General features: G+C 41.6%; 2 protein-coding genes across 4 annotated transcripts; both read left to right on the top strand.

Moving 5' to 3' along the window:
• The first annotated feature begins 47,181 nt into the window (after positions 1-47,181).
• Positions 47,182-96,129, top strand: LOC144940691 (uncharacterized). The gene is made up of 54 exons (XM_078867011.1): positions 47,182-47,556; positions 50,765-50,977; positions 53,299-53,315; positions 54,512-54,544; positions 54,916-54,948; positions 55,068-55,121; positions 59,046-59,147; positions 59,628-59,708; positions 59,898-59,942; positions 60,051-60,104; positions 60,385-60,438; positions 60,558-60,611; positions 60,860-60,913; positions 61,039-61,092; positions 61,208-61,252; positions 61,400-61,453; positions 61,570-61,614; positions 63,320-63,373; positions 69,487-69,585; positions 69,914-69,958; positions 70,464-70,562; positions 70,723-70,776; positions 71,053-71,160; positions 72,434-72,487; positions 74,434-74,532; positions 75,301-75,354; positions 75,806-75,904; positions 77,133-77,186; positions 77,310-77,363; positions 77,839-77,892; positions 78,248-78,301; positions 79,082-79,126; positions 79,267-79,365; positions 79,815-79,922; positions 80,802-80,855; positions 81,198-81,251; positions 81,970-82,023; positions 82,384-82,437; positions 83,889-83,996; positions 84,373-84,426; positions 85,012-85,065; positions 85,941-86,102; positions 87,087-87,194; positions 87,538-87,645; positions 87,771-87,824; positions 89,179-89,286; positions 90,092-90,145; positions 90,292-90,399; positions 90,949-91,002; positions 91,293-91,400; positions 91,941-92,229; positions 93,119-93,306; positions 93,863-94,105; positions 94,592-96,129. The coding sequence occupies exons 1-54, from the start codon at positions 47,469-47,471 to the stop codon at positions 94,736-94,738; spliced, it is 4,476 nt and encodes a 1,491-aa protein (XP_078723137.1). The 5' UTR covers positions 47,182-47,468; the 3' UTR covers positions 94,739-96,129.
• Positions 96,130-100,368: 4,239 nt separating this feature from the next.
• CASD1 (CAS1 domain sialic acid O acetyltransferase 1) lies at positions 100,369-117,279 on the top strand. Of its 3 annotated transcripts, none has more exons than XM_078866990.1 (18): positions 100,369-100,570; positions 103,016-103,100; positions 104,120-104,240; positions 104,874-104,918; positions 106,476-106,538; positions 106,823-106,867; positions 107,177-107,300; positions 109,248-109,468; positions 109,782-110,213; positions 110,452-110,541; positions 110,746-110,865; positions 111,808-111,964; positions 112,469-112,548; positions 112,958-113,059; positions 113,160-113,300; positions 113,957-114,034; positions 114,188-114,280; positions 114,423-117,279. In XM_078866990.1, the coding sequence occupies exons 1-18, from the start codon at positions 100,426-100,428 to the stop codon at positions 114,687-114,689; spliced, it is 2,409 nt and encodes an 802-aa protein (XP_078723116.1). In that variant the 5' UTR covers positions 100,369-100,425; the 3' UTR covers positions 114,690-117,279. The 3 variants fall into 3 exon arrangements, with proteins under 3 accessions (XP_078723116.1, XP_078723107.1, XP_078723124.1); XM_078866981.1 differs by having other exon boundaries at positions 103,016-103,112; XM_078866998.1 differs by lacking the exons at positions 100,369-100,570; positions 103,016-103,100 and having other exon boundaries at positions 104,162-104,232.
• The last annotated feature ends 1,358 nt before the right edge of the window (positions 117,280-118,637 follow it).

Below are 118,637 nucleotides of genomic sequence, written 5' to 3'. Positions count from 1 at the left end.
GAAAGTGGAATTTCTGAAGGTGGCCAGTTGGCTCTAGGGCCGAGCACTCTTGTCAGATCGACACTGCTGAGATCCTGGGTAAGAATGTGAGCCCATCAACCTTTGGTTGAAACCGGGTTCTCAAGTGAAGCGAGTTGTTACTCGTCTTATTCTGGTTAAGCACTCCTAAACCAAGTTATGTTCGGCTTATGATTGAGCTCATTCAGGCTTGGAGAATCTCAACATGTATGGCTTCAGTGGCGTGATTAAAATGCTTTGCAGGATAAATTGAACGTGTGCCCCCTGTGTGGATAAAGATGCCCCTTGATGTAACTTCAGAAATAGTTCTGAAACTACCTCTTCTGGGGGTCATTTTTTTGACACGGGGTCCACACTGCTAGCCGTTAGCTTTCCAAAATGGAAATGTATGTTCTGGTAACGTGATGCTGATGTATGAGTCGGAATATAATTGGAGAAGCATGTTATAGCTTTTGAGAAATAGATTCAAAATGTATTCAGCGTGTTTTGTTCAGAAGACAAACTAGTGAAACACGTGATGCGCCCAAATTCACACGCAACATGTGCATACTGTAACATATTACACGAAGAGTAAATATCCTTGTAAAACTAAGAAATATTGTTCCTTATCGCGTGAGCCACGGGCTGCCGTGAGCAGCCTGAGCCAACCTGAGACATCTCGTGTTCAAGATTTGAGTGGAAATGCCAAAGATGTGATGAGCCACACTTAAGGCAGTCCGTTAAAAAATATGGGTATCAAGAAACATCCAAAACTGGCCTATGAGCCACATCATTTCGGTGACTGTGGTAACTTAAGATATCCGAATAAAAAAAAAAATTTGCTCATCATTTGCTTGCGAGAATGTGCGGTTGAACGTGTATTTTCAATGCAACGGAATTTTTCTTTTATATTTTACTATACACACATGAGGAGAGAAAGTGGGGGGTTTTATTGCTTTCATCATTTGCAAAACATTTGGTTGTTGCCATTGGCAGAGGGTGGTGATGTAGGTATTTCTGGCATGACAAAACCACCAGCCTCCGTTCGAGACACCTCTAACGTGTTCCAGATGTGTATTGTGTTTCTGTCGCACCCGTTACTTCAAGGACCCTACACATTGCCCACTGTTTTACAGCGTACCGAGTTCTTACCGATGACTCGCTTTAAACCCAATAGATTTTTGTACGCAAGATAACTTTGTAGGTTGGAAACATCTTTTTCTTACGGCATTTTATAGTTAGCATTAATCTTGTAAAGGATTTGTATAAGTTATACCATCATCAGCATACACTTAAAGTAGTAAATAAACGATCTCAATGTTTAAGTACAAAATAAAGTAAGTAATGGCAAAAATGAAGACATTTCTGTGTTGAGCAACGTTCGAGTAGGATTTTTTTTTATGTTTAAGCTCATCTTAAAATGTAGCACTCAAAGTAACTTCTTGGCTGTAACGCGGTCTAAGTTCATTTTCCTGTGTGGGTGCCTGTCTATGCAAAACGAGACTGCACACATTTTGTTTTTATCTAAACATTTCTTTACTCAATGTAACACAGCTTGATGCACAAATAATATCTACAATAACCAAGGCGTCGTCGCATTTTTATTAATTTAGTTTAACTTAATAATATTATTACAATAATAACCAATGTCAATTGACTTTTGGATCAATTTAGTTTCAGAGTACTCGGTGCATCTTCACTTAATGGACTGGCCAAATTGTCTTTTTTATATATTGCTGCCCTTCCAAATACTTATTTACCACACAAAAAACGCCAATAGCCACACACACATCGTCATACGCCACTACCTTGATGTTACGCAGAGTTTCTTTTGACAAAACAACGGCCACCAATCCCATATTTCTGAGCTCAGAGTTGTGGACATGGCGTGGTCGGTTTGAAAATGCACGGGCAGGTCGAGACAGTTGTTATGTCAGTCGAAGAAATTTGGGCCCGTTTTTTTTTAATATTGCATGACGTAGCACTGCGAAGGTGGAAGTACAATATACTGCGGACTGTAATGCCGTGCTTTGGAAGCAGGGTTGGCGGATCTTGGAGAGATTATTGTGCGTAAGGCAAAGACAAATTCTGGGATAAGAGGTGCTAAGAATAGGCAGAGCGGCAATTCGACTGCTGGACTTGTCCCTGTGGGTTTTCCGTGTTATTCTCTTATCGGTGTGGATTTTCTCCAGATTCCGACAATAAAAAAAATACCTAAACAGTTACGGACTAAACATCCCAAGTGGGATTTACATTTGGCTTAATCAATGATCTGTTGTTAATATGTGAGTTGATGAACCCATTCGTGTGTACTATTGAGTGTTGTCCACTCACTCGTGTAGTTGTTCTCCAACTCAAACGGAACAACATAAAATTGCATAAAAACAATATGAAATATAGAAATAAATAGCATTAAAGGTGCAAAAAAACGTAAGTAATACAAAGCATTAAACAAAACTATCCAGTAGTATAACATGTAAAGCATAAATTAGATTTAAGAAATACAACTTTTAGATGAGATATGAGTTTTGGATTAACACATTCAAATTAATAGGAACAATTTTAATTGAATATTGATTTGGAGGACATGCTTTTTAAATGCAAGAGAGATAAAATATTGTTCCATTTATAAGGAGTATCATAGTAGAAAGAACAATTTACAACATTCTTTGGGTCTTTCGGTAAAGCCACGTAGATAGAAAAAATAATAACATTGTTATCACACAATAAAAATTATACAAATAATAACACAATAATAACATTGTTATTATTTTTGTATTATTTTTTATATCTACGTGGCTTTACCGAAAGACCCCAAAATATTAATTCCTGCAGTCACGAAAGCTTTAAGTCAACAATTTACAAATGTAGTATATACTTTTGAAACATCACGTATAAATATTGAGGCTTGTCTTTATTTTCGGGCATTTAAATGTGCAATGAATAAACCAGATAAACTGATTTCACCCATAAGATATGTCACCATTTTAAATAATGCATCTACTAGTACACTAAAATATGTTTATGGACAAATTTGGAGAAATAATTACATTTAATGGAGAAAACATTACCCATCAAAGATTAGCCGTTACCATAGTTATAACAGCCAGTAGGGATTAACGAGAGGCAATTAATGAATAACTGTATAAGGAAGGCTGCAAAGTGATGTATGAGCAAGACAACAGTCAAGTATAACAAGCTTGCTCAACAATTGTGGATATTTGTTGGAGAGACAGCTGGAAGACACAATAGAATGTGTGCCGAACACAGTTATTCAAAGTGGGCCAGGATCAAGATGATGGAATAAATCGGCAGACGAGTGCAGGTTAGAGTGATTTTGGAAAACTGAACCTAATGAAAAGCAAAATGCCGATGTGCTTTAAAAAATGTTACGTTTTTAATCATGGTTCAGAAACATGGACAATGACAAAGAAGACTGAAAAAAAGCTGAAGAGTGTGCAAAGAAGCATTGAGAAGTACATGCTCGTAATTATACTGAGATACAGAAAGAAAAGCATCTATTACAGAATACTTTACGTGTACATGCAAATTCGAGGCATTTGAATTTTAAGAGTATGTATTGGGCTTGGACAAGACGTGTCACGAGGAGGGATGATGGCCGATGGTCGAGACTAATGACGGTGTGGAAGCCAAAGGAGGGAACACACCCTTTTAAAAGCTTGTCGACTGAAGCAAAGGAGCGATGAGGTCAATTTGTGTGCAGCTACGAGATGGATTGATACATTGTAGGATTGTGAGAGATTGCGACGGCTTTGGCGAGCCCTTGAAAGAGCAGTTGATTCTTTGCGGATGGTGATAATGGTGATGATGAGTCTTATGAAAACTTTAACTTTCTTTTGTAAATTCTTTAAAAAACATCAGCAGACTGGTGCATACATCTCCATATTGCCAGCAGGAGTGATTCTCATTTTAAAATAAAGTCCAATACTGAATGGAAATTCAAGTGATCGTTATTGTGAGCCTATTCAGTATCTCAAATCCAGTTTCAAAGATTCACCACTTGCAATACACGACTATAGCAAATATTAGTGGTACCTTAAATTTCATACTACACCGATTTTTATGGAAAGAGATAGACTGTATTGAGTGGGTGTTGTTAAAAAATAAAATAAAAAGTTGCTTTAAATTGCCAAAAAATAGACCAATGTCAAGACAAATATAATTTTGTGAACGTGGTACATAAACTTGAAGGAAATATTTACATTCTAAAATCTACCTCTACAGTATGTAGAACATCCCAAATATAGCATATTGCCAAACGGTGTGTCTTGTTCGTTACATGAAATGTGCCGCGTTTGACTAAAAACTGCAGAAACTGCTTGTCTAGCCGGTGTATATGATATGTGATCTTGGAAACTCTGGGTAAGCGTTGGGGAATTTTTCAGTGTCTGGAAATTGCATTCGTACCGGGTGCATTTGGCTCGTGCAGGCGATGTTTTTTCCAAAAACAATGGACCGAATTCTATATGAAACATCTGGTGGTCTTCCATGTTCTTCTAGAATCTTGCGCAATTAAAAAGTGAGTGGACCAAAATTACAGTATTAAATGCGATAAAGTACTTTGATACATTGTATTTGTGTGGACTCCTTGTTTCCCATTTTTACAAATGGAAATTATCAGTGATTTAACAATATTCACTATTGAATAGCTTTAATCATTTCACATGTACTGTACAGTGTATGTATTATAAAAGTTAAATTAAAATTGCCACGACTCAATAGGATGAAACATTTGACAGACAACCATAAAACCAAGGCATATCATCATCATAGTTCGCCGTAGTTTCGTCGATGTGAACGGATGTGGGTAGTCGCTATGAATGCGTTGGCAGAAACATTTCAGAGTAACCCAGCCAGGTAATTGAATATTCATATTCTTAGGTTTTTTCGGTAATTGAATATCATCTCCCTTGTACTTTCAAGTACACAGACATATAGTGTAAAGTTATTTAGTTAACGTGCGCAATAAATGTAGGACCCATGACGCACTCCAAACGTACTTAAGGCAAAGACGTTAGTGTTTTACTTGTGCTGTCCTGTAACTGTTACGGGCATGTCAGGTTCACTCCTATTATACTCAACAATCAAAACCTATTCGACGTGTAGACACAATGTTAACCGTGCTAACTCCTCCCACCTACATGGAAGTCGTTAGTGATTTATTTATTTTGGATTTAAATTCACCCTTCTGCCAAGATTCAAACTGTACTGAAACAACAACAAAAATGCGCTGATGTGGTGGAGTTGTGCATCCCCCAGGACCGGCTGGCTTTCTGGGAGGGTTGGGATGCTCCGGTGCACGTGGTAGTGCAGAGAAAGAGCAGCATATGAGCGCAATGGCTCAGCTGGGATTCACTGGGCGGGTAGAGTGGCTGCTGCTGCTGCGGCTGTGGTGGTGGGGGTGGTGGTGGGGGTGGTGGTGGGGGTGGTGGTGGGGGTGACGCTTCGGCTTCTCATCCGTGCCGTGTTCGGGGCCCCAGGCGAAGAGCCTGAAAGAGGGGCTGGATTTGCTGCCATCTTCCAACAACTGGGCTCAAACGTGGACAAGAGTTTAATTTCACTGCATTGTACGCAAATGCGCATAAACTGAAAGGCACACACGCACACGTTTGCAAATTTATTCATTTCCAAAAAGGCGCATTGCAAGTTAGCCTATGTTCACGTAAATCAATCATTATTTTGCACACATTTGGACAAAACAGTCGTGTCTCATTTTTTGAAGGGGAAAGAACGCAGTCAGCGTGGAAAGTAGTCCGACCAGAATGTTTTTACATGCTTGTAGAAAAACATACTGGAACATATTTGGGAAAACTGAAAGAATTGCGTTCGCAACGTGAATAAGTATGAATCTTTTGTGTTACAGATAGCGTCGTGTTTAAAATGTGCAGAAGAACATAGTTCTACCTCTCTCTCTCAAGACTTCCCAACCGCCCTTGTTGGTGAGTGCCATGGTCATGATAACATGTGCTAGTGATTATGAGCTGCCCCCACCACCCCACCTGGCAGTTAAGTCTCTGGACGTGCGGGGAGCTTGGCCAGAATGGATGTGGCAAGACTCCAGCGAGCACGCTATGCTGCTGCTGCTGGTTGTTCTCTGAGCACGGGCATACATGGCCATGCCTCCTGTTTTTTCCATTTAGCTTGTAATCACCAAACGTGATTTTTTGTTAAAACTAAAGTTGTACTCAATATCTGCAACTCACGCGCGCATGATAATTGTTTTTTTTACCCTTCTATCTGACAACAAAACTGACACCTTTGTTTACGTGGAGTCATGTTTGCATAGACCACAATACCTGCAGTCATAATGCAAACAAAAAACATAACTCTGATAATGTATGCACTGTTCTTGAAGTTGATTGGTCCACACCCGAGACAGCTTTCCTTAGAGCCTAGTCTCACATGGGTTGGACCAGATGACGCCAAAAGGCGCACAACTCAAAGACAATGCACCATCAGAGTATGAGAGCTCGGGGTAAGCATTTACACCATTGGAACCTCATTTGCCAGTAAAAAATATGATAATTGTTTTTTTACCCTTCTATCTGGCAACAAAACTGACACCTTTTTTTTTACAAGGAGTCATGTTTGCATAGACCACAATACCTGCAGTCATAATGCAAACAAAAACATAACTCTGATAATGTTATGCACTGTCCTTGAAGTTGATTGGTCCACACCCGAGACAGCTTTTCTTAGAGCCTAGTCTCACATGGTGTTGGACCAGATGACGCCAAAAGGCGCACAACTCAAAGACAATGCACCATCAGAGTATGAGAGTTCGGGGTAAGCCTTTACACCATTGGAACCTCATTTGCCAGTAAAAAAATAGGATACATTTTTTTTACCCTTCTATCTGGCAACAAAACTGACACCTTTTTTTGACAAGGAGTCATGTTTGCATAGACCACAATACCTGCAGTCATAATGCAAACATATTGGAGATGATCACAGGTGTGCTTCCCGGTTGGCTCTCCCCATGAAGTGACTAACACGTGTACACTGGCTGCCATCTGATGTTGGCGGATACGCTGCCGTAGGTGTTTTGTTCCCCTTCATCGCGATTGCTGAGCGCAGGCCCAAAACACCAAGCGACCAGCAACAAACAGCATTAGACTTTGTTAGTGGGGCCACAATACGTTATAAACCACTCCCATGAACTTCATGGAAATGTCGGCATTGAGTATAGTTTATACATGCAAGCCAGAAAGACAAACTTTACATTTCTTCAGTGCATTCATCACATATAAAGATGATCAATGTATCGTAAAACTTCGAGTGAAATGTTTACCGTCAAGATAATCAGATTGCAGAATGCTAGTTTTTTAGGTGTGTATATTGTAGGTTGGTTCTGAACATTGTTCAGAGAAGTAGTGTTTAAAATAATGTCAATAAACCAATTGTTTAATGAATGTAAGTAAATCATTTTTAAAATATATATTTGCTGAAGTATTACATGGATGCATACCATAGAGCAGCACGCGGATAGAATTGTGGTCAAATGCATTCAATTTGAATCGCTGCACAAGTATTTCAGCTGCGCGTGGCTTCGAACTGGAAGGGAAGGCTCTTGTAAAAACAGCCCACACTGGTGCAATACATTATACAAGTCCACTGTAAGGACTTCATTCGGCATCGAAAAGCCCTGAGTGAATCTGGAAATTCTGGTGGCTTACGTTCCCCCAATATTATCTAAGCTGAGAGTTATGAAAGTTTCCACCTACTTTTTTTAATGATTAAATATCTCTTTGTTTTCTGGCCATTAACATTGCTCCCATTAAAATTCGGTAACGTGACCACAAGTTCACTGTTCTCTTGTGGGAGTGAACCTTGCCTACATGTATTTGTATATTTACTCAGAGGAATCTGGAAAGGAGTGGAATGTGAATAAAATCACGTTGAAGCTCAGTGACTGTGTACGGCAAGAAAGTCAGCGTTAAAGTTAAGTATGCATTTTAAGTATGTACTAAGTTGCATGAGTTTTGCAAATGAAACCCCCCTCATGCAACATATGTTGAACCTCTGTCACTATTCCATGATGGTTGTTAAACTTAGAGCACACTATAATGGTAGATTGGGTGTTGCCAATATGGTTTCTGTTATATTTCATGGCCGATACAAATTGTATTGATTTGTTGCTGCTGAATAAACTTGTTGTGGTCACATCTGACATGACTTTACAGTGGCTAACCTCACAAGTTCAGTGTCTCTATGCCAAAGCTATTAGTTTTAGGACGACACGCAAATCTGCTGAGCAGAAGGGGCCATTAGCCTTACACTGTAACATGTTCTGTGGTCACAGTGAAGGCATTGGCATTAGATTATACCATCCAGGCAGATACCCAGAACAGAGGCCAACTCAGACTCTTAGGACTGGCCACAAACACATGCACACAATGTGTCAAAGCAAACCCCAACTCCCCCGGGCACAGCATCACACATGTGTCGTTGGCTTCCATTTGCTCTCATGCTACAATCCTTCGCATTTCTCAAATGTTAATTGATATGTCATTGCCCGAAACGTCGCCGATTTTATACTTTAGAGTTTTTATTTTCGCCATATTTAAACAAAGATCATTTCAATTATTCCCTATTGGCAACTTGGAGTTCATTTGCTCATTGGTTACTCTTATAGACAACTGATATGCGCTCTCCTACCTTAGGGTAGGTTTTCAGTGAGGCTTAAGCTTCAATCATACTTTTGAAATGTCTACTGTAATATAACCACAAAAGGAGGATATTACATAGTTTAGTAACTCTAGAGGGAAAATTTCGATTTAAAGCTTTCGTGACTGCAGGGATTCATATTCTTGGTTCTTTCGGTAAAGTCACGTAGAAGGGAAATAAAAAAGAAAAAAATATATTTATATTTCCCTTCTACGTGACTTTACCGAATGAACCAAGAATATAAAAATCTGGAGGGAAACTTCACTCAACCTTCCAGGGAAGGTATTTACCAGGTTTGCAGAGCAGTCTAAAGAATAATATGGACGTGCGCTGGAGGAAAAGTCTGGGTCTTGAGCAGGATGCATTGTAATGAAAATATTTTGTCAGTCATCTAAAAGAGAAAAGCTTGGAATATGGAAAAGATTTTGGATTCGTTTTTAGGCTTTCAGCATGCGTATATTTCTATGATGTGGGAGGGCCCAGAATTTTCCTCCACCACAAGCGCATATACAACTCATGGGGTCTGTAATTCTTACAGTCAGTTTGTGTCCCTTTTTTGATAGAGTAAAAATTGAGTATTTCACAATGGAGGTATTTCATCGTGTAACTATTTAGTAAATAGGTGTGATCATTTTCATTGAACGCTGTTCAGGCTTCTTTGATGATTGTCCACAGTTGACTGGCCTGGGATCTTTCCCTTTTTAATACTGACAAGGCCAGTGGTCACCTCTTCATGTGTGACATACCTCTTCATGTGTGACATACCTCTTCATGTGTGACATACCTCTTCATGTTTGACATACCTCTTCATGTGTGACATACCTCTTCATGTGTGACATACCGGATAATTATCTTTCACACGTCAAAAATTGGTGACATTAATTTCAGAATTGTGACTCTGTAGATTTTAATTTGTTGCATTCGATCAATCGAAACTCAAATACCAACTCCACTAGATTATTCATTTTTTGATTTAAAGCTTTCATGACTGCAGGGATTCATATTTTTGGTTCTTTCGGTAAAGTCACGTCCAAATTTTCTTGCTGTGGATTTCACACTTGATGATGATTGCTTGTGTTGCAGTCGAAACGTCGTGAGAATGTTTTTTTTATATATTTTTATTATTTTATTATTTCCCTTCTACGTGACTTTACCGAAAGAACCAAGAATATAGATTATTCATGTTTATTGCATTGTCCTTGCTCGTAATTAGCTTTGTCTTCTCTTTGGCTATGTTGCAGTGCAAATTGCATCGCACCAGACTGTGTTCATTTTCGGGTTGAATTCACTCAGGACGGAGACAAAAGTGTAGGTCTGTCAAGCAGTCAGGCACAGAGATATTTACCACCAAAGTTATTCGAAGAGATATTAGAAAATGTTTTCTGAAATAAAATTGGAGCAGTAGTGAATTGAATAACGTTTTAACCATTTTAATTTGCTGATGATATAGTCATATTAACCAAACGAAATGAACTCCATGAATGACTTGAATAACTTATCAAATAAGGCTACAATATAGAGTTAAATATAAAACAACCATTAAAATAAAAGTCGCATGCAACAAGTTTGATCAACAAAATAATGTCATTATTGGAGTAACAACTGGAAAAGACAACAGAGTTCGTGGATGTAGGGAAATTATTGAAGGTGGATCTAGATCAAAATGGTGAACTGAAGAGGTGAGCGAGGGTAGGATGGAGCTCTTTAGTAAAATCTAATGAAAAGCAACATACCAGTTTCCTAAAGGAGAACTTTTTAATCAATGCATAATTACCTGCCATGACATGCGCATCAGACACCTGGACTCTCGCATACAACATGGAACAGAATCTGAAAAAAATACATGGAGAGATGCATGCTGGGAATTACACGGCTAGATGTTTATTTTAATATATATAAAGTAAGTGGGTTTGAACAGGGAATATCACTTGCAGGGATAATAGAAGATGGATAAAGCTGGTGACAATGTTAGCTAAAGTAGGAACTCACCTGAAAGGAGGACCTCTATGGAGGTGGATTAATGAGATCAGCTCATGTGCTGGAGTGAGACAGATTGTAGCATCAGAGGTCCACGGGGCGGTGATGACGAAGGGAGGACTTCATCCAGTCGTGGATAGAACATGGTTATTTCTAGATTTGAAGCTTTCGTGACTGCAAGGAATCATATTATTAGGTTTTTTCGGTAAAGTCACGTAGGTAAAACATCAAAATTAATAAAAATAAAATAAAATAAAAAATCACGACGTTTCGGAGGCAACACAAGTATTTTATTTTTATTAATTTTGATGTTTTACCTACGTGACTTTACCGAAAAAACCTAAGAACATGGTTATTGATGAAGAATCTGTCGATAGAGAAAGGCAATGGGAACATTGAGATATCCATCAACCTGGACTACTGGCAGTTATGTCCTCTACAGTCTCCCAAATCTTTCACCTTCAAACTCCAGATTATCCAGAATTCCACTTGAAAACGTCTCACCAACACCTATAAAGGATACCACATTGCTATCATACTCATACCCCACCATTAGCTCCTAATCCAATTCTGGATCAATTACAAAATTGGCCTTACCGTCTTCAAGATTCACTGTGAACTTGGTTCCACATACCTCTTTTCTCTCATCGCACTCTACTCCCCTCCATGTGCTCTCCACCCCAGTAAACACGGCCTCCTGTGAAAACCTCCAGTTAATCTCCACTCAATGGGAGGTTGCTCCTTCTCTGCAAATGCGCCTTTGGTTTCCCCCCACGGCACTTCCCATGACTGGCCAAGTATACTACCCTTTGTCTCTTCAGGTTTAGACTCAATATTTTCCTCTTCTGCCTACCTTCTATAAAGTGTTTTCATGCCACATCTTCAGTGATCAGCAGACCAAGTTTCATTTGAAACTCGGCAGTTAGAAATTATTTTGTAAAATGCCCGTTGGTTGAAAACAGCTGTTGTGCACAAGCACTTGAATTATCACAATCCATTTTTTTTATACGCATGCAAAATGCTTAACTTATCATGTCTGCTTGTTTCAGCAAGAAAAGTTCACCATTTTGAGATCGGTTGAACATTTTGGCTTGTACATTTTGCTGACTCCTGCAAGTCTAGTGGCAGAGTCTGCTTTTCCCATTGACTTTGGCAAACAACAGCAACCATTTGCCCGATTCTCCTCCTCGGCTGTAATTTGTCAGCACCTTCAGAGCATTAGCTGACAGTTTTGACTTTCAACAATAAAACTATCTTGTCTAAAAACGTACAGTATTTACTGCACAAAGTTTTTTTTTACATTTTTCAAACCAGCATATTGGAAAATGGCCGTTCTGCACTGAAGTTTCAGCACATGTAGAACACTACACGTAGCATTCTATTACTTGTAATCTCTTATGTTCCAAAAACAACAGTATTGGCTGGAAGAATGCCATTGCTGTTGAAATTACCGAAAAGACAGCAGGAGGTTTAGTCTTGGAACATATTTATCGGCGGCTATAATGGATTCCAAATGTGAATAAGAAGCACCAATAGGTGACTTATGTTTTCCTCTTGGCATATACGGATCCAAGTTAAAAGTAAATTCAGAGAAAATGTTTCCGAGTTAAATTAATGTTTATGCATTTGATGTTTTTTGCAAACATTTCTTTGCATCGCTTGCATTGTGGATATGTCACAGTGGCAGTAATGACTACTTTACCGCCGCTATGGATTCCAATTCCATCTGGGACCACGTGCCCTCAATGCCCAAACATCTGCGGATCCAGAATTGGACTCCTCAGCCACCTCAAAAACCACCACTAAACCTGATGCCCGTCATCCTCGAACCCCGAGGGACTGCCGACGAATGACTACAGATATGTGCGTGGTGTCTCGGTGAAAGAGCAAGGTCAATTTGTATTTATTTCCCTTAAAGGTATTCCCATGTGTTGGAAATTTAGTTTATACTTTACACCACCACAGTGGATTGCTCAAAATATCTACCAACACTGGAATACAGAAAAAAAATGGTTTACTACCACAGCTCAAAAGTACAGAGGAATGACACTGCTGTTAATAGTGGGGCAATCTTAACGCCAGCGGACAGCCGCACTCCCACACAGGCGTTGCCCCCATTGTAAATCCACCTTTGTTTTTCCCGGAATGCACTCATATTCAAATTAAGGTACACTACAACTGTACTTGAATTTTATTATTTAGTTTTTAAACTTAATTAAGGTAAGGATACTGAAATACAGTGCAGTGAATCTTTTGAAACCATTTTCTTCGTTCAGTTTATTGTCTTCTCGTTGTTCCCTTTGCTTTGATGAACATAATTTGCCTGAAGAGTGATCTAATTTACTAGGAAAACTCCATTTCATAAAGCAGTGTTTTAAATGTGCTTTTGCATGCACGTTGCTCAAAGAAGCATGGAGAGATGCATGTTTGGAATTGCACTGAGAAACAGAAAGAGGAACGCATGCATTAGAGAAAATACGCAGGTTATAATGACATCATCCAAACTATTTGAGAAAAGTAAGTGGGCTTGATGGGCAGGACGCGTCTCCCAGAAGGGATGATGGAAGACGGTCAAGAATTAATAACGGAGTGGCAGCCAAGGAATGGAATGCGTCCGAGAGGACATCCACCGAGGAGACTGAGCGACGAGATGCGTTCATGTGCAGATGCACAAAGCAGTGTTACGTCGCTGGATTGTGAGAAATTGTGGTAGCTTAGAGAGGCCTTCATCTAACTGTGGATTGACCATAGCTGATGACGATGAAAGCGTTTTATCTTGTGTTTGCATGTTTTACCGATGTCAGATATGTCTAAGCAAAGAACATCTTCTTTGTGTCGTCTTGGAATCTAAAGGAGATGATAGTATCAAGTGCTTTCACTTCTGCTGCATAAAGGTCTCCTGTTCCCAACATTATAGAAATTTCCATTATTCTTTTTACCAAAATAATTGCAAAGCAATATTTCATTAAACATACAAATGCATAACACACTCCAAGGGCACAGCTGGAGAAAGATGCAAACGAACACAAAAACATACCTTCAAATAAACTGTGCCGTCAGTATAAATGTAAGAAGGGAGATGGTGAGTAGATAAGGGGAGCCGTTCCCGTTGTAAATCGTATGAATAAAATTGAGCATAATTTAGAACATTTTAATGTACATATTGCACTTTGCTTTTTACCTTTAATTTCGAAGCTGTATACCTGAAATACAACAATAGCTCTGGGTGGACAACTGTTTGAAGAGCATTTTGCAAAGGGCTGATGAGCATGGCCGGCTACTTACGGTGCGAAAGAAGTTCAACATACATACACATACATTATTTGGGTTGGAAGGAGAGGGGGCCCAAGTGTTTTACAGCATGGGGTCACACGTTTTAGAGTTCACCAACTCTTGGGCAACACCCACTCCTTTCCTGCACACTGATTGCTTCTCCAAGTGTTGCGTCTGTATTTTAATGGGTACGGCACCCCAATAATGCATTATGCTACCATACTGTTCATATAGTATCCTCAATTCATTTCACATTTGCAATTGGACTACGCTGTGGAAAACTGACTAAAATTTAAGCAACGTACAGTATGCGCACTGTAGGGCATTTGTTTTAAGAAATGTGCATGGAAATGCCTTACATTTCTAGTTTTGTGCGTTGTTTATGCAAGTGTGAGAGCGGATGGTAATGCTTAACGTACTGTACAGTGGGTGCTTTTCCATATTTTTCCAGAAAGCTCACATACAGCATTTCCATGGAAATTGAAAAATAGGCTCACGGAGCACGGTTAGAATAATGTTTATTTATTTAACTTTGTCTTTCAGACATCATGGATGCGGACAGTATGCAGTTTACACGACATGAATGCAGGCATTTGTCGCAGGATCTACAAGGCATGGACACATTTAATCATTTGTAAAGCCTAAAATTGGATGAAGCGGGGAAAAAACCATCAGCATTACCGTGTAACATCACAGTACGTTACAGGTATTCTCGCCCAGCAATTTATTGAAAAAAAGTCAATCATCTGGAAAGATACATGCTGCTTGCAATGTTCATGCCAATATTGAGCAGTAATCGCTGGATGGCAACTCCGTACAGCAATCAACCGGAGGCGACCTACCATCCATGCTGAACCAAACCCACGTGTTTAAGTGGTCAGCTTCTGCCGAAGACATTCGTGCATTTGTTTTGCAGTGGTACTGTACTGAACTGTTAGGGGGCCTGTAATGGGGGCGAATCAGTGCTTCATAAAAAAAATATTTTGGGGCTCGAAGGGGGGAAACAAAGAGGCAGATTGAATTCCAACTTATGGTAACCAATCTTTCCAATCAGCTTGCAAATCATGTTGCTGTGGAAGCCAACTGGTAGGGTGATGGTGGTGGTGGTGGGGAGGGGGGCACATGCCGGGCTCTCTGGCGGACACCCGGCATGGAAACTCTGACGGTCGCTGTCTTGTGGATCCTGGACTCTGTAAATGATGTTGTAGCCGTGCCCGGAGCCAGACGCAACGCAGGGGAATACAGCTGGAAATTGAATGCATGTGGGGGGGGAAGGGGCTGACCACAAACGTGCCTCGCCTTTCGTTGCTGCTCTCGTCCAACATGGAGCTTGTGGCATGGATTAACAAGGCCATTTCACGGAGACGAGAGGAAAACCCCAACTAATACACAGCTTTCTGGTTTCACAATATACAGCGTAAGCACTGCGCATTTACTAAGTAATTGTGATCAGTGTGTCGACTGATAATGTTAACTTTTTCAGATTGTATATGTTTTTTTTTAAATTAGGATTTTGACTCTGGAAAAACAAGATGTAGGTAGATGTAAGAAAAAGAGAAATAATATTTCATACATTCCAGATAACAACTTTCATTTTAATTCCATGTGCATGGAGTAAACATTACGGATCACCCCTGTGAACGGCACAATGTAGGAACGCCTCTAGTCGTGTATCGACAAAGAGCCGTGGATATCTACTATTATCCAACGAAACATTGAAAGTAAGCGGGCTTGGTGACATGGCCGCTTGTTGCAGAGGTTTGGAGGTTCGTATCCGGCAGGTCGCCCTGGTTAACACTGCGGGTGTATTAACCAGGGCTATATGCCGTCTGCTTCACAGTGGATGTTAAAGATCCCGGAATGTCATTCAGAATGAGTAGGCCGATGTGTGCCAGACGTCACGGTCCAAATTTGACGAATTTGAACAATAGCTGCAAATTGCTCAATTTGGATTACACAGAGTAATTTCGCCCCCTACTCGCAGACTAATGCCTCACTTGCAAACCAGTGCTGAGACACCTTGTGCCACACAGGGACAGCTGCCACTGGGTTTTGCTGTGAACATGTTTGAGATGGAATGTGACGCAAGGCGCTTTTAGTTGCTGAGGCATTTAAGTAATGCCATATAATTGCAGTATTACTGCAGTATTATTCTTAAAGCAACGTCAAGATAAACCAACAGAGTGTGTGTGTATGATGATAGTGGAAGAGACATTAATTCTGGAGAACATTCTACATCACTTTTTTGTTATTAACTCATTTTTATTCATCGGTAAAGAGTATGTGCATGTGATGGTTGTCAAAATTCATGGCAGGAAGCAAGCGGAAGTGATTTGTTATGGTTAAGTCGCCGGATAGTTGTGTCCGTGCGTTTGTCTTTACAAGTACAATACTGTTCAGTAATCGTACCGTTGTACAGTTGTCTTTCCAAATCTCTCCATAGATATCGCCTGTGTGTGTTTCTGTTCTTGACTATGCAAACATCGGATTCTCGATTATTAGTGAAGCACAATACTGTATCTAAAGTGTTTGATAGTCGTTCTACGCTGTGCACACTTCAATACACTTCCTTCCCCACAATATGTTATATCAAAGGCACGTTGTCCCCTAGCTTTGCTGTACACTCTGTATAATATGCAATTGCATTAATCTAGAAGAAATCGGGTCACAAGCAGTGTAGATTTTTTAAAGCGCATGCTCCTTTGTGCTTCTAAGTGTGCTCCTTGGCAATTGTGTTGACTTATTTGCGTTAGCCACGTGGCACTTGTGTGACAGACTCTGGCTTGTGGATGAGTACTAAGAACACGATGCTAGGCCAATTCTTAAGTGTTGTAAAGTGTCCAAAAATACCATGTTTAAGGGCTGGCGTGTTAAAGATTGGTGTGGCGTGTAGTCAGCAGTGGTTAATAGACTGAGCTGATAACCCCAAAATCTGAGTGAAATTCCTGGCAATGGATTAAATGAGTGGCGAGCAATATCTGAATCAGTCCTGGCCTCCCCCTTCACCAAGCCACAATATTCTTGCATATGGCCACAGATTCAGGAGCTCAATTCCAATGTCGAGGGATGCTCGCTTATGAAAGGGTATCAGGAGAGAGTTTGTGTAGCAGACTACAGTGGTTTGCTATGTGGCCCATCATTTCGGTTTCATGGCCACAGTCACACTGTGGCTTGTCTTTAAATTGTCATGAATGGAGGAGATGTGTGCATTGGCCTGTTGAAGTTCTGATGTGGTCGATGGTACACCAGTGCATCTTCGAGGGATGTCGAAACCAGGAGGTGCGATGTTTGGGTGCCGTATGAGGTCTTTATTTGGGATGTCCACTGTTCTATTCTGTTCGCCAGCCACATTGACCAAAGTGGTGAAATATGTTTGAAAAAAACCCTATGACCCACAAGGTATGGAGAGGCCTTCATCAAGCAGAGGATTGACAAAGGGTTTCTCATTATTACGTTCGGGATTGTTTTCAGCAAATGCATTATGCTACTTTGCATAGTATCAAGGGACATTTTATCATGTAGTGATGATAAAGGTAACATTTATATAATGAATATATTGTTCGTTTGGTAGCAATAAAATACAAAATAGAAAACAATGCATGAATTATAACATGCAGTGGGATTGAACGGCAGGGAATGTTAGAATGATTTAATAAATAAATAACAAAGGCTGCAATGTTACACTCAGGAATAATACGAGCAAAACAAGGTCATGTATAACAAGTTCGCTCAACCATTGGAGATGTATGTCATATGGACGCAACTGGAAAACACAGCAGAATAGGTATACCTAGGGCAGATTTTGAACGTGAACTGGAATCAGTGGTTAAATGAAAAGGTGGATGAGATCAGGTTGGAGTGCTTTTGGAAATTGTAACTTGGTATTTAAAAGTAACACATGTATGTTCCCAAAGAAGAATATTTTAATCGGCGTGTACAACCTGCTTTTATATACGGTTCAAGATCATCGTCATTAACCAAGTCTTTTTTTAAGCAAAAACTAAAAAGTGACCAAAGAAGCATGAGGAGTTACATGCTTGCATTTACCTTAACAAACAGACAGAGGCAAACATGGATTAGAGAACATACGTATGTTAAAGACATCATTCAAACTGTTCAGAAAAGTAAGTCGGCTTGGGCAGGACACATCTTCAGAGGGGATGATGGCCAACGATAAAGAATCATAATAAAGCGGCAGTGAGGGGATGGAATGTGTCTGAAAGATCGTATACTAAGGAGATGGAGTGATGACATCAACCCGTGTGGATGTGTTGGGTGGATTATTACATTGCAGTTGCTTTCGGAGGCCTTCATCCAGCAGTGGATTGACCATGGCTGATGATAATTGCATCAATGTATAGCTACTGTAAGCATCTAAAATAACCGTTACATCAACAACTTAGAGGTGTCTATTTAAACGTTAGTTATCCTCTGTTGTATTGTCTAATATAAAATGACAATGTATTGCTTCTCCAGCATTTTGGACCAGTAAAATAGATTCCACACGATTCTTTGTCCTTTGTTACAACACATGTGAAGCACATGCACCAGAAATGTTGTTGAAAGCGCCAAACTCTTTTTATATACAGGACAATTAGCACGGCTATGCAAAGCATTTTTTATATAAACTGTTTAACAGCCACAGAACCCAAACTGTGGTCTGGTGCTGGTCATTTTCCCTCAAATCTTCAATATCCTTCCCATCTTGACTCACCCTTAGGAAAACATTCTGAGGTAATGTTGGCAAAGCATTTCGTCCAGACTTTGTCTTTGACTGCAAAAAAAAAATTTGTCATGGCGGTTTTACGGCTTTGGCTCCTTCATGCATTTGGCTGCCTGCGGCAGAGCGAAAACAGCAGACATTGCTGCTTCTCAAGACAATGAAGTTCTCGAGTGAAACTTTTACAAAAGTAGACAATTTCAAATATATGTTAGTTTAAACATTAATGGTACTGCTAATTACAATCTGTTTTTATTCATTTTCAAATGTGTTTGTTATGTATGGTCAATTGGAGCCATGCCCACAGTTGCCATCAGCCAAGGTGGTGTATTGAAGCAACGGGAGCTCCATAATCATATTGTGTCATATAAAACCTATACTCTTTGGTTCTTTCGGTAAAGTCACGTAGGTATAAAGATAAAATAAAATTAATCACGACGTTTTGTGCGCAACACAAGCGTCCGTCATCAGGTGGGAAAGCATGGCCTGCTGCTGATGCAGACTGTGACTTTACCGAACGAACCAAAGAGTATGGATTCCTGCAGTCACGAAAGCTTCAAATCAACATATAAAACCTCACAAAAGTTAAGCTAACCTTTGGAATAGTTCGGTATTTAGTGGGTTTAATAGCAACTGTCATTTCCTAAAACACAAGGCTGAAACTGGTCAGGCACATTGTGTCTCATATTGATGTTAATTATCTTTCAAAAATAATTGATAAGTGAAAAACTATTATGGATGAGAAGCTGTTGTCGTTTTAATTAACGGCCCACGAGTCAAAAGCTGCTTCTGGATCCAAACCAGATGCGTGTCTCAGTTGCTAAGATGTTGGAATTCCAGTCATTCACGCGCGCTGGGTAATGAGTAACCCTTTGTGTGAAAGTGGTTTGTGTGCTTACCTCCTTTTCATGCGCTTATACTCTGGAGCAGACAGTAAAGCGTGCTCATGTTCATCCCCAGAAAAAAATTGACACGCATTGATCGTAATACTGTGGCGGCTCGTATATATTCAAACAACGTTCATATGCTTGTTTAAAACAAAGGTATGTTTCTTAACGATCGCTTGTCGTAGTTTTTTTGTTTATTTTTATTAATTTGAACCTATCTACGTGACTTTACCGAAAGACCCAAAGAATAGGTATGTTCCTTATCATCTGGTAGTATCATGTCATACCTGTTAACCCTTTATCAGTTCCTACCTTACTGCAGACCAATTCAGATCTTATTGGTCACCCCGTGGCCCTTATAAATCCCAACGTTCATCCTACAAAGTCCCATCACAAAGGAGAAACACAAACAAATAGACAAAAATATGTTGATAATAGGTTTTCCCCTTTTTTCTGGCAACAAAACAGGTGTTGAGATGTTAAAAAACCAAACTGAAACCTTTTACAAGGAATCATGTCTGCATTAACCACCATGCTTGTGGTCAGAATGCAAACAAAAAACATGCTCTGACAGTATGTGCATTGTCCTTGAAGCTGATTGGTCCACACCAGAGACAGCTTTCTTTCGAGCCTAGTCTCAAACGGTGTTAGACCAGAGGACGCCAAAAGGCGTACACAGCACAAAGACAATCACTGTCAGAGTAATGAGAGCTCGGGGTGAGCAGATGCATCATGGGTCCTCCTTTGCCGGTACCCAAAATATGAGAATAGTTTTTCCCCTTTTTTCTGGCAACAAAACAGGTGTTAAGATGTTAAAACACCAAACTAAAACATTTTACGAGGAATCATGTCTGCATTAACCACAATACTCTCGCACGCGTTTGCATGTGTGCACTGGCAACGAATTATGTCTGCATTCTTATACGGAAGTGATGTTTTGCGTTTCAAAAACACCTTACCCAGTTACACCTTAACTTTACTGCCAATTATCAGTAACTGTGATGTGTCAAATGTTGGCACAAATCAGAGGCCTATATAGTCTGGCCTCTGATTGTTCCATACGGAATGAAGATTTAATCCTGCATGAAAATTACTTTGGCCATCAATGCGATCTCTCGATAATAAGACTGGTTGCCTTCCCTTGTCAATAATGGGAAGTCTGAATTAATCTAAGTTTATCTTTAAAGCATTTACATATAAATTGCTGTGAAGAGTATCTATTAACCGTATAAGCAAAACCCTGCAACCTAAGACGTGACATTGTTTAAAAAAATACGAAGTATGACAATGTTTATACTGGTAGGAACCTCCTGGTTACACCAGCCCACGGGATTATTGTGTCCGTCCGTCCGTCGTGCAGGGAGGGGCTGGGCGGGGAGGGGCTGGGCGGGGAGGGAGGGGCTGGGTGGGGAGGGTGGGGAGGGGCTGGGTGGGGAGGGTGGGGAGGGGCTGGGTGGGGAAGGTGGGGAGGGGCTGGGTGGGGAGGGTGGGGCTGAGTGGGGGGTGGGAGGAGTGGGGCTGGGTGGGGAGGGGCTGGTCACCCCGTGGTGCCCTTATAAAACTCAACGTTTAACCTACTCACGCCGGCTTGTGCCCGCCCTCACAGTCGGGCATATTTGCGGAATACAACACGCTGCCGTTGACCCTGGCCATTGACCGAGCAACCCAACGTTCCTACCAGCTCACTCCGCAGGAATGTGTTTTCAACTATGATGCTCCCCACATATAGAATAATGTTGCAACTTGTCTTAACATTCATTCCCAATTTCTTGTTGACTACTGCATTCACTGCTTTCTCAATATGAATACAAGTGTTTTTGAGCTATACAGGACATCATTTTCAAATATACTTAAATCTTAGTTTGTTACCTCGATTAAGATCTCGCAATATTTGATTGACAATGCAGCATTGTGATCTAATATTTTATTTCATTAGTTAGGCCTTTCATTTCGTTCAGCCAAAAACACAACACATTTGTCAATAAACACTGCATCGAAATGAAAGATATATCATCGGCAACATTTGGCCATTCTTTATGCCACATTGTCTAAAACGTCGCTGATTATACATTTAACAATTTGTCATTGGCAAATGTGTTCAGTTTCCTGTTCTTTGTACTTGTGTACCACTGCCAACGCAGTTTCATCAAAAAATATATTTCATTCGTATGCTATAATGTTTTATTACCCTGGTCTCTCTTAAGATACGTTCAGTGTCGGTGTGAAATATAGGGTACTTGGTGTGTGCATGCATGTGTGTAGGTAATACGACATCAATACGAAGTGAATCTTTCCTCTGAAGGCCATGAAATAATTGCCAAATGGGTACCATTTTGGTCAAGTCAACGATGTTCATCTAACCTATACATACTTGTTACTGCCATGGTAATGTGGAATCTCCACCTCCAGCTCAGTCACTAACAGTGAGCATTGCCCAATTGATTGAAAAGTAGGATGTTTTCATTTTTAGATCACTTCCGTGTGAATATAACATTTGTATTCCTACACATTTTGACAACACATAAAATATAGATGGTTCAGAAGCATACTGTATATATTTGTATATAGCTTTGAGTCACAGTAGTTTTCAGGTATTGAAAACATAAAAACACCCCCTGTATAATGTATGTGGTGAAATAGCTCGTAAGAAACTTCACAGGAAAGGCCCTGCATGCCCCCACTACCACAACCATGCCACAGAGCACTCAATCCCCGCTCGCGAAGCTCCCACTTTCACTTTGCGAAAACATAGATCTTGAATTTCTTGAAAGCGTTGGCCTACTCTAGCCCGACCATTTACTCTGGGTTAACTTAAAACGTGGCGGAAGAGGATCGTTCATGTTCATACCCACACCATGGCTGGTTTATATGGGCAAACTAGATCAAGCATAGTCTTCCGTCACACAAAAACAATGTAAGAGATAAGGATAAGCAACCTCGCATTCTGTTTCGTCATCTGGTTTGACTTTTAAGGTAGATCATTTGGCCCATCTTTGATGAGACACTGAGGGCTTGCAGACCATTTCAACCTTAAGCTATCCAAATGATTTCAACGTGTAACAAAGACATTAATCAAGCCAGGCCAAACAGCGAGCCAGGTTTATTGCAGCCTGCATGCCACGTGTGCCCCACAGGGCAGGGTCCCTCTGCCGAGCCCCTCAGATGGATTCTCTGTATCGAATTTTCACTCAATGGGAAGGTAAGAGATCAAAGTGATCTGTACCAAATCGCTTCACGAAGCATTATTTGACCTATGACCTTCTTTATAGTAAAATTCTTAATAAAGGATTTTAAAAAAAAACTGGGCCACGGTTAAACTATAGAACTAGAGATGGTTAGAAGCAAACTGCCGCGTCGACAACCAAAGTTGGAAAAAATTCAAAAGTAAATACTGTTCAGCTGTATTGGCAGGCACTTGTACATTACTGGGCAGTCTCCGGCTAAACAAATTTTAGGTTTGAAATTATGTACTGGGATATAGTTTCATGATGTATTGTAAAGATATTTATTTATTTTGGATGACATTTTAAAAAATTAATTATATTCAACACTTTGATTCGCTGTAGTCATCATATTTGTCATAAGATGACAGGTCACATGAGCACAGGTACATCCATCGTCCCTGAGCCTGTACCCAAGAAACTCCCACTGACTCTATAAAAAGTTTGTTTTCAAGAGGTGCACCGCTTAAACTTTTCCATTCGCTTTTAGTAACTTTGCACACGTGAAAAAAAAACCTCCACAGCTTGGAGAAGATGCATACGAATAGGGAGAGCATACTCACACGCCGCACTGATATGTCATAACCGACTTACTGTACTGTCATCTGTGGGTACATCATTGCAAAGTCGGTGGGTATCACAAGTGGACCATGGCTCCATATCTGTATTTTCTACATTCTCAGAGTCACTGGAATACATCGCCACACACAGCAAGAGACTACAAGCAAAATACAGGGAGTTTGTGTTTTTGCATTGAGGACTTCGATGCATAAGTTTGGTGTATCACACTCTCATGAGAGAAACAAATATATACACTATTTTAATGTTTAATATACTGCTATACTTTAGCCAAGCATCAGTAAAAAGTGTGCCACGTTGGTTGATAGGCTCACAGCCAAGAGGTTACACGTATGCATGTGAATGGTGGATCTTAAAGCCTACTGGTGAGTATATTTCGAGATAAAAAAAAACTATATATGCAAATATTTCTTGAAAAAGATCACCACATAAATTGCGAAAATGTTGGCTATACGATAACTTTTCTAATGTAAATCAAAGAATGTGCTAAGGGGGTTATTTGACCGCCACTTCATGATGGTCAGTGCAGGTCTATGAAGAGGAACTCAGCAACATCTTCTTGGTTTTTTCGGTAAAGTCACGTAGAAGGGAAATAATAAAATAATAAAAAAAAACACCATAAAATACAAATTCTCACGACGTTTCGGCCACAACACAAGCAGCCGTCATCAGGTGAAGAAACAGAACTGTTTGGGATGCTGTCTTGCCGACAGCTCTGTTTCTTCACCTGAGGACGGCTGCTTGTATTGTGGCCGAAACGTCGTGAGAATGTTTTTATTTAATTGTTTTATTTGTATTATTTTATTATTTTCCTTCTACGTGACTTTACCGAAAGAACCAAGAAGATGAATTCCTGCAGTCACGAAAGCTTTAAATCGAAAGCTCAGCAACAGTTCCTACATCACTTGCTACTGCTGTTGGACATGGTTAGGATTTGAACTCTGGTTGCTCAGATCAAAGTGCTCTTAACTAACCAGTGGTTAGCACGCAAGACTGAAAACTATAGGACTGAATTGTCCTTGGAAAATTGATAGCTCGATTCAGGGTCATATATAATTTCTAGCTCTTTAAATTCGGCATAACATAATGTACAACTGGAACAAATCTAGGTTTTATTTAAAATATGGATTTTTATTGATAACAATTGATGGCTACGTTTTTGAAAAGATGTGTATAAAAGGACAAAATATGCTAAGTCAACCAGATACTGTATGCCTATTACCAAAATGACACAGAATAACCCTGATCCTACCAAAAGTTAAGCAAAATTGACCCTGGATAGGTGTTTGCATTGACCTCTAGGCATGAATAGGTTGCCATAGGGTTGCAGAGATCTATGCTAGGTGGCAGAGGGTTGTACAGCAACATCACATATCCGCACTGACCAGTGTGGTGAAATATGGCCAAGAGGAAAATGGAGCTCTGCTTCATACTCTCTATGGCTTTTACCCATAATGCTCCACAGCAACGCGCAACGAGTTTAGTGTATGGTCTTTAATTTTGCGTAAAACAGGGCCCCATAATTTGAATGAAGTACTCTTGCTGATGACATCTGGTAATCTAGCGGCATTTTTTTTCGATTTAAAGCTTTCGTGACTGCAGGGATTCATCTTCTTGGTTCTTTCGGTAAAGTCGCGTAGAAGGGAAGTAATACAATAATAAAAATAAAACATAACAAAATAATTCTCACGACGTTTCGGCCACAACGCAAGCAGCCGTCCTCAGGTGAAAACCAGGTCTGTCGAAGCGCTGTCAAGACGCTGTCGCCTCGACAGACCTGGTTTTCACCTGATGACGGCTGCTTGCGTTGTGGCCGAAACGTCGTGAGAATTATTTTGTTATGTTTTATTTTTATTATTTTATTACTTCCCTTCTACGTGACTTTACCTAAAGAACCAAGAAGAACTAGCGGCATTTGTTTAACAATATTGACTCTGTTGGTGAGACCCTGAAGGCTGAAACCAATCCAGGGGTTGCTTCCTTAAACGAACGGTGCTTGACAATCTTGGGTCTGGAAAGCCATTATGCTGATGGGGGAAAACATTTTTTGCGTTATTCATGTCTGGAAACATAATGTAGCACAGTATAGAAAGCAAGAGGGTTTACAAAGACCAGAGGTGTGGACTCGAGTCATGTGACTTGGACTCGAGTCAGACTCGAGTCATGAATTTGATGACTTGCGACTCGACTTGGACTTGCATAACAATGACTTTGTCCCACCTATGAGATGTGGACTCGAGTCATGTGACTTGGACTCGAGTCAGACTCGAGTCATGAATTTGATGACTTGCGACTCGACTTGGACTTGCATAACAATGACTTTGTCCCACCTCTGACAAAGACCCACAAAACCCTGTAAAACTGCCGTTGAAATTCTGCTACCATGCTGAACCACCACTAACTAATTGTCCTATTCCCACAAGAAAGTGTTCATATGTACGAAGAAAGTTTGTACGAAATGTAATTGCATTCCACCTGCACGGAAAAGAGGATTCAATGATAAGATGGAGGAAAAACAGACTGAACATTGTCCCTCCTTTGTGCTCGCTTTGACATCCCTGTTGCCTGCGGTGTGCTGCTGCCGCTGCTGCATTTAGGAAGCGCAGCTCATGCACAGAGACGGCTTTTGTGCTGCCAGTAGCACTGTACTTCCAACACTATGTGGTGGGGGTGGGTGCTCGTGTACAGGAAAGAACATGATTGCATTGCCAGCTGCTCTGAACAAAGTTCCTGCGACATGCACCCACCCCACAGCTCATCGCGCTCACTCATATAACGTTTTTTTTTGCCAGTGGATTGCTCTCGCCGGAACATTGCCAAAATCAAGCTTAGCCAGCGCTCAATTCTTTATTTAATCGTGTTACCTGCAAATGAGGGGGGGGGGGTGAGGTACGTAGTTTAGACATGCCAAGAACACAGACCAATGGCTTAAAGGGAAATATGTCATCCTTCACCTTCTGAGGCGGAAAAAAAAGAATTGCTAGTTTTACTCGGTTGAAGCTCGTGCGGCAATCCTGTAATCCGTCACGCACCGCAGAGGTTAGATATATAATCCATGAAAAATATTTGCGACAATGCAATGTGCTGCGGATTATGGGAGGAATTATTCGTGCGGTTCCATTCAACTGCAAAAAAAATCTGCAGATTAAAGAGGAAACGTGGCACGTGACTTACGGCTAAAACATTTCCCCCCAAAAATCTGTCAAAAGCGTCCATGTAAAAAATTTTTTGCGGTTTTTGGGACTTTATATGCAAGCGAAAGTTGCAAAAGTATATTTATAGACTAAACAAATCACTTTAGTACTCCTAGTTTGGGTTACTTAAACCCCCCAAAAAGTATGTACGGTGTAAATTTCGATTTAAAGCTTTCGTGACTGCAGGAATTCATATTCTTGGTTCTTTCGGTTAAGTCACATAGAAGGGAAATAATAAAATCAAATAAAAACATAATAAAATAAAATTCTCACGACGTTTCGGCCACAACGCAAGCAGCCGTCCTCAGGTGAAGAAACAGAGCTGTCGGAAAGACAACTTCGTGAGAATTAAATTTAATTGTTTATTATTTCCCTTCTACGTGACTTTACCGAAAGAACCAAGAATATGTACGGTGTCTTTTAATTTACAAAATGCTCTCTCAGTAGTCGCACCCATTTCTGTGGATCGCCGTTTGGGGTACGCGCAGCACTTCCCGTCCGTGACGGTGTACCGCGGATTATGGGTGCAGTGACAAACCACCAATAATCCGTGAGTTTATAAGGGTTAGCGGATTATTGGATCGTGGATTATTGAATTTTATTCTCTATTCGCCATCTTCTAAAAGCCAATGAGGCACACGACATGGACACATTAGAAGATTTCGATTTAAAGCTTTCGTGACTGCAGGGATTCATCTTCTTGGTTCTTTCGGTAAAGTCACGTAGAAGGGAAGTATTATTTTATTACTTCCCTTCTACGTGACTTTACCGAAAGAACCAAGAAGATATTAGAAGATCTTTTCCACCCAGCCAAGTTGTCTACATATAAGCATTTCATGATTGTGAACACATGTTTCTTGAAGGCTGTGGGTGAGGTTTTCATAGGGTCAGACGTTTATTTTAAATATCTTAGAACATCTCCAAGTCACTGCAATGTAGATGTACACGACCACACCCATGAACCACGATATAGAGGATTAGATATTTCAACGATTTGGTATATACGGTGTATATTTGACCTTAAAGCTAGGCAGACCGGATTATTTGCATGAATTTAACATGGAATTGAGCTTGGTCTCTACCAGCACCCCATATTAAGGGGATGTGAATTTACTTTGTACAGTGGAGCTTGTGAATGTCTGTGTAAGAGGCTGCTTTGGACTAAGTATTAACACAAATCTGGAAGTTATTTCCCCAAAAAATATTTAGCACTATAGGAAAATACACATTTGGTTCAAGTCTGAGTTCCATGAACAAAACATTTCAAACATTTAATGGGTACCCATATTTCCATTACACAGAGTCTGCGCTAATCTAAAGTTGCTTGCCTACTCCATTAACATTACGTCCATTGCACATTTTCTAATACAATGGATGGAGAATGTCACGTCTCTCATTATGCCTCCAGACATCACGTCATGCCAGCCAGCAAAACTTGTTTCATATAGTATGACATTTTCTTGCTTATTTAGTATTATTCTCATTAACCTTAATAGGTGGGTGGGCGTGATGCGTGACGTCTGCACGTAGAGGTGCGCGTTTGTCGTGGACTTGCCCGCATGCCAGCCAGCCAGCCAGGCGGCGAAACTTGTTTTTCTTCTAAGATAGTACGATACGATTTGAGCAGTAAATAACAGACGAAAAAAACCATCCTCATTTGATCCTTTCCGGTATGAGATGCGCATGGCCGCCGAGGAGCCCCAGCAGTTTGGCAGAACTTGCTTCAAAGACGTGGTACGCTCAAGAGAGCAGTTTAGATTTCCCCCGGAGTCTTCGTTCATTTCCCCAGTTTTACTCGCATTCCTCCCAGCATGCATGTGCACGATGTGGCAGCGACGCTTCGTTTTCGAAACCTCACTTATGTGTTTGCAAAAGTAAACTAAAACTATTTTATTTTATTTTACCAGGTAAAGCCCACTGAGCAGAGGTCGCAAACGAGTTTTGATTCCTTACCCGTACCCGGTCGTACCAGGGTCGCAAATGGGCCGGGTACGGGTACCCGTTCTCTACCCGTACCCGTACCCTACCCGAAATGAGTGACAAACGGTGACTCACCAGTGACTCACGGCCTACCTGTACCCGTACCCGGCCGCACCAGGGTCGCAAACGGCTACCCGTACCCGTACCTGGCCGGGTACGGGTAGCCGGGTATCGGGTAGGGTATCGGGTACCCGGTTGCGACCTCTGCCACTGAGCTATACAGCGCTTTTTTTTCGAAGCGACCTGGCCACAAATGATAGCTCAACGAAGCGGCTTATCGCGTGGAACTCTGTAGCAGCCGAATACTCTAAATCCATGTTTCTAAATGTGGACGGGAAAATCTGGAGTACCCGGAGAAAAATTCACGCGAACACGGGGAGAATGTGTAAATTACAAATATTTTGGCGTCAAGGATCGGGGTTGAATCCACAACCTCCTGTATACCAGGCGATGTAGTTAACGTCTCACCACCGCTATGAGTAGCATACCAGTTGCAATAGGACCTAATGCTTTGAAACAGTGACACTGTCGTTTGACTGTCGCATGATTTAGATATGAAGCTTTTGCGCTTTGGAATATACATGCCAAGTAAACGTCTCAAGTGTTGAGTGGTCATGCTGAATGTATCCTGCAAAAACGTACATGCTGGAAACAGATTGCGTGTGGAGGACGTATCACGGAGTGCAATGTTTATCTTTAACACATGGCCACATTATGCAAATTGTTTCGGAGTTAAATTGCTCTCACACATTGGAATGTCACAGGCAACGTCTACAATTTACCGGCACTTCTACTAATGACTAGAGCACAGGATTGTACGTGAGTAATGTATGCATGCATCCATCTGTAACAGGCATGCAATTGTGTCATAGTTGTTAGAGGTAATGTGCTATTACAGAAATAATATTTTGTTCAGCACATCTATCCCTTAAGGCGGTCGACAGCATTAAGTCCTGAAACGAAACAAAGCTCATGACGTCACCTTAAAAAACAAACCAATTAAACAATAGGTGACGTTTCGGGCAATGGCCCTTCAACACGGCACGTAGGCCAGAGAGACAGTCACCCTCCAGGCTGGTCCAGATGTCCTGTGACCCGCCCCCCCCCATTTAATTATCTAAAACTTCATATGTTTAAAGTAAGGTTTATTTGAAACGGAAATGAATATGCAAAGGGAATATTTTTTTAGGGGTCAATTAATTGAGGGGTCACAAGACATCTGTACTTTGTCCAACACTGGCAATGCAGTATCATCACCAAACAACTTATTTATGATCTGGTTTTTTATTTTTTATCCACTCCAGCCTTCATTGCTATGATTTGCTTTAATCATAAGTGATTTATCTATGACATTCTAGATTTGAAGCTTTCGTGACTGCAATGATTCATATTCTCAGGTTTTTTCGGTAAAGTCACGTAGGTAAAACATTAAAAGTAATGAAAGTAAAATAAAACAAAACAAAAATAAAAATAAAATTCACGACGTTTCGGAGGCAACACAAGTCTCCGTCATCAGGTGGGACCGTCACAGCCAGATCAGCTGCATCAAGTGAAGCAATGATTCAAGATGTAATCCCTTATAAGCAAGTTGAAGGGGGGAGGAGAGGGGGGGGGGGAGTTCATCAGAATGTGGTAGCCAATGAATGGAACGTATCGGGAGGGAGGGGGGTGGGAGGGGGAGGGAGCCAACAAAACATTTGGCGACGGCTTGGACGCGGCTGCTGCGCACGCCAACACAATGGGCAGAAAGGGGGGAGGGGAGGTCTGATACACATGATAGAACAAAGGAACGAAAATGCCCATGTTTATACCAATGCAGGCTGAAAAATGAAGAGAGTACTGTTAAAAATAACTGGGGATGTTAACACTCGGTGAAGTAAATTAAGGACATGGTACTATCTCCTGATGACATTCTCGTCAGCTTTGATGTAGTATCTTTGTTTACCAAAGTCCCAGTACCGGACACCCTAACAATAATTGAGGACTTAGTCCAACAGGGATTGAATTCTGATGTACCTGCGCTGGTTAGGCATTGCCTCACCAACACCTATTTTACCTGGAATGGCACCTTCTACAAACAGAATGAGGGTACCCCTATGGGCTCCCCCTTGTCACCAGTTATAGCCAACATTTTCATGGAAAAGTTTGAATCAGACGCCATCCAGACATCCACCCTGCGTCCTTCCCTGTGGAAGAGATATGTGGATGACACTTTTGTCATCTGGCCACATGGCCTCCCAGCATTGAACCACTTCTTGGACCACATCAATTCTAGACACCCATCTATCAGATTCACCATGGAAGTGGAGAAAGACGGTAAACTACCATTCTTGGATATTCTGTTTAAGAGGAGGCTTGACGGATCCTTGGGACATTCTGTCTACAGGAAAGCCACCCACACAGATTCCTACCTGAAACCGGATTCCCACCACCACCCATCTCAAAAGAATTCTCTCATCAAAACGCTATACCACAGAGCCCATGGCATTTCTGACCAACACCACCTGACTGATGAATTAAGACATGTACATCGGGCCCTCAGGATGAACGGATACTCTGACCGTACTATCCGCCAAGCTGTCTCTCCCACCACACAGAAACAACCACATGAAACTCCGACCAAAACTATCACGTTACCATACATAGCAGGCGTGACCAAAAAGATCTCCAAAATTCTAAACAAACATAAGATCCAAGTCCGATTCAGCACAGTGCATAAAATCCGTGATCTGATTCCATCTGTGAAGGATGTCGTTCCTGACTTACAGTATCCTGGAGTCTACAAATTGAGTTGCATTTGTGGTGATTGCTACATTGGAGAAACAAAACGTCATGTTGCTGATCGTGTCCGCGAGCACAAGTCAGATCTGAAACACGGCAGAACTGATTCTTCGGCCGTTGCCGATCATTGCTACAACTCGGCGGGCTCTCATGAAATTGTCTTTTCCGAGACCAAGGTTCTCTGCAAGCCTCCTGGCTACCATCAAAGGTTTGTACACGAAGCCATACAAATATACAAACACAGACATAATTTCAACCGTGATGATGGGTACAAACTCAGTAATCACTGGAAAGATGTTATTAACCACGCAAAAAAGACTTAATTACACTTTTTGGACCATCTTATCTGACAGGCACTATTTTAATTTACTTCACCGAGTGTTAACATCCCCAGTTATTTTTAACAGTACTCTCTTCATTTTTCAGCCTGCATTGGTATAAACATGGGCATTTTCGTTCCTTTGTTCTATCATGTGTATCAGACCTCCCCTCCCCCCTTTCTGCCCATTGTGTTGGCGTGCGCAGCAGCCGCGTCCAAGCCGTCGCCAAATGTTTTGTTGGCTCCCTCCCCCTCCCACCCCCCTCCCTCCCGATACGTTCCATTCATTGGCTACCACATTCTGATGAACTCCCCCCCCCCTCTCCTCCCCCCTTCAACTTGCTTATAAGGGATTACATCTTGAATCATTGCTTCACTTGATGCAGCTGATCTGGCTGTGACGGTCCCACCTGATGACGGAGACTTGTGTTGCCTCCGAAACGTCGTGAATTTTATTTTTATTTTTGTTTTGTTTTATTTTACTTTCATTACTTTTAATGTTTTACCTACGTGACTTTACCGAAAAAACCTGAGAATATTATCTATGACACTTGTATTGTTGTGTACACTTATTCTTGTATCCGCTTTTTTGACACTCAGGTAACCAATGAAAAAAATAGACTTGAAGTTTTCAGTGCAATGAGCTACACCTTCTGGACGAGATACCTGTACGTACTACAAATGTCATGCAATATACTGTATGGGGAAACGTGTTTTTGTGCTTATAAACTATGTATTAAGTAATATGAAAGGTTAAAGAAGCAACTCGTAAAAATGTAATCTAAAACATGTAATTGTTACTGGTTTTTACTGGTCTGTTTAGATACTGTTGAGTTACCACAACAAAAGTTATTGCATCGTCTTCCTCTCCACTTGCCTTCTGCCTTTACATCCCATTCCGTGCTATCACTCAGGTATATTATAGCTCATTATCAACATTTATCCAGTCGAGCATATGTAACGATATTATTGATCCTGAAAACCCACACTGTTGTTATGCATCAATGTGTCCATATCACGTAGAGTCGGTCAAGTTTTTGTATGAATTATAAGCACGTTGAGAATTCTGGCATCTCGATATGAGCACTGTATAGTAAACGTGCCTTTTGGATATACATGTTGTAAAGTGTGGCCTCGGACTCCAGGCTAACCATTACTCATTGCAAAGAGTAATTGATGCTTGTTCCACTCGAGACAGCCGGCCGTATTTTACAGATTTTTTTAAATCGACCTGGCATTTTCAGTTTGTTTTTAAAACCGTGTCTCATCCAGTGTCGGATGAAGCTAGTGCGGGGCCTGTAGCATATGTTAGAAAGGGGCCATAAATAAATAAAAAAACACTAATATTAAAACACAATTTTTTGTAACTTGCATAGTAAAGTAATTGTATTTAAAAATTTAGCTATACAGCCAGATAATACGAAAAATCGCTAACCTTAAACACCCAGTCGTTCATAAAAGTTGAAGGCAGTATATTACTATAGTAATAAAGCAAGTGCAGAATTACTGAACTAGAATTGATAGCTTGAAAGCATTTAGCACGGGGTCCTTGAAGTGCGGATCCATAGCATATGTAGCTACTTTTGCTACGAGGATAATCCGGCACTGGTCTCATCGCACAATATTTAAAACTAGGTTGTGCGGGAGCGCCTATGGCGCCTATGGTGCCCCCGAACAACCACAGCCTGCAGCGGCCCCGAACAACCACAACCTGCGGCACCCCCCAACAACCACAACCTGCGGCACCCCCCAACAACCACAACCTGCGGCACCCCCCAACAACCACAACCTGCGGCGGCCCACAACAGACTGGTCAAGTAAATCATTACGATCCAATCGCACAGCGTGTGGTGGGCCTTCATCCAGCAGTGGATTTAAGCACCAAACAAACTCGAGTACTAATGTAATGGACAGAGCACGGCTCTCCCTCAAGCCAGCAGTGGAGAGAGCGCGGCTCTGCCCAGGGCAGCAGTGGAGACAGCGCGGCTCTCCCTAAAGCCAGCAGTGGAGAGCACGGGGGTCCCTCAGGGCTGCAGTGGACGGAGCACGGCTCTGCCTCACTGACTCACCCGTCTGCATGCGATTGTGTGTGAGTGAGTGTGAGTGAGCTGTGTGTATGAGTGAGCCGTGTGTGACTGGATCGACCGTCCGCTTTCTATGGCTGCGTCTCCGGCGCTGTGGCCGTCATGTTGCTGCTTCTTGGGCCTCCGAGGTGCAGGGCACACCACAACACGAAGTGGGCAGCTCGCGGTCACGTGATGCACTTCAACCAATCCGGGGGCGTTAATCACAGTCACAGAAGGACAGATCTGGGCTATTATATATGTGTATATGTAGTTCAAATACGATCTTTGTTTAAACAGCAGTCAAGGTTGTCACTCTTTTGGTTGTCACTCCTTCATTAGTCTTCATCACCGGACATGATCCCTTCTATCAACATCTTGCCAATGTCTATGTTTCTGACCTATACGTCGTTGCAATTTAACACGTCGGCTTTCGCGAACAATATTATTCATAATAAAGTATTTTGGGTTAGATCGTGTAAGTATGAATGTGTCGTAACCCTCCACCATCCGACAATGCCAATAATGTTTGTCACCTAAACAAAACGTGCCAATTAGTTACTACTTTCAGCCCACCGGTATGTTGGAGAGTAAATCCAAACATCTACAATGCACTGCATACAACTTTCTTGCTTATACACACCGGTATGTTGCTTTTGATTATTAAGTTCAGTCTTCCAAAGCACTCCAACTTAAATAATTGCCCTTGGTATATGAAACTCTGATATGTTTTGCTCATATTTATCTTGAGTCCACGTTGCAACCTTTCGTTTCATTAAGCTTTGTAATTCATGATAATTGTTTTTTTACCCTTTTTTCTGGCAACAAAACTGACACCTTTTTTACAAGGAGTCATGTTTACATTGACCACAATAGCTGCGGTCGGAATGCAAACAAAAAACACAACTCTGATAATGTATGCACTGTCCTCACATGGTGTTGGATCAGATGGCGTCATCTGGTCCAACACCATGTGAGACTAGGCTATAAGAAAAGCTGTCTCGGGTGTGGACCAATCAATTTCAAGGACAGTGCATACATGATCAGAGTTGTGTTTTTTTTGCATTCCGACCGCAGGTATTGTGGTCAATGCAAACATGACTCCTTGTAAAAGTGTCAGTTTTGTTGCTAGATAAAAGGGTAAAAAAACAATTATCATATTTTGCTACTGGCAAAGGAGGTTCCAATGGTCTGTAATTCATTTCACATTGATTTTATGTCAGCAAAATCTCAGATGATAAATCCTTTCTCCATCTATGCTTGTGCATTTATTTCTCCAATCACATTTTTTGAATAATATATTCTGAAATAGTTGTCATTAACCTTGGTAAAAGTGTATCTCTTTGATCGACTCTTCTCATTTGATATACATTTTGGTACTTCATGCAATCTCAGTGTCGCTGTCCATCCTTGTAAATGCAATTCTTTTTTCTACGTTTATGTTATTTATGCCCTGGCTAACCACGTTAATTACCACTGATGCACATGCATGTTCATAGCCTATAAAGACTAGGCATAATGGTAAGAATGAATGTTCTCCAGAATTTTATGATATGTGGATGGTAGAGAAACATTTCTAAACCCATCTTGCTCATGTGTCTGGTGGTTGCCAATTATCTTTAAAAACAATGTATGTGCATGTGATATGAGGCTAATGCATCTATAATCTCACAAGTGGGTCTTATCATTGACTTTGAAATTGGTTTATGTTCGTGATCTTAATATTTTCGACAATGTTATCGTCTGAAAATTGTATAAATTCTATGTGAATACAATGCATACTTTCTATGTTGATGCCTTTCATAATCGTGCAATATTTTAATACGGAGAGTTGTAATGTGCATTGTGACTCAAATGTGAATGTATTCTCGAGTAGTTGTTCCAGAAATGCCACTGCAGTCTCTTCCTGTTCCCTGATATTTACCTCCAGGGAGTTGGTTTGTTTATCCAAAAGCTTGTTTAGTGCCCCACTAATTGTATGCACTTGGGGACCAGGCAAGAGGTTTATTCAAAGACGTAACAACAAACACAGCTGGAAATACATTAATAAGCAAAAGGTTGGTAATTAAGAGAGCTTTAATGATACGCAAAAATATATATAATGTTTGTTCTAAAAAGTGGTAATAATTGATGCACCAATATTATTTTCAAACGACCTCTGTTTTGTTTTAATTCAAGAGGCCACTTTTTCTGATAAACTGGAGGCAAGGAAAGGCGATTTCCTCTTGAAGATACATTCCCACTTCCTTTGCCATCACAGTCCAAAGTTCTTGTTGTTGCTACTGTTTTTTTCCCCCCCGAAATGTGTTTTGTTCGAGCAAAGTCCATTTTCAGTGAAACCCAAATTGCAGACATACATTTTTACGTTGAACGGTGACTTTTGAACGTTGCGATTTTTTAAAATCAGAAATTAGAAACGGTTTTTCGAAAGGACTGCTAAAATGGAGGCCATGCTAATAGTAACAAATACTGTAGATGTTCCTGTTTAACTGATTACTGATCATGTGATATACACAGGGCATGTCCGGAAATGTCGGCACTCTAGGGAAGCTATAGCCACTAAAGCTGCTTTACTTAATGGCCCAGTTCCTAGGTTGCTGGTGGTTATCTAAACAGGCATGATCCTTTGGCATTTCTGTATGGCATACACGTAACAATTTACAATAGCCACGATACTGATGATCACAAAAAATATGGATATAATCAACATTTTATACACAGTGTTTCACAATAATTATTTATGACTTAAAGCTTTCGTGACTGCATGGAATTAATTCTCAGCAGCTCTCCCGCTATATTGTTCACCTGATGACGATTGCTTGTGTTGCGATCGAAACGTCGTGATATTGTTATTAATTTTCTTATTTGTTCTATCTACGTGGCTTTACCGAAAGACCCAAAGAATAACAATTATTTACATCAGTTATCCCCCAACATAGCCACAAAATACAAATGCGAAGAACTATTAATTACGCGCAGTTATGGCATTAATATATATTTAATGTTTATGGACACTAGAATATAACTTGTGCTGACATATATGCAATGAATTCAAGGCAAATGTATCACTTTGTTCTGATTATATATGGCACCATAGAAATAGCTGTCTGTTTTCAGTGTTGTAGTATACCCATGACTCATATTCAGTGTAAAAGTAAATACGCCATTGCATATCATCCATAAAAATCTATCAACTGACCAAGTAGTATTGGTCAAGGGGAAATGTGTTAATGATTATTATTTCTAGAAGAATTTTGATTGTCTGATGGATGGTTCCAAACAGTGCTAATGTGAGTGGTAAGTACAATTTGTGTCCACAGAGTCTGCAGTGAGCCAAACACCTACAAATGCGTTATGTAAGAGAATATTTGCCAAAGTTAGTGATCATACTGTCTGACAAACCACCACATTCATTGAGTCACCACCTTCGGTTGAATGCAGCACTGCTTTAATTAGCCGTCATTTCACATACCTGAAAAATAGTAAGTGTTGTAAATGTAAGTTAAACTTATCAACACCAAGAGAATTATGTATCATAAATGCACGTTTTATGGTTTTGCAATCTATATGTGTGTGATCATCGTCATCATCAGGTCTCCCCACAGGGCCACTCTTGAAAACAGTCCCACGATGCCACACAATCCATCTCACTCCAGCATGTGAGCTGATCTGATCACTCCACCTTCACAATAGGTTGTCCCTTTGGGTGTGTTTACCAGTCTCGTCCATTCGCTATGCGTCCTGCCCCAGCCCATTTACTTTCCTTAACAGTCAATATGATCTTCTTGGTTCTTTCGGTAAAGTCACGTAGAAGGGAAGTAATAAAATAATGAAAATAAAATAATTCTCACGACGTTTCGGCTACAACGCAAGCAGCCGTCTTCACCTGAAGACGGCTGCTTGCGTTGAAGACGGCTGCTTGCGTTGTAGCCGAAACGTCGTGAGAATTATTTTATTTTATTATGTTTTATTTGTATTATTTTATTACTTCCCTTCTACGTGACTTTACCGAAAGAACCAAGAAGATGAATCCCTGCAGTCACGAAAGCTTTAATTCGAAAAGTCAATATGATGTCTCTAATTTGTGTTTGGGGTGCCACGGTGGCGAGATGTTAACTACCTCGCCTGGTATACAGGAGGTTGTGGATTCAATCCGATCCCTGACGTCACTATATTTGAAATTTGCATGTTCTCCACGTGGTCGTGTGGATTTTTATCCGGGCCCTCCACATGATAGAAACATGCGTTTAGATTATTTGGCTGCTATACATTTCCACGTGATCACTGAGATATTATTTGTGGCCAGATCGCTTCTGAAAAAGAACTACATAGTTCAGTGGGTCTTACCTGGTAAAATAAAAAAAGTTGAGTTTGTTCCCTGACTAATGTTTCCTCGTTTTGTTCTCCAAACAAGTACCTCTCCATGTTTCTTTGAGTCCTTTACACGCGAATTTAGGAAAAACGTGGCATATGCCGTATGTATAGATATAAAACTTTAGAATTCTGTATGGAGTTCGTTTAAATAAACATTACATATGTACATCTTTTGACATTTATTTCACAGCTGGTCAGGTGGCTCAGGGAGTCAGCCATACTAAGTTGTCATTGCTTTCTTCCTGTGATGAAGTCCAGGCTACGGCCAATGATTAAAGCAGCTTCTCCAGTGGAGTGAGTTCATGGTCTCAGCCTGGTCACTGATGACTGGACCAAAAAAAAAAATCCATCACTATAAATGAGTTTTTTTCCTTCACTTAATTGGGCTTATTATTACACACTGAGATTAAAAATGTTTGGTTTGATGTAATAAACAGTTTTACAGGAAGTTACATATGTGTGCCTTGTGTGGATTGAAATGTCTACTGATAAGGACTTCTTCAGAAGTAGTTCCTGCGATGTCATCTTCTGCGGCCATTCTCTGCCACAAGTTGATGAACCACTCGCTGCAAAGTTGTGACTATAAATGACAAATTTCCTTGACATGGTGTCCATAGCACAAATGGAATATTATTGTGATAAAGGCCAAAAACACCATCAAACATTTATTTTATATGACTAAAGATACTCATTGTAACAGCTCCGATATTTCCGTATGTATGCCAAAGTGACTATGATAAGCTGGTCTATGTGCTCAAAACCTAGAGTTCTGTTACCTCAATATGCTGAGGGTAGGAGTTTATAGCAAGGCTTTGTATGATGTAGAACAACCAATGGCATTGATTCCATTACTTTTTTACTGTCACTGCCACAATTCCATTTTCCAGGGCCTCCCAATATTTTTCAGCGCCAAACTGCAGACGCTCCAGAATGCTGCTCTCATGATTCTCACCCCTTCCGTGAGCATATTAAAAAAAATCAGATCCGTCATCTTATCTTAAATTTCAAGATTATTCTCACTGTCTTAATTGTACTCAATAGGTTTGCCCCCATTGTGCCTTTTCAATTTTGTCTTAATCTTCTTTCTTACCCCTGCTATCCACTCCAGCAAGCACACATCTGTCATCCACTAAATTATTCCTATCAACCTCCACCTGATGCGAGGTTACTCCTCTTCTGCTTCCCAATATTTGGAATTCCTTCCCTCCAATTGTTAATACAGCTCACTCTTGTTCACGTCCTGAATAGAGCCTTTCTTGTTTTACTCTACCAATTGGTATTGTATGTTTTTATTACGATGCTTATTTACCCAGGAAAGCCTCGCTAAATATCAAGACTTTTTTCAGGACGCTCATACCAGATTTTTACAGTCGGGGACTATGTAGCTATGCCTAAGCCCAATTGAGTAATTTGCAGGTATTTTTTTTGCATTGTGATGTTTGGCCAATACCAGTTACTTTTTTTTTATATGAGGGAACACTGGAGGACCCAGAAGAAAACCATGTCGAACAGAAGGAGAACATGCAAACCTCACACAGATGAACACGGTTGGCTACGTATGGTGCGAAAGAAGTTCAACATACATACAGAAAGACGCCCGAGCCAGGGATCTACTCCAGGACCTTCCTGATGTGAGGCACAAGCATGACTTCTCCACCACCCTGTTGCCATGAGATTTCATATTATGTGTTGTGCATTTGCTTCTCTCCCCTCCCGTGCTGTGGAAAATACCAAGATGGCCATGTTGTACCAAACACCCCAGTACCTCCTTCAGCACGATTGCTACTTATTTCCCGATGTATTGTGTGGCATCTTAAGATAGGTTTGTTTGTAGATGCTCTAAAAATCCGAAATGCAATCTGAAATGCCACCGTCGCCTGATGTAAAGATCGTGATAAATTACATTTACAATGTGCTGAACAGCAATTGGAATTCACTGACAATTCCTGATTAAATATATATTTTAGAGTAGATAAAAAGCTCCTCTTGCTTATGGTTTTGAAGTTTCAGTAGCACTGGATTAAAGCAATGTTAGACTTTACATGTGAAACTGGAGCAAAATAAAGTCAGGGCTGAGATTAAAGCCCCATCCAAAGGCCTGCAACTGTAAATGGAAAGATACTTCACTGTTGCAGTCCAGATTTCTGGACAAATTACACCTAATGCCCATAATTACTTCCTTCACCTAAATTACTCTCTCAAGGATGTCCCGTAATCATATCATAATTGGAAAATGTCATGGTTTTATTGGTTTTTCATGCACTTGCAACTATATAACTACCGTACTTGTGAGATTTTAGATATATTCTTGTGGTATAATCACAAAAAGAGTGGTGCTGTATGTACAGTTCCAGTTGATGTTTTGGAAGCATGTTGTTTAACATTTAGTATGGTCACTCCTTCATTGGTAAATACATTGTTAAAGTGAACAGCCAGTGAGCCATAATTCATGACTGCCTAATTGCTTGCAAAATGTGCTAGTTTAGTTACTGTAGCTACATACTATTAACATTCCTTCCCTTTATTAATGCTACACCTATCCCCTCCCTTTGATGCTGCTAATCCTGCATAATGCACGGGCATAATATGACTTTGAAACCCCCCGCCTACCTCCTACGCATTTCACAAGTAGTACTAATCCCATATCTGCATTTCCCATAAATATGCTAAATTCCTATTGATATGCAAATTATTTTGTCAAGGCGCTCTTCCCCCTCCAACCGAGCTTAAATATACGCTCCCAGCCTGGGGTGTTTCATTCAGACGCTGTCTTCCCGACAAACCTGTTCTTCACCTGAGGACGGCTGCTTGCGTTGTGGCCGAAACGTCGTGAGAATTTTTTTATTATGTTTATTTTTATTATTTTATTATTTCCCTTCTACGTGACTTTACCAAAAGAACCAAGAAAATGTGCTATTGCTGCTAGAGGATTGTTGCTCTTCATAGCCATCCGTAAACATCTCATGACCAAGCCAAATGCTTTCTCAAGGTAATCGAGGATTGTGGGGCACAACTAAATTTTCTTGAGTTTGTATTTGTATGCAGTATTTTAGCTTAGCTGCCAGTGTTGCTCATATCATATGTGTTACTGTGGATGGTTGTGGTGACTGGTGGGATGGAATGTCTCCCAGATATCGTCTGTAGGTTGGTATGACTGAGGTCTTCCGATTGCTTGCCTCATCTGCATCCAGCCTCATCGTCTCTTATTTGTGAGACCCAACGGTAAAACAAACGCGTCTGAAACACATTTGACGCTTTCTCTTACTGTTTTGCCATTTTTTGCGGTAGTCATACATTTTTGTTACCAGTGTAGTTTTGCTTTTAAATCCAGTTCAGCTGTGTTGAGAAATGTATATTTATGAAACCCATCTATTTTATAAGAATTATTTTCAAATAATATTAATAACTCGTAATTATATCTTACTGTTGGGACTTAGCGCACGGAAAATATCTCTATAAAATGACTCAAAAATGAAGTGTGGGCACTGATATAATCATAAATCTGCTTGGAGTTTTGATATAAAAAAACAAATGTCAAATGCACATTCTGGTGTGTATGCCTCGAAAAGATGTAAATGCAAGCCATTGAGATCTGTATTACTGTGTGTGCAGTGAGATGCCTTCTCAGTGCCATGCATTGTGCCACGCTCCTTTGTGTCACACACACACAAGACAGGCCAGGGGGTGGTGCCGAAGATGGTGTTTCAGGAGAAATATGCTGAGGCCACCCCTAAACGGAGTGGTGCCCCCTTGCGTGCCCCCTGTTATTCAACCCTCTCCCCACTCGGCCCTTCCCCCATCGGTACAGTGCCTGGAGTCCTTGTCTTAAACTGTACCATATGTGAGCAACAACCATCGCTGCACAGGGCATCTTCTAGCCGAGGCAGTACCCCCCAGGACAACCGGATGAACCTAACGCACACCCAAGCCTCCGCGGGCATCGTTCATTCCAAATTGCTATGGAGGGGAATAGTAAAACTTCACGAACCCCCTGTCTGAAGCCCTCTCGTGGCGTGCAGGCCTCGACATTGGAATGTGACTCCTGGACATATTGCCCTAAGCAAGAAGAGTGAACAAAAATCGACATTTCTATTTTGCTGTGGAGAAACACAAAATGTAACGCGTTAAAAACCGCGGTGCCAAATAAATGTTGGGGTGATCCAGTGATTGTATTATTCGCAGCTCTGTGCGTGCGGTTGCGTTGTTGGTTGGATGCAAGTGGTGCTGTTTGTGCGGACGATGGCTAGTTGAAAAAGAACTTTGCAGTTCTGGGGATGTTTTATGCCGACCGTGGGCAACCGTACCACGGGCGTCGAGGGATTTTGTGTTTCTGGCCCCCAGATTGGGGCGCGATTTATTTGTTCGCGCCGTGAGGACGAATCGCCGCCGCACATCCAGTGGCTACGTGCATGCTCCTTTCGCCGCGGTACGATGGCGAATTTTGGTGACCTTTCTGAGTTGGTGCCTTTAGTCAAGCCGGCCGCTTGGGTTCAAGCTGTGGCGTCTAGAATGCGTGCGTGCATGTGCATCTGACGGGTGTGAAAGTGTGTGTGTGTGCGCGCACTCCCTGTATGCTCGAGGTGATGTTCATATTGTGGTTGCAAGATGGTCAGTTCGAGGTCTCACCACCGGCAGCAGCTCGTTTTATTTTCTTTGGAAACTTGCTCCGAGTCAGCATTCCTTTGTGAGTCATTTTAAAAATCCCATGAGAAGCAGAGTATATTTTCCATCTGTTACAGACTGTGAAACACAGCCAGACTTTCCGTCCCAAAAATACTTCCATTAAACTCCACTAAAGCTACCTTTAAACATTGCGGGGAGGGTCAGATATGTGAAGGAGGCATATTCTTTGCTAATTTATTTTGTCACATTCTATATACAATGACGCAAATGATAATTTGGGTTATAATATAGTTTTTCATTGAACTAGTGCCGACATCTAAAAGAGACGGCATTGTTTCAAGTAAGCCTGACTACTGATGAGACTCAAAATGTCGAAACCAGTCGAGAGTTTGCTTGTATTGAACCAAAGTTACTGAAATCATGCACCCCAAAAAATGCCGTGTTGCTGATGGGATGTGTACATTTTTTTCTATATTTTACGTTGAGAGACATATGTGAAGGAGACATATTGTCCACTTATGTGTTGTTTATAATCGGTAATCATCATTTTCTACATTGTTAGAACATGGCGTTGTTCGTCCGTGACGTTTATAAATTTCACTCATTGTCAGTGCAGGGTGGGTAGGTATCTCTCCATAATCCACCAAGCGCACCTCCCAAGTCCCTAAATTGCAGGCATGTGCTACCACGCCCGGCTGACATTTGGACGAGGGCCCTGGGCAGAACTGCAGATATTTCTGCTTTGACTGTCAGCAGGGCTTTTACCAAGGTGGGGCATGTGTGTGCATGCTCTAGGATACCACGGGCTCGTGTTATCTGTGGAAAAATGAAAACGAGATTGAGGTTAGAATTTTGGACTGCAAACATCAAGTCCGTGTCATACACATGACTGCACCTGCTTCTATATGTATCTAGTCGGCGTAACAGTTGACATATATGCATTCCCCACAACTACTTAAAATTGTAATTGATTAATAATTGCATGTGCTTATTTTTGCGTGTGTTTTTTACTTAAACGAGAATGCATATGTGAGCATACTTATTACATTTATGGCATCATATTTATCTTACATTGCTCATAATACGATTGCTATGCGTTAGGCGTGCCATTTAAATTGTATTATAGTCATTGCTCTAAACCCAGAGGCAGTGGCGGCCCGTGGAATTGCTACATTCCTTCAAAAACGCACATATTTTTTAGTGAAAGTAACCTTGTAACACTGAAGGATATGTAGTTACCATTCCATGTCAATCATATCAACTGATCAAGCGTTTGTTCTTTTTTTATCCAAACATAGGTGTGGATTTTTTAGCGTTCTGGTGATCATACAGTTATCTTTTCCACAACCACAGCAAAGGAAAACGTAGGGAAGTTTGATGAAACCCAACATTTTAACATCCTTCATAAGATACAATAATGTGTGTTATAAAGCACAACATAAGGCACTGAGAGTGTGCTTATAATGCATGGACTAGGAAAGTGTAATGTTTAGAGTATTTGGCTGCTATACATTTCCACATGATAAGCCACTTTATTGAGATATTATTTGTGGCCAGGTCACTTCTGAAAAAGAGCTAAATAGCCTAATGGGCCTTACCTGGTAACATGAAAATAGTCTAATAGTGTTTAGTTTAATATAATATCCTGGAGATGGTGGGTAATTACACTCATTCCTTTAAAAAAAATTCCATTAAATAAATAATTTATTCACATATAACACCTCAAATAAATCTCTCTGAATGGAGTTGCAGTTAAAGCAATAGACTCACAATCAAAAGGTTGCAAGATTAAATCCCGATCTTGGGTTGATATGGGGGATCATCCTTACAGAGTCCATGGTATAAGTACTGTATCACGTCAATGGAAGTCGGCAGCGCTTGTCCTATGGAGAGACTGTCCCCACCAATGGGTTGTGGAATTTGTACTGCTGGGTCAGATCCACCAGTGAAGGATAGCAATGGGGGCTTCATTGTTGGGCCACCAAAACCAGTACTGCCCCATTAACCCAATCGAGCACAAAGACAACTTGATTTTACACCTAAAATGCTCAAGGACATATATTTCGAATACGTCTGCGTTGCAGAGGCCTCTACAAGGGATGATACTAATGCATTCAACATGGAGAGTCTTGCACATGAGAACTACTCTCCCTTATGGTGGTTCACTCGTGATGAATGGCTTGGCAGAGCCAACAGGAAAGATTTCATGCCAAGCATTTGTTCAGCCCATTAGATTTTAGCCACAAAATGTGGGCTAATTTAAACATAATAAATTATGGCTTGCTTTTTTAATACTGGTGATGCGCACATTACTTTTCCACGTTATGGTATATATGCCAGTAAACATAAAAAAAATAATTGTAATTGCAATTGGAAGTAAATTGCAAATTTGTTTGCGATTAAATCGTGTAAAAATGTCCATTGTAGTAATTTAACCGCATAGCATCTGGATTTCAATGTGACATGCCTCTGTTCTGTGGGTTGAACTTTGATGCAACTTCTGAGGGAAAGTATTGCTAGGGTTTTGTCTGGTATTGTTCGAGATGACTTAAAATATGACAACAACCAGACTAATCTTAATAACCCCTTACTCTGCTTCCAAATCAAAGCACGCATGTGCACATTTGGGCATCTCAGAATTAATTTGTCTATTTATATACAATTTACATTCTTTACCATTACAATGAAAATGTTCCAAGTGTCAACATTGTAGTCATCCATAACAGTGGTAGTCCTATGGACAGACTCACCCCCATCATATGAATGTCCACCATTGGCTCGGGACTGTAAGCGGGAGATCAACACCACCACAATGCTCGTATCAGCAAATCAATCACTGACTTTTGGGTGGCAACATGGGCCTACGGCTAACATGCATTGCACATTATTTGCAGTGCATACACATGTTGAGTACGTATCAAACACGTGTATTACACTATAGATGTTCATACGCGTATGCACAGTCAGGTAAAAGGGTGTCTCCATGCTCAAGCGAGGACCAGGGGTATTGCTTGTCTCCATAAATGGCCATGAGTGGTGGAAATTCCACATTTCCATCGTGGGAGCCTTATGACAACCAATGTCGACTTCTGACAATGTAATACTCTTTTGTTTAACCTCAGAAGGATGATTTCTGAATGCTATATATTTTTTTATTTACAACATTCCTTTAAAAAAAACAGTTTTTGCTCCCATCGACTAGTAGACAAATCCCTGATTTGTGGACGTTTTAATGATCTACGTGGCAAGTCAAATATCCCACATTCTACACGTTAACCGTGATGGAGTTTCAGAGGTCCGCCACACTTTGATGGAGGTCCACAGCATGTGGCTCCCACATGAACAGCAGCACAGGGTTAACTCCATTTCCCACAGCCACACGAGTGCCCTCTCTTGCTTGACTGTCTTACAATGGCCAGGGAAACATGTGGTTTTGGGTGGAATCTGCCATTTGTCCCAGACGCTGAATAACCAGTGTTTCGTGGGTGTTGCGCTGTGTTTGGGGAAATGTAGTCTTACCACAAGAACTGGGCACATGCGAAAGCAGGCATGTCGTGAAAATATATCAGACATCTGTTAAAGGTTTAGCTGAGACTTGTGGTATTTCCTCTTGTGTCTCTCTTAAAGGCACATATTGAGCAGAAGCCTTATAGCGGTGGAAATACTATCATGAACATTTAGAAATATAAACTTTATCTTTTGTGTTATGAATGTTGCTTGCCCTCGACAGTATGCATACGAGTATCATACACGCTGGATACGTATTTTATTTCGAGCTGCTTATAAAATTACTTATATATCTCATTGTTTGGATATAGTATGTGAGAACTGAAGGGACGCATAAACCAGCTGTACAAACAAGGAGAGGCGAGCCATCTGCAAACATTTCGATGAACACTGTGCATGTATACGTGCTAGGCCAACCCCATCTTCCTCAAGGGAAAATCATATTCTCCGTTGTGGACTGCAGAAAAGCCACAATTGAAACTTTAAATATGTCGATGTTGTTTAAAAGCTAAAACGCATAATTACTCCACCTCCACCAGCGCTATACAAACTTCATGCTTTTAATATGGCTTAAGTAAATCAGAATTTACTTGGAAGATCAGATTCTTGTTGCTGCTATCTTCAGGAACATTACTACCTATATCTACGTTGTTACAAGTTAGCGGTGCATTCGAAGGGTGTACCGCGGTTGGTGTTGCATAGGTCAGAATATGTCGCGGGCATTGCGTCGAAACTCATCCCGTACCTGTGCTCGGCAGGGAGCATTGGGGCCCCGTGGTTGATCATCAAAAAAGAGCTCTCTGCGTTCTCGACGCTAGAGGTACACCCCCCCGCCCCCTACTGCGCACGCTTCGTGCACTCTCTCAGACGAGGCAGCATGAATCAATTTTCTTTAAAAAGAATTCTCCGGGCCGGGTGGTGGGTGGGTGGGTGGGGAGGGGAACTCTGCTCTTGGTGGAGGGGAGGGGAAATAACGGGTGGGGAAGGCGGGACGGAAGGGAGCAGAGGGCCCAGGAGCGAGTGGCCGGTGGATGGCTCGAGTTTCAGCCTCGCAGGGGGGGTGGGATGGTCAAATGCCATTTACTCACCGCCCATATAGACGGACGGCCCCATCGTTTAGCCACATAAAGGCTGTACCTGGCCCTTAGGAGGCGGTAGTTGAGTTTCTGCTGGGGCCTGGTACTTGGGGGAGACGAAAAGAAACGGTTTTGCTCGCTGCATGTCCGGAGTGTAAAACAAGGATTTCACCAGTTAGACACAAAGTCTACATGTCTAATATTTAGACATGTTCAGCTTTGTGCACTCAAGGACTCTCTTGCTGCTTGTGGCAACGCAGGCGATAATAACGGTGGTCAGAAGTCAAGATGATTATGGTAAGGATCATGTTTTTGTGTGCGTGTGTGTGTCTGTGTTGCATGTTGTCACACCCGACGTTGGGGATTGTTGTAAAATGCTTTGAACGCTTCTGGGCGTTGGGGCACTATGCCTGCGGTTCGTGCGAACGAATGTAGCACTCTTGTTTGTATTGTAAGGATGTTCTGGTGTCACGTATGGGTAACGTGCTTCTGCAGGAAAGCAGCTGAAAAACAGACCCGACAGCTTCATTGCAAACAGTACGAGTGATGCATTTGCATCAAACTTTTAAAGAGGTGGGGGTGGAATGCGTAAGCATATCTTGCTCGAGAATCGACAAGTGCAAAAAAAACCCCCAGTTATTTTCTGCGCCACTGGCCTGGGAATGCATTCTACTTACGCGTCGACCGTTTGCGGAAAGAAAAATGCACTGGAATGTGAGATGGGCAGCTCCCTCCGACCGCTGAGTTCAGTCGGAGGGAGTTGTGGATGCGTGCCCCTTTCCTCGCTCGCTCCCTCCCTCTCCACAGCGGGTCTGCGTGGGCACGCCTCCACTTCCCCCCCCCCGCCGTCCCCTAGCAGGAATGCCCCCAGTGATTAAGAATCTGTCACAAGGCTCTGGCAGGCAACGCTGTGCATCCGCTATACAAAGGGCGATAGAGATACACAACTAGCAGCCAGCCAGCTTCTTCACGTCCGTAATTAAGAGTGCCATGCCTGATGAAGGCATGGCTGTGCGTGTGTTTGTTCTTTTGGTTGGGTTTCTGCAAATTGTAGTTCCTGTGCGTACATGGGGTGCAGACTGTAGCCCAAAGTGGCTTGCTTTCAAGATTTAGATAATATGTTTCAGAAAACATGTGTTGGCCTCATGGACAAAAAGCAATTTCCATGTGGGATAATATCTGCGAACTGTTCACATAATTCTTTGTAGACGTATATTTTGGTCTTCAAGAAAAGTGGTGTGGTCACATTCTTTAATGTCCCAACAAGTTTAGTTTCCATGCCTCCTCTGCCAGTATACTTTTGTTTGCAGGAACTCTCCGCAGTTTTAGCAGCTTTTGATCTTGTTCATTGAAGGCCTGTTTTAGAGTTGTGGCACGTTGTAGTCTGGAGTTCCGAACAACTTTTGAATACAGCTTTCAGTGGAATTATTTTTGGCACAATATAAAACAGTATGTTTTGCATATGTTTAGTATGAATAATTATTTTTCATCATTAAATAAGTGTATGTGTTAGAGTTTTCACTGTTTTATACTGCAAACAGTTATGCATCTTTTAAACCCATGCACAAAGGGAACCTGGAACAACTCACGGACAGAAAGGCAAATATTAATTTAAAATAAAACGTTTGTGTTTTCCCTTCGTGAGCCGTCTGCCCAACGCATTTAATGGTAACACTTTATTGGTAATACTGGTGCTTAAAATACTGACATCTTGCCAAGCACACATTGCTGGAGGGATGTTGGTCATCTTGGCACCTTGCTGTGACCTGTGGCAGCGTCAGATCTCTTGGGATTTGCAAGTGCTTGGCACGCTACCTCTTGGAATGTCTTGTCATGTTTTGTTGGCTTGGTGACTACGAGCAAGTTAGAGACTCGAGCAAAAAGCAAGCGTACCGCTCTCTAAACTGGAAAAGCTTAGCTGCCCCGGTTTTCAGAGGATGTCTGCAAGGAGGAATTTATCCTGCAACAAAACATCTTTCGTTAACTATCTTTGTAGAGGCTCAATACAGCATGGGTTGGCAGGGATCATCTGACATTTTTACCGAGGCCAGACGGGGTTCCAGTGGGCCCTTTTATAGAGGGCCGTGCCCTCTTTAATGCAACAACATCTGTGTTTTTTATGCAAGGGGAGAACACTCAATGTTAACAGCCGTCTGTAAAACAGAAACACAGCGTGTTTTCTGAGGCGATTCAGAAGGAATGTCTGAAATGGTTTCAACACCTGCGAGGAAATGAATGACTTGCCTCGTTTCTCAAATAATGCGTTTGCAATGTGTCTCATGCCAGAACCTGGCATCATTATACCATGCGCACTTACAGTGTATCATAAGTAAACTCTTCTGCAGATTTCACCTTCATACTACAACATTTTGTAGATGTATGGAAATTGTGTCTTGCAGGGCTGGTTGAGTGTTTAGAGCCAAAATAACATGTTCATATCCTCCGCTATATTTAATCGAATAGCCAATATATGGTAAAAATCATATAAGTGAAATACTAATTTAGTATCAGTGATTTTATGACGCAATACTAAAACCCAGTGGAAATTTATTTACCTTTATGATTACAAGTTGAGTTTGCATGTACCTCATGATTAAAATATCTTAAATTAAAATAATTACGTATTTAAATTAAAAACTTGACACTTCTTTAACTAAATGTTCTTTTTTGCATATGGATATGCGATCAAACACATTCCGCTGTTAATAGAAAGCAAAATCTTAATGGTTTGCATATTAAATTATAGTAAGACGTTATAATGCTGCACAGTACATATTGTGCAATGTACTATATGCACACCGTTTAAATTACTCTTCCACGGGAAATTCATTGTGTGCATTTCATGTATTGTTTTGTGATAATAAGGTGTTAGCTTTCTGTATGTCGCATAATTGTAAAAAGCACTTCAATCCACTGCTTGATGAAGACATCCCCATGCCCTGTCCGTCACGAGAGTCGTTTCACCATATTTCACCACGTTGGTCAGTGCAGGCTGCTGAAAGGCGCGATCCAGGACCGGTTCTGACATTTATTGCCGCCACTGATGTTGGCCGTGACCAGGAATCGAACTCGGGTTGCTGAGTACATAGCGCAGCATGCTAACCACTGTGCCACCGCTGCATTATAGCATATTTGACATCATTTAGCAAGTGGATTTCAAGTTTTGCAGTTGTTTCCCTTGCATTTTTAACAATTTATTTTGGACCCAGGTCTCCCTTGGAAAAGTGACTCTGCGTATCATCTGGCCCCCAACATAAAGAATAATGTTTTTAACAAGTTTAATCCCATTTTACAGTGGAACTATTTATATTATATTGTGTAGTATTTCTAATTTAGACATGCCCTCTCATATGCTTCTTTATATGGAAAGGTGACAGGTCAAAATAAAACTGTAATAGCTCTCTGAGGCAGGATATTGAATGATAGAGTGCTTTTTATCACAATTGCTGTCGAACCGTTATGTTTTTATTGTTTCATCATTCCCCCTCGCATTCTGCCATTTCAGATGAAGACGTAGGAAGCTGTACACAGGATGGACAAAAGTATAGTGACAAGGACGTCTGGAAGCCTGAGCCGTGTCGTATCTGCGTCTGCGACAATGGGAACATCCTCTGCGATGACATCATCTGCGAGCCGCTGAAGAACTGCCCCAACCCAGAGATCCCCTTCGGGGAGTGCTGCCCCGCCTGCCCGACGTCCGAGTCCAACGGCAACGGCAGTAAGAGGCCCTCCTGCATCACGCTTTCGAAACAAACCCACGCTGATCCAGCAACTGCCACAGTTTTTCGGGCAGCCACTGCCCATACTAAATTCCATCATCAAAAAGTTACGGTGCAAAACTAAGATGCCATCTTCTCAGAGTAACCACAACATAGTGCCTTGATCAGGGCTGTGAGATTGGGAGATTTTGTGCACAATTGGCTGGGTTTTTTTTAAGGCGTTGTGAGATATGATTAAGAATACCAATTCTTCGAAATATGTGCTCTTTTTTAACTCCACTCTGGTAAATGGGGCACTACTGAGCTCTGCTGTCCAGAGGTTTTAATACTGTTTACCGAAAAACATGGAGACTGATCATTCCATCATTATTGCTATCAACCACATCCAATCACATTTGCAAAATCGAGTGAGGTATTCTAATCACTGTACACTAATATTTTCACACGAGTGAAACATTACGTATCGTCATTTCTTTCAGCAAATATGTTCAGTCATTGCTGTATTGTGTTGTGTTACTTTCTATGCGTGTTAGTATGTCACATGCTTAGGGGTTTTTGTTGTTTTTTGTACCTGTAACTATTAAATTGACACACGTGTGCAAACTTAATGTTGTGCATGAGTTACAAGCTGTTAGGATGCATGCCTACAACTCAAACTGTTAGAGCTTTGCATGGCCGCTTGCAATGGCTTCATGCCAATCATGACATGATTTTATCTTCGGTCGCCCAAGAACGTTGCGAGATTAGGAATGGCTTCAATACTTATTATTTTTCAAAAGCATTGTTATTTTCACCACAGGTTAGTCTTTTTAATTGTATGTGCAATGAGCGGGTATAAACTCGAGTTCAATAGGAGAGCGGAAGCAATGTTTAAATGCACCACTGGGTGCTGCTGGGCTGCAGCCAGACCTCTTCTCCCAGAAGGCCGCATGGATTTCTTGGCTGGAAAACCCTGAGGCGGAACCCACTGCATACCTGACGTGGAGCCACGCCACATCCCTGTTACCATTTACAGAACACATTCAAGCAGACAGCGTGAATGACGTTGCTGCTGAGCCAAACACGCATTTGCATTTTATGATAATTCGTGTTCAATATCTTTTAACACGAATACAGATTCCATCTGTGTTGCACAAATACACGCCCAACTCTGCTGAAGTCATATTAATTAACTTGAAAATGTTTATGCTGTTCGTGAAATGTTTGGTCAGAAGCGATTGTGTCACGTGGCTGAGAGTAGTGCAGTCCTGTGATGGAAAGTAAAGGCCACAATCTGATTAAACCTGACTCAGGCTAGATGATGGGCCCATTCTCCAGCTCCGAGTCAACCCAATAGCATTCTCTCCACCGGTCTCAAGTTTGAAGACCTCTGACCCTCCGCTCTATATGGCCATGTTAGATTACTTCCAGTTACAATTTTTGGAATCTCACTTACCTAATACATTCTTCTGTTTATGTCATGTTTATACTATACGTGCATACTTTATATATATTGTACTGCAGTACCGTTGTGTTTTATGCAATGCAGTACATATAACACTATAGCTTAACATTGTATACTGTATAATGTTTGCATATTACCTTCTCCAATGCAAGAGCTTGTGACACACACGTTGGTTAACACAAAGAGCATGCAACAGCACTCGCTTCGTGCTATAGGCCATGCTGGGCAAAGCTATAGGCGCACTCATCCCTGTGCCTCTTAGCATGCGGACCAGTGCTGGAATGTAAAGGGCCCAGCTTTCGTCGTGAAACTGCTGAAAGAAAGCTGCGTATTTTGTAAACCGTGTTAAATACTTAATGTCCTCTCGAGAACCCTTGGCAGCAAATTATGGTTCAGCACATGCGCTCATCACCTCTTCGATGGTCTGTTGTGTTCATGTCAATATAAAAATGCTTTAGAATTTTTTTCTTCCAAAGTGCTGAGGTGTGTTTTATCATCCGTGGTTGTCACTGGGCCCTTCACTCTTTATGCCAGCATCAGAGCAGAACAAACAAGGGGTTGACCCAGTGCCATGTCATCTCAGCGCCCTTTAAATTTCCCACTCTCACAGAGGCTCTGCTTCTTTCTTACAAAAATATTTCCCCAAGGGTGGAATCATGCACCCTAAATCCGTTATCGCTTGAGGTGAAACATCTGCTGTAGCAACGCTGCTGCACACTCGGGTCCTAGTCGTGTTCATTAGGCTCTGATGGCAGCAAGGACAGGAGTGACAGCCTTGTGGCCTCATGCAAGGATAGGAGAAATGTCATCGATTGTCCTTGGCCCAGTTGTCACTCTTGGGGGTAACTGACAGCATGTGATGTTTTTGTTTTGCAGGACGTGTTGGAACCAGGGTAAATATGAATGAATTTTTCACTTACATTGTTATTATATTACTGTATTAGCACATTGTACAACTCGATGGACATCATTGTCTTCATGTGTTACGTATATTTACATTGCATTGTGAAACTCTATTTATAATGTATGCCTATCATGTATTTTCAATGTATTGTATTGTAATAGTGGACATAGAGTGATATGTATAATTTACTACGTGACTAAAATTAAGATTATCATTCACTGCACTGCACAGACCACCACGAATGAAATACCGTGCTCGAAAGAATATATTCTATTACAACCGTTTATTGTACATGTATTACAGTAATGTGTATCATCTGTAGCATAAAACAGCACTGCAATACTGCATAGAGATTGTGTGTAGCCCGAACTCAATATGCACACCCCTGCGATGGCCCAGCAGTTTGCAACTAGGGTACTACAACTGTGTTAAAACATTATTACCTAGATTTACATGCCAATACATTGTTTTCAAACCCACAGTTTCATGCAACTAATTTTTTTGTATTAAATGTGATTACTACACTCTAGACATGCCTGGTATTGGCTATGACCTTTTGAAGCTATTGTTAAGATGTTTTTTGCTAAGATCCTCAGTGAGATTGACATCCAATATTCACTCTTGTATCCATGTAGGCCTATACGTAGAGTCGTGTGCGTTTCCACACCAACATTTGAGGGAAATACATTTGGGAATTAACTATGATATTTGTTTTAATTCCTTCTAATAAACAATGTTTCCTGGACTTAAAAAAAATAAGTTTTGTAATACGATAAACAATTAGGATTATTAAAATGTGCGGTCTAACTTGGACATGTTTATTATATTTTCGAGTTGTTGCTGCGTACTTTGTGTTTTGTGGTATATAAAAAGATAGTGATGTGGCTTGGAAGCTAATAAAGCAAATACTTGCTCCACGCATTAACTTATCAACCTTTGGACAACACACACATAATAACCGGCCAATGCACACACACACTTTGCGGGTTAATAAAATATAATTGTCAGAATGCATGATTCCTTTGAAACACCTTGAGACATTCCTATTCGCTGAATTGTTTGTGTGGGTTATTTTTCCTCTTGAAGAATTATTTCTAAAATAAACGTATAAACTGAACATTTATGTTTAAATACAAAATATACAATTCCGGTGATAACAATGCACTTTGACCTCATAACCCACAGGGACAGAAGGGGGAGCCTGGAGACGTACCACAGGTGGGCAGCTTTCTGTTGTCACATTTAACTCGCTGAACGTTGTCCTGTACCATGCTTTTGCTGTAAACACTACACAACAGTCTCACAATAATATCTGCTTTCAGAATAATAATAAAAAAGATAGTTAAATGAGTCATGTGCCCACATTATTTTATTTGATCTGCTTCAATTTATATGGGTTCTGACTTTAACTGGGCAGTAATATCAATGCTACATAAACATTGAATTACGAATAATTTCTTAAAATATTTGTGCATTTGCAATCTGGCACAGCAAGGCACTGAAACAATTATATATGATTGCTGTTACGTGTGAGAAAGCCCAGTTGTCACGTAAACATTAACGAACAACTCTTTTCTCTCGGTTTCTAGACCAATGGCATCAGGGGTCCACCCGGAGCCCAGGTGAGGCAACGCACTTCTGCATTGGTGCGCCGCACACATTTGATATTGTCACAATAGGTGTTCACGCAGAGCGTGGCCGATTTAAACCTTTGCTGTGCCCCCCCCCACCCCATGTCTAGGGTCCACCTGGCGAGCAGGGATCCAGGGGTGATCGTGGAGACAAGGGAGAGAAGGTATGCTCTACACTGGCACTTATTCTTATCCCGCGTCATTCTGCATATCCTGCATTTTAACCATTACGCTACACCCCGCACCTCCGATTAGCACGCTTGGCTACATAGGGTACTAAAGAAGTAAAAAATACATACACGAAATCTGTCCACTGGCACTCATTACATTCATGGGTCATGGTAGTTTTTTGCCACTATGTGTTACTGATAAAAATGTACCACAATTGTTGTTGTACAGTGCATGGGATTTTGGTCATGGTGTAACATATGACAGCATGTCACCTTGTACAAATATCGATGATTGCACCGGGTAAAATCAACATTAACGTCAGTCACTCCTTTTATAAAATGTGAGCAAATGGCTGGCCATTACAGTACTGCACACGTGGTGCAGACCTGTATTTGAGGTGCTAAGGCCTGGTAGTGCTATGCCATTGCTACTCCTCGTGAAGATGTGTGTCTGCTCGTCTCTTTATAATCACGCTTGTTCACAAACATTCTATTCATTCTTTTCTGACCACTTTAGGTTTCATCTTACATTGTTCATGTAGAAAAGGCACACTTTTGAAAGTCTTCTCTGTTCACAATATGACATCTAAAATTGATGTCATTCCCTTACTTTATTTTCAAGAGCAGAGGTGCCATTGAATTCACGTAACTTAGTTGGAGAAACCTAGCGTATCAGTTGTAACAATTTGAACATCAAAGTACTTAATCGAGCTTGACTGACTCACAGTTACAGGCGGCACTTTACACTGCGGTGGCCTGAGAAGACTGGAATATTTTGACGAATGAACAGCTCCCAGTTTGAAGCCGCTGAACAAGCCGTTATTTATTAAATGTCAGCTTTGGTTATAGTGTGTACCATTTTCATGGCATCCCACAGCAAATACACTTTCCAACCATAGTTTTGTCAGTCAATCTCTCTGCCCTCAACTCCAAAGAAAGGCCATTGCCTAACATATCCGCCTGCTGCCACAGTGGTAATGGTCAGCACGCTGGACTTGCAATCCAGAGGTCCGTCAGTTCCATCTCCCGGCGGGGCAGCTCAAACAATGGACACGTTTAAAAAACAAAGTCCTCCTGCCTCTGTCCACCCAGCAGCATCAGTGGCTATTGCACAGTTTCTAAAGCTGCAGGCTGTGTGTGTGGCGGGGTCAAGTATGGGGTACGCCTACCTCTTTCAAGACATCCAGCCAGGGTGGAAGAGTAGGGCATATACCCGATACGGTGGTTTTATACAAGCTCTTGCTGGTACACAACTGACAATGTAGTTTTGTTTGTTTAAAATGTATTACAAGGAGAGTTTGTATCGCAAAGTAGCTACTGTAGTTGATTATATTCATCTAGCTTTGGGCCATTGCGATTTGAACGCTTCACTCAAAACCTGAGAGTTCAGAGTTTAAATTCCACTGGAGGATGATCTCAGCCTCTCAATATTCTGGGGTTGGTAATATTAGGCAACGCTCTGCAGTAAACAGTTCTCCTATGGGGAAACTGGCCCCTGTCATGAGAAAATGGAATTTCCATCGCGAGCTAAAGGTCACCGTTGGTGATGAACACCTTTGTCTTTTAGTTGATGATACCCACAGTTAAATCATAAATGTATTACAACCACAATTTACCAAAACAATTTACACATTGCATTCGTGTTGCATAACAGTACTGCTATGCTCAAATCACTGCAGTATTTCATTCTGGGCCACTTTATTTACATGAACACTTTGTCGCGACACCAATATGGTGATTACACTTGGTCTATACAGGGGGCTTAATTTCTTCCTGAATATTTTGCTGGTCGCTGATAGACACGTGGACTAGTAGCTACATCATCGCAAGAGGCATACAAGATGGGGTGTTTTGGGTGCAGATATATTCTCCGGGTCGTTAACCAAGGGAGACCCAGCTAAAATTAATTCCCTGGGTCTATATTAACGCACACTCACTCACTCACTGTACAGCAGCTATATTCAACAACAGCAGAGGCCTAAATAGACTTGTCCACCCCTCCCAACCAAGAATGGAGGCCCTGTTTCCTTCTCCACTCAGTTAAATGCCCTACCTCAGCAGCCAGCGTTAAATACAGTACCTCATGGACTTATAACCCACCTCCCTAATGATTACCTACCTACCACCCACCCAATCAGACATTCATGACCCATGACAAGTCAATCCATTACAATAACACATTTCATATCCAGTACTGCAATAACACTGCAATAAAGTGCTGTTTCTCTGCAGTACTATAGAGTATATTATTTTGGGAGTGCAATATACTATATGATTAGGCCATATAAAACATTTCATGCTTGAAGTCTGCAAAGCCACTCTAATAATTATTTACATATTTTAAAAGTTAATGTTGAGATAGCTGCCATTGTTTTTACATCCAAATATATCTTCCCTCCCATACATTAATCCCACACAGCAATGAGTTGTTGTTGTTGTTTTCGCAAAGGAGATATGACATCCTCTGCTATTGCCTTTTACTTATGAACATTTCAGTAACATAGTATTCCTCGTCTTTTTGCATCCAACTGACCCCATCCCTTGACCTTAGGGCATCTTGCATTCCATGTTGTAGTGAGCGCTCAAACAGCTGTGCATATTGCCTATTCTAATACAATCTGAAGTGAAAAAAAACACATTCGGGTATTTTTTTCTAAATACAGCAAGGAACCTGGGCTATACACTTAGTCCTGTACTATATTTAATTGTTACTCTTAGATATTCAAGTTTCTATGTTTCCACATAATCTAGTCGTAAGCTTGGGCTCTCAATACAGATTCCTGTGTTATTGTTTTCTGTATATAGCTGTGACCATTTAGCCATGAGGTGACTCTTCCTGAAATTTTAAATGGTCAAATATACTTTAATCCTGCTGCTAATTTACATTTTCTTCATGAAATGTTTACTCACATCTAAACCCATTCTCATCAAGGTTTAAGTCAATAAATGGAGTGAATGTTACGTCAGTCTGCTGACTTTCTTGGACAAAGCCATGTTCTATTTAGCTGTGTAATATAAAGGCCTAGATACATGATACTATGCTCTTTTGGTACAATCAACGGGGAAATTGGATTACGCAGTATTGCACCCCACGAATTCCAAGCAATAAAATTGAGGGCACTATGCCACAGCGTGCAATGCATTCGAGTGCAATTCTGCCACAAAGGATGGTGTGAGTCACGAACATTAGAAACATACACACATATACAAACAATAATACTCACACACTAACACAAAGACACACATTCACCCACAAACACACCTTCCATACATATACACACACATATGCACTCAACAAACATGAACACATTCCGATACGTTCAATCTCACACGTGCATATGCATATAAAGATGCGTACACATGTGCACACACACAAATACTCATAATCTATGTGGCCACATGATTAAAACGCATTGACTGATTGGATGAATGCAGTCTTGTCTGATTGCAAATATTATAACACGGATGAAACATCATGTAACAACATCACAACTGATTGCGTGGTGCAATAATCACGAGCTGGTGTGTCAACGGCGATGCAATCATGAGCCCTCATTAGCGTCGCATCCCGTGAGCTGCACTGATATCGCACGGTGTATCTAGGCTTTTAAGTGTGTCAGTGGGATTTAAATGTATAGTTCTTATCGCTATATTGGAAGGTTCAGTCAATGTATCGCCTCATATAAATTATTTGTTGTTTTTTTTCAAAACCGAGAAACATGTACAGGAATTTGAAAACACCCTTGGCATAAAATGGCACTTTAATGAAATATTCTCATGTAGTATCCACTTCAGCAATACCAAATGTAATAATGGGCCTTTTAACGAAGCAGGTGCATTGGCTTGCTGCGTTTGTCTCTCGTTGCTTGCTCATATCATCGTCACCTGACCGGCTGTTGCTGACCCCTTGTTTGACAGGGAGGCCAAGGCCCTCGTGGAAGGGATGGCGAGCCTGGCACTCCTGGAAACCCTGGCATGTCCGGACCCCCAGGCCCTCCTGGGCCTCCTGGCCTTGGTGGAGTAAGTATCAGACATTTTCCCTTTGACCATTCCTACAACTCCACGAATTAGTCACTCTTCCTGCCGCCTGAGATTGTTGCCATGTATGTGTCTGAGTTGAAAGAGCAGTGAACTTCAATGGAACATTTTCATTATATCAGGGCGGGGGGCGGGGGTAAATATTTATAATGAACCGATTACGCTGATTTATTTTTACTTTAAAACGAAAGGGTAAATTATTTGTACAAATATGCAGTATATACAGTAATATAATTATTCTCAAATTATTTTTGCAAACAAGAATAACGTACATGTAATTGGAGTAGTTTTCTTTTCTCTAGAACAACTTTTTGTGTTTAGTTTGTTGTCCTTCCCCTGCACCTCCAATTAGCGCATTTGGCTACGTACGGTGCAAAATAAGTTCAACGTACATACACATACGTACAGAGGTGTTGATGTGTGACCACAAATATGTAATTTTGTTTAACTGCCGCCCAACAGAACTTTGCTGCCCAAATGGCCGGAGGCTTTGATGAGAAGTCTGGAGGTGGTGCTCAAATGGGAGCTCTTCAAGGACCAATGGTACGGGAGCATTCGTCATATGAAACAAGAGACGAGACATTGTTATATCCAAAGCAATTACTTTGACCAAGTTGACAAAAAACACATTCTACATATGCCCAACATATCCTTTTTCTCTATTGTACTTTAACTTTCAGGCTGTGAAGACACAATATAATTGGTTCTGTTCATGTGATTTTGTTCTTGTAGGGACCTATGGGACCAAGGGGACCTCCAGGGCCTTCAGGCTCACCTGTAAGTTTCAATATTGCACCCTTCAGCCCATAAACTTGCCATCGTTATACGTATTTCCCGTCAATTTGTTCCGACATGCCACTAAGTGTCATTGTGTGCTTTCTTCAGGGCCCACAAGGATTCCAGGGCTCCCCTGGAGAGCCCGGCGAGCCTGGACCTTCTGTAAGTATTTCTGCGCCGTTCCATTGAAGCCTCAATCCATGCGAAGTTACATAAGTGAATTCAATCATTTGAACCCTGCTGTGTTCATGAAGAAAGACTTATCCAGATTTATACATTTCTGTAAATACAACCAATTGCATTGTTTTGTTCACAAAAAACGAAATGAAGACATACCATATATATTGTATTTACGTGTTTGCAAGTAGCAAGCACTGAAATTAATGTTTGAATAACAAATGCAGAATACTGACTCTAAGCTTTGTTTGCCATGTCTTTTTAGGGAGGGCTTGGCCCACGAGGACCCCCAGGCCCAGCTGGAAAGCCCGGCGATGATGTCAGTAAAAAGCTCTTTCTGCTCGGTTGAATGCACTTTTTTACATGAAGGCAACACGTTTACAAGAAACACATTTCACAATATCTTAAAGTTATGACACTGTGCGTCTTCACTTCCAGGGCGAGGCTGGCAAGTCAGGAAAACCAGGTGAACGTGGGCCCGCAGGACCGCAGGTGAGGATCAATGATGCCACCTCTTCGCTTCACTAACATCTTTAGAAATGTTCTGCAATGTTATTTTATGTTGCATGCCCACACATAAATGCACATAACCACATAAGGTAACGTAATGCACGCTTCATATAATTAAGCGTGAAGCGTGTTTAAGGGATGCGCTATCTTGTAATAGGTCTTGTTTCAAAGTGTCAAAAAAACCAGAGTTCTCAACTGGATGTTCACATGTTCTCATTTTATTACTTTAGGGTGCTCGTGGTTTCCCAGGAACCCCTGGCCTTCCAGGCATTAAGGGACACCGGGTGAGTGTTTTTAAAATTGTATCCTTTATCATAAATATATATTTTTGCTGGCACTGTACATACGTACGTAACGAGAAAGTTACGTTATTGCATTGCATGTTTTAACGCGTCACTTGTCATTGCAGGGTTACCCTGGCCTAGATGGTTCTAAGGGTGACGCTGGGGCTGCTGGTGCCAAGGTATGTAATTGAAACCTCGAAGATTGAATAAAATCTAAAAAAGACAAAAATGTGTTTTATACAATAACATTGCATTTGCACTTCAACGACACAACGTGTATGCGTCTGGTTGCAGGGTGAATCTGGTGCTTCCGGTGAGAACGGAGCCCCTGGGCCCTTGGTATGTACCCGTACTCTCCGTATATTTTTTTCTCCATACCACCAAGTAATTACGTATAATGACTTGAATGCATCATCGCACCCACATGTGTGGCTCGCTAAGAAGTGGCCAACTCTTGCTTGCGTTTTGTGTTGTTGCGTCTGCTAGGGTCCACGTGGCCTGCCTGGTGAGAGAGGTCGCCCTGGTGCCTCTGGTCCTGCTGTGAGTAAAACCCCCTCCACTTGCTGACCTCCAAACAATGCACCACACGCCACCGGCACCGTCCTCCCGAGGCGTGTGGGTCGTGTGCACTGACCTCTGTGTGTGATCCCTCACAGGGAGCACGTGGCTCCGATGGCCTCCCTGGTCCTGCTGGCCCTCCCGTGAGTACAATGTTCATTTCACATTTATAGAGAACACGTTCAACACGTAGCAGGCTTTCGCGACCAATATTATTCATAATAAACGGTTTTTAGGGGTAGAACGCGTTGTTTATAAATGTGTCGTAACCCTCCACCAGATGCTTTATTGGACAGACGGGACGTAACATCGGCGTAAGACTAAAAGAACACCAAAGAAATATTCAATTATCTCAAACACAACTGTCGGCAGTGGCAGATCATGCTTGCCAACAAGGACACTCAATTGATTTTGATAACGTTGAAGTGTTGTGTTAAACCAATTATTACTGGCAAAGACTAATTAGAGAATCCATTGAAATTGAGAGAAATAGAAATAACTTCAATCGCTCTGACAGCTACAGGCTTATTGCGGCCTGGAAGCGTATTAGTAAATAATGCATATTACAATTCCTTATAGGGGAAATACATACTAATTAACTGATTACTAACGTAGTATATAATTACAATAGCACACATTACAATTAATTACTAATCTACAACTTATTACTAATCATAATAATTCACTGATTACTAATCTATTAAATAATTACAATACCCCCCCTCCACCTCAAATCACTGCACCTGAATTAGTTAAATGATGACGCTGCTCTATTTAAGACCGAGAGCAAGTGAGGGCTTCACCATTCTGGCAAATTGCCCGATGATGCTGGATGTAATTACCAGCGAAACGTCGTACTAAAAAATTGTAAATGTTGTGGATTCACTCTTGGGCTAAAGCAGTGAACTATTTGTCTTTTGTCAACGTGACATTTTGTTGCTGATTGGCCGTGTCGGGTGGTGGAGGGTTACGACACATTTATAAATAACGCAATCTAGCCCAAACAAATTAATTATCAATTCATATAACACCTTTTACGCTTACATATCCCCTTTCTTTGAAGTACAACAAAAAAAGTGTATTTAACGTGAGTGCATTTGGTGATGTAACCTAAGTATACAAAATATATGTGAAACCTCTTTCAGGTGAATTTATAATTGTTGCGTTTTAATAAAAAAAAGTTTGTTAAAACATCGACATGCAATTGACTCTTACGGTAAAAAAAATTGCACTTTGTGAAGATGTTAAATATCGCTGAAATTGTGAATGCATGCTTGCATGAGGACATATTCCAGCTCACCTTTTCATGTTGATTCATCGTTTATTAGTTCTTCACATGAAGGCACTGTGGCGATGTGAACTTAGCAGCTATGGCAGTATAGGTCCTTCTGTAGGCAAGATGTTGCTGGAGGCACATTTTCTCAAAATCCCACACTGTCAGTTATGATACTGTAAAGGATGTGTTCAGCTTTTTATTTTCTCTACGAGGAAAGTTAACTGGAAATTGACTCTTTGTTTCAAATCATGTTGATCCAAATATGTACAATTTTTTTTGGTATAAAATGACCCTCACAACAAACCACGAACGATATGCATACATGGAAATTCAACACAATTAGGAAAAGGGCAGATGTAATGCAACACGCCCCAAAGTTAGGTTGTAACATAAAAAAGCATGGCTGACGTGCATGGAAGCTGTGTAATTTAAACTTACTGCGCATGTCGGGGACTGACCTGCATGACAAAGGTTGGGAGAGGCGGGGTGGTACGGGGTGGGAGGCAGGCTTACCATAAAATGTGCTGTTTTTTTTGTTCATGCTGAGTGCACACTCTCTCTCTCTCCTGCAGGGCCCCACTGGTCCATCTGGCTCCCCTGGTTTTCCTGGAGCCCCAGGTGCTAAGGTGAGCTAAATTCCTTGCGAGTATCTTGTGCGCTCCTGCGAAACAGCCAGGAGGTTTGTCTGTCTGCCTGCCTGTCTGTTTGTTCACTTTAGCCTTGGGGTAGGTTATGATGAAATTGTCACATGTACACATGAATAAACTCCCCCCCCCCCCCCCCTTGTAACAAACACGTACACAGTGCACATGACCCTACGTCTGCTGGAGACAATCAGTCTGTCTACATCTCAGAACACTGCAGTCGGTGCTGTCAATCAATGGAAAACACGTCCCTTTAAATAAAGAAACAGGAAAAAGGTCAACATCTGTTATTGATGCTTCAGAAAGAAGAAGAAGAAAATAAAACTGTAGCCGCACAATGTTTCTCTCTCGCACGTTTGTGACTAATTATATATATGCACTAGTATTACTCGAGAAAATTGTCCCATAACAGTGCGATCCAATTGACCGATAATGATTTCATTAAATATAATCTCTCCGGGCAGTCTCCCTCTTAAACATATCGCGAAATATACGTACGAATCTAGCACATGTGGTGATGTGGTCATGTGAAAAGCTGTACATAAATTACTGTAGATTGCTTGAATATTTATACAGTGTGTAAAATACAGACATTTGTTATGTAGCCTTGATTGATGCGTTTTTTAAAGCTTGTTCCATGATCTAAAGTAGTAAACCGTAATAGGGTAATTACATATTACACAAAGGCCCAACATTCCGAATACTGTAGTTTTCATTTAAAAAAATGAAAAATAGCTACTCTGCGACAGTGATTTATGCCAGCCATAGGATCCCTTTCGGTCGACAGACGAACGTGGGGTGGAAAAGTGCAAAGCTTCCACGCCCACCTCAATCAATGCATCGAGCTGTCTCGCCAGCACCTGTGCCCGAAGCTACGACCACGTGGAAAACATTCGCAGACAAAGCTTTATGTTCTTTCACTTCACAAAGGGAGTCAATTGTGCTGGGGTGGATCGTTCAGTGGAGAAGCAGAGAGAATGCATGCACCAGGCAAGGAATGCACCCTTTTTCAGGAGGCCTCTAACTAAGTGAGAGGGGGGGCAGCACAATGCAGACAGCAGACATTTTTGGCAAAGCCTGGCATCGTCGACTTCACTCTGTCGTGCTACAGATGGAATTTGCTACAAAGTTATGCAAGCCAAAGCGAAACAAAATAGTCGTTACAAAATTACACTTGACTCGGTTTTGTTCAAAGATAAAAACAAGGTGAGTGCAATCTACGAACATTAGGAGTAAATCTGTGGCTTGCCATGGGGACATGGCTTTTGAGCTTTATCATTGTGAAGTGAGTAGAGAGGGATGGAGACAGAATCATAATTTTTATGCTGGAGGAATCCGATGAGCTATAAAGCTCTTTTTCACAGATGTTCAAACTGGAGACACTGTAACATTTTTACGTAATTATAATTAAATCATTAATTCATTATCATTGCATGGAACAGGCCTAGATGTCATACTGGAACTTGATGGGTTGGGTTTGTTTGAATGCTGAGGATTGTTTTCCTCCTACATGTGAAAATGTACTGGGCAGTTGGATGCCATGGCATGGGAAATCATCTGAACAGAGCCAAACAAATAGAAATACATAATTTGGGTGGTAATGCATTTACGATAGTCATGTAAAAAGTGTACTCCAACTCTGACTACATCATCCAGCATAAATAAACGCATATAATTTAGTTTCAAGGCAGAGAGCCAGTGAAAGACGTTACTGCTTTAAAAAAAACACATGAAGTTAATTATATTACGTTTGCCTCTGAGAAGTAAACCGTAAGTGTTAGTGGCATTAGATGCCGTTTACTGTGTACTTTTTAGTCCGTAAAAGTACATTGACCATATACTCCGGATTATTCGGTGCTCTGAAAAGTAAGAAGCACCCCAACAAAGTTAAAACAAATCTAGTCACACACACACAGATCTTGCAGATCATAAGATGCACCCCCAACTTTTGCAGTGGGAAAAAGTGCATCTTATAATCAATGCTCTATGATACTTCCTGTTGGCAATACGAATACCTCCCGGTGTACACGTCACATAGCACAAAAGCTGCAGGAGTCCGAGATAAAGAACAGACAGTGCCACTTTGGTGCTGTCAATCGGGGTGCAATATTCAACTGCAGATTTCTTTCCCCATCGTTTCTTGGCAATGCCATGACTTATTTACCCCCTGCGGGAATTACTTCACCTCCAATGATGGCTTCCAACACAGCACTCAGTAATTGCGTAACTTTGTTTAAGTTGCATCCAATCAGATTACGTTAATTAACCGAGCTTGAGGTGATGAGTTGCGTGATGTGTTTCCACGACTGAAATTCTTTCTTTGGTTCATGTAAATAGTTAAATGAAAATGTGTGGCAACACTGATACCAATAGGCAATTCTCAACAGTGTTCCCGTACTTCAGATAAAGTGTATATTATTGGGACATTACATCCTCTACTTTGCTGCCATTTCGTACACTAGTGTTACAAAGGTTGATGCAAATGTTATTTTATGAAATAACGTGTATTCTTATTAGCTTCCTACTTCTCCAAAATAATGTAGTTGTCATGATTGCATACATTTCGCTGGTGCTCGACAAGCCTTGAGGGCACTGACCACAACATGCAAAGTGTAACTGGACTGCGCCACTAGCAGATTTGCAAAATATGCGACCCATTTAGAGTTTATGTTACGTTGAAATTGTACTCATCGCAAGGTTCCCCAACTGAACATTCACCGTAACGAGGTTCCCAGACCTCGCAATGCCTTGCGATAGTCGATTATTTGCATTTCAGGTTTCAGAGTGAGTGCTGCCAGAGATACACGAGCTCCAGTTTGTTCATATATTTAAGTGACATGAAATACATTTTTGCTATGACATTTACAATTTCTATCAAGCATTGCATACAACAATGAACACAAAGTCGCAACATTTTATCGCCAAAGACATACACATTATCCTAAAGTAAATTTAGTAGACTGCAGTGTTGGTGTCGGAGAGGTATGTGATAGATCACCATGGCAACACTACATCATAACATTAGGGACCAAATGGATTCCCACAGCGAGACTGGCTAAAAAGAGGAATGTGGTGAATCACCATGGCAACCCTGCATCGTCATGTTACAAAGTTTCAAGTTGAATCACCATGGCAATGCTGCAGCATGTTAGAGGACATGATGAATCACCATAGCAACACTGCATCATGATGTTAGAGAGGAACATAATGTGTCCCAGTAGCAACACTCCACCATAATGTTAAACAGCGTTGTGATGGATCACCATGGCAACTCTGTATGATGGTGTTGGACACATACGTGATGAGTTACCATGGCATTGCTGCATCACGAGGAACGACTCTGAATCGTTCCCGATCTCCAATAATCACCACTAACATCTCGGAATAGATTTCTCGGCCATTAATTGCCCGTTTCCAAATTATATTTTTTCACATTTTCATCATTTAATTGGAAGAGCAATGGAAATAACATTGAGCTGGAAACACTTGATATATGTTAAATGTATCCAATTGTCACAATCCATATACACCTTCCTTTATCCCTGGAAACACATGTAAGTAAAGCTGTCTGGAGTTACACAAGTTGTGGTGCCCAAACCATTATGTCTGGCACGACTGTGTTAATGTGTTAATGTCATGTCTGGCATAACAACTCCATAAAGCCCATTGCGGGTATTTGCTCTCTCCACCTAATCTCAACGTCGTTAATCGTCCATGCACTCCAATTGTTTTATCAATAATATTCCGTTAACCACTGCGAACACGTTGACAGTGTTTAAGTGAAAATCATTTAGACAAGTCGTGGCCAGGATAATGCATGTGTTACGCTGGCTGGCGTCAGAACGTGGATGTTGAGCATTAAATGCAAGTCCAGTGCCTGTGAGGAAAAAATTGCATCGTGCATATCAGCACCTTTCAACCCACTCAGAATAGCATTACACCTGCAGCACAATCATTTTTTATTATTTCCGACAACTCAACTTACAGGCAGTAACAGGCTATAACAGAGAAGATGGATGTTCTAATAAAAGCTTACCTGGGCTGGATGCCCACTGAAAGCACTGTGTTTTACATTACAACGTTCAGGTGATTATTGGAGCGTAGGGGAAGCTCAGCGAACGACATAAAGAGAGTGTTTATGTCTAACATCTGTCAGGGTTTATTTTCTGCAGTGGCATGTGCAACACATGTAGGGCTCACCTTCACAATACTACTATTATTATTGCAGGGCTCACCTGCATATTATTAATCAATATAACGGCTCATCTTCATATTTTTTCAGGCTGACTTTACGTTATAATCACAGGGTTTACCTTCAATGTAACCAATATTACTATTGATCTGCATGTAACCTGGCTAAAACCATTGAGAATAATTTATTGTTACAGAACTCATCTTTACTTGAGCTTGATTATAATTACTAGTCTCTACCTTTATTATGTCAAGGGTGATCTTTACAATGTTTTATGTTGTTGTCGATGCTATAGCACTGTTTCTAAAACTTTAGAAATTTAAATGGGAATATTTTTAGTTTCATGCCATGAGATCAATAATTACTTTGAAAGAGCCACAGCGAAATGTGGCATCACTGGGGATGATAAACATTTAGCGAGATAAAACGTATTATATTACGACATACTTCTTAGGTAAGGTCACTTCATAATTTACTTTGATTGGCGATTTAAAGTTGTTGTTGTTGTCATCTCAGGTGGTACCAACAAGTGACATTTTTTTGGTCCTGGCCCATGGACTAAGAGCAGTGTGCCACCGCATCTGCTCTAAAAATACTTTAAATGACAGTTTTCAGTGTGTTCACAGAAGCGGTGGTGCACTTTCCCACAAAGCTCTGTAAAGAGCTTGGAGTATGACAGTCAAACGCAATAGTTTTAATTACCAGAGTTAAGAGGTAGCCAAAGCAACTGCAAAACCAAATGTAGTATGTTTTTTTTGCGCAGTCATTAGTGGACCAGGTTGAGACCATCAATTTACTTCTAGACTTGAGAACTCAGTTTAGTCATGGGTGGCTGCCCATAATCAAACTGGGTTTCATGCTATATACTAGTACTTCAACATACATACGTACATTGTATTTATACGAAGGCAAAACAACATATGTAATAGGAGTGATATTTAAAGCACGGTGCTGAAATACACCAAAATCACTTTGTTTCAACACAATTACCCAAACTAGTGCATTTCACGACCGTACAAAAATACAATTTCTTGGGTAAAGTATCCATCACCTATGTTTGTAACTTCGTGCGATAAAACTGTATTGTTTCATGTTTTTCAAGTGTAATTTAACATCTGTTGATGCTCTTAAAAATTAATGTGCCAGTGTCTTTTTGTATCGACAATGTTCTGTGCACGATACAGATATTTACATCAATGGCATGTTTTTCATATATTTTCATGAAAACAATAATTCCTACACATTGTATTCTTTCATTCAAGATTTTATGACTCACACATTATGTACATTATATTATACAGGTAACAATGCGTCAATGTGATCATTACAACCTACGCTTACCTTCACAATACATGCATAAAATCGTGCAAGAACTGATTCTGGGGCCACTAGAGGCGCTACATTAACCACAATGTTAAAAACAAGAATCCTTGCATCGAATCCTGAACAGAATCATGACCATTCATAATATTGCAATCGGGTAACTCATTTACATGCTTCATTACTGTATTATCTGGGAACATTCACTGGTGAATCGTACTTTCACTGTTTCAAGAGCGTGCAAATACAGAGAGAAATTATCAATACTCCACATTATCCCCCTTGCATGATAGGTTCCCAAATTGTATTGATAGGTTTGTGCATTTTCCATGCTTTCAACTTCACCACATTTCAAATAATACAGCTTTAAACACATTTCACGATGTCAATATTAGCAACACAAACGCTGCAGCTTGTACAAGCAACAACATACAAAAAAAGACACGTGCTTTATCTCTGGGCCACACCTCAGTTCAAAATACAAATCCTCATTTGTGTTGACAGCTGGCGGGCAGTGCCAGGACTCTTGCTGTCTGTGTGTGGGTGGTGGTGACGCAAATCTCTTCTTGTCTGTCCCTGGCAGGGTGAAGCTGGCCCCACCGGAGCACGTGGGCCAGAAGGTGCCCAGGGCTCTCGCGGTGAGCCCGGTGCTGCTGGGGCTTCTGGGCCGTCCGGCTCCCCCGTGAGTTCCTTCGCGAGATCGCAGGCGGCTCCCACCCGCAACGCGATTTTTGCGTTCAGCGGCCTCGAGTCTCATTGCCAGACAGACCCGGGCACTTTACACAGTTGCAATTTCCTGTGCAAACAGTAACTTACGATCATTTTTACACTATTATAACTTTTTTGACATTCGTGAACGATATTTTTTTTTTGCGTATACAATAAAGAACATCAGAACACCGTGTACTACGAATTTCCATTTTTTTGCAGCCATTGTTGTTGATGGCCGCTGCAGAGGGACATTTCTCACCCACTGCTGTGCTTGTGTCATTGTGATGTTTGTTTGACAGGGTAACCCTGGCACTGATGGACTTCCTGGAGCCAAAGGATCATCTGTAAGTATTATGCTTCTTTGCTTGTTGTTTGTTGACATATATGGAATGCTATAATTATTGTGGGGGGGTGGGGGGAGCTTCCGAAATAACTATTCTACTATGTAACTCAGATGTTATATAAAGTTACATGTCAGTTTATACGACACATAGTTTAATTCAGCGCCTGTTGTGTGTGTATTTTTGTGTTTGTGCATGTATTGTGTGTTGTGGCATGTGTGCTTATGTTGTGGTACGTGCATGTATTGTGATGCGCGTGCTGTAGTGTGTGTACACATTTGATGGTTGTGATGCATTTGTGTTACGAATAACACCTGGGCGTAGCCGGTGACCCACCAGCTCAAAACCCTCTGCCACTCAATGTAACCTCAAAGGTCAACTAGTCTGGCTAAGGTGCCATGGTAGTGGCATGACCACCATACCTAGTGGCAGACGATATCAGTTGTTGTCTCTGTATGTGCCTGTGTGTAATTCCTGCTTTTGTCGTGGATGCCTCCTTCCTGTGCAGGGTTCGCCAGGTATTGCTGGTGCCCCCGGATTCCCAGGCCCCCGTGGAGCTCCAGGGCCCCAGGGTGCGACTGGCCCTCTTGGCCCCAAGGGACAGCAGGTCAGTCCCCCAATCCGAGCAGCTCTAGATTTATTAGCAGCTCATCTGTTGGAAATGACCACAGCACTGCTGTTAATCACTTATAAAAAATTTGTACGGACAATAAAATATTGAAATTGCATTTGATGTTGCTATAATAGAAATGTTTTTTTATTTCCAGGGTGACCCAGGTGTTCATGGATTCAAGGGAGAGCCTGGCCCCAAGGGCGAGCCTGTGAGCATCACACCTCTTGTTTGAAAACAAACGTGGAACTTTGCTCACACACTCCGTCATGCCGCACAATTCCCTGCTGACGTTGTTGCTGCTGTACTTTATGCTCGTGTGAAGGGATGTAAGTAGAGGCGGGTAGGTGGGTGGGTGGGTGGTGGTGGGTAGAGTGGGTAGCTGTGTGCTTGTAGCAAAGCGAGTGATCTATCTGTACTCTTAGTTCTTTCGGTAAAGTCACGAAAGCTTCAAATCTAGAATGATCTATCTGTGCTGTGCCACTAGGGCCCTGCCGGTCTTCAAGGTCCACCCGGCCCAGCTGGAGAGGAAGGCAAGCGCGGTGCTCGTGGAGAACCCGGAGCAGCTGGCCCCGGTGGCCCACCTGGCGAGAGAGTGAGCTCCCCCTGTCTCCCTGCCGATGCACAAGCGCCCTTCGATTCATCTGGAACATCACGCGATACATTTTTAAAATACATCACGAAATGATACACCTGGGACAGATTTGTCCAACTGTGAGGGCCGTATTCAAAGTTCGTTCTTCTTTCACCTCTCAAATCACTCCTGCATTTCCACGCAAGGACTCACTCTCAGTAACCTTTGTACTATGGTGTCTCTAAAGGCTGCATCCTCGGCCCTCTGCTGTATTCAATACATCTCCCTCCCACTTGGTAAAATCATCTCCAGTTTTAATATCGACCTTCACTTCTCTGAAAATGACATTTCTCCGTTGACTCCATGAACCCAAAATCACTCTTAATACTCAAATCCACTCTTGATGCGGTCCCATATTGGATTGGTTCTAACTTCCTCCAGGTAAAGGTTGCCAAATCTGAAGTACTCCTTATCAGCAGAAAGTCACAGTAAAGACTCCAGTTTGAGCATGTATCTCAAACTTTAACATTACACTCAAAAAAGAGTGTGCAAAACCTTGGCGTTGTCATTGGTCCCAAAGTCTCTATGTGCATGAGTCAACTCTTAAGGATTGTATACCTCCATCTTACCAACACCACATCGCAACTCAATGCATCGCAACTCAGCGTTTGCAACTCTATGCGCCGCCCCCAAAATACACTATATCCAAGCTCCAGATGATCCACAATGCCCCTGCCATGCTCCTGTCCTGCACCTGTGAATACGACCACATCACCCCAAAATTTAAATTCTTACACAAGTTCCAAATTCAACTTTGGATACATTTCAAGACTGCACTTATTGTCTTCCAAGATCCTGCACAGTCCCATCCCTTCCTACCTCTTCCTCCCCTCTCATCTCACTGTACTCCCCTGCACACAACCAAGGCCTTCTATCAACCCCTAGTCGATCTATAATCTTTAACTCCTTCCCGCAGTCATCTGTGGTGGTGTCGACACCCTGGTCCCGTTAATGTCCAGGCTCAATCCCTTGTTTTTTTCCTCTGCCTATACATAATTGTCTTTCTCTCTATAAAACATATGTGCCCACTGTTCTGTACTGCATTTTGAGATAAAGGTACATTTATTTATTTGCTGACTACATCGAAATTGTATTTTATCATAGATTTTAAATGTACACGAAAAAATCCACCACGTATCATTTCGTTCAAGCCATGCTGGGTTGTCTTTGTAATGGTGTACACAGGAAAAACTATGATGTGTTGTTGCTCAAGCGGTGTTTTGCCTGTTCACAGGGCGGCCCTGGAAACCGTGGTTTCCCAGGACAGGATGGCCTTCCCGGTCCCAAGGTGAGCTCGCTTGGGTATTTTTGTGTAATCGCTGCGTTGGAAAGTTGTCCTCAAGCATCAATAAAAAGCTCACAACCACCCTAAACGATAACACTGTCCTAATAGGGAAAAATATGTATAGCAGGAGATGTGTTAGGTAATGGCCCTTCTTCATAGTATGGCCTTTCTTGGCATAATGGCACATGACCAATACACCTCAGCACAAGCATTGCACTTTGAGTCGAACGTTTAGCTAAATAAGATGTGCAGCATAACATAAAACAATATTGTGGAGGCTGCATGGACAGGAACATTGAACTAATTATTTATGTGTACTCATGCAAAACCGTCTTTGAAATTAAAATAACACAGTGGACTCCGTTGGCAGTGGTGTACTAGCACAAATCACAATCTCTCTCATTAGCAATGACTTAGCACCATATACAGTCGACTAACATGCTGCAAAAGCCTACCCTGCATTACGGCACACGTACCATGTTTTGGCTGACATACATGAAATGGCTACAATGGTGCAAATCCAAGATGCTATGTTTATCTGGGGTAGTGAGCACTGGATGAGTTAAAGACATTGATTGTGGTTCATAAATCAACACAAAAAAGCTACCATGCTCATTATAAAAGCATCAGCAGCAGCTGTGTTCTATCCACTGCTGGATGAAGGCCTCCCCACATCGTTGTCATCCCTCATGCAGTGGTGACGCTCTCATCCTTGGTCTCTCGTTTGGCTGTCATTGCCATACCACCATCAGTTCTGTAACTCTAGCGATGTGTACCAGCCAAACCCACTTACTTTTCTTTTAAATCAATGTCTCCGATAATTGTATGTTGTCTGTCACTCACACAGTCTCATTCTCAGCATGAATCTCCCTATGCTGCATTGCGTATTTTTTAAATCTTTTGTTAAATTTCCTTTGTAAGTGTCGGATTCATAATTATCATAGCAATTAATATTCACCAGTTGAAAACTTGCATAGTTAAATATTTGTTATCAAATTAAAATGTTCAAAAGGACTCCAACCCACTCTCACTCACCCCTATTTAGGCATTTAGTATTATTGCCTTCGATATACATGTATGGTTGTGTTTTGTTCCCAAAGCGCATATAAAACCAAATAATGAACAATTTACAGACCAACCAACCATATAAGCAAAATATATTCAGAAAACAATATTTCTACCATTGGCCACATACTATCAACCAGATATTAGAAAAGGCAATTTTATTTTTTTAAATGTGCCTGGGGTTTCTAGACTATAATAAAGCATTTAGTTTGGTGGAAACTGGTGCAGTCATTCAACCTCTCAGAAACCCAGGCCTTAATGAAACATCTATAGATATAATATAGCAAAGATATTAATGAAGGTGGAACAATTTGTAATTTACATTAAGAGTAGTGTGTTGTAATTGTAACAGTTATCTTTAAATGGCCCACAATAATTACTTGTTCATTTTTATTTTAAAGGTGGATTAGCTCAAGTATCTCTTCAAAAAGAGACTGTACTTTATAAAAAAGGCTTTTGTGAGTCACTGGTCATTTACGTAAATTATTCCTCAAAAATGTTCCATCCATAAACATTGGTGCTTTTGATGGTAACTGAAGTCTGAATACTATTGTGTTTCTATTTTCCATTAAATATATAGATGTTAACAGATTTACAGCGCAGTAAATAACCCTTCATTCAGGCTGGTGCATTCAACTGCTCAAGCTGACCTCATCATGACCCCGCAGGCTAATGGATGCAGGACTCCATAGCAACTTGGCATAATTTTTTGCTCACTTGAATACCGAGCCTAACATTTTGGAAAAGCGGCACTTTTTGTTGTTTGTTTACCAATTGGCACTGGGCTACTCGCTTTGTCTTGGGGGGTTGCGCCGGGTTTTCCTTTTGTCGTCATCGTCGTTGGGCTGGATTTGTGACGGCCATTTTCTTGCGTCACACCTCAGGGTGCCCCTGGTGAGCGTGGTCCCCCTGGCGCAGCTGGTCCCAAGGGCTCCAACGGTGATCCTGGTCGCCCTGGTGAAGCTGGCCTCCCTGGAGCTCGCGTAAGTGTCCCACAGAGTCACCCAAACCCAGTTTGTTTTGTTTAACCAGGTGAAAATTAAAGAGACTTTGCACAGCCCCATTTTCAAGAGTGACCTTGTGTCACCGGAATGATCTAGGCAGAATAATGCAATAAATGATAGCGACTCCATCACACTGACCGTATAAATGTTAGCCAGGGATGAGATGAATCATAAATGTGCCACTTCTAAATGTTCACGGATACAAATCAAAAACAGTACTGACAGAAACTATGATGGTGTACCACCGTACAATCTGGAATTTGTGAATACACCGGTCTTATGCTCACCAGCTGAGACTGTCGAAACATCAACATGTTTAATATGCTACTTTTTCTCGTCCGCCCTATTGACAAAAAGTAAAAAAAACTTTATTTACAACCATTTTAGTGAGGACATTTCTAACTTCATCTGTAATGCCCCATCATTGTGGACCGCAGCTTTGGCTGGATACACCTCTGATAAAGAGCTTCATAGCTCAATGGATTCTTCCAGCTTCAGTTACATCCATATGTACAGATATAAAATTTGCATTTCTACTGATTGGTTTTAAATTTTCACTGCATTTAATAGCAGCATTTCTTCTACAATGTTACTTACACAGTCTGGCTGCTCTCTATTGTACATGTTACATCAGAAGTACTTCTCAATGTATGCCATTTTTTGGGAATATTGTTTAGCAAGAATGTCAAAGTTTTGTCTTGCTGTGCGTATGTTGACAGATAATTATCACACACGTTTGTCTTGCAGGGTCTTACTGGCAGCCCTGGAAGCCCTGGGTCTGAAGGAAAGCCTGGTCCTCAGGTCAGTACAATGCAATGCACCCATGTCTCATTTCAGAAACGTATCGTTTGTCATGAAGCGTAGACTCTTGATATATTTTTAGAATTCATAAATGATTCGCATTAAACTTTACTCATGAGCGTGCGTTACTCCTCTACTGGTTGAATTTGCACATCAATATCCATCCGGAGATCTGGAGGGCAGTAAAGGGAGGATAATGGTCTGGGGAGGCTTACGCTCATCAAGCCCCAAAGTACCAAAATTGGGCCAAAATAATGAAACCCATTTCAGGCCTCGCTTGTCCGATGCCTCCCAACTTGCGTAGTAACGTGCACCTGCTTATCTCAATTTGTTGACCAAAGGTTTTGCTAGAGCACCAGTGTGGATGCAATGCAAATGGCTGGGAGCGTTATAGACAGTGATGCTCACCGAGACGTTTCTTGACGTGAGATGTGTGACTTGCCTTGCCCAGGGTCCCCCTGGTGAAGATGGGCGGCCTGGGCCCCCAGGTCCCCAGGGAGCTCGTGGACAACCCGGCGTCATGGGCTTCCCTGGACCCAAGGGTGCATCTGTAAGCACTCCTCCTCCTTGAGATCTTTCCTGTTCACGTGTTCACTTGGCCTCGGAGATGTTTAAATACAGTAATCTATTTAAAATAAAAAAATATATATATAATGAATATATAATTTCATTTGTTCAAGCAAGCATGAGAATTACAACTTCGCTAGAGTGGATCTTAATTTTAGAACTTTCGTGACTGCAGGAATTATTATTTGTTTCTTTCGGTTAAGTCACGTCTAAAGATAAAATAATAAATTAAATTAAATAATAGAATACGACGTTTCGATTGCAACGCAATCAATCATCATCAGGTATAATGAAATAGCGACATAAAATCTAACCAGAAAACTATAGACAGACAAATTAGCAGACAGATATCACCAAGATACATAGCGAGAGCAACACAGGTAACACTTCGCTAGAGTGGCCCTATATTGGGATGTTTGGCCATTTACATTCGTTAGTGTTTGGCACGTGAAAGGAAATTGGCAAGAAACCACGTTACAAGCTCCGTACAGACAACTGCCATCTCCTGGCCTTGTTATCTCACAACCCATTCCTACAATGCCTGGTATTCCCAGGTATTCTCACAACCAAGCGTATACCTGCAAAGCTTCCATGTTTTAACAAGTTCAGTTACAATTCAAGACAAGTTGGTGATGTAGTATAGTTTATATACTGTGTGAGCTAAACTAAATGGAAACACATAAATTACACCTCTGCTTTATTTAACCAAAATGTTGTTATCCAGGAAACAGACAATGGTATCTCGAGGTTTTCTATGAGCATAAATGCAACAGATCCTTTAACGAGCAGTACATTGCCCATGTGCTGATACCATAACAAGTTTAAATATTTGGCCATCCTATATTTGCATGTGTGTGTGAAGTTAATGCCACATTGTTTTCATCGTGAAAATACACACAAGCAAAAAAATATCGACTAGAACTATCCAGCACATGAATCCACAGCCTATCGTTGGGCCCTTTTTAAGTGACATTATTTGTATGGTATGGGATTTTTAAAGTGCTGAATACATTCGGATATGATTTATTTACCATGAGCTTAAGAATACATAAACCTAGCCAGTTCTTAACCTGTTATAATTCGACACCTCCGATTAGCTACGTACAGTGCTAAATAATTTCAACAAACAATACATAATTGCATGGCATGTCAGGTACACTTTCGAGTGTTGTTTTTCCACAGTATGTAACATGCCTGCTGTCTTTGTGCAGGGAGAGCCTGGCAAGCCTGGCGAGAAGGGCATCCCTGGAGCCGCTGGCCTGAGGGTAAGCAGCAATGGCAGAGCCTTCACAAGGCGTCTCAATATTCACATTCAGGATTTTGTTTGTTGTTATTGTCTTTGTTGCAATGGAGATGTAACCTTCAACTTCCGCCTACCTGTACGCTAGGGTCTGCCTGGCAAAGATGGAGAGACCGGCCCATCCGGACCACCTGGCCCAGCCGTGAGTACACTTGCAGTGCTTGACACGATAATAATTATTCACACCAGCAAGGAAAATGTTATACCTTCTTTAATAGAAAAAAAAAACTATGTTAAAAGGTCATCATAGTTAATATGCTTAATGCAACCACACCTTACCATCGCTTCCTGCTGCTAAAGGTGTCTAGAAATACATTGAAAATGTAAATATTATTATTTGAATCATCGATCACGCATAGACAATGATGTATAGTTTTGGTAGCAAAAACACTGAAGCATACACAGAAATACAGCACAAGCATTGTTCTTATCTGCTCTCAAAATGTGTCTATTGTACAATGCTGGACCAATAGAGCACCTGCTGTAAGTATGAATGGTTACACTCTGCAGTATAGTGAGCATGCATTACAGAACGAAGGCCTTGATTTTGTGGAATCAGTCGGCGTCTCGTTCCCAGTATGTGGGGTAATGGTGTCCTCGTTGTTCACGACTTGCAGGGCGCTGTTGGCGAGAGAGGAGAGCAAGGTCCCCCAGGTCCCTCTGGCTTCCAGGTAAAACATATTTTTTTAAATGTTCTTAATTTACATTTTACACGCATGGCACATTACAATAATAAACATACAGTCCGGTGATACAGTTCGTACGCGTTCTTATTCACACATCTCAGGATTGGCCGTAACAATTCTACTCTTAATCAAAACATACCTTATGTACCCACATTTTGTTCAACGCCATTTTGTGACCAATGAACCTACGTGCAAACCTGTGCGCTCTTATTCAATGCGCATCGGGTTGCTGCCGAGGGAAAATGCACACGCATGCACGGGTTTCCATTTCTAATGTGAGTTGTTTTGTCATGTTTAGTTGCAGGGAAATGAAACTAATAATCTCTGTCTCACTGTGTAGGGTCTGCCTGGGCCTCCCGGTCCCCCTGGTGAGGGTGGCAAGCCTGGTGACCAGGTACGGTTTCTTCAACCAACATCATTCTTTAGGCCGGGGAAGTCAAACATACCGCTCATGGGCCAGACGAAGATTTCTATTATGCATGGCCACGGGGGTAATTTCATGGGTCCCCATGGGAGTATTTCATGGGTCCCAAGAGACAGTTGTGTACCAGTGGGTATGTGTACCGACTTTCGGTTTGCCCTACAGCATGGAAGTGTTGTGCTGTGATCCACATTTCGGTGTCACCCAAGCTGGGTACAGACTTGTTCCTGTGTGAGCCAGGATGAGCGCTGCCATTCTTGTAGTGTGACGATGGCGGGTAGTGGATGTGTTGTGGTGTGACCTGCGGTGGGTATGGACATGTTGTGGTAGACTCGGGGTGGGTGTTCATGTCCACTAGTCAGGCTGCACATTGTGCTATTGCTCTGGTTTCTATTTGACTTGAGGAGGCCACCTGCCAACTTTCAGGGTTGGCTGACGTGGCTAAGAGTCACATTATATTAACATCCTTTCATACAAATGTATGGTATATGGAATACATTTATTTTTGTTATGAATTACCATAACATTTGGATATTATAGGCTGACATTTTTTCAAGGCATGTAAATGGGTGAATATTATGTTTAAACGTTGAAGAACTATTTTTATCCCATGGAAAACGAAAAGGCTGTGGAATATTTACTACACGCCTATCAAATATATATTTGTAGGTGTATTGCTCCAACGTTCTTCAAATGTTGTTCTTTAACGTTATATTAATGCTTCGTGCCATCTGTGTTTTTGTCTCTCCACAGGGTGTTCCCGGAGAGGCTGGGCAGCCTGGACAGGCCGGCCCCAGAGTAAGTCCTCGCCCCTCATGTGCGCAACGCCACGCGAGGCTTTGCTCATGACATTGCCAGTGATGGTTGTCTTCATCCTAAGATGTGTGCGTGTGAAATAGTAGCTGATGTGAGCTCTGCGTGGCGGCTTCACTTCACAGGGAGAGCGTGGCTTCCCTGGTGAGCGCGGCGCTTCTGGGCCTCAGGGACTCCAGGGAAGCCGTGGACTTCCTGGCACTCCTGGCTCTGATGGCCCCAAGGTGGGCACAGCAAACACACACGCACAGCGGCAGCGTGGCGAGTGTGACTCCGTCCACAGCAGCACAGCTCAGACTCCCATTGGGTTGTAATTGCTCGATGAGCTCACATATCGAAACATTACACGTTCATCTCATAAGTGGTAAAAAAAAATTACCTGCAGAATAAAACAAAACAAATAGACAACAAAAACACAGCAAAGTAAGCAACAATCAGTTAAATAACAGTGTGCTACTTCTCCACAGGCTTGCAAAGTTACTAGATGAAAGCCTTTGTCTGAAATGTTACATTATTATACATGCTTAATTTGTGAGGCAGTGCTTGTTAACAATCGGAGCCAGTGAATTACCTTCAGCTGGTGCCTCCACGTCACCGCCAAACCAGCCCCCGAAGTTTGTATTCGGAAGTTTTGACCCGTGGGTTGCTGTTGCGTTCTGTTGTGATTCCACAGGGCGCCACCGGTCCTTCAGGCCCATCTGGGGCTCAGGGACCACCTGGCCTGCAGGGCATGCCTGGGGAGCGCGGCACAGCTGGTGCTTCTGGTCCCAAGGGAGACAGAGTGAGACTGCCAGCGCCTACACTCGATGGCTCTGCCACTGACGACTAACCCGAGAGATGAACAAACACATTATTCTGGTCTTAGGCCAAGTTTCTTAGCTAACGTGTTAATTGAGCATGACCATGTGCTTCTGGATCTATTTCTATTATGGTAGGCGTCACGAACATCTTATTTTGCATCTCCGTGCCATGATTGCAACTCCGATTAGCACGGTTGGCGACGTACGGTGCAAAAGAAGTTCAACATACATACATTGATCAACACTACGTAATGCAAATATACACATTATTTTAGATGAAGATGATTTTAATATAGACAGCAGTGTATGGCATGTATAACATAGGTTGTGTGTACGTATTCTGCATATAGGCCCCCAAAATACTATGTACGTATACGCTGATGAAAAGAAAACGGCACTTTTTGTGATGGCACACACTGGGATATGATCTGTCTTTGCTGTATACACCTGCCAACCGTCCCATGCCTCGTTTCTGTGTGCCAGTGGTTACGGTTTCATATCTCCATCATGCGCCACCATTGCTCACGTTCCAGTAAACATGCAGCGTTGTTCCATGCTTACTGGGATGCAGCTGTTACAGCTCAGGGTACATTCTATATAACTGAGAGTGTGCACCAGTTAATTTTGCATGTATGATGCGTTTGCCTGGGTGTTACGATTCACTGCATAAATGCATTCTGGATAAGTTATAGATTTAAAATGTTTGTCCATGTGTCATAACGTATTTGCAATGTATCTGTCAAACGACACTCTAGATGCCCTTGCGATGGAGACGTTCCATCTCAAGGGATTATCCAAGATGACATTTATTTTTAAATAGGACCACATTACTAACAACCTGTGTGACCTTTGCCTCACAGGGTGATGCCGGAGAGAAAGGACCGGAAGGTGCTCCTGGGAAGGATGGTTCACGAGTAAGTCATTATTTAAAACTGGAAACGTGTTTAAAAATCATGATTACTCTGTTTACGTTACATGTGTGGAATCACGGTGTAATGTTTAGTCTAGTGTTATAATAATGTAAAATAATGCACTATATATTAATGAGGTTTTTAAGTGTATAGTATTATACCCTAGCAATAATTGTATGATAGTGATCATAAACAGCAAATTATGTATCGCAAGCAAGATTTTCACTTACGACATGGGACACGTTTACAGAGGCGCTGTCACGCTGTAAGGTTTCCGTGTGCAGTGCTGCCTGGCTCAATCCGTGCTTCAGGTCTGACTCTAACGCTTCTCCGTTTCACTTGCAGGGCTTGACTGGTCCCATCGGTCCTCCCGGCCCATCAGGCAGTGCTGGTGACAAGGTAAAGAATAATTTTCCTTCATGCACACGCTTTTTGATTTTTGGGCCAACTCCTTTCACAGCTCAAAACAAATGTTATTTAAATCTTGACCTTGTGTTTAAATTAATCTACAAACTTAACTTCAAATACCTTTTTCACGAACCAATTTGTAGCAAGGTGTTATCGTCTGAAGCACCTAAGTAATTGTTGTTGTTTCTGTATTTGATGTTCCATACATTTATCTGCCATACCCTTTACCATCGAGCTGCACAATTGCAATGTGCATCATCTCTGTAGTCCCTGTGTTTGTTATGTAGAGGTAACATGTCCATAAATCATTAAATTAGCATAAAATGATTAATAAATACACAAAACATCCCGCTTTCTCACACTGCATCCGCCTGAGTGCATTGTGTGGACAGTGGAGCCTCCTGGTGGTCAGTGTTCACCCAACATCATCAACAACCTTCCATACACCATCGTCCATCTAAACATCGTCCACCAATGATTGTCCATCTATCATCCACCCAACATCATTGACTAATGATTGTCCACCTAACATAATCCTTCAATGATTGTCCATATGAAATCATCCATCAATGACTTTCCGTCCAACATCCGTCAAAAAATTGTTCACTGGTGATTGTCCATCTCACGCCATTCATCAATGATTGTCCACTTAATGTCGTCCACTGATGAGTGTGTCCATCTAATGTTGCCCTCTGCTGTTGTGTTTCAGGGTGAAGCTGGTCCTCCTGGGCCTAGTGGCCCTGCTGGCACCCGTGGGTCTCCTGTACGTGAGCTTGTTGCCCTCCGCCCCGCTCCTTTCACACACTGCTCTTGTCGTTGTTAATCGTCGCAGTTAACCGTCGATAGGTTTGCGTCGTTGCAAAGCAGATTAAAGCGGTAGACTCTGAAGATTTCAAATCAGTTTGCATGCACAGGTTGAGAAAAGAATGTAACTTGTGTAACATAAAAAAAAAATAACTCCCTCTTCGCAGCATAACTTCGTTGGCGTGTATTGGTGATGCAAGATTAATGGCCAACCAGGATTGTTCGAGCATGATCGGTCAAGGAGCGGCGGCCAGGTGTCTGCTGTGAGGAGTGTGTCTCTGGGTGGGAACTCAGGTGTGTGTTGTTGTGTGTGCTCCAGGGCGAGCGTGGAGAGACCGGTCCTCCCGGCCCTGCTGGATTCGCTGGCCCTCCTGTAAGTGTCGTCTCCTGTTACGCGCACACTCCTGCCCGCTTACGCCACTGCCCAGTAAACCACGCTAAGCCATCTACAGCCACTATGTGCTGCTTGTATAGCACCACTGGATCATTATTATTAACCTAACAGCAGTGGTACGGGTGCTCTGCACCTCGCACAATAATGCTAATTTGAATATATGTAGGATATAAGCAGAGGAAATAAAAAAATAGTTAAATATCAATGAAACAAACCAGGATATTTACACGTACTTTATCCTCTGGACATATGCAGTATGTAATGTTGTTATGGCTGGGATGATTCGTCGATTAAGTCAATCAAACGACTTAAAATAATAATAATCGACTAATTTATTTTCGTGGTCGATATTTAAGGCCCCTTTAAAAATGGCAGCCACCCCAACCTGTCTCCCGAAGGCAGGAAACCCTCGACAAACCACGCCCCACGTGACGTGTATGCTTATGCTGATGAAATCACCAAGCACCGCCCATTACCTCTCATGCAATGGTTCACATGGGTACAGTGGCAAGACTTTGGCCCAACTCTGATTGCGTAATCCGATTAGCCGAGTTATCAATATCGCCATGCAACCAAAACATATGATCATTTATCACTTGCTCACTTACAGACCTGCCTACTGAACACGAGCTCACTTGCCCACTCGCTAGATCATTCACTGGCTCACCCATCACTGGCTCACTCACTCATGCACTAACTCATATATCACTCACTGGTTCATTCATTTGTCAACATACCCACCCGCCCGCCCACTCAACCACACGCCCACCCACTCAAGCGCCCTCCCACCCACTCACTCAAGCCATCCACACACCCAAATCGGCCCACACACCCACCGACCCACAAACTCAGTGACCCACCCACACACTCGTCCACCCACTGACCTGCTCATTCACTCACCCACCCACTAACAGTTCAGTAGACTTACAAATGTATTGTTCAGTCATATTTTGAAGTATCATCTTCATGATCCAAATGCAGCATGCAACATGATACATTAGTTATTATCAAGATGTATTAAACATATTTATGAGTGTGCATATTTTAATAGTATGCTCTTAAGGCATCCTACTATCCCTTGTACACACGCATATTTATGCCAATTTAAAAACGTAATTTGGTGTATACTGTGGCTGTGTTTAAGGTTCAGGTATGGACATGGCTGGGTGGAAATTTGGAATTATGTCTTGGATTCTTGATTCCTGGTCTTCTATGAGGGCCCCCACATGTAGTCACAAGAGAGGCCACGTATCCCCTCTTCCCTCTCCACAGCAGCAGCAGCAGAGCCTCAGTGCGCCTCCCCATTCCCACACGTAGACTCTCCTCCTGTGCCATCGCCACGACCCCAGGAGCCAGGAGTGAGAGCTCTTCCTGCTGCCGGTGTGTGTCTGCTCTGAGACCTCTCTCCCCCGGCTGCTGTCTTCCTCTAGGGTTCAGATGGACAACCCGGTGCCAAAGGAGAGCAGGGAGAGTCGGGTCAAAAGGGAGATGCCGGTGCCCCTGGTCCTCAGGGTCCTGCGGGCTCCCCCGGTCCCCAGGTAACCTCATCCTTGCCAGCGCCACCACTCCTCGAATCACAACTAAGCAGTGCAGAGATGCACACACGAGTTCACTGTTTTATTGTTTGGATAACTTGTACTGGACACAATAGACTCCCATTAGGCTCGTAATAATTTGCTTCATTCCAATCAGTCTAACTGGTAATTATTAAAATGGGTGAATTAAAGATATAAAGACGTGGCCTTAACGCCTTTCAATGTTGACATATTGACATGGGTAAAGTATTGTAATACAAACAGCTTGAAATTAAGAGAGTGCCACCGATCACATTCCGTTATAAATGGCCGTGTGTTTATCTTACCTGCCGATTCAAGTGATGGTTAATCACTCGGTCTTGTGTTGCTGTTATTTCAGGGTCCCAATGGCGTTCCTGGTCCAAAAGGTGCACGTGGCGCACAAGGTCCATCTGTAAGTGCCACTGAAGGATGTGATCTGCAATGTGCATGAGACACTCACCTGACAGGCTACATGTTTCTGACATGCTATGTGTATGGAATGTGAGCGTTCTCTTGTCTACACGTGTGTGTATGTTTCCTCCATATACTATGGTTTGGTCATGCAATTAGTCAAACATCTCAAAAGCAGGACCTTTCTGAACAACTCATTCAAAGACTTTGTAACCGTCTCTGAACTATTAGGTTCAGGTTGTTTTAAGTGTGTAAACAAAGTCAGTTATTTATTTGCAGCGTGCATATTTCTGACAATTATCTTCCAGCCAATACAGCAAAAGCAACATCATTGTAGTTGGCATTAGCTAACTCAAGCGTACCATAATTGATATAAACCAATGAATATATTTCGTGTGTGCACTCACACCAGTGAAGTTCACGAAGAAAATAGTTAAGCAATTCAGACCGTCATCTTGGCTACATCCGACCGAGGTCATTATTTACTCGCAGATGCACGCGTGCACCAGTTGCACACGAGTACGTTTTGGTTTGCTTTTCCTCGGTGTTTATTAATGAATGTAATTTCTCCGTTCCATCCCCCAAGGGTGCTACTGGATTCCCTGGAGCTGCTGGCAGAGTAGGCCCACCCGGCCCTAACGTGAGTAACACTCTTCGGCAAAATACTTGGCGATGAGGAGCGTGGGTAGCAAAGTTTGCGGTGAAAATCCACAGAGTACAATCATAATTTTTTTTAAATAGCGCCCTTTACACTGGGGTGTCTCAGATCGCTTCGCATGCGATGCACGACTTACATCACATCTAACCTTAAACAGTTGGAACAGTACTATCAGTGGCAACTGTCTCTGTGAAGCACATATTCCACTCGGCACCGGGCCTGCAAGCGGGCATTAGTCTACCAGTAGGAGGCGATAATTGCTGCAATGTGTAATCTCAATTGAGTAATTTGCATGCACCCACCACCTTATTTGTGGCCAAAATGTTGATGTCATTAGCTCAAGAGAGAGTAAGATATGGCAATTGAGAATTATGAAATAGAAAAATAAGGGACTTCATATTGCCACTACCAATGCACAACCGGACTAACATTGTAATGATTAATGTAAGGATTAGCAGTTACAAATGTGTTCTACGTTTATTCACTATTCATGTTTTAAATATATCTCAACCCAATGGCAGATCCAAGAAAGGGGTGGATGGGGTGGATTCCCCCCGCCCCCTCCCACCACCTTGAGACCCCCAAAAATTGGTATTGATATTTGCCAGAGGAAATAGTGTAGGTTAAATGTTTTCTATATTAACGTAGGGCACTATTAACAAAAAAGCTTTAAATATCAGGACAGCTCTCCCATTGGGAGGTTTTAGATCCGCCACTGTTTGAACTGCACGTGATAATGCGTTGTTGTATAACCGACCTTTGTTCTGAATACATAGCACGAGGCGAGCACCCTGCGCGGTTGTCCCATCTCTCTGCTCCGTGGGTGACTGTGCCCTGTGTTCGTGCACTGTGCTCAGGGCAACCCTGGTCCCCCTGGCCCACCTGGCCCAGGAGGCAAAGACGGACCCAAGGGAATCCGTGGAGACTCTGGCCCTGCTGGCCGCCCTGGCGAGCCTGGACTGCAGGGAGCCTCTGGGCCTCCTGGCGAGAAGGGCGAGCCCGGCGAGGATGGGCCCTCTGTAAGTGCCCAGAATGCAGAATCGCAAGAATCAGAATATTCCTTTACGCTGGAGGAATCCGATGAGTTATGAAGCTCTTATTGACAGATGTCCAATGCAGACCCTACGCGCACGCTTGTGTCCGTACGTACCTCACGTGCAGCCTGTGTACCTGCCTCCAGCACAAGCATATTTGTCTATACACTCTAGCAGCTGTATTCTGTACAGGTTTGCTGTGCGTTTATTGTTCTGGTCTGTCAAGGCTACAGACATGGTGCCAAAGTCATAACTTTTAATTGATTACCTTAGGTAAAGGCTGTAGTGTATATTTTTCTAGGTTAAACAGTACCATTAATTTTACACTTTAAACAAATATCCCTGACACTGATTGTTTATGTGATGCTCGTCACCAAGCCAGCAGAGCTGAAAAATAACAAAACGATGTCCTGTGCAGTGGGGTGAATCCTGCTTGCTATGTGGCAAGGGTTACATTAAACTACGAAAGGATGATGTCATGATGTACATACACAGCTCTTTTGTCATTTCACTGTTTGGATGATAACCTCCCCATGGCGTGTGGTTCACGGGGGTTATTTGAACACACTTTACCACACTGATCAGTGTGGGTTGGTGAAGATCGGAAACATAGATTAGGGAGTTTGGGAAGTACAGTACAACAATTTGATGTTGTACTATACTTGTACTAATGCCCACCACATAGCCCAGCAGTGGTCCGCAGCATGGTGTTTACCCAACCAAGCACTTAACCGGGCTCATCCCTGCTTAGTTTCCGTGATCTGATGAGATTGGGGCATTCTGGATGATTTGGTCAGAGGCACAATGGAAGCACATTGGTAAGGGGTACGGGACGTTCTTTACTGTGTGACGTATGCTTTGGAGATACATGACTTTTATTATTTTATTATTTCCATTCTTCGTGACTTTACCGAAAGAACCAAGAAGATACATGACTTGTGATGTGATGTTGTTGTTGTTGCCGTGCAGGGCCCTGAAGGTCCCCCAGGCCCCATGGGTCTCGCAGGCCAGCGTGGTATTGTTGGTTTGCCCGGCCAGCGTGGTGAGAGGGGCTTCTCCGGCCTCCCTGGCCCATCTGTGAGTATCACCACCCCTCCATTGCCAACACCAGCATGTCACAAGCACACCGAACATACACACACAATTCTCATTCTGAACATGTCAGACATGATACTACACATTATATATTAGAATTATGGATACCACTTACATCCATTAGCTACAAAAGTTGATTATATTCAAGGATAATGACTGATTTTTTTTGGGGCCTAGGTGATACAAAAAAGCCTATTACAACTTTTACTCCACTGTTTACCGCGTAATTGTGCGATGTCGTAGCCATGTTCATGCGACTTAACCTTACATATTGACATGGAGAACATCTCACCTGTGGCCCCTTGTGTCTGCTTCTCTTCACTAGGGCGAGCCTGGTAAGCAAGGGTCCCCTGGGCCATCTGGAGAACGAGGGCCCCCTGGCCCTAATGGCCCACCTGGCCTGTCTGGCCCCCCTGGCGAGCAGGGACGTGATGTAAGTGATGGCTGACGAACGTGACACTGTCGCACACAAGTTCAAGGGCTTGGTTTTTGTTTTGTCCATGCGTAATAGCGAACTGCCTATATCTCTTGATGTTTATATGTTTTATGTTCTCGTAGGGCAATCCTGGCTCTGATGGTCCTCCCGGCCGTGATGGGTCTTCTGGACAGAAGGTGAGCACAAAGCAACTTGGTTTGTATAGGGACAGAACTAAAGCATATTGTCACCTTAACTCTAATTGTGTAACATTATCTTTACAATGATACGTATGCTGTGGTTCAGTTCTATTTAGTAGCAAACAGGAGTATTATTATTCCAGGAAACTGGTACCAGACTTTGTCTGCTTTCTATTAGCTTTGGCACAGGACAAATTGAGTTATTGAAGATGTCGTATTTGCATTCAGCACACCTCAAACCCTCCTGGTACAAACATACTGAAGCCTAAGATTAAAAACACGACAACAAAAAATACCTCCAAAAGTGGGACCTCAATGAATTTGATCTTCTTTAAGATTTTAAAATCTGATAACATATTTGGCTTTGACGCCTCTCAAAATCTCCAAATAGGGTGGCCGTGTGGCTCAGAGGTCAGAGCGCTGAGCTGGTACCGCTGGAATCCTGGGTACAATCTCAACCCTGTCAGTCATGTGACTGCACCAAAACGTCTATTACATTTGGATGTTTACTTAATTTGGCCAAATTCAAGCTCCGATACTTATTAGTGCCATATTTCAGCTTTCTGGCCCTGTTAGAACATTGTAAAAATGTACAGTGTTTACGATCTCATGAACGGCTATATATTAGATGAACCTAATAATGCTTTACGGTTTTGCACAAAGTTAATAAATAATTACGTTAACAACTTGATGTATGTTGGCACAACAAAGGGGAAATTGACATGACTTTGTAAGAATAATTGCAAGACAAAGTAGCATAGGCTACAGTGAAACTTTGTGATGAGTGTAATCATTATATTGAGGATTCTACATATTATTTGGATACATATTTAGTAAAATATGGTTTATCAAACCAAAATTATGACATTAATGACAAAAACTTTCTTTGAACGCATATGAAGCTTAACAATTGGCATGACTGACATTTAAGAAAGTCTAGTGAGGCATTGAGTGAAGCCATTGTTATTCAAGTGATTTCCTATTTGCCATGTCTCCTGTGAGGCATTTCCTGTAGTTAATTTCCATTGGTTGTCATAATCATGGATTGTTTCTTATAAGCAATGAAACATATTTTGGATAGTCTTCATCCAGCAGTGGATTGATAGTGACTGATAATGATGTGACAAAAAGAATGCGACTGTTCAAACAAAAAGTTGTATGTCGATTTTACACAAGCCATTGGCGTTATTCATATTTTACAGATAGATAGAAACAAGCTCATGTTAGTGACTGAGATGTTTGCATGTATTATGTCCACGTGGAAGAGGCGAAAGGGTCTTTCGCTCGGGGATACCGCTCCAGCGTGTCAGGCGTGGTGAGCGCTAACGCGAGGCCGTGTGTCACCATGCAGGGTGAGCGTGGAGAGAATGGCTCGCCAGGACAGCCAGGTGCGCCCGGTGCCCCAGGAGCCCCCGGACCAGTTGGGCCTACCGGCAAGAACGGCGAGAGGGGAGAGTCGGTGAGCATGGCCACTGTGTAGGCCTCAGTACTTAGACGGATTGTGTGTGTAACCATGGTAGCCGTCACTACTGGCGATCCTGTGTACACGAGTGGACTCATGCGTTGTGCAACGTTACAAACATTTGGCGAGTCTATAAAATTGTTTGGGCAAAAATTTCGTACGATTTTAAAGCCAGTGAAATACAATTTTTATTTATGAAAGTGTCTAAATGCAACTGCATCGCAAGAATATACGCACAACAGTGAAACATGTTCGGCATGGGAAAAGGGTATTTATATAGTTTACATACAGTTTGAAAAATGAGAAATTCAGTCATATGCGGAACAGAATATACAAGTTTTTAGTCTGGGCTTGAAGGGACAGTGCATGAAGGGGAGTAGAGATGAGAGGTGAGAGGTAGGCAGGGATCAATCTATGGATGATCATTAAGATGGTGAGTGTAAACTTGTAGTTGATCTGGGACTAGAATGGGAGCCAGCAGAGGGATTGAAGTATTGGGGTGATGTGATCATCTGGTGTTTGTAAGGGATTTGAGGAGGCCATAGAGTTGAGACCTGCAGAGTTATTTCTATTGAACTTTAGCTATGCCACTCGAAGCTATGCTACACAAGAAAATCAATACAATCTTCATTAATTGTGTAATATAAATTTGCAATATTGTTGTACTTATATGAAAGGTTTATCATATCATTATATATATGTTAATTTATTCGTGATATGCCACATCAGTGGCAATGTATATGGACGTATTTTGTAGAGGATTAAACGATTGTGGCCCTTGTGTGATGTGTGCTTCTTCTAGGGTCCTCAAGGCCCAATAGGTCCCCCTGGCCCAGCTGGGGCTCGTGGTCTGCCTGTAAGTGTTTCCTTCGCTTGTGCCGGCACTTAAACATATTCATCCACACACATATTTACACGTGACACATATTTGTCGTCGTGAATGGAGTAACCTTGAATTATTATTACACTGTAGACTTGATTGCACTGTCGTTTGGTTGACAGGGCCCACAAGGTCCTCGTGGTGACAAGGGTGAGAACGGCGAGCACGGTGAGAGGGGCATGAAGGGACACAGAGGCTTCACCGGTCTCCAGGGTCTGCCTGGTCCCCCGGTAAGTCGTTATGCACATGAAATTAAATACACTGTCATTAAGTTAAAAAAATGGCAAATACAAACTGGCAAATTACTGTGTGTGTGTGTGGACAGCGACACTGATCCTGCATCAAAAATGAACATTAGCCATGCAGTGTCAACATTTGCATGAATCCCGTGTCATGAAAGTGACCCTAAACTTTAAGAACATTTAATGAAAGGATGTTGACCCGAGATATCTACCAACGTATTTTTTTAAATGCTTCCACATATATTTGTAGCAAAACGTTATTGTGATGCATATGTAACTGCTGTTTTACATTGTGACAATGTTATCACTAGTATCCATGCAGTTAAAAGACAGTCGTTTGTGTAAGTTGTTACTGTTATTACAGTATAGATGACTGCAATGGAGTTCTTGTGAGCACACATTGCTTTTCATTAGCCACAAAATATGTGTACACAACGAGAAGATATTTGTAATATTGACTTTGTACAGTTTAGTTTTGGTTATGTATTTGCTGAGGACTGGCTTGGTATTGATGTGCCATCATCGTGTCTCCCACAGGGTTCATCTGGTGACCAAGGTGCTGCTGGTTCCCTGGGCCCTGCTGGTCCTCGGGTGAGTCCATGTCCTGTGCTCGAGTATATTGTTCCAGACACTGAATGTAAATAGTCAGTGGTGCTTTATTGACTCTGAAATCCATTCACTTTTAATGCCATTTACTAAATGTTAATTTGTTGTTATCCTGTGCATACATCTTTCGGTAGCCTCAGTTTTTACATTCGATATTTTGTTTCCGACACTTGCTTACCTTGTTGTGTTACAGTAGCACTGCTATAGGAAGGTGGAGTTGACAATATGAATTGGTAAAATGAGCAGCCAGGTAAAGTCTCTTGTTCTGTTCACAGGGTACTCCTGGCCCCACTGGGCCTCCAGGCAAGGATGGCTCTAATGGTCTCCCCGGCCCCATCGGTCCCCCTGGCCCACGCGGTCGCACTGGTGAAACCGGCCCTGCTGTAAGTCAGAGTTTTGTGGTGTTTTTATATGTCTGCTTTCACACTCAATGAAAGCATTTTGAAGAGCTAAAGCGTCATTTTTTGTTCGTCTTTTCTACCTGCTATTTAAAGAAGCAGACAGCTCAGTCGTTAACATATTTGCCACTGATGCAAATTACACCCGTTTAAATCTACCAACGACATGCTACTACAGCTGAGCGTTACTGAAGTGGCTATCGGACATAAAGGTGATAAAATAAAATAAAAAAAGTCCATGCTGATTGGGCGATTTAATGACATGTACTTGCTAAACATTGAATATGATCTCAGCTGCTGAAGTCAGAATTACAATTCTTCCACAAAAAAGGCTGCACGTTCGTGTGCATGAGATCATAATACATGCAAGAAGTGTAAGGCTTGAATTATTACAACAAAAGCCACGGTGTTATGTGGTTGAATTAAGTATACATGTTCCATGTGAACTTGCACGAAATACCCTCTGTTGAACACTTTACATCTTCTTTGTAGTAATATTATGATTGAACTGGCTTTGTGCTCTAGGGTCCATCTGGTCCCGCCGGCCTCCCAGGTCCTCCTGGTCCACCTGGCCCTGGGATGGATATGTCTGGCATGTCCATGATGGGATCCCAGGAGAAGGCTCCGGATCCAATGCGATTCTACCGTGGCGATCAGGCCTCAGCTGATCTGAGGCAGCACGACGCTGAAGTTGATGCCACTCTCAAGTCGCTCACCAACCAGATTGACAGCATCCGCAGCCCCGAGGGCTCTCGCAAGAACCCAGCACGCACTTGCCGGGACCTGAAGCTCTGCCACCCCGAGTGGAAGAGTGGTGAGTGGGTCTACTCGTTGCAACACTCACAGTTTGCATTGAATATTCCACGTTCGTCGGAAAAAAAGGTAGAAGACAAAAGTCTTAAAAGTGGATCATTTCTATTCACGGGGTGACTTAAGTTCAGAGAGAGAGGAAAGCAACATTTTTTTTTAGATACAGACTTTCTACAATAATTACCGCAGGGAGAGATTACTTTTACTGTACTGCCCAGTACATTGTTGGCACCCTTTACCTTTGCATTGGAAGTCATCCGTTCGCACTTTAGGCCTGTGGGCCTTTGCTCAGTAGCCATGGCCTTAAAACATATCTATTTACATATGTAAATAAATGGATTACCATTAACTTGGAGTACAACAGTTTGAATGTGATCAGGGCAACTGTACCTGATGTTGTCTTAATTACCATTGAAACAAAAAATCCCACTCCTCTATGATTACTCTAATCTCTCCCTCTTATCTGAGAAAATATTACCACTGTTTATATATGTGGACATTTCTTATTTTCTTCTCAACACAGTTAATCATTATTTCTGCAAATTCTGTCTCCAATTGACACGATTTGAATCACCAGACAGAGTATGTATGTTAAACGTAGTAGTAGTCAAATCCAGATATCCTGTTCATATTCAGAGATTCCAAGCACCCCCTGCGATAAAACCTTCACAGTCAATGCTATGGCTGGTGGAATCGGCTGAAGCATTGTTGTCCTTCTGACTAGTATAGTTGGCTAAAGAAGTTCAACATAAATACATACAATCAAAGCTTCTGGAACCTAGGTTAGCTAAGAAATCATCTTCTCGCATCTCAACATTGTGAACATTTTATTTTACGCTAATGTTCCTACAAAATAAAAATTGACGTCTAATGTTCCGTGTATTCTTTTCCAGGTGACTACTTCATCGATCCCAACCAGGGCTGCACTCTGGATGCCATCAAGGTGTTCTGTAACATGGAGTCGGGCGAGACCTGCGTCTATGCCAGCCCACAGAACGTTCCACGCAAGAGCTGGTGGACCAACAAGAGCAAGGACCGCAAGCACATCTGGTTCGGAGAGACCATGAACAGCGGTTCACAAGTACGTCCATGCCTATGAAATGGTCTCGCTCAAACATCGATGCGTAATCCCTCACAACGTCGGTTTCAGAGCATGGTTTGCCTTCCGTAAACATTTCAGGCACAATGTATGAATGGTAAAATAAATAATTAGGTTATTTTCATTATGTGACTGTAAAAAGTCATAATGGAGGCAACATAAATCATTACAGATTGTCTTTCTCGGTAATTTATAGCGTTAGAACTCGGTGTGGCATTTTATATGAAAAGCTTTCCCAGGACTAAAATAACACAATTAGCAATCAGAATGTGATCTACACCTGGAATATATACAACTTGCTCACGTACCTGATTGACATTTTATTTCTACAATATATAAACATTCCTATATTATAACTGTATATAGACCAATCACGCTGCTGTAGTTTGGTCTAGATATTTGTTTAGGAATAAAAATTCGGGAAATGCTCAAACAATACTCAGCATTTGCAACATAAACTAACGATATGGTCCGCGGGACTTTGGTGTGCACAGTGGAGGTTGTTTACTAACCTTGGCGTTTGTTCTCATCTGCACAGTTCAACTACGGCGATGACAGCCTGCCACCAAACACAGCGGCCATCCAGATGACCTTCCTGCGCCTGCTGTCCACCGAGGCTTCTCAGAACATCACGTACCACTGCAAAAACAGCATTGCCTACATGGACGAACAGGCCGGCAATCTTAAGAAGGCGCTTCTGCTCCAGGGCTCCAACGACATCGAGATCCGCGCCGAGGGCAATTCTCGCTTTACCTACAATGTGCTGGAGGATGGATGCACGGTAAGGGGCCCTTCATCACACACGCTTGTGGCACCTGCTGTTAATCTGTGTTATAAAGTACAGGATTTTATTTTAGACATTCCCACATTATGCCTTCAGTTATATAAAGAGATATGGATCACAAATAGGGTCACCCTTAAAGCATCTTAATCGGTAAAAGATGATAGTCACATAAAGGAACAAGGACACGTGATTATGAACATGAATATCTGAAAGTAGCAAGTGAAAAACAAGAATGATATATTTTTAAAACAAAATATTGCCAGCCTTTGAAAGGGTAACAACAGGCAGAAAAAGCAAGTAATGGAATAAAAGACCATGGATGAAATACATGTGATGACATTACAAATCAGAGCATGTCCAATGATGATCATCACAACGATGATGGGCATCTGTAATGAGATAGTACTTCTGTCACATTTGCTCATTGAACTCTGGTTTCTCAAATTTAAACAAATGCTTTAATGCTGATTTTTTTCTCTACAGAAACACACAGGGGACTGGGGCCAAACAGTCTTGGAATACAGAACACAGAAGACATCCCGCCTGCCTATCGTCGATATCGCTCCTCTGGATATCGGTGGTGTGGATCAGGAGTTCGGCGTGGACATCGGCCCAGTCTGCTTCTTGTAAAATGGACCTTGACCATCTTCCCGTCATCTCAAGGACCCTTGCACTGACAGGCTGACCATACCAACACTGCTCTGGTCCATCCACACGCTTATCTTTTGGATCTCATGGCCAAAAATAAATAAAGACAACATCTAAAGTGAGGAAGGAATCCGCCATTGTTATTTATTTGTGTGTAGCTCTTGTAAAATCCCATGGCAGAGGGAGGTGCTGAATATGTGTCATGCTGAGAAGTCCCTTGGATGCATGCCACACCCCGATTAACTGCCAGTGCCATTTGAGTATGTAACAATGGTAACATCCAGAATATTTTTGTGGGAGCCTTGGAACGTGGCCTGTCAAGATCTTGTATTAGATTGGTTCTAAAAAATATAACATCTATGGACCACCTGTATTTTGATTTTTTTAATATGTAATTTTTGATAATACTAAAAGCATCAACCTTGGCCTGTTTTTGTATGTGATAAGGAAGTTGCAACACCTAATTGTTCCCAATTTTAAGCTACCTCATGTAGACAGTACACCCATCGTAGCATGAAGTACTGGGACAGGTCTGATGTTTCAGCATTCCATCTTGATATTTTTTAAAGAAAAAATATTTCTTTTCATAATGGTGCTACTTTGTATTGGGTTCTCCTATGATAAAATATTCTATTAAGAGTTACAATTTAAACTTGAAGAACCCACTAACCTTTATCTATGGTGCTCATTCATCTGTTCCTTGGTCCCTGTCTGACATGTAGCGTTCCAAACACGTCAGAAGTTGGGAATGTTGTGTGACAAATGGCAGTATTAATGGAGCGTCCGTCCATTCACGTAAAAAGCAGTGATGGCTTTGTGCTCAACATGGATCTGTGGTAACTTTCAGTGAACCAACAGTTTCACTGCACATTAATGTGTTCCAAAAAATAGGCATGTGGATAACAGTGTTTTGCATCAGTTTTATTTTTATTTTATTTTTTAAATTTTTTCACTGATTTTTCTAAAGGTCCTTGGTCTATGCAGTATCCTTCTTTGTAATTAGAGGGGAATGGCAAAGAGGTGGATGTTTTTGGGGGCAACCACAAGGATATGTACTATTTTGTATATGTATAATAGTTCAGATGTCTTGAATTGCATTTTTTCAGTACTGACCCTTAAAAGCATGGTAGGTGTAGCAGCCTTGTCCTCCACTCCATTGAACTAACATCTAGTGTTCTTTCGCCTGTGATGTTGTATCTTCCCCCACCAGCTCCCCCTCTTCCATGGCAATAAAGGTAGAAAGCTTTTCTATAAAAAAGAAAACTCCCATGCGTTTGTTTTTAATTTGTATTTTTTTTAATACGATGTACCATTGTTGAATGTTTAACATTTTTTTGGGATAAATAATGACAAAAAAGGAAAAGTATGGAAATAAACATTTACTAAAAATCCCCTGCTTCCAAACATTATTTGCACCATTTACAAAGAATAAAATCTTGTTTGAAAATAAACACATGCAAACCAAATTATGTTGGTCTCAGTGCAAGCAAAGAAATTACAATGGACATGCAAGCATCATAGCTGTGGTAACAATAAAATACACTAGTTATCTCCAGTGTAGTTACATTCTCAGGTACATCATTCTACGATAAATATGGTAATCACGCTGGAGTGAATTTCTGTTTGGGACTGGAAAACAAGCTATTTCAAGTATTTTATAAATATCTACTGCAGTGAAAAGTCATTACCTTGATCAAGTCAAAGACCTCAGAGTGAAGTATTAACAGGTGATGTGACTAAGTGGCTTACACACATTGCAAAGTAAACCCTAGGCTCAACATAGATTACGATAAGATGTGCCTTTTGCATCCCTTCAGTGGCGGTTTCTGAGTACAGAGATAAAACACACCCCAAGCCATAGGGGCCGTCCATAACTGACGTCACGCGATTTTTGACGATTTTTGACCCCCCCCCTCGTCACACGGCGTCACAAAAAGTCACAACCCCTCCCTCAAATATGACGTCACAAAGCTCTGCCCCCCCCCCCCAAAAAAACATGCTTCAAATCGTTTTAAACTATTGTCATTGTAGTGCGTATTTAATGTGGCGCTGCACTCTGATGTTGTAGGAGAAAACATCAAAAAGTCTACAGTATTTAATTAAGGAGAACGTGTCGTCTATACTTATTTAAAGTTGAGTATTTTGATGTGACGTCACGTTTCTCAACCCTCCAACCCCCCTTGTAACACATCATTTATGGACGGCCCCTATGGCCTCTCCAAATCCACTCCGTACTTAAACATTTGACATGATAACCCATGTTATCAACCCCCCACCCTCACTAGCATTTATTTCCAACATACATGTGCGTTTGCCAATGTAATGTACAACAAAAACTCGGGTATCCTCATGTTCTGGTAGAAACATCCGGAAGTGCACACTGGGCTCTGAGGCAGTACATGGATCTCTCTCAGTGAGTGCAGCACACAGGATCATGGGCAACGTTAACCATCGGTGGCCACCGTGTGGATCTCTGGACTAGCCAGTCACGAATATAATTGATATTGCATAAGTGCTTAAGTACAGTTGCATCACTTAACACCTTACAGAATATGAGCATGGCACTGGTGACGAATAATAAAAACAAAAGAGCAATCAATGGTGGTGGAAAACATGGGAGAAAGGGTACATGATGACACGGCGCATGTCCTGTAGGGATGCTTGAGCCACTCAGTCCAAAACACAAACCCCTTTTCCCCTGGCACATCGAAGCCGAGCCAGTACAAGGCCTTCACGGTACAAGTAATTTTTCCAATGGCAATTTGTTGTGCCGAGTCAAAACCAAATTGCGATCGGCTGGAATCGTATCTGAATCGGTGCACTGTGAGTACCCAGCGCCAGTGCATCTGCTACAGGCATCTCGAGTGGACTCTCGACTCATTCATTGTCAGTACACTGAGAACACCTCCACGTCGTCTACATGCGTTCACGACTTTGCGTGTTGATATGAGCGACACGGCTCTGCTTTTGCAGTGGCTAAAAAAACTGATTTCCTGAGCTGCACCGGCCTGATTGTAACAGCCCCATCGTTGCTCAGTTGTTCAGTGGCAAAGAGGTTTCAGTCGCCAGCAAAAGTATTCTCCAGAAATAATTAAAGTCGCTTCTAGGCCACCAAACAACTGCCACAATCATGCCATCCATCTCAGAAAGTCCCCCAGATAGGCCCCATAACTTGCAAAGCACATCCCTGGTTGCCTGCGAAGAATTCCAGGCACCACCAAGACACAGTCCTAACAAGTCACGATAAAGTGGTGGCATCATCACAGGCGGACTTTAGTAGGCCTAGGTAGTCCTTGTGCGTTCTAGAGAACTATTGGCGCTAACAATATTTCCTAGAAAGCCAATGCGAAAATCTGGGCCCTGGAAGACACTACATTCATATCATGGCTTCGACCCATCAAGACCTAAGAAAGGCATTGGCACCACCCTGGCATGGCACAACTCCAATGAACATCAGGAAAAAGTCCCAGTATGGCCTTAGCACAACTCCTACAGATCCTAAAGAAATCCCAGCAATACCACCACGGAACAAAGTAAAAAAAAGCCATGAAAGAAGAGATAGCAGAGGTGAGCGGAAGAGGGAGGATTGCACCAGGCAGCAGATACTAATAGCTCCAGGCAGAGAGGCAAGCACCTCAAGTTATGTTCCTTCTAGTGATGCTTTATATTGTCATACTAATTGGAAAACTCCCGTGAAGGTGGTTTATGCAACTGATCACCAGACGGAAAACCGGGTATAAACCCAGGTATGCTGCTACTTATAAAATAGTAGCTGTGGCATTGCTGCAGAAACTCCAGTAAGTACAAACTCCATGCTCGTCAATGCAGACTGTGGTCCAAAGATCGAATGCGGTTTTATCACAACTGTTGCCATCACATGAAACGTGTGTTTATGAAATACACTGACGGTGCAATGTTTTCAAAACAGGCTTTAAAAAATGGACAAACATGCCCTGTTAGCAAAACACTGGTGCCTGCCAGGTGCTCATTCACACAGTGGAACACAGTGTTCAGCCCTTTGTAATCCAGAGGCTAATTATGATCCATCATCATCAGCCATGATCAATTCTCTGCCGGGTGAAGGCATCCCTGAGTCGTTGCCATCGATCGTGATTCTGAGATGCAACAATTACACCGTAGATCCTGCAACCCCATCTCAGCAGGGGACGTACCGTATCCTCGGACACGTTCATGCCTTGCTGCCTCTCCGTTATTATTCCTGACCATCGACCATTATTCCATGTCACAGCAATATACATGGTGGTCCAGATGTCTTGTGATCTCAATTTAATACTCTAAAACTTAATAGATATTTTTAAGTAGGGTTTATTTGAAACAAAGCATCTGGACCACCCTGTACATGCACATCCCTGTTGTAAATCTACTGCGAGATGATGGCCTTCCCACCCCTGTACGGGTCGTGGCTGTTATTTGGCCAAACGTCACCAAGTTGGTCAGTGAGGTTAAAAGCAAGAAGCGTTTAATAAAAAAGACGTAGAAGTGCATACTTTGCTGTTCTGAGAAAATAGATTTTGGTGCACTGCCCTCTTCTGCTCATCACATAGCCCTGCAAGCCATTAATGATCATTTATGCGAATGTCACCCAACGCAAGCAAGTCGCCGCCATATTCAGCAGGCAGATTAACGAACATGACCCTTTCTTATTTACAATGATGCACACTGATGTCTCGCTTTTTGTCATTAAATGTAGTTTTCACATCAGGGTACGTTGGACTTCTTTCGCACCGTACGTAGCCGAACGAGATGCGGTTGGGGGAAATCACTTGGGTCTTGGGTCATTTAGGGGCCATCCATTTAGTAGGTACGCAAAAATCTGTCAAAACTTGACCCCTCCTCCCCTCTCTGTACACACGCGGAATGTTTACACCCCCCCCCCCCCACGAATCCTATAGAACGGCCGATATTCAATCCACGCATAAACGATCAAGGATTAATCATCTTAACGTGTTTAAGCAAACAGATAGTCCACCGCCGGATTATCTAACTCATTTGAAGGCCAATGTAGACAAATTATTATCGAGGCTTCACCCCCCCCCCCGTCCATAAATGACGTCACGCACCTAGGGGGGTGGGGTCAGACATTTGTGACGATGTGTGACGGGGGGAGGGTGAGAAATGTGACGTCACAACAAGTTCTACTTAATTAAATAGACTTTTTAATAAATGTTTTTCCTACATCAGAGTTTATTTGGGGGGGGGGGGGGTCAGAGCTTTGTGACGTCATATTTGAGGGGGGTCTGACTTTTTGTGACGCCGTGTGACGAGGGGGGGGGGGTCAAAAATCGCGTGACGTCATTTATGGACGGCCCCTTTCTCCTATGCGTACGTAACGTGTCAGTAGACCCCCCATACGCAAGCGTACGCATTTGGGTTAACCCCCCCTCCTCCATGCGTACGTACTAACTGGATGGCCCCTTAATATTGCAGAGGGACCTAAAATAAAAAAAATGTTGAACAAAAGTTGGAGCGGCTTTGCTTTTGGGGTGGGTGATGGGCGAGTAGGGGGAGTCACGTGGGGTGGGGGGAGAGAGGCGCGCGCGAGCCGGGCAGGGGGAGGGAGTCACGTGGGCAAGAGGGTGGGCGCGCGCGCGCGGGAGAGTCACGTGGTAGTAGCGGTGGTGGTGGTGGCGGCGGTGACGTCACGCGGCATGGCGCCCTCGGCCGCGCGGAGGCCGCATCGGCGCGGCGAAGAGGCGGCGGCGGCGGCTGCCGCGGGTCTGTGGGCGAAGCGAGCGGCGGCGGTGCTCGCCATCGCCCTGGCGCTGTTCCACGGCGCGGACAGGCACCTCACGGGTAGGAGGGGGTTGACCTGGCGGTGGTGGTGGGGGGGGGGGAGACGCGATGCGACTCGACGCAACGGACCGTACGCGCTGTTGATGCGCGCATTTCAACATCTCCACACACGAGGATGATATCGGCACCGTCACGCCAGACGTTGTTCACACATCACCAGCATTTTCATTGCCACGTGGTGGATAGTGCACCATCACGTCAGATGTGCAAACAGCATCATCGGCGATGTTACGTTGCAGACAAATGCACCATCGCGTCAAATATGCCGACATCATTAGCGACGCATCGACAGCCTCGACAGTCAACATTACTGTCAACGCGACACCGCAGCAATAGCATGGACAATAATAAACAACACTTAGCCGCCAAATGTTCCACCTCACCGACACGCTGCAATGCCCTCACCATCACGCCGTCGATACCACCAATACCATCAATACAACAACACAGCAACGCCAGGCGCTGTTGTGTTAATAGGGGGGAGGGGGACGTCGTCCGTGGTGTTGACAGGTTGGACTGGCAATACCCGAGGTCGCCAGTGCGATCTCCCGGCACGGCAGTTCACAAGTGTGGGTACAGTACTGTACTTCCACCTGTATTTGTCCAAGACGTATGGCCAGCGTGGCAGAGAGAGCCGCATACGCTCGAGTATTAAGTTTCAGGTTAACTTGTTTAACCAGGTGACAACTCGAGTAACCAGACTCGTCTCATTGGCAAGAGTAGTCACCTGGGCCAGTTGCGGTTCGTTTACGAATTTGCACCCAGGCATACGACTCGTTCTTGCCAAAGGCATCAGGGGATATTTAACATCCGCTGTGAGAAAGACGACGCGTATTATGATGATTACCCCCCCCCTCCCCCAGTAATAAACAGGATGGTCTCTGGATTATAACCTGGAACCTCTGCAACAGGCGTCGGAACGCGCAAACGCTGGGCCATGTCACCATCCTTTAAAGGGGGTTATCTCTCTAGATCCCCCTCGAGTGGGGAGGCCCTTTCGCCAGCAGTGGCACGAACAAGCTATTTGCACGGATGAAAACCTCTACTTTTTCCGTCACATGTACGCCAATGCTGAACACAAATGTCAGGCCCAACACGGCGCACGGAGTTGGGCAACGGTCCCATAATCCACCAATCTACCTTAGCACGTCCACACGAGACGATATTATCGCCCTCGTCTCTCCGCAGTCGTTTTCCCTTCCTCCGTGTGCGCTTGCCTTTTTCTGCCACATGGGTTGTTATTTACGAGCAACAGCCGTCACCACTTCTAGCCACGTATTCGGTCCAAGCCCACGTTTCTTAACTGTTAATGTTGAAAGCTTCAAATCAGCATTGGTAATGTTTGTATTTAACTTCTATTTACCGTAGTCCGTGTATCTCGGTGTAATCTCAAAACATGCATTTATCCATACTTCTTTGGACGCTTTTGTTCATTTTCGTCAGTCCATCCCTATATCTCAGCAGGTATTTCCTCCGGAGACATCGGTATGTTGCTTGACATGAGCAAAGATCAGCATTCCAAAAGTGCTTCAATCCGCTCACATCTGCCTTTTATTTTATCAACATAGCAAAAACATCACTTGGCAGCAAGCAGCAGCGTGGTGCAATGTGACACTGAATGCTTCACTGCTAGAAGGCCCTGGGTTCGATTCCCGACTCGGGTGCCTCTGTGTGGAGTTTGTGTGTTGTGCATTGATTTACTCCCATAGCTAAAAAAAACATTTAAAAAATCTCAATTGGGATGACACAGCAACATCATACTGTGAAAATCGAACCCTCTTGAAACAGTTTTGAGACTCAGGCTTTCGTGGGTAAACAAGAATAAGAATAATGATGACATCAGCATTAATAGTCTCATCAACAATAATGCCATTATTGCCAACATCCACAAAAAGAATGTAATGCTAATGCTGTACCATTAACATCAGCAGCTTAATGAACAATATAATCAATTAACTACAATATCATAATCACCATCAATATAACACGATAATCATCACTATCAATACAGTCAATACTATCACAATACTACCACCATCAAAACGCATACTATGAACACAACATTATTACCACAAACACCATCATGAGCACCATTAACACCAACACTATAAACACCACCACGATCGCCACCATCGTCACTGCCTGAACAGCAGCATCAACAACACCACCACCATAACCGTCACCATCACCACCCCATCCATGGTGCCACCCGTCTTAACAACCCCACCCCTGATGCTGGCCGTACCCCTCAGAGTACAGAGGCATGACCCCACAATCGTGGCTCTGCACCAAGACAAGGGCTCCCCGTTCTTCGCACCGCTATCTAATTTCTCTGGAGCTTTATTGTCACTGTGTTTTTTTAGCCCGTTGAAGTTAACCGGGTTTTTTTTCAAAACCTGGACAGCCCACGGTTTAGCGGCCCATGACAGAGCTGCTTGTGTGCAGGTGGAGACACGTGTGCAGGGCTGCTCAATGATGGTCGTTTCCTTGGAGATGAAGTCTGGCAGCCACGGGGCTGCATGATGCACACGTATAGGACAAGGTGACGCACTTATCACGCCATGCTTATTGTACTGTGGTGTTCCATAGATTCACGGATGTGTACACTGCCTCTGTGGTAAAGACTGCTCAACTCCGGATGTCTTTTGAATCGCTTCTTAAATGAACATTGGGCAGTGTTTTCATTTGGTAGCTGAGCCAGTGGCGACAATTACATATTCAGCCATTTGTCATATGACAATCAATGTTTATTTCCAACATAGTTCTATACTTGTTATATATAAGCTCATAACATGTATATGTATGAACGTAATTCCTCGTGTTTTTGCATTTGTTACACCTTCAACACGAATTTATACACGTGTAGTGATGTATATTGAGTCACTATGGCATCTAGCGCCAGCTATTGGAAGAAGAGTGGTACTGTGCATGTTAGCGTCTCTGGCACCAGAGTGTGTATGACATAGAAGCGAGCCCGAAGGGGCATGCTGCTGGTGACTGCCAGAGAGAGGGCACTTCAGGACATGACAGTCTGGGTGAACCCGAGAGGGCACGAGACCAGGAGAGGGTAGCAAGGGGGGCCAAGGGGTGGCGAGAGCGACACGTGACATAAGGTTCAGAACCTTCGAGTAGGATCTAGAAGGGGGTGTGGCCTAGGGTGGGGCCAGGCCACGCTCAGGGGCATAAAAGGGAAGTCCCGAGCGCCGATCCAGGCTGTCTTCTGGAATCAACCCGCCGTGCTACGTCTCCTCGATCTTGGGTCGTCACGTTCGGCATCGTGGGTCAGGCAGTACGTTCCTGACCTGACCCGGTTATGTAGTTGCCCGTTCTGGTTTAGTCGCTAGTGGAAGTTAACTACCACCTATGTCGTTATCCCGTACGTGTATGTAGTTAACCTGTCGGGGTGTTGGAATAAACGTGTTGCCTCCAAGTTCTAGTGTGTGTCTCCATGGATGCCACTACACCTGTAATGCAATTCTGCATATTCGTCATGCTGTATGTTTTACACTTTGTAACATTTTCATATAATTTGTGTCTCGCACCTTGCAGTGAGATATCAGATTGTTTGAGAAGCAAGCAAGTGACTTTTGTGGGCGATTCAAGAGTTAGGCAGCTTTTCTATGCCTTCACAAAGCTGATCAACCCACAGAGGCGAGATGAAGGTAAAAAGGTATGTCTCTTGGTAGTAATATACAATTTGAATAGTCATGCAGTTTAATTGAAAGCAACAATAAAGAACAGTGATATATGAAACTACACTATAATCACACCATAGTAATAATTTTTAACTCGCACCATGGTAGCCGCTTTTTTTACATTCATAATGCAGTAACTGCTTTAACACTTGGAATGCAACCAAAGATGAAAGTTGTATAAAAAAAAAAGCATGGGCTTTGAATGATATTGCGAGACAGAGAGTGACATGGATTAGGGAGCAAATGGAAAATTACATATTGACTTTGAAGGTAAGTAAGTTGGCTTGCGAAGGCCACCTGGAAAAGATGATGGCCGATGGATGAGACTCAGCCTAAGAGCTTAGCCGTGCGGATATGAAGTGATTAGATCAGCTGTTGTGCTGTGAAGCGAGCTATATTGAAGCATTGTCAGGGCTGAGAGATGGTTTGGATTGTGGTGACGTCATTCAGGAGTGGATACAAATATAGAAATGCCAACAATACAATTGTTTTTTTTTAAGTACCAAACAAATGTAAAACTTTTTGTTGACTAAATATGATTTCCCATTGAAGAATGTTTTTATCAAATCGCATTTTTAAGTCACGTTTTTTTTTTCCATTTTCCACAGCATACAAATATTACATTTGAAGAAAAACTAATAAAACTGAAAGTGGTAAGTTTCTTTTGTTTAAACGTTTCTAACAAGTGATTGGTCAAATTTAAAGTTTGCGTTGATATAAAAGTGTACATATAATAAAACCTCACTTGTCTATATTATATTATAATCGTGCCACCTTGCAGCCTAGCAGTGCCTCTGCCTTCGACGCATTTTTGTTTTTTGGTACCATTTCTTAATTTGTTTGTTTTTTTGGTAGTAGGATTTTCATTTGCTTGGTAGTGGCTGTATATGGGATTTGGTTGTCATATATAACTAGCCTTTTGCCCGTCCAAGGACAGGTGTATTGTAGTAAATCTGAAAGTTGCAAGTGAAAAGCAGACCGCGACGTGATATTCATTGCATCAATTCGTGTGCAATTTGTAAGGGCGCGGTGACACAGACCTATATCATTTTAAGGTTATAATCCCTTGTTCATCATGACGTCCTTTTTACTTTGATGTCTCAATAGCGTTAAGGAGATTGCATGACGTGAGGGTTCTGCCTTTGTAGTGAGGGTTGTAAGTTGACACCGAGGAGGGGGGAGGAGGCTCCTCGGCCCCCCATGTGGAGTGACGTCATCTGTTAATTATGAATGGGGGGGGGGGGGTGTCCATTTGGAGGTCGTCACCTTATACTTATTATTAATGAGGGGGGCTGTTCGATGTGTAGTGACGTCCCCTGCTCATGATTATTCATGTGGGGGGAGGGTGTTCCATGTAGAGTGACTTAACATGCTCATGATTATTAGTGAGGGGGGCTGGTCGACGTGGAGTGACGTCACGAGCATTGCACACAGACATTCTTGGCTCATTATAGTAGGTAATAATAATGGGGGGGGGTGTCCATTTGGAGGACATAACCTGCTCGTGATTATTAATGAAGGGGGGGGGCTGTTCGATGTGGAGTGACGTCATTTGCGCATGATTGTGGGAGGGGGTACTCCATATTGAGTGTCGTCACCCGCTCATGATTATTAATCAGGAGGGGTGGGGGGTGTCCATTTTGAGGACGTAACCTGCTCGTGAATATTAATGAGGGGGGCTGGTTGATATGGAGTGACGTCACGAGTGTTAAGGACAGACATTCATGGGTGATAGTAGGTATTAATGTACGCGTTATGGGATGCTATTACCATGAATGACACTATATAAGATGAAAACATTATAATCCGATGTTGCCTGTTCTTCCGTGCATGGATCACTTTCATGTTGTTCTGTGCTGATGCACCACAGGTTTTCCTTGCAAACTAGCTGGGCAACTGGCTAAACAGCATTTTCCACGTTACAATTAAACATTGAATTCGAATTTCGTGTTATAAATAATCGGTGTAAATGACTCGGTTTGATTTACACTGTAATCATCGCCCTCTCATTGACAAGCTGATGTCAGTTTGCAGGCCAGTTGCTAAGTTATCTTGTGCCCACAGAGATATCTGCTACTGGCGGTGCCCTCTTCAAATATTTGAGTTGAGATATGATGTAAACCTCTCTTGGGATGCCCTGGCATATTGGGCACTAGATATAAATATAATAAAAATGCCAGTATCTAAAGTTTTATTCATTGTTTTTCCAGAACTTTTTTTGGTACCCGGAAATAAACAGCTCCGTCAATAACCTTTTCAAAGCATGGAATGAGGTGAGCGCATCATTTAATAATCTAAAAAAATAAATCCTACGAAAAGAAGACTCAAATTATTTCAAAATAAATATCTTCTTGATTATTGAATCTAAGGTCTAATAAAATATACAAATACAACCATTGTAATGGACCCATAAAGTACTGTGTGTAATCTTTTTGTAAATGACAACAACGTTGTGGGACCATTTAATGTTTTTAATAAAGAGTTAATTGAAAAACATAAGTGTAAATTTAAATGAGCCACAAGCACACCCTGTTTTGGTATTTTCTGTTTTGTTTAGGACCGTCTACCAAGGCCCGATATGACCGTAATTGCTGCCGGAACTGTAAGTAACATTCAGGAATTTAAAGTACTGTACACATTTTTAGACCTCGTTTGCAATTTGTTAATATAATTATATTATATGTCAATAAAAATGTGCACATCATGTAACTTTTTGGTGATTAATACTTTTTAGGATATATAATCAATCTTGTCTGGATAAGGCAGTGCTAAAATTACTGCGCTCATTTTTAATGTTCATTCTCCGACTTTCTGAACACCGCAACACAGACTGCTTACATCATATGTTCAGACTAACCATGCACGACGAAGTCCACTTTCTCATATGCATGATGAATTGTATGCTTTGCAGTGGTCAATCAAACTAAACAATGGGAGTGAAGAGGCATTGACACAATACAAAATAAATATCACTGCCTTACTGCCTCACATGAAACAACTGGCAGCTGACAGCCCTGTCTACTGGGTCCTGCAAGGTAGAGCTGTGTTTATTGGCATTGTATTGTAAAATTAGTGATACAGAAAGAATGTTGGTTTGTGAATACAACTGTGGTAATGATGCTGGAAATTTTTTTTATTTTCATGAGCGTATAACTTCTAGCTTCTGACAGCTGCAAGATCATCAAGATTATTTTAATGCTCACATGGTTTAGTCTGATTACAATCAGTTATGTTGGGTTATTTTTTTTTATCTTAAACATTATGTACATGCCATGAGAAATACCGCCATCTGAAAACAATGTGTAGGCCAAGTAATTCTAGTCTCTCTCTACATACTGTGGGGATACCTGTGGGGTTCGTGTCACCGTTATAAGTATCTGCAGCTTATAGGAGTGTCTAGAATGCAACATGCATTTTATTCACTTGCAGTACTGCTAATGTTCCGGAGGGGGTGATGCCAGGCTTGCCCTTGGAGGCCCCATCCGACAGTGCTTTATATCTAAACGGACTATTATTCCAGATATGTTTAGAGACATTTTTAAACCAATGTTTTCCAAAATATGTTATGATTTTGTGATATCTTACTTAACAGACTTCTTTAGTATGAAAATCATGATGGACCAGTTCATATGTTTCCAATATAGATTAGTTTAATCTGACTTGATCATAGGTATAACAATGCGTGATTTAATATATATTCTTAAGCTCATAATATATTAATCTAATTATATGTGTAAGAAGAGACGTTTATTTGTATAAGATATGCGTTCACATTATGATGACGTTCACGACTATAAAAAAAATCTATTCTTCAATTGAGGTGCTGTCCTGAATCACTACAAGTCATCAAGTTTTTAGGGGAGTGATACATCACTCCACCTCTAGATGTACGTTATTGCAATATGACCTTTTTTCATATTTTAACAGGCATAGGTAAATTTAGAAGGTACCATTATATTACGCTGACAATATTCCAAGTGAAATGCAGTTGTATTTAGATGCTCTACAAATCCAAATGTTAATGGTATTAGTTAAAACATGTCACTTTATGTATCTTGCATTGATATAAAATATTTTTTGAAAACCCCAATTTAGTCTAGTTTTGTATCCTTCACAGAGGATACATGAGTATTAATAAATGAAAAGGTGCAAATGCATCACGTTAAATGAATGTGCATTAAGGATTTACTTTGTTATATATTACTGTTTAACTAAAATGTTTTTGCTGACAACTCTTACAATGCAACTGCATCTTAAACTTCTGTATACATAGGGGGAAAACATTTACGTTTCAAGAATTTTGAAAAGGGATGGGGGGGTGCATTGTGTATTACAATTTTTAGCAAGGAATGTTACAGGCCACAGAGGGAGGTTGTGGGCACCATGGTGGCAAAATGTTAACTACCTCGCGTGGTATATAGGAGGTCATGGATTCGATCCGACCCTGACGTCTGTATATTTGGAGTTTGCATGTTCTCCCCGTGGTCATGTTTTCTTCAGGTCCTCTGGTTTTTCCCTCCACTTTTAGAAACATGCGTTGAGAGTATTTGGCTGCTATACATGTCCACATGATAAGCCATTTCGTTGAGCTTTCATTTGTGGCCAAGTTGCTGCTGAAAAAGAGCGACATAGCTCAGTGGGCCTTACCTGGTAAAATACAAATTGTTTATAGTTTAGTTTTTAATAAATGTCATGATATGGAAAGACAGTTGTAGATCAGACAAGATGAGGAGAGTCTTGAGCAGTGGATCTCAGCAGTGTGGGTGGCCAGAGGAAAGGAAATTCATGCAATATTTTCATTTTCCCATTGAGTGGAGGTTTATGGGAGATTATAACAAGTCTTGCTTTGATGATGATGTGAGATGGAAATAAATGTAGTGCTCTTTAATAAGTACTACTTTAAAATAATGATACTGGCATTTGAGTTGTATATTTTGAAAATAATGTGTTTTGCAACATTATTGGTTCTCTGTCATCTACAGACCCTGTGAATGAAGCTATCCTCTCGGAACGTCGACGAATGATCACAAACGTTCGAATTGATTCTTACAATGAAGCTGTCCTTAACATGTTTGGTTCTAGTGGCACTAACTCTGGTAGTGGTGGCAAATTGTTGGTGTTGAAGGCGTCGCAATTAATAGCACAGGCAGGGCTGGATAAATGCTCTGATGGACTGCACCTCCCTGAGAGTGTGTTAACCACTGTGAGTTTTTTTTATTGTCTCTAATCTCTGTTTTCGAGTTATTATAAATGTATAATTGTTGTATTGCAACTCGTCTTGGGAGATAAATAAATTCTAAAAAATAAATGCACTTTAATCGTAAATCTTGATACAAGTGCAGAACAGCTCGTCATCAACAATACACTGATATAACACTGCGTATAATTGGTGAGGTTCATCGAACATAAACGAACATGTTAATTGAACAAACATGCATAGAAATTTACATTTAGTTGAGGTTAAATGCACGTACAATATTGTAATTGAATGCACGTTGTGTATGTGTACCTGCCAGGATGCCATGATTCTACTGAACGCATTGTGTAACCCAGTGATCCAGCCAGTGGATGGCTCGTGCTGCCTGCCACAGCCACGCACAACACTTGTGCAGCAGGTCGTCGCCTGTGTGTTTGTGCTGTGCGCTTTTCTTAGCGTGGTTTTGCGCACGTGCCATCGTCCACGCAGGGCTAGTGTGCGACCCAGCACAGATGAGGAGAGTGGGGAAGAAAAGAAATTGCCTGTCATCAGCCCACTGTCACCTTCACTCTCCCTGGAGACTGTGGTTTGGCCTGTCGCCAAGCTTGGCCTTATCATGGCGTACTTTTATCTTTGTGATCGAGCAAATCTGTTTATGAAAGAGCAGAAGCACTACAGCCACACTTACTTCTTTGTGCCTGTGATTTACGTCATGGTACTTGGAATATTTTACTCTGATACTGCCAAAGATGTAAGTTAACACTTGTTGCAATGTGCAAATTCATTTTTGTTGAATGGCATTATGAGTGTCCAACTTATAAAGTGATATAATTAAAATGAAGTGAATTGTACATTTTTCAGACTGCAATAATAATGACACCTCTGCAAAACATCGTATCAGGCTCAAGCTTGTATATATTTTAAAAGTTATTTCAGCAATATAATCGCTGGTTTTGCAATTTACATTTGCTGAACTGTATTCTCCACAGAGTTCCATGCTGAACCGAGAACAAACTAATGAGTGGAAAGGCTGGATGCAGCTCGTCATCCTAATATACCACATCTCTGGAGCCAGTGCAGTACGTGTTTAGTAAAAATAATGCCACTTACAAGTCCACTGCATTAAAACAAAATTCACATTTCTATTGTACAGCGTATTCCGCTTATATAACAACACCAACACATTTGCAGTTAACATGCAGTACAATTGATATGCTTTCATACATTTAAAAAAAATTGTTAGTATTCCTAGAAAACTAAAGTGGTGTGCCTTGTGTGTACAGTTTCTCCCAGTGTACATGCATGTTCGAGTATTGGTGGCTGCCTATCTATTTCTCACTGGATATGGACACTTCTATTACTTCTGGAGCAAAGGAGATCTGGGTTTGCACCGTCTCCTTCAGGTAAGGAAATATTTATGGATGTGTTACATTTTTCAGAACATATCTCAAATCGCAAAAAGCGCACATGCCCATCTACGCAACATCAGATGGATAACCTCATGCATCATTCAAAACAGGTCATCCCTCATACACGCATTCATAACCCCTTGGCTAGATTATTGCAACTCACTGCTTTTTGGCACACCTCAAACACAGCTACAATGCCTTCAAATCATCCAGAATAATACCTATAGACTAATTTTCAACCTCCAGAAATCATCCTACATCACACAAACGTGAACAAACTGACACTAGTTACCAATCCAATTTAGAATATGCTTTGAAATTATCCTATTAGCATACAAGCAATACACAATTCAGCTCCACCTTACAGAAACCTCACTTGGCTCTGAACCCAAACACTTCTTCCAACCACCAAAAACCAAACACAAAACCATGGGAGACAAATCTTTCTCATTTGCAGCACCACACATGTGGAACGATCTCCAGAGGTGTGTTGTTTAGAGTCTTCATAATTTTATATTAACGTTTTAATGTGATGGCGCTTTGAATGGCTGATTTGTGGAAGAAAGGTGGCGACGTATGTACAAAAAAATAAAAATTTACGTGACTTATGCCTCAAATAGCTTCTGCTGGCTAGATGAACCGGAGTATCTTCATCACATTATTTTTACATTGTTATTCATGGTACCTTTTTGGTAGAAACCAACAATGAGTAAAATAGTTGCGATAAATGTTTCAACCAAACCGCTATTGAAAATTTTAAGCATCAACCTCATCCACTTAAATACATTGTAAATCATTTTTTTAATTAAATTTTTGTAATTCAATGTTTTAATGATAGTTCTAAAAAATTGTTATGTATGATCTTCATATTCCTTGTTTCCAGATTTGCTGTGTTCCTGTACAAATATTGTACAGTAATGAGCTTTGTGTTTGTAGGTGTGTTTCCGCCTTAACTTCCTGGTGGTCATCCTGTGTCTGGTGATGGACCGCCCTTACCAGTTTTACTATTTTGTGCCGCTGGTCACTGTGTGGTTTATCGTCATGTTCCTGCTTCTCTCCATTTGGCCTCAGATCAGTGCCAAGATTTCCAATGGTCAGTATAGTATAATGTAAGCCATCCTTGTGAATAAAAATGAAATGCACTATGCAGTCGGCTAATATCAAGGTGCACAAAAGCATTCGTAAATATACAATAATGTTGATTTGTCATAAATATGTAAGTCAATATTGTGACAATCCGGATCTTACATCTTGTATTTGTTGCCTTTACTGAAATGAATACATGACTGAGAAAATGCATCACACATTAAAGAGGGAAACTCAAATTGTACAACTAGGTGATTTAATTGCACCGGATTTGTTATGGTGATACATACACATCCCTGTACAATCATACAATACTCGATAGTAAAATGTGTATTTACATGGTGTATAAAAGCAACCACATTGCAACACTGCAATAATATTGAGTGGCTAATAATGTGTACACTCAGAAAGATTTTTATGTGGGTATCCATTTGGTTGCTTTCATAAATGTATTCATGCTTTGTGGTGCTATAACACTGCATTATACTGTAACATTGTATTGTGTTTGCAGGAAGTGTATTTTTTTACGTAATTTTGATCTTGAAGTTTTGTGGACTCGTGACTTGCATTGTCCTCCTCTCAGCATCAAAGGTTTCCATTTTTTTTTACCTAAAAATTATTTTAAATAAACATAAAGAGGCAGTTATTGAGAACATAGTCATACATATCTCCATTCCTGTTGTAAAAGTTTTAAAATCAATAAATTCACATCTTTGATATATATTGTGCGTAAAGATTTAGCTTCAGTATTGTGTTAATGATTGTGTTTTGGTTTGAGGTGATGACATCAATTTTAAAAACATTTTTTAGTTTTTGAAGCAATGACTGAATAGCTATGACAACATTCATAAATACTCTTTGGTTCAGCATTCATAAACTGTTTGTCAATAAGTACTGTATATGTTTAACCCCTAATGAAGACCACAGTTAAAGTGAAGTAATGTGAATTGATTATTAAAATATAATATTCATTAACTCAACATGCTCTTTTTACCTACAGGACTTTTTTGAAAAGATGTTTTCCTTCTGGCCTTTGTCTGAATTATTTGAACTTAACGGGAATCTAAATGAATGGTGGTTCCGCTGGCAGCTAGATCGTTTTGTAAGTATTTTTTACAAGTTTTTCAAACGCCTCATTTCCTTTGCATTTGCCATTCAGACAGATCTGGATATGAGCACCGTATTAACTCCTGTTTTTTCAGTCGGTGGTGCAGGGCATGCTCTTTGGTTTCGGATACCTCACCCTGCGACGGCTGCAGCTGCTTGGGGACTCCTATGGAGATGGACTGCTTCCCCCACGCCTCTCGCTTACTTTGCTTATCCTGGCCATTGCCAGCCTCACGGTGAGCAATTGTATGTATTTGGAACTTCTTTAGCACCGTACGTAGCCAACCATGCTCACCAGAGGTGTGGGATTTACCTCTAAAATCTGTTTAAATACAGTAAATAATAGTTATATTTGCATAAATATCAACCTCTTATATCCCCGATTGAAAATATGGAATGGTTAGGTCACTTTCAGAGATTAGTTAGGCTCATTACAGGGCATTGAAAATGTATGATTGGCAGTTGATGATGAACCTATCTTTACAATAATTGAACTTCACATTTTATTTGAAATGTGTTTTTTAATCCAAATATTTAAACACTGTTTCCTTAACTCAAAATAGACCTAAGTGTACATTTGTTGCACCAGGGGTTCCCACTCTGGTCTGTACACAACTGGTGGTCCACAAAACTGTTACAGATATTATATATTTTTTTCATAATACACGAAATGTTTGACTGCGTGGTGGTCTGCGAAAAATGTTGAGGGTTGACTGGTCTGCAGGTCCCCAGAACAGTTAAGAACCACTAGTTTACACTAAAGTGTTTGGTTCTACACATACATGCAGGTATATTTAAGGAGTGAAATTTGATGTATACTTTTTGTGTAGTCTTTTACAGAAGTGTAAATGTTCTTCTCTCCATAAAGGATATGATTAATGTCTATTTTCAGGGTTTTTCAGTTTGGGCAAGCAAATGTAAGAATAAGACTGAGTGCAACAAAGCTCACCCGTTCATCTCTGTTGTACCGGTGAGTAAAATTTCTGATGCTTTATTTTTCAAATTACTAAATTTGTATTCATGCACTGTTGATAAAATGTTGCTTTAAATGTGTGTTGTGCATTTATTGTCCACAATGCATTTATTGTTTGTTAAGTTTGATGCAACTCTTTCCCATTTATAGATTTTGGCCTTTATTTTTATAAGAAATTTACCAGGATGCTTGCGTCACAAGTACAGCACTTTTTTTGCTTGGTTTGGAAAACTGTCATTAGAGGTAAGACTTTTTTTAAAGAACGCTAACATTTGTTTTAACACACAAATGTAAAAAAAAACTGTGTTGGCATTTTAAAATGAGAAGCGGGTCATGTGATACATTTTCATATTGTTGTCCCCCCCCCCCCCTTTTTATTTTACAGTTGTTCATATGCCAGTGCCACATTTGGCTAGCAGCAGACACTAAAGGGATCCTTGTTCTGATCCCAGGCATCCCCTTCCTCAACTTGACTGTGACCACGTTCATCTTTACTTGTGCGGCCCATGAGATCTTTGAAATCACCAACACACTGTCACATGTGCTTATTCCTAAGGAGGGTGGTGTACTGTTCAAGAAGTTGTTGTGTGTCGGTGCCGTCCTCCTGGTACTCCTCTTGCTCCACTGGATCCACCAACGGTTGCCAGTCTGATGGGGCTTTTGATTCCAGTCAGAGATGTTCTATGTAGTAGTGATTCTCAACCTTTTTTGAACTGGCATCCCTTTACAAGGGCAATAAAAATGTCAAGGAGTGGGCACGGAACTCCTCAGTAATCCCTTTGCAATGTCAGGGCCTCTTCGTCTTTTTATGAACAACTATATCTATAAATCCCGAGGGAGCCAGAGATCATTGGTTGAGAATCCCCTACTTTATAGGATTTTGAAGTTAAATAAAATCCCAAAATATGACTTTACAGGATGTTCGGTTTAAATGTGGAACATTTCGATGTGCGTATTATTATCATCCATCACTCGAAAAATGTTGCAATTCAGTTTGCATTGTTTGAAAAATATTACCTTTACATTGAGATTACTTTAAATGATGTGTGTGACTGCATGTACCACTAAGCAAATGGCAAGATAATTAAATGTAAAGCACAAGTAAAATTATTAACAGGGGACCAAGTATACTTTGTTGTTCGCCTATGCCCAAGCAATATACAGACCCATCCATCGTTCCATTGCAATATGGAGTTGGATACATTAATAGGTTTGTGCTTCAAAACTTGAATAAATATTTTGATTGGCAAGTTACTGGACCTATGGAAATGCTCGTCAGGTTTATGAGAGACTACCAACCATTATTCTGATAGCTATGTTTCCATCAAGTCATAAATGTTAGCTTGGTGTGTTTTAAATCGAATGCAAAAGCAGGCATGTCAGACGTGATCAGGCTTCATTGGACTCCTCTTGTGTGTTGAAATAGTACACACAGCCAAACCTATTTATGGGAATATAATAACTTAATAAAAAGTACTTCTGCAGCAACATTCATAAAGGGCATTAGTGAAGAGCGTTGTAAGATAACCCCGTTAGTAAGAGTAAAATACATTTATTTTCCTAATATACAATTAGCCTGCTTTTTAAAGTGTTTCAGCTTACATAGAAAAGGTATGTCTAATTCATTAATGCCATCTTTGATTTTTTTTTTGCATCCATGAACCAAATAATTGACTTTTCAAATTTTGAAGCAAAATTTGTTTGACAGTTTTCATCATGCCCCACACCTACTTAAAGATAGGTTACATCATGAACACTTGCCATTTTTGAAAATGACTGGAATATACTAGTTTGATCTACATTGTGCATAAACCAATAATTAACGATCAATAAATGTGAATGCCATTATCGATGAAACAGATTTACAAAAAAATAATTGTATATGAGCCTTATTTTTACATTTTGTGTTTATAGGGTCTATTCAGAGGTTTTCAACTTCTGGTTCTTGCACCCTACCACATTTTCCAGTTTACCAATTTATCCATTGAAATGTTATTTAATGATATATTGCATGCATTTGTTGAATAATAAGTGTATTATTTGGGGGGGGGGGGGGAGGGGGCGGTGAGTTCGAGGATTGTAGTTGAGAATCCCTGAATGTCGATGGTGCACAACACAAGTGTTTGAGGCACATTTGTAAAACTACAAAGCTACTGAAATGCAAGAACGTCGGCAGAGTGATTAGAATATTGATGGACATAGAGAGTTTAATGATATATTCTGGTCTTAAACGTCGGTTTCAAAGGAAATTGCTTATGAGAACCTTGGGGCAAATTGTAGTGGTTGGTCAGTTGATGGTTTTTGGGTGCTCTGGTGTCCCATTGTGCACAATCTTTACCCTTTCTCAAGATCCCTGAAAATTTTACAATAGGTTTATATAGTTTATGGGAGCAGCCATTTAACTTGTATATGCTTCCCTCAACAAAGGTTTCAATATTGTACTTTGTTAAAGTACATTCATGGGTTTTTCATTGACTATATGTACATTATAGTCAATGTAGCACATGTTATGTCATTTGCATCCTATGCTCTGAATAGTACTGTATGTATCGCTGATCATTTGTCAAATGTTACACCTGGAGATGTAAACATGTGTAAGCTTTATATATTTTCTAGGCTATTGATCAAGTTGCTTTTGGACTATTTAAAAGGACAGGCTATGAAAAACGAATTACAGTTTGTACATTTTCATTATTTTTGTTTAGTCTGCAGTACAGAATTGGCATTATTTTATTGTCTTTCGTTTCTGTTGAAAGTACATTTGAATACAGAAATGCATTCTAATAACTGTACTGTAACTGATGTGCACTGAAAAGATAATTGCAAGTTTTACATTTCAAGTGTTTATAGGTGTTTTATACATTTAAACAGCGTAAAATCGAATTTGTATTAAGCTTTTTAAAAGCATGAAATGAAATGCGTAACTTATTCTATTTAATAAATAAAATACCGCTTACATGACATTGCACATTGGTAGGTGGAGATGTGAATTATTGTGAGGTAATTTATTATGGCTACGTGGTTATTGTTAAAGTATATGAATTTACATACGAGTTTGGTTGCCTACTGGAGTAGTGTCATGGGAAGCAATTATGTATATCCATTGCGTGTATGTATGGAAGTAATTTTGTACATTACATTTTTTTTCAGGTTGCAATTGTAACCAGACTACTGTAATATTAAATGTGGAAGACTTGATGCGTGGCGTCTCTTTTTGTACTCCAGTGTGCAGTTTGTACTACTGTCCGTTGCTCTCATATTAATAGTCGATTCGTTAACTCATTAAACAATGGAAACAGAAGAACTGTTATGTGGTCACATTTTTTGGGATTGGTCATTTTTCACGATAGTAAATTGCATGTAGTTTATTTGACTTTGCCAAATTCCATGCAAAACCGTTCCTTTGGAATGTGACAAATGAGGTTAACATTCAAGTTGCGCGACACGTCATTTACAGAAAGTGTTTCTAAGACCATTTTAATTAGAAGCACGTCGTGCATTTATTTCACTACAGTATTCGGGACACTTGTTTAATGGGGAACAGAAGAGCACTTGTTCGTTGAAATAATGACCATAACATTAAATGCCCTCCCCCCTAATAATAATTCAGCTCTGAATGTCAACGTAATGACCTATTTGCGCACATGAAAGGGGACAACAGTGTTTTTGTTGTAACGTGTCCCCCAATGTGTGGCATCAGTATCTAGCATTGATGCTACATTTTCATTCCAAGTTGTAATGGATTATCTAAAATGCTATTGTTTTCCTACTTCTGTGACAAAAGGGGTTTACTCAGATAATATTAAGTAACCGTTATTGGTAATGGATGCACAAAAATGTTAAACCAGTTGTAATTTGGGTTTCTCTCTGGCTGTTGCAAATATTGCTTTAGTTGCAAGCTAAAGTCCAATGTTCCATAGCAAAGTCGAAATTAAAATAATGTACAGTACATATACTGAGCCAAGTGATTGTATTGCACTTTTAAAAAAATAATTACAAACGTAACCAAATTAAAACTTTTCTTTCGAAGACACCAATTATTGCTGTCAAACATGGGCCGGATAGTCCAGCTGATAAACCAAATGACTAACTTTTGAATACAAGTGCAACTTTTTAACGTTTTTTATAATGTCTTTAATAAGTGCCATTCTCGGCCCCTTCATCTCAATGTATCTCCTCTTGGCAAATTAATCTCCAGTTTTAATATCAACCTTCATTTATGTGATGGTGACACGCAGCTCTAGATCACTATTGACTTCACAAATTCAATCTCACTGCCTATACGAACAACCTGCCTAGGCATGGTACATTTTTGGATCAGTTCTAACGTCCTCCAACTAGATATTGCAAAAATGTAGGCAGTACTCTGGTTCTTTCGGTAAAGTCACGTAGGTATAAAATAAATTAAATAACGACGTTGCGGGCGCAACACAAGCCCTTTTGTCCACTCAGCAATTGTTTCTTGCTGTGGTTGTCCCACCTGGTGACGGACGCTTGTGTTGCGCCCGAAATGTGATTTATTTTATACCTACGTGATTACCGAAAGAACCAAAAAGTATGGATCCCTGCAGTCACGAACACTTCAAATCCTAATGTAGGC

The sequence above is a fragment of the Lampetra fluviatilis genome, chromosome 2 (assembly GCF_964198595.1).
Source record: "Lampetra fluviatilis chromosome 2, kcLamFluv1.1, whole genome shotgun sequence".
NCBI classification, from domain to species: domain Eukaryota; kingdom Metazoa; phylum Chordata; class Hyperoartia; order Petromyzontiformes; family Petromyzontidae; genus Lampetra; species Lampetra fluviatilis.
This window is presented reverse-complemented; position numbering and strand designations above follow the sequence as displayed.

Coding starts and splice junctions, on each gene's coding strand:
- CASD1 (XM_078866981.1), top strand. CDS start 100,426: ATGGCGCCCTCGGCCGCGCGGAGGCCGCATCGGCGCGGCGAAGAGGCG. Junction 103,113..104,119: donor ATGCACACGTATAGGACAAG/GTGACGCACTTA, acceptor CGCACCTTGCAG/TGAGATATCAGATTGTTTGA. Junction 109,469..109,781: donor CTGAGAGTGTGTTAACCACT/GTGAGTTTTTTT, acceptor TGTACCTGCCAG/GATGCCATGATTCTACTGAA.
- LOC144940691 (XM_078867011.1), top strand. CDS start 47,469: ATGTTCAGCTTTGTGCACTCAAGGACTCTCTTGCTGCTTGTGGCAACG. Junction 54,545..54,915: donor AGCCTGGAGACGTACCACAG/GTGGGCAGCTTT, acceptor CTCGGTTTCTAG/ACCAATGGCATCAGGGGTCC. Junction 93,307..93,862: donor CCATGAACAGCGGTTCACAA/GTACGTCCATGC, acceptor TCATCTGCACAG/TTCAACTACGGCGATGACAG.